Source organism: Silurus meridionalis, chromosome 8 (assembly GCF_014805685.1).
Source record: "Silurus meridionalis isolate SWU-2019-XX chromosome 8, ASM1480568v1, whole genome shotgun sequence".
NCBI classification, from domain to species: domain Eukaryota; kingdom Metazoa; phylum Chordata; class Actinopteri; order Siluriformes; family Siluridae; genus Silurus; species Silurus meridionalis.
The window spans coordinates 23,543,893-23,677,464 of NC_060891.1; the positions used below are offsets into that span (position 1 = coordinate 23,543,893).

The window sequence follows — 133,572 nt, forward strand, 5'->3', positions numbered from 1 at the left end:
AAATGAATTGCAATCGCTAATTTGTCTGAAAGAATAAATGAATGAAAATGACGCGCATTTGTTTGCCCAACTGTTAAAAAAAAAAAAAGGAAAAAAAAAACTACAACCCTTTCATGCAAAAAATTAAAATCTTTATAAAATTGTAGATATAAAATGATCACGGGTCATTTTGAGAAAAAAAGCAAGGTGCAGGACTACGTAAAAAAAAAAGAAAAAAGAAAAAAGAAAAAGAAAAGTGCCATTACGCATGTGCATGGTAAATGTGCTGATTGCTTATTCCTTAAGACGCACAGAAGAGATCTTGCACGCGCACCGTCCTCATGTTGCAACTGTACACAGGCTACTCTATAAAGTCGGATGAAAGACATGCCAGCGCATGTAACTTGTAAAACTATTTGGCATACCTGTCAGTTTCGTATCGTGCGTTTCAAACAGATAGGAAGTGCCAGGCATGTTTTTCTTTCCCTCTCTAAAAAACTGACAAAACTTTTTTTATATATTTATCTGCAGATAAAAAGGAATCCACCCTCCTCAAAAGATCCTGGACGCCTTTTTTTTCCACTTTGTAATTGACGAGGACGACGTGATTTTTTTATGGTTGGAGATGATGTGTGGGAGTGAAAGTGGCTTGGTGTCGGCGCTCCTCGCTCTTCTCCGTTCCGTGGCTCCGGCGCTGCTGCTGCTTGCGGTGTCGCGGTGGCTGTGGGCGCGCAGGTGGAGCGGCGCCCGGGACAAGACGTGCGCGCTCCCGCTGCCAGAGGGATCAATGGGCTGGCCACTGATCGGAGAGACGTTCCACTGGCTATTCCAGGTAAGAGTTGGGCATTCAATAGTAGTAGTAGTAGTAGTAGTAGTAGTAGTAGTAGTAGTAGTAGTAATAATAATAATAATAATAATAATAATAATAATAGGTCGGCGGTAGCCTAGTAGTTACGGCATTGGGGTCTTTGGATTAGAAGGTCATGAGTTCAAATCCAAGCCTCACCAAGCTCCAACTCCTGCCCCCCTTAGAAAGACCCTTTACCCTCCGCTGCTCGGTTGTATGAATGAGACAAATGTAAGTCGCTCTGGATAAAGGCGTCTGGCAAATGCCGTAAATGTATTATTATTGTTAATGTAATTGTTATTGTTATTATTATTATATATTATTATTACTAACAGCAACAACAATAATAATAATATTAATAATAATAATAATAATTATTATTATTATTATTATTAATATTACAAAACGAATGTCTAAATCTAAGTGTCCTCTGGTGTGAAATAAACACATAGAGCTAAACGAACTATTAGGATGTCCTCGGATGAACCTTTGTTTTGCTGTGCACACTACCAATGTAATAGGGTTTTGGACGTATTCCAAGCGTTGGATGCAGTGGGTTATTCTTTATGCACCACTTAAACCTCATGTTTCCGCAAAATTGTCCTTATTCTTAAGATTTGCAAATGAATATCCATGTAAGGCACTAACTCTATAATAGTCCATCAAAGTGCTACATGAACACCTGAAGTGTTCAAATGATTTATTATATAATTCAGGCGCACTGATATCAAGTCAACAGTGGGGATTTTTGCCGTGTACACTGTGTGAGTTTTGGTGTTATTCCAGCACACAATTTAGTGTGGTTTTGGACAGAACCCAAATTATACAAGTGTTCATAACATCTTTTTGTTTCTTTTCCTTTTCACGCTCCCTTTAAAAGTACACACTGTCTTTCACACATGCAAATGTGTAACCATTTACACACCTCTGGTTGTAATTAGGGTTTAGGAAAACGGTAGCATTTGTACTGTTTCTGATGACTTCATCTGGAAAATGAAGAACTAGATTTGAAAGGCATTGCCCACTTGTTTAAATTTCTAAATTTCCCATGATATCAGGTCAGTCTCAGTGCCATGTATGTTACTAATTAGAGGCATAAAGACAAAATATGTGCATACAATACAAAGTTACAAGTGGATAAGTAAAGGTTTGTGCTGAAAAATGATCACAGGGTGGGGTGATGCTGACCCCCCCCTTTGTGATTCCATTGTTACCCCATATTATCAAGACATTTGGATATTTTATGATGACGGTACATCCTGAAGAGTTTATTTCTCAACTGCGGTGTATTCTTTAAGAGCTTTTTATCCATTTATAGTTAGACTGTTAGACAAGTTATTACTTGCATCATAGCTGTTATGGACAGTGATTCCCTCAAAAAAGGCAAAAGCTTAACTTGCCATGGTACAGAGAAACTGTACCTCTTCTGTCTTGAAGATTTTCATATGTAGGAAAAAGTATTCAAATGCTCATATTTGAACAAATAAATAGTGTATTGCATTTATGTGGCACTCATTCTACATTTGAACTGCAGCTAATCACTGTTTTATCTACTTTTATTTCTTTGTTTGTTTGTTTTCTTACGTATCATATAAAGTTCAATGGAACATCTAAGTAAAACAGTTTTGTTATAGATGTAACAAACCAGCAGGCAAAATACATTATTTCAATATGTTTCCGATTGGGGTACATTTAAAAGTTTGTAAGGTGTTCCTCTATATGCATTTCAAAAAAGGTGTTCATGAGCAACATATTTGGACTTCCAATGCACCCTTTGCAAAAGCCCACTTTAGTGTGGGTAAATGTGCAAAGATATATGTACAGAATGTAATATATAAGTGGATAAATGTACAGCAAATAAATATAAAGGCTTTGCGATTGTACAATGTGCATGAGCTGTTGAGTAAGTACATCAAATGAACATAAAGGCTCTGGGCAGTGTAGAAATGTGCTCCTTATTCACTACAAATGCAAAACTAAATTATTATTATTATACTGATGCACCTGAGTCAAAATTAAGCACTGACCCACTGTTGCACTGACCTAATTACAACAGTGCAATATATAGCAAATAGATTATTAGTGTTTATCTTTAGGTTTCTCCAACACCTCCTCATTTTATATGTTGAAAAAGGATGCAACATTCTGCTGACCAAGTCTCGTATTGATGAGCGCAAATGACAGATTGCTTGTTTAAAATACTCCATATGGTATGTTTAATCTGGAACCGTACTTTTGAAAGAAACGCATAGGGTTTTACTGGTTGCTTACTTATTATTATACTTATTTTGTGCTGTTTGAGGCCATTCGATTTTATTGTGACATTTAAAGATCTGGTACATCTCTGGCACAAAAAAAAATATTTTTCAGTCTACTGCTCTGTTAATACATGTAAGAAATTATTTTCTTGCATGTGTAGACCTGAAAGTAAAAATACAGAATTCCCATCAGTTTCAGGCATAGAACCCTGCCAAGGCAAATCCAAAGCTCAGTTTCAAAAGGTTCACGTTTTTGAAGTGAAGTACATAACTAGGTAGTTAGAAACCACAAAGTCCTTTGTGATTTAGCTTCGGTCTGTTTGGTGAGACTTAATAAACACACATACAGAACATCAAACTGACCTAAAATACACTTCTCTCTCCACCTGTCTGTCTGTCTGTCTGTCTGTCTGTCTGTCTGTCTGTCTGTCCTCCTTCTAATGATGATGATTTGATACACTTGTTTTAAATCTTTCTTTCCTGCCATGTTGTCGAATGTTATTGTACTAGAAATTATTATTAATATTATTTTTCTTACCTCATCTCTCTTTCTCTCACCCACCTATCCATCATGTCACAGGGCTCCAGCTTTCACATCTCCAGGCGAGAGAAACATGGAAACGTCTTTAAAACCCACCTTCTGGGGAAGCCCGTGATCCGTGTGACTGGCGCTGAAAACATTCGTAAGATCCTGCTCGGTGAACACACACTGGTGAGCACGCAGTGGCCGCAGAGCACCCGCATCATTATTGGACCAAACACTCGTCAACTCTGTGGGTGAGCTGCACAAGAAAAAAAGAAAAGTAAGCAAAAACTCCATGCTATGAAGCATGTAAGTGAACATGAGATGTTTAACAAGTATTTTAATCTAAGCTTTAGAGTCTTTACTGTTCAACTATAAAAAATGAAACTACATGTAACCCCTCTGCAAAATGTTTTAGTTTTTAACAGAAATCAAGCTATTATTAATACCTTAGGTCTTATTGTTTTTGAGCTATAGAATTAAATCCATTCAACTCAAGTGACCAGAATAACTGGCTAATACTTATATGATATCAATAATAAATAATACTTTCAAAATGTGTGGTTATGATTTCCACTTAAAAGAATGAATCAATAAATAAATAAATGAATGAATGATTAATGGACCAGTGTGGAGGCATTGATCAAAAAATCTGTAATAACTAAGAATAAAATAAGACTGTTCACCAAATCAGTTAATGATAAAAACTAAATGTCTGCCCAAGAGTACAAATTCATTTGGTCTGTTTTCTGTATGATAATCCTCCATAATGCTGTAATCCTCCTTGAACAAACAAATCACTGGATCTCTGGAAATCTTGATAACCCTATTGATGGAAGATGTATATGTATGTGTATGTAATACATCTGAAGCAAACATTGACACACCTGACCATTACACCCATTTGTGATTCTTCTCCCAAACTGTTTCTCGGCATCAAACCCGTTAGGACATTGTGATTGTGTCACGTCAGCTCATGCAATTATAACATAGGTGTGTAGTTTTGAAGAAACAGCTAAACACAGCGATGGTGCATGTTGTCGAACAGACAACCAATATTCTTTGGTGTGCAGGCAGTTCGAACACCACCTGGGGACTTCTTTAAGGCTGAACCCATTTCTACGTTCGTTGTGCACCACACCAGTGCTTAATTGTAACCAATGGCAAGTGGTTATATTATACATGCCATGCTGGGAACAATAATAAACTTTATTTGATATAGCGCCTTTAAAAGAAATTTCTCAAAGCGCTTGACATAAAATATAAAATTATAAGAAACACATAATATTACAGAACTAAAACTAACCAAACAAAATAAAAACCCAATAAATAACAAACAAAGAAGTCACATAAAAGCTAACCTAAAAAAGTACGTTTTAAGATGGGATGTAAAAACACCCAGGGATTCTGCATTCCTAATCTCTGAGGGCAGGGAATTCCACAGTTTGGGAGCCAAAGAAGAAAAAGCCTGATCACCCACCGTTTTTAGCCGTGTTTTTCGTGTAGTTAAAAGACCAGCTTCAGAGGAGCGTAGAGCACGTGAAGGTTATAGGCACGTAGCGTAGGGAGCGTAGGGCACGTGAAGTTATAATTTACTATTTGATTTATAAGCACACTTTAGTTAAAAAGTTCAAAAAGACATTAACATGTGTATAATACAATAGGACTTTTAATTATGAGTGTAAACCATTATTAGAAAGCATGTAATTTATGTGCCATGTGATAAAATAAGTTGACGTTTTTCAAATTAATGAACCATTCATACACAACAGAAAGATTTGCATGTACCTTTTTTAATCCATTATATCTCTATAGATCCTGGCGAGTGTGTTCAACCAGACAGCACTGGAGACCTATCTGTCACGTCTTCAGGATGTGGTAAAGGGCGAAATCAGCAAGTGGTGTGCTGAAGCTGGCCCTGTAGAAGTTTATACTGCTGCAAGGTCACTCACGTTCCGCATCGCTGTGCGTGTCCTGCTGGGCCTGAAGCTTGATGAACAGCACATCACACACCTCTCGAAGACCTTTGAGGAGCTAATGAACAACCTGTTCTCTCTGCCTGTCGATGCACCTCTCAGTGGCCTGCGCAAAGTAAGAACTTAGTAAATCAAATCACCTCATTTCTAGTTTTATGTCCCATGTTTGTGAAAACAAGCTGCAGAAATTACTAAAAGGTTAGTTTATTTAACACTTGTATGTTCTTTTGTAACCGAAAGGGAAAAAACTCAGTAGAGTTCATTGAAAGCTTTAGAGAAATGTTTTGTGTAGTATACTATATACTGTATACTGTATATAAATCCAGATTTGGTTCTATGGGGACAAAGCGAGAGGCAGCAGTGGTAAAATTACACATTTAAGGAAACATAAGTGCAGAAGAGGTGATTATAAACTATTACTTGTCTACAGCTGTACACAAACAGACGTTGTAGAGTAGATTGTTAATAGGAGTCTAGAAATGAACACAAGACAATCTTTAAAATTACAACAGTGGACAAATTTACAGTATTTATGTCAACTTATTTTGCAAGCAAAAGTATGACTTGGGCATAAATACATTTTAGAGAGTAAAGTTTATAATAATATACATGTGGCACTATCCACAGCAGCAGAGGGTGAGTAACTTCCCACTTATACGTTTTTATTTTCAAATACGTCTTGCAGGGGAAAAAAGCACGAGACGTTCTTCATGCAGAGATGGAGCTCATCATCAAAGAGAAACTAAAGAAGCAGAATACAGATGATTACTGCGATGCTTTCGACTACATGCTGAGCGCTGCAAAGGAACACGATTACAATCTGACAATGCAGGAACTCAAGGTACAGTATATTTGTTAAAGAAAATAAAACGTCTGACATGACCTGAAGTCCCAGTGGCACACATGTTAATGCATCTTTACGTAGACAACATTGAGCAAAAAAGTCCTGTTGCAGTAGTATAAATGCTCCTTTAAATAAAATGTATTATTATTATTATTATTATTATTATTATTATTATTATTATTATACATTTTATTTAAAGGCACCTTTCAAAACACTCAAGCATACTGTACACTGCACACTGTGATCATAAAAACAAGACAAACAACAGCTGTTTAACTGTTAAAATTAATCAGCAAATGTTAATCTGAAATGGTGAGTTTTAAGGCATGATTTGAAAGTGGTCACACAATCACTTTCTCATATTGAAACTAAAGATAAAGAGAATCCCAAAGATGAGAAGCAGCCCAGCTAAATGCCCAAGACCCTATAGTGGCTAAAAGAACAGAAGGTACAATCAGGGAAACAGATGAAGATCTGAGAGTACGCTTTGGGATGTAGGTATGAAGCAAGTCAGAGAGATATAAAGTAGAAAGGTTATGAAGAGCTTTGAAAGTGAGAATCAGAATCTTGTACTCGATTCTATATTTGACAGGAAGCCAGTGTGGATGATAGAGAACAGGAGAGATATGCTCCATGGAGGAAGTTCTAGGTATTATATAGACAGATGGGTTTTGGAGCAATTGATGTTTATGAAGTAGTTTATGAGGTAACCCAAACAATATTTACAAAAATCAATGTGTGAAGTAACTAGAGCATGTAGAAGAATAGCTGTGGAATTGGATGTAAAGAATGGATGAAGACGACTGAAGTTCTATAGATGGAAGTATGCCGACTGAGTAATATTGTTCATGTGCTTTTCAAAATACAATGTACTATCAAGAACAACACCCAGACTCTTAACCTGAGAAGATGAAGAGATTATAGGATAATCAATAGAAAGTGAGCAACTATGGAATTTTGACAGATTGGATTTCGTGCTAACCAGAAGAACCTCTGGGTTTTTTTGTCAATATTCAGCTTGAGAAAATTGCACGAGAAATAGTGAAGGCTTTAAGCTAATGATTTAAGGTTGGGTGTTCAATTCCAAGCACTCCTAATCTTTTTATTCTTTTGTTTGCCACTATTACATATTTTAATTCCATGTCACTTTGGTTAAATTGATCAACCAGCTGAGTTCTGCCTGGGAGATACAATATTTATTATGCACAACACAATTTTTCTGTAGGTGAAAAATATATCCAATATAATCAATATATAATAGCATCTGTTCATTTAAGTTTATTTATTACAGAAAGTAAAAAATCATGGCTTGCTCTCTAAATTCTTAGCGTAAAAAATAATTTATTTGCTCATATTTGAGATCATTGGACCCACTGAAGTATTTTTTATCTTATGGTCTAAAGAAACAACGAAAGCTTCTGTAGAGTAGTACAATGCCTGCAGCCATAAAATACATACTACATTATACCTCGTTGGTAAATGTAAATTAAACATCTTGTTTAATGAATCTGTGTAGACTAATCAGTATAGCTCTACAATATTGTTTGCTTACTTTATAATCACATTTACAGTATTTAGTAGACACCCTTATGCAGAGTAATGTACAAAAGTGCTTTGTTCACTGGTGAACTCTGGCTCACTAGGTTGCAACTTAGATACCATAAGCCTAAAACTCTGTTGAGAGGAATTTGAGCAAGTTTTTGAGGGTTTTTTGCCTAAAGACATAAAACAAACAAGGAAATAAGTGCTAGTTCAAGCGTTTCAAGAAGAGATAGGTCTTTACCCATTGTTTAAAGATAAACTTGCATATTAGAAGCAAAACAATATTGGAACTACAGTCCAAAAGGCATTGGGGATCTTCCTAATGGCAGGTGTATACACAGTAGGATAATCAAAGGATGAAGTGAATTTGTTAACCTTCAACATCACTAATAGTGATTTATAAAAATGTGTTGTAAACATTATTTTGGTTTTAATGTTACTGGCTCTTCTGCAATTAATAACTTTGCCTGATTTAGCCTGACTACAATTTTTTGGTGTAACAGGAAACAGCGGTGGAACTGATTTTTGCCGCACACTCCACCACTGCGAGCGCGTCCACGTCGCTCATACTTCAGCTGATGCGCCATTCCGAAGTCACAGATCGAGCAAGGGCCGAACTGGAGGCTGAAGGCTTGATTGTGGATGCTCCCAGTTACTCTTGTTCTTGCTTTAATGAAAACAGTAGCACAAGCTCAAACAGTACGGCTGAAAAGTGTATAAATCATATGACACGGCACCATCTCATATCCAAACCTCTGCTTGAAAAAACAACCTGCCCTGATAGGCAAGAAGGCCATCGATCGTGGATCAGTGTCCCATACTTGAGGCTGGAGAAACTCAATCAGCTGTGCTACTTGGACTGTGTGGTGAAGGAGCTGCTAAGATTTCTCCCACCGGTGTCAGGGGGATATAGGACAGTTCTGAAGACGTTCGAGCTGAATGTGAGTAGACAAAAGCAGTGGAAAGAAGTGATTATTTAAAACAATTGGCTTAGTGGTTCATCAAAGAAGAACATCTCTACCTTCATAATTACAAGGAATAAGTAGTATATATAAATGATTCACTCGGTCCAAATGTATTTCACAATTCAGATCAAAACCGGATAATGTATAAGAAATGATGTTGAATTAATCTGCTTTTAACACAGTGCAAACTTCAGATTTGTTAATGAAAATGATTTCTGACATTGTTAGTTAACTTTTTATAATTGGGGCACTTTAGTTGTTTCAAAGCAACCAAATATCTGTCTAAGCTGATCATATATCTATTTTCATTCATAATATGTGCAGCATCCACAACACATTTTCACTAGGAAAATAAATAACATATGATGTTTATTCCACATTTTTATTTTTTTTATTAGTTCACTTTAATTTTGAAATCTACAATTACTGCAGGTACTGAAATATTCAAATAATTAATGTTGTCTTGAACACTGATTATTTAATAGTCTCAGTCTTCACATAGAACTTAATGATTTCAATAAAGCTAGTCTTGAAATAATAGATGCTGCAATAAATAAGCTAATGCCACATCCCAATGTGCCCTCCTCTTTTCACTGATCTACAGGGTTACCAGATCCCAAAAGGATGGAGCGTCATGTACAGCATCCGGGACACGCACGAGACGTCTCCTGCCTACTCAAGCCCTGAGCTGTTCGACCCTGAGCGCTTCCTTGCTGACCGGGACGAGAGCAAGAACAGTCGGTTCAGTTATGTGCCATTCGGTGGTGGCGTTCGCAGATGCATCGGCCGCGAGCTTGCTTTGTTGATTCTCAAAACACTCGGCGTGGAGTTGCTGGCCACAGCCGAATGGACATTAGCCACGGAGAATTATCCCAAAATGCAAACAGTGCCCATTGTTCACCCAGTCAACGGACTGCATGTCCATTTCAACTACAGAAATCATGCCAGTGGAAGAAACCGCAGGGAATCCACACACATATAAAAAAAAAAAAACACCCTATATATATCAGTTACTTTATTTCTGAACTGCATTAAAGTGCTTTTCACTATTCCATTAATAAAATCAGCCCACAGGAGATGGCTAAAGTACATTTCAAAAAGAACTAATCCTAATCGAATGAATAAACTAGTCAATAAATGTTTTTAGAAAGGAAAAATAGATTTAAATAAGAACAAGGACAAATGCATTTAAATTGTCCTGATCATTGGGTGACAAAAGACTGGAGACTGGTATAATAGAACTGATACTGCAGAGCCCATACACAGCAATTTCTAATAAGAAGAAATCTCTAAATGTTCGATGAGCTAAATAAGCATCCTGGAACATGTGTCTCAAGGCAAATATTGTTGTAGTAGTGAACTGCTTTTTTCAGGCTGCTAACAGTTGGTTCAAAATGCATAGTCCTATGGTCAGACAAGTACTATTTAGATGAGATAAGATTCACAGACAGTTTGTTAATGTTGAAGGAGGACACCTATAAGAATTGTGATTAACAACAATTTGTTTTTGCAATATACTGAATACATTTTCAGCTCAAATCAGTTAAAATGTAAACCTTTATTATTATTATTATTATTATTATTATTAGTATTAATAATATTAATTATCAGTAGATCGATTAAACGTAATTATTATTAAGTGTTAAACAACTTACCAAAATTGGCAGACCATCCAATTTAATTCGAGCAAACTGGAACAGATAGAGAAATTGTTTTTCTCTAATTGTTTGTTTGGTTTACTTCATCTAGGCCATTGTCTTGCTGCATGATAAAGAGCCTCACAACTTAATTAGATGCATTTCCCTGTTAAGTGGCTAAATTCATTCATGAATCCCATTATTAACAAAGATTCAATTTCAGTGAGCCAAGTCTAGAAGCAGAAAAGCAAGGACAAATCTTTAACTGTCCCTCCAAAATGATTGACCAGTGAGCTGGTGTATTTTGGCTCATTAACAAATCCTTTTGGCTCATTAACAAAACCCAAAAGTCTTCAGTGTATAGCAAAAACAAAAGAGTTGGCCTTGCAGTTCCGAAACTTTCTGAAAGAAATGCATGTAAAGCCATCATACCAAACATTCCTTCGCTATTATAACATCATATTTAAATACAAAATTAATTATTGTTAAACTTTATTAAAACCACTTGCTTTAGGGCTTGAGCATTACTTGGTCACATGACCATAACATTCCGAAAGTCCCTAGAAGCATTTTCTCCAACATGTCCCTTTAAAGATAATTTATATTATTGTTCTGATGAGGTTGTCATTGTAGATGCATGTACATACAATTGACTGACATGATGGACTCATGTGAAACTAAAATACGTGAAACACACCAGTAATAACTATATAACCTCATCTCCCCATGTCAACCTAATCCAGATGGGGCTTTAAAGTGTACTTAAACATCTGTATAACCTTTAATTATTAACCAAGCTCTTGTTTAGAAGAAAACACTCTTTTTATCACACTTTGTTTTTACTTTCATGTGTAAGTGATCTATTAACAAAATGTGGTTTTGTTTGGTAAATGAAGTAGGAATTTAAATAAGCTTTATTTATGATTAATTTTTAAGTAGAGAAAATACAAATCTGTAGTTGCTAGGCTTACTACATTAACCTGGAAATGCTATTTTTAGTGCTGGCTTCCAGATGTTTACGGTAGAAATGTAGAAATGTGATATTAGTTCACAATGGGTGAACATGCTATTAATTAACTCTTCATTTATCCCAGATGTCTACAATAGTATGTTCATGTATGGCATTTTTTCTCACTGTGTTAACATGCGTAGAAATGTGCATTAGCTTCACACATAGTTAACAGGCTATTAATTATATTGCAAACTGTGAATAAAGGTCCTTTTGGAAGGATCTGTCTAAAACAGGGAAGGAGAAACCAGCAGCACTTTTACACTTTTATTTGTATATTTGTAATAATAATTTGTATGTGAGGTTTTTTTTTTTTCTAGAGTTGGTGCATGTCTCCATGGACATTTATTCAGTATTCTTTATTATCTCTATTATATTGGTCTTTAAATATGCCTATGGCTGACTGGCATTCAGTGTTTCTCCTGCTAAGTAAGACTGCTTAATAAAAAATGTGTATGGTTTATTTATGCTAAAGTTTTTTTTTTCTATTTAAAATTCCATTATTCAATATGCAGAAAGTTGATGGACTCACCACTTATAACTTATAATTATCAACACTGTTCATTTTACTGTGGCTAATATTTAAATAAAACGCTGGTTAAAATAAGAAGAATATCTGTTTAGCATCTGTAACATTTAGTTTTTTTTATACATAAAAATGGTCAGAGTAAATTTCAGCTTCAGAAACTCCATCCATGAGACACGCAAGTGTACACTTTTCTGTCCCTGAACTTCACACTGTCCACACTCTCTAGATACAGTTGTGTGCTTTTGAACACAAAGAATACATATTATATAGAATGGATTCTGAATATATTGAATGAAACCTGACGTCATCAAGGCTCAGCCACCATCTTGTACTTCAGGGAAAATAAAAAAATACATATACTTCAGGCAGAAGGAGTGAGTCAGCAATTTTGAAAAATGAAGACATGGTTTGAAATAAAGTCAGAATTGCGATAAAAAAAGTCTGAATTCTGATTACTTTTCTCACAATTGCGAATCCATTCAATATATTCAGACTTTTTTTTCAATATATTCAGAATCTACTCAATATATTTGGAAATTATTCAAGTTTTTATTCAATCCTTTCATGGATAATTTTCTAAACGTCATGCCATTATATATATATATATATATATATATATATATATATATATATATATATATATATATATATATATATATATATATATATATTTAAAATAGATTAAAACAACTCACCGAATCATGTTTTCAAGTATGTTTATGTACATAATGTTGAATAAATAAGACGTATACAAGGGAAGTATATATTAGACAAATGTCTGTGGTTGTCCATTATTCTGCTAAAGTAAGCAGTTCTTACATTCCGGCTACATATATTAAAACACAACGTATGATTCTAGTGAAGCTAGGGATATGTTTTGCGAGACTTGCCGAAAGCAAGAAAGTGGGTCACCACACTGATGCACACATGTACAGACATAAAACTGAGAAAAGAATTTGTCTGACACCAACTCACTGACACACTAAGTATACAGCTTGAGGGTATGCAGACGTTTATTAGAACTGTATGAGGGAAGGAGGGTATAGTGAGCTACAGAGAGGTAACCCAAAGATTACAAATATAATAAGCAATCAATGGATAAATGGAAATTAGAATTAACAATGGAGGGCAAAAAATAGAGCAGGAAAAGAAACAAGAAAGTCACTGGATTCACATAAATGTGTGCATGTTTTTTTCTTTTTTTTTTCTTTGTCTTTTTTATATAAACAAAACAATGAAATCATGCTGTTATAGAACATGAATCTGCAACAGGGTGCTATAATGAGTCCCGTCATGAAACGGAGCTAATGCTGCCACTATGAAATTGATTATATCCCAAAACCAGAACCTGTTCCATTGCTCTTATATGACGGCACTTTGCCTTTGAGATTTTAATCTTATATAATTTCTTAAATATTGATTACAATAGAAAGTAATTTTATCTGTTTATAGTTACCTTTTATTGTATGTGCTGCATTATATTTAAACTTATGAATGTTTTTCATGTTTTCATGCAAATGAGAAAATAAGTTTCTTTATGTTTACCGCTTCCCAAAATTATAGCACTAAGGTGATTTTTGACGCAAAACTCTTTGAGGATGACTGTGTTATGCGCCTTTGTAATCATCTCACTTCACATCTAGCATGTAATCTGACTTTAGATCCACCAAGCCCTTAAACAGGATACCTACAAATAAATAAAAAACATGAATGTGGTAATAAATACCCAATATAGAGATTTAAAACTAAAGTCATAACCATGGTAAATCCTTCACAAAGATTCTGATCTCAGAGATCTGATAGTGTTTGTGCATGTCTAGGGTAAGTCTTGACCTCCATTGGCAGCATCAGTAAGTGTGTGTAGGAATGCAGAAACAGCAGCTGGTGTCTGCACTGTAATTACAACCTCACACCAATGCTTCCTGCTCTAAACACACACACACAAAAAGTATGGTGCAAAAATGAGGGCAAAGTTGAGGGCACTCTCAAGCTGGCTCTCTCTCTCTTACACACACACACACACACACACACATAAACACACACACATTTTTTTTCCTTTTGTAGCCGTTTTAAATTTACTTGGTTTTGTTCTCAAGGTCACATGCAAACAGTAAATCTGGTGCACCATCAGTCTGCATAGTCAGTTATCATCATAGTACTTGATACATTTCAGAACGTTTTGTTATTTTATTATTTCTGAATAACGGTTAAATGGATTTGATAGAAATCTACCAATTTTAGAAAATTCAACAAAACACCAGCAAATGGCACAAGAATATGAGAATATTGATTGTAAATTTTGATATACTGTATAATAATATAAATATAATTTTGCCTCGATCTGTAAACATTATTTTGTAAATCACCAACACAAGAGATAGAGGGGAAAAGGAGACAAATCGGTGAACGAGTCAAGAAATACAGATTCAGAGGAAAGGTGTGTCCAAAATTGCTTGGTACAAGATAGAATAGTACATCTAGCCTGAAAGATAACATAATAAATTTGTTAATATCTTCTGTCGCACATAGTAGGCCTATGTAGGTTTATGACATTAAATATATGTGTAGGGTGGTGTTCTGTACAGTGCGCACTGTAGTTCATTAGCTTGAAATAATGCAATAGTATTATTTTAGTAATATTTTATAAAAAATATTATTTTACCAATAATATGCTTACAGATAAGAAATTACAACCAAAGGTAATGATTAAAGATCTAAGACTTGACTTGAACTTTCAACGGAGACAACTAAAATGTGATTCAGACTTGCATAAAGTACCTTGTAAAGATATCTGTTGGCATGGGTTCAAACTATCGTCCGAGCTAGAGGAAATCCACAAAGATACCTGGATGAGGCCTGGATATGTAAGGTGACCAAGAAGCACTTAATCATTGACATAAGGTGGTATCTGGAAATGCAGCAATGTGCATGTGGAAGGATATATATATATATATATATATATATATATATATATATATATATATATATATATATATATATATATATATATATATGCTCATGCTCTAACCCAGCCATTAGGGGGGCACAAGCCAGTGCACTCTTAGTGCCGGTCCCAAGCCTGGGTAAATGGGGAGGGTTGCGTTAGGAAGGGCATCCAGCGTAAAACATATGCCAAATCAAATATGCGGATCACAAATGAGAATTTCATACCGGATCGGTCGAGGCCCGGGTTAACAACGACCGCCACAGGTATCGTTAGCCGACAGGGTACCGGTGGAAATTGGGCTACTGTTGGCCGAAGGAGAAGAAGGAGAGGAGGAAGATGTCTACAGAGACGGCAGGAAAAGGAGCAGTGTAGGAGAGTAGAGGTTCGGGTTGGTACTTTAAATGTTGGTACTATGACGGGTAAAGGGAGAGAGGTAGCTGATATGATGGAGAGGAGAAAGGTAGATATGCTGTGTGTTCAGGAGACCAAGTGGAAAGGGAGTAAGGCCAGGAACATTGGAGGTGGGTTTAAACTGTTTTATCATGGTGTGGATGGGAAGAGAAATGGTGTAGGGGTGATTCTAAAGGAAGAGTACAGTAAGAGTGTAGTAGAGGTGAAGAGAGTTTCTGATAGGGTGATGATCGTGAAGGTGGAAGTTGAAGGATGATGATAAATGTCATCAGTGCCTATGCTCCACAAGTTGGCTGTGAGATGGAGGAAAAGGAAAGATTCTGGAGTGAATTAGATGAAGTGGTAGATGGTGTACCTAGGAAAGAACGATTGGTGATTGGGGCAGACTTTAATGGGCATGTAGGTGAAGGAACAGAGGTGATGAGGAGGTGATGGTAGGTATGGTTTTAAGGAGAGGAATGTGGAAGGGCAGATGGTGGTAGATTTTGCTAAAAGGATGGAAATGGCAGTGGTGAACACGTATTTTAAGAAGAAGGAGGATCATAGGGTGACGATAAGAGTGGAGGAAGGTGCACACAGGTGGACTATGTGCTATGCAGGAGATGCAACCTGAAGGAGATTGAGACTGTAAGGTGTTGGCGGGGACAGTGTAGCTAGACAGCATCGGATGGTGGTCTGTAGGATGGTTTTGGAGGCGAAGAAGAAGAGGAGGAAAGTAAGGATTGAAAGAAGAATAAGATGGTGGAAACTGAAGGAGGAAGAGTGTAGTGTGAGGTTCAGGGAAGAGGTCAGACAGTGTCTTGGTGGTGGTGAAGAGGTGCGGATGATTGGGCAACTACTGCAGGAGTGATGAGGGAGGCAGCTAGAAAAGTACTTGGTGTGACATCTGGAAATAGAAAGCAAGACAAGGAGACGTGGTGGTGGAATGAGGAAGTGCAGGAGAGCATTAGGGGAAAGAGGTTGGCAAAACAGAAGTGGGATCGACAGAGTGATGAGAAAAGTAGGCAGGAGTACAAGGAGATCCGGCAGCAGGTAAAAGGGATGTGGCGAAAGCCAAGGAAAAGGCATATGAGGAGCTGTATAAGAGGTTGGACACTAAGGAAGGAGAAAAGGATTTATACCGATTGGCCAGGCAGAGGGACCGAGCTGGGAAGGATGTACTGCAAGTTAGAGCAATAAAGGATGGAGAGGAAATGTGTTGACTAGTGAGGAGAGTGTGTTGAGAAGGTGGAGGGAGTATTTTGAGCAGCTGATGAATGAGGAAAATCACAGAGAGAGAAGGTTGGAGGATGTGGAGTTGGTGAAGCAGGATGTAGATAGGATTAGTAAGGAGGAAGTGAGAGCAGCGATTAAGAGGATGAAGAATGGAAAGTCGGTTGGACCAGATGACATACCGGTAGAAGCGTGAGATGTTTAGGAGAGATGGCAGTGAGTTTTTAACCAGATTGTTTAACAGGATTCTGGAAGGGAGAGGATGCCTGAGGAATGGAGAAGGAGTGTGCTGGTACCGATCTTTAAGCATAAGGAGATGTGCAGACCTGCAGTAACTACAGGGGAATTAAGTTGATCAGTCACACCATGAAGTTATGGGAAAGAGTAGTGGAAGCCAGGCTGAGAGAAGAGGTGACCATCTGTGAGCAACAGTATGGTTTCATGCCGAGGAAGAGCACCACAGATGCCTTATTTGCTTTGAGGATGTTGATGGAGAAGTATAGAGAAGGACAGAAGGAATTGCATTGTGTATTTGTGGATTTAGAGAAAGCGTCGACAGAGTGCCAAGAGAGGAGTTGTGGTATTGTATGAGGAAGTCAGGTGTGTCAGAGAAGTATGTGAGGGTGGTGCAGGACATGTATGAGGACAGTGTGACGGCAGTGAAGTGTGCAGTAGGTACGACAGACTGGTTCAGGGTGAAGGTTGGACTGCATCAAGGATCGGCCCTGAGCCCTTTCCTGTTTGCAGTGGTGATGGACAGGTTGACGGACGAGGTCAGACAGGAGTCTCCTGGACCATGATGTTTGCAGATGATATTGTGATTTGTGGTGAGAGTAGAGAGCAGGTTGAGAAGAGCCTGGAGAGGTGGAGATATGCGCTGGAGAGAAGGGGAATGAAAGTCAGTAGGAGTAAGACAGAGTACATGTGTGTGAATGAGAGGGAGGGCAGTGGAGTGATGCGGTTGCAGGAGAAGAGGTGGAGAAGGTGGAGGAGTTCAGGTACCTGGGGTCAACAGTGCAAAGTAATGGAGAGTGTGTTAGAGAAGTAAAGAAAAGAGTGCAGGCAGGGTGGAGTGGGTGGAGAAGAGTAACAGGAGTGATTTGTGATAGTAGGGTATCTGCAAGAATGAAAGGGAAAGTTTATAGGACTGTGGTGAGACCTGCGATGTTGTATGGATTAGAGACAGTGGCATTGAGTAAAAGACAGGAGGTGGAGCTGAAGGTAGCAGAGCTGAAGATGTTAAGGTTTTCGTTGGGAGTGACGAGGATGGACAAGATTAGAAATGAGTTTATTAGAGGGACAGCACATGTAGCATGTTTTGGTGACAAGGTGAGGGAGGCGAGATTGAGATGGTTTGGACATGTGCAGAGAAGGGACATGAATTATATTGGTAGAAGAATGCTGAAGATGGAGCCACCAGGTAGGAGGAAAAGAGGAAGGCCAAGGAGGAGGTTCATGGATGTGGTGAGGGAAGACATGCAGGTAGTTGGTGTGAAAGAGGCAGATGTAGAGGACAGGGTGGTATGGAGAAGGATGATCCGCTGTGGCGACCCCTAATGGGAGCAGCCGAAAGAAGAAGAAGAAGATATATGCTCATGCTCTAAATCATGTGTGTAATCCGGCCAATGGCAAGATGCAACGTCATGACCAGAAAGCTACAAAATGTGCATGCAGTGGAGCCGACGCTAGCTTCTGCTAATGAGATGGGAAACGCTGCAGGGATGCAGGGATGCAGGGAGTGTGGCTTGAAGATGCAGCGTCTCGTTACCTCAGGGAACTAAGGTTACATACGTAACCTAGAGATGTTCCCTTTCAGGAACTTGAGCTGCATCACGATGCTAGTGTGTGAGAGCACATCCAGAGCACAGGACAAAGGAGCCAGGTGTGGCTCTAAGGTCAAGTTCTTCGGGGTGGACCAGCATGCAGCGTTGCAAATGTCCTGAAGTGGGTCTTTAGCGGACCAAGCCGTAGAAGCCACCACACTCCAAATGGAATGAGCCTTTATCCCGAAATGAGCGGACAGACCAGAGGACTTATATGAAGATGAAATAACAGCCACAATCCACCTACTGAGAGTCTGCTTGTTGGCAGTAAACCCTTTGCTATAGGGGCCATAGCAGACAAAGAGCAGATGTAGGAGACGTCCTCTGTTAGTTGATGTAAGAGACCACCGATGTGTTGTCCATACGGACCAGCACATGGCAACACCTTAGGTCTGGGAGGAAGTGTTTCATAACCAGAAATACGGACAGCATCTCCAGGCAGTTTATGTGCCACGTGAGATGGAGCCTTTACCACCAACCTTCCGCGGAACGGCCACTCATGACCGGTCCTAACCCTGTGATCTGTTATTAGCATTACACGATGACAATGATCTCCTAGGATGAGGCCTTAAGACAGGAACGCAGGAACCACATATATAAGGCTTGAAGGGCTAGCCACAAGACCTTGATAGTGCAGAGTAGATTGCCCTTTTAGGAGAACCCTCTGTCTCTGAGCCACCACTGAAGGGGTCTCATGTGCAGGAGACCAAGTGGGATCACAATGGATGCTGCTGCCATGAGTCCCAGCAGGTTCTGGAACTGCTTCACAGTGAGTGACTGACCTCCTCTCACTCTCTTGACTGTCGTTAGGATAGCTTCGATCCAAGCAGGAGACAGCTGTGCCTGCATAACGGTCGAGTCCCACACCACGCCTAAGAAGGTTGTCTTCTTTACTGGAGAAAGCACACTCTTCCCAGTGTTTAGTCTCAACCCCAGCTCCTTCATACAGGCGAGAATGACATCTCAATGACGGACTGCCAGAAGCTTCGATCAAGCTTATATCAACCAATCGTCGACATAGTTCAGGATGCAGATGCCCCGATGCCATAGCAGGATCAAAGCCGCATCCATACATTTTGTGAAGGTGTAGGGGGAGAGCACCAGGCCCAGCAGGAGGACCCGATATTGGTAAGCTTCCCTTTCCAAACATCAGGAACCTTCTGTGAGCAGGAAGGATGGATATCTGAAAGTATGCGTCTTTTAGATTTATCATGACAAACCAGTCCTTGGACCGTAGATCTAGAATCAGACGCAACCCCATCCTTCTTCGGAACCACAAAGTACTGGCTGTAGAAGCCTTAGTCCTTAGAAGAGTGCTTACTTCCTGTTCCAGTACCAGAGCCTGCTCGAGCCCCACCAGTGTGGGACATACCCCGTTGAAACTGGAAGGAGAGGACCCAAACTGAATCGAGTAGCCCTTCTCTACCGTGCGCAGGACCCACTGAGACACATCTGTCTTCCCCAGGCTGCAAGGAAGGCTCTGTTAGAAACCAGCCTCTTGAGACTGGTCTCTGGCCCATCCAGAGCAGCTGAAGCATTGCCCTGCAGCCTTTGGGGCCTCCTGAGAGGTGGCGGGTTTCCTCCATCCGCTATAAAACTGGGCGGAGGTGGAGGAAGACACCTGCTGGAGGTGGCTGTGCCTTTAAGCACATAATGTGGCAGGGTTAACAGCCTGACCTCCCGGTGGCGCTAAGAAATGACAGGCACCATGTAATGAGGTGCTTCTGGGCTTCACTGCCAGGCCCCTTGGAAGCGACGAGGGAAATACCCCTGAAACACCGCAAACTGCTTCTTGGCCTCCTGGAACTACCACACCTACAGCGGCGACGAACAAGCCAGATGGGTTATCGGGGCGTTCAGTAGAAAAGCCCTGTCCCTGTCTGGAAAATCAAACAGGGTGCCTTTCTGTGGTTACTAAAGCTGACATGGACAGCCAAACAGCCTTAGCCATTTCTTTGGTAACCCTAGAGACTAGGTTCAGCAGTGCAACATAGCTCCTCAATATCGTCAGCCCCAGAGCTGAATCCCTTGTCCATCTCCCACAGAAGGACAGCCTGGTATGACCGCAACACACCTATCATGTGGAGGCAACACGCAGCCTGACCTGCTGCCGCATAAGCCTTGCCCACTAAAACCAAAGTGGCTCACATCATTTTAGTGGGCAATACCGAGGCCTTAATGGACGATGCTATACCTGGGGAGAGATAGCAGCTAGCATTTCTTCCACCCGTGGCACCATCTCATAGCACACTCCTCCATCCCCACCATGTTCACGTTCATTCGTGACTTGTGGGGTGATAAGGCAAGCCGCATACGGGCTATCCCAGGACTTGGATACCTCAGTGTGCAGATCCGAGAAAAAAGGCAGACCCTGCCATGGAGGTTGTAATGCAGGGTGGTAGAGAAGCTTTTCTTCCCGGCCCACATCACTACCTCCAGGAGCTTCTCATGCAGCACAAGCTGGGAGGAGACTCCGCCGAAGGGCGTGCTTCCCCCAGGAAGTGAACGCTAGACCCAGCAGGTGAGGCAGGAGCCCGTCTCCAGGCCCTCTGACAGGTCCGCTTGCAAACCCCACGACATCCGATGCTGCTTTGCCTTGGCAAAAGCGGGGCCCAAGCAGCGGGGGATAGCACTCTCCTTGAAAAACACTCTCTGCGAGCGGTGAGTACGCATAGCCATGCAACTACAATGCGAGCAGTTGGCTTACCTGAACAAACAGAAGCTAGCGTTGGCTCCACTGCATGCCAATTTTGTAGCTTCCTGCTTATGATGTCACCCCGCCGGTGATGTAGCATCTTGCTGTTGGCCAGATTACACACGAGATTCAGAGCATGAGCCACGTGGAAGCGTTCCCAAAGTACCAATCTAGGCTAAAGGTCTATGGCAAGTTTAATGCATGTACATTAAATAATCCAGGAGGTCTATATTTTGGGTGTCAGAATAATAAAAACTTATAAAAACAGCTTGAACAGCAGAACAGAAGATTGCTTTGTTAAGCCAACCTAATCATTGCTTACAATCATTCCGGAAATATTAACTTGATTAAACAGAACAAAGTCATTCCAAAAAACCTGAATGTCCACCAGCTTCCGAAAAGGAATTCAAAGCATTTGCATTCCACACTTCTTTCTTAGTATGTTTATGACAAGAAAACATGAACATTTAATTCTTACTTGTATCTAATCACTGCACTTAATAACAGTCAGCACAAACTGACCCTCCATTCCAAGTGTGTAGTGCTATATGCAACTGTAGCCAGAAGGTCTTCTGTGGAGTCCAATTCCTTTCAGGGTTTTTATATGCCATCTCAAGATATTTTTTTCTTTGCGACGGACAATTGGCTTTCTCATTAGGTATCTAAAAGTACACCCAGATTATTATTACATTACTCTAATGTTAATATAAAAGTGCAAAACACTGAAGATGTTGGGGTTTGAGAAAAAGAGCTTTCCTGCTATTAGAAATTGTTAAACAACTACGAACATATAACTACAACACACAATCATATACAATATAGCTTTAATAACAGCAATTATCCTTTTGTGCAAATATATATTAAGAAAATATCAGCCAGCATTGGCATATATCATATAGATTTCGAAGTCCCTCATTACTTAATCGTAGGCAGGGCAATCATAAGCTGATTAAGCCTTGTAGGTAAATTCTGTACCTGACCCAATAAACAAAAAAGCCAAAATGAATTTAATGGAATGAGGGTGGAGACATGGTGTAGGTGGGATGCTGGAAGGTTTCTTCCGAGTAGGGTGTGTGAGCTATGCAAACACAGTCTACTTGACCTTTCGTTTTTGGCTCTTTGAAGAGGAAACTTGCAATGTAGAGAAATTTCAAGAAGAAAAAAACAGTAAAACAGCCAAAAAGTACGACTTGTAGCAAGCAAAAGACCTGCGTATATGAAGCAATGATTCAATTTTGCAATTTTTTTTCATGAAAAGAAAAGTTTGATGAATACACACACTGAAGCAGAATTAATGTGTTTTTATTAGAAAAGACTTTCAACTGGACTAAAATTATAACACATTTAGAAATACAGTGAAACCCTCTGTACTTAGTCACTTAAACCTGAACATTGGAAATTACCTCCTACTAGTATTGAATGTGCAAAAGAAAGCAACAACGTGGCATTAGTGTCACCATGTGACAAGCAAAAGTACAGTCTGTTTCCTTTAATCCTGAGAATGTACAGAGATAGACTCTCTACTGAATACTATTCAGGCACCTTGCCTTAAAAAAGGAAAAAAAAAACTTCATAAATGAACAATTAGAGACATCAGAGAGTGTCTCTGTGTCACCTAAGGTCAAACGCATTCTTTAATAAAGTTTTTCCGTTGACTGACACAAATCCAGAAGACGTTAAGAGCGTTTCAGGGTTCAGTGCAAAGCTGACTGGCACTCTTTCATTATATCAGAACACATTTAGCACCATCCTAATTACCACTGCACCTTGATTCAAGTGCACAATCATCTCACAATTATCAAATTATATTCTTCATAACTGACGTTTTCACTAAGCGCTCCATGTGCCAGATCCGGCACTGGGTGGCTTAGAAAATTTCTGTGGAAGTTCAACAGAAGGTCAAGGTGTTCCAAGCCAGCAGTCTTTCTCACCTCAGGGTGACATACCTGCATTCATGACTAACTACTAGCTTTACACAAACACTAATCACATCCTCTCCCACACACCACACGAATACACAGATACAGACCGTGGCATGTGGGCACATTTATCTGAGCTGCTCTCTTAAAAGAAGCAAGAAAACAATTGTGAGAGATCATCTGATAATAATAAAATTCATCTGTGCATAACATTGCCTCAAATCCTTCCACAGTGTGCTTAATGTCCTTTTAAATATTATAGAGAGTTCATCAGGACCTTGGCAACAGTAACCAATGTAAGCTTGGAAAAATAAAGTTTATATAGGTGCAGAAACATCAGCCAAAGCGAGACAGCAAACACAGATAATTAGCTTAGTTCAGTAAAGAAGTATTTAGATCTTAAATACAGTGGAGCAGGAACATTTTGTAAAAAGCAAATGTGGACCAAAAACCCAAGGGACTCCAGTTGTATTGTAGTAATATGCGATAAAAAAGAAAAAAAACGTTTGATTTATCTCAGGGTAGTCTCATGTGCCACCCCTAGTTAAACAGTAGCCACAAGTCTCTTTAGCAATATTCTTTAGCTGTATAGACTGCACTATAATGGTAGAAGGAGGAACAAGAGTAAACCAAAAACAACCAAAATTAAGGTTGTGAATTAATAATGTTGAAGCATTCAATCTTATTTAGAAGTCCCCAGTTATTGGTAATAAAATGACATAGCTGGGTGTGTATGTGCCATAGGATTAAAAACTTGCCTAATTTGAGAGGATGATTTTGACAGGTTTGCATATTGGATGCCATTGTGGTTTTTAAAATGACCCTTGACCTTATTTCAAAGATGGGTCTGTGTGTCACAATAAAATTCCAACAAATAAATGGCGAGGTGGAAAAAAAAAAAAGCATTATTTGTGTGCAATAAAACGTGAAACTTCATCAGACTCTGAGCTTATATAGGATCTCCTTCATCTACCTATCCTGAACATTTTAATGGAACATTCAACAACAGCATAATGTTCCAGGAGAGCACATTTCTAACATGCAGAATCCTGTCCAGTACCATGTGCCATGTGTGAGGAGTTGTGGTATTGTATGAGAAAGTCAGGTGTGTCAGAGAAGTATGTGAGAGTGGTGCAGGACATGTATGAGGACAGTGTGCAGCAGTGAAGTGTGCAGTAGGAACGACAAACTGGTTTAAGGTGGAGGTGGGACTGCATCAAGGATCGGCTCTGATCCCTTTCCTGTTTGCAGTGTAGTGGTGCGGTTGCAATGGGTAAAAGTGGTGAGGGTGGATGAGTTTAAGTACTTGGGGTCAACAGTGCAAATTAATGGAGAGTGTGTTAGAGAAGAGAAGAAAGGTGTGCAGGCAGGGTGGAGTGGGTGGAGAAGAGTGATAGCAGGAGTGATTTATGATAGAAGAGTATCTGCGAGAGTGAAAGGGAAAGTTTATAGGACTGTGGTGAGACCTGCGATGTTGGAGTGTTAAGATTTTCATTGGGAGTGATGAGGATCGACAGGATTAGAAATGAGTATGTTAGAGTGACAGCGCATGTAGGATGATTTGGAGAGGTGAGGGAGGCGTGATTGAGATGGTTTGGACATGTGCAGGGGAGGGACATGGGGTATATCGGTAGGAGAATGCTAAAGATGGAGCCCATACTAAGGAGGAAAAGAGGAAGTCCAAGGAGGAGGTTCATGGATGTGGTGAGGGAAGACATGCAGGTAGTTGGTGTGAAAGAGGAAGATCCTTGGAGTTAAACTCAAAACTTAGGATAGATTTGGATTGTAATTAATGTAACCAGTTTTCTACAGTGGTTTAGGACTATAATTGCCATAAACCTTTTTTTGCATTCAAGTGCCCATCAGTGAATAGTTTATAGAACTATTATGAATGAACATTCAGTGGCACTCAGATGACATCTGTTGGGTTCCATTTAAAGTTTGGTTCCTCTCAAGGTTTCTTCCTCATTCCATATCAGAGAGATTTTCCTTGCCACTTTCTCCACTAGCTTGCTCATTCAGGATAAAATTATAGGGACTTTCATACATTTATAATTTATACATTCAAAATGATTTGTAATCTATTGATTTCTGTAAAGCTGCTTTGATACAATGTCCATTTTTACAAGCACTTTACAAATAAAATTAAATTGAAATTCTCCAGGGTAATGTACATTTTTTTCACAGATATTGTGTTTGATAAAAGCTGACAAGCAAAACCAAGCAATAGGCTTGGAACTCAGAATGTAGTTTAGGTGCATCAGACATGAACTACATTCCCTTTATAAGTACAGTTACATGCTTAGAGCTTAAAACAATAAAAATAAATGTATTGGAAGATACATAATAATAGATTAGTAATTAAAGCTTTTGCCATTTTAGCCATGGAAACCCAAAATTAAAACACGTAATCAAACTTAAGAGTTGAGCAGGTCTTGGAGAAAATAAACAAGTTTGCTTTTAACAGATTTCTGTGCTTTATTTCAGTATTCTTTTTTGTATTCAGTTACACAAACACACACACACACACACACACACACACACATTCATACAAACACACACACACACACACACACACACACACACACACACACACACACACACACACACACACACACACACACACACACAGGGTACTAGTGCAAGCAAAACCAACCAACAAAACTTCTCATGAGTAATTCTGAGCAAACTAGACATTTAATATAAATTGTGAATGAATACATTTATTAATAAATAAATACATTTGATAGTCCATATTACATAACATTTATTATATTAAACAGTAGTACTCTCTTGTTTTGTTTGTAAATATTGGCACCTTAATATGCATGTGCATGTAACCCTGGCTCTACTTCCCCCTCTATCAGTATTTAAATTTGCTCTGTTGACTAAAGCTGTAAAAAAAAAAAAAAAAAGAATAGTAATTAGAGGATTAATTGCTGGGTGGATAAAGTGATATATAGTGATATAGTGATCCTAGTACACCATTCGTCGTGTATTAGCACCATCTTGGGGACAAGTGCGATATCACAGGAGTGTGAAGACAATAAGTCATCATTTATTTATTGTTTTCTTTTCATATTGGTATATACTACTGAAGCCCTAAGAGGCCATGTATTATAGTATTTTTTCTTTCTTGCTTTCTCGTGATCACGTTTTAATCTTCTTGTTATCTTGACATAGGGTGGTTTTCCCATGATCACAATATAATTTTCCAGCCATAACAAAAGTAGTTTTTTTCACGATCACGACATAATTTTTCTCGACATTACAAAAGCTGTTTTCTTGTGGTCTAGGCATAATAAACATTGTTTCCTCATTATTAGTACTTATTTTTTCTATGTATTTGGCATAAGAACTTGTGCTAGAGATGGAATCATGATGGCATTATGGATGATCCCGAGAGATGGCAAAACTACACATCATTCACTTTTCATCCTTAAGTAGAAGCACAGATACTCATGTTTTAAAAGACTCTGGGAAAAGTTGAAGTACTGACTATACTTTTTTACTCAAGTTAAAGTAAAGAAGTTTGGGCTCTGACATGTACTTTAGTAAAAAGTAGCCATTATTACTACCTGTTTTAGTGTCACATTTGTAACTGAACTTCACCTCATATATTAATACAAAAATATTAAAAATGTTGTTACTTAATGAATGTATCCAGGTTGAATAACTACCACATAGAACACAAGCAGAGAAAAGATGATGATGATCAGATGATCAGGAATATCTCTGTTCTCACTCATGTTTACATCGCTGACTCTCTGTCTCATCCATGTTAACCCCATACTTCTTACTGCTTTCTGCCTTGCGCATTGTTAGCTTCATAAACTAGCCTACGTCTGGGGTGCATGAGAGCAAGGAAATGATACACCAGTGGTATATTGAAAAAGCCGACAGTTGATGTGCTAAGAACTGTGCACAATAATATAAATAAAAAAAAAATGTGAAGATTCCACCCAAAAGATTAAAACTAAAGTAGAGAGTCTGGTTTGAAAATGTTAAAAGTAGAAGTACACATATATGTGTGTCAAAAAATGTAATAAGTAAAAGTAAATAGTTGTCTGAAAAATAAATAGTAAAGTACTGATACCAGAAAAATCAGCTTAAGTACAGAAACTAAGTATTGTACTTCAATACTTTCTTCCTCTAATGATCGCATTCGCTTATACTAGAAAACAATATCTGTTAATGCGAGATCATGAGAAAATTATGCCATGATAACGAGAAAACAAGATTGTATAATGCAAATGAGCTGGGAAAAATGTTAGGTATGGAAGTTGTAGGAAGTTTATAACACCAATTAACTCATTTTAAATGCAAGGGAAGTGGTACCTCAGTGTTTAATTTAATATTTGATTTCTGACCAGAAGGTTATTAAACTTAAATTTCAGCACCACTAAGCTGCCACCTGGGCGGTTGAGCAAGATGCTAAAACCTTAACTGCTCTTTTGTATAATTGTTACTCACTTTGGCATCCTTCAAATGTAAATTTAATGTAATTGTAAAATGCTGTAAAGTAGTAAAAATTAAGGTGGGACTGTGAATCAAATGAGTTACAGTCCCAGCACCACCAAGCTGCTGCTGCTGAGACTGTAACAATCCTCAAGGGCTATCTATCTATCCATCTATATCTCTAACTATTTATCTATCAAAGCCATGATCCACCTTCAGGGTTAAGTCATGAGTTCTTAGCACTGCCAAGAAGCCACTGCTGGACCCTTGACTAACAAGACTATTACAGTTTTTCTCAGTCACCTTGGAGCATTACTCAAATCATCCTTAACATTTGCAAATCAGTAAGTGCATTCTCAAAACAATGTGTACAAACAGCCCAATACATTGGATTTCTTGCTCAAAATCCTCAGTACTTCACTCAAAAGTAAGTATTTGAAGTATATGAACATATCATTGCCATCAAAATAACAAGTCCTTTTATCATTGTTTTTGAACAAGATAGTCAAAATGTTTAGTCATATGACTGCTTTATTTAAGTATTTCCTGATGTAAGCTATGTTTTGGATTAAAAGTATTTACAGTTTTTCTCAGTCGCTTTGGAGCGTTTCTCAGATAAGAAATGAAATTCTCAAAACTACTTGTTCAACCTCCACATCATTTAGTCATTTGTGCTCATCATAAGAACATTTCTTGTTGCTTTGATCAAATTGCGAATGCTTTTTTACATCATTTAATGGATTGTGTAAAAGTGTCTGCTTTTTCCTACATTATTAGTTGTTTATGTCATGTTAATCAAAATTTATTATACTGGTTTCACCTAAATGGTTTCAACCCCTAAAACTTTTAGGCATCAGTTCATTTAATAAAATGAATAGAAAATAAAAAGACACAAATTAAAATTCCAAAAGGTAAACATAGGAAACACTTCAGGCAGAACTGCGCATGCCGCACTATACAGTGCAATCAGTCTCCACCCCCTGGCGTCCCAGTCTGTCGGGCCACAGATTTTCATTCACATCACAACAGATATCATCCCTTGCAATACCATTGTGAGGCCATGATTGACAACATGGCCCACAACAGTGGCTCTAATTTCATCTGAAATGTGTCTATGTCTCTTCTTCCTCTATTTTGCCTTTTTAACCTTCCAGCATGCATCCTTGTTTTTGGCTCTCGACCATGTTCGTTTCCTAGTTGTTCATCCATTTTCAACAATTGTAAATCAGTGTTTTGCTCTTTTTATATACACTCGCCAATTACAGTAAAGGTTTACGAGATTCAGCCTTGACTTATTTTAGAGAACTAGTTGATTATTATCTGAAAGTAAACACGCCCCTTCATAAGTGACATTCAAGGTTCATCTGCACAATTCATCAATTCAAAACGCATTTACCAAAAAAAGTTTAAAAGAACTGTTAGGAAGAAGAGCTTGACAAATTTTGACAACTGGTTTAACCATTTTGCATTTACAGTTTTTTCCCAATCGATTTGGTACATTTCTCCAAATTCAGGTAACAGCTCTCAAAACAGTTAACACAGCAAACTAAACACACTCTTATGCTGGTGAAACCGTTAAGTATTCACTGCACAATAAAACACAGCATTTTATTCTAGTAATGCATTTATTAAAATTCAATATATATATATATATATATATATATATATATATATATATATATATATATATATATATATATATAATGCAAATAAGTACATAAATAAAAAATAGGTAAATAAAAAATAAAGTGATAAATGTACTGCATTCATTGAATCAATTATTTTATTGATCATGCCTCTCAATTACATCTGGCCAGAGAATTTCTTCAACATCACAGAAAATATTTTCACGAGTCATGCATCTTGAGAAAAAATGCCTTGAATGCTGTATACATCCTTGACATGCTTGTGCCCCAATATCTCCACAGGCCACTTCCATCTTCTTGAAGAAGACTTACTTGGTTGTAAGGGTTGCAATCATGTACTTTCCATCTCCAAGAGGAGAAGAATTCCTCAATTGGATTCAGAAAAGAAGAATATGGTGGAAGAAACACCATCCTGAATTGTGGGTGATTCTCAAACCACTCTCGCACTAGTGCTGAATGGTGGAATTGGACATTGTCTCAAACAACTACAAAATTCCACACTATTTGCTCCTGATCACCCTGCGGAAAGAGGATTTCATTAAAGAGGTTTAAAAAATGTGGGAGCCTTGCTGTGTTGTATGGTCCCAAGACAGCATTGTGTGCCACAACACCAGTTGTAGAAATTGCTGCACAGAGAGTGATGTTGCCTCCTCAATGTCCAGGGACATTGACTGTGGCACAATGGCCAATCACATTTGTCCCTCCTTTCCTTTTTTTTTTGAAGATTGAAGCCTGCTTCATCAATATACAGGTACTCATAATGAGTTGCACTGCTTTCCAACTCCAAGATTCTCTAGAGTAAAAAGAACACAAGGTAAAATATCGTAAATTTGTGTTTTACAGTAATGGCATTGATTGCAGTCCATACTACTGTGAAATTGTTGCTGAAGTTTGAGTTCACACTTTGAAGCAGCAGTATACATAGATATGCCTAAATCTTTTTACATATAGTAGCATAGAATAGTTTATGGACACATACTTAAAATTCAGGAAAAATATATCTTTGAGTTGACATTAAAATTGCAGTAATTGGGTTGCACATACTTGAACAAACTGAAATCGCAACTCCTTCACTCTAACGGAGTTTCTCTCAAAGGGCACTTTGTATACTTACTTCATTCGGATAGCATTTCTTCTTAGAACACAGTCAATTGTGGAGCGACTGCATTGGTGGATATTGTGGAACAGTTGATTGTCCTGTATTATTCTTTGTTGAATTTCTTTGAGGCGGAGGGTGTTGTTCTGGACCACCATGTCAACAATGGCATGCTCTTGTTCAACTGAAAAAAGTCTTGTTCGTCCACCTGAATGTTCTCTAACTTCAATTCTGAAAAAGCTTTGGACAAGCAGGAACATTTACTGTAGAGATCTAGACCTATGTCAAACAAGACTACATGGACTCTCATTGTAAAAGTAGAATGATATAGTTACTTGTGTGTCCAAACCATCTTAATCTCGCCTCCCTCACCTTGTAACCAAAACATCCTACATGCGCTGTCCCTCTAATAAACTCATTTCTAATCTTGTCCATCCTCGTCACTCCCAACGAAAACCTTAACATCTTTAGCTCTGCTACCTCCAGCTCCACCTCCTGTCTTCTACTCAATGCCACTGTCTCTAATCCATACAACATCGCAGGTCTCACCACAGTCCTATAAACTTTCCCTTTCATTCTTGCAGATACCCTACTATCACAAATCACTCCTGTCACTCTTCTCCACCCACTTCACCCTGCCTGCACTCTTTTCTTTACTTCTCTAACATACTCTACATTACTTTGCACTGTTGACCCCAGGTACCTAAACTCCTCCACCTTCTCCACCTCTTCTCCCTGCAACTGCACCACTCCACTGCCCTCCCTCTCATTCACACACAAGTACTCTGTCTTACTCCTACTGACTTTCATTCCCTTCTCTCCAGCGCATATCTCCACCTCTCCAGGCTCTTCTCAACCTGCTCACTACTCTCACCACAAATCACAATATCATTCGCAAACATCAAAGTCCAGGAGACTCCTGTCTGACCTCGTCAACCTGTCCATCACCACTGAAAACAGAAAAGGGCTCAGGGCCGATCCTTGATGTAGTCCAACCCTCACCCTGAACCAGTCTGTCGTTCCTACTGCACACTTCACTGCTGTCACACTGTCCTCATACATGTCCTGCACCACCCTCATACTTCTCTGACACACCTGACTTCCTCATACAGTACCACAGCTCCTCTCTCGGCACCCCGTCCTACGCTTTCTCTAAATCCACAAAAACACAATGCAGTTCCTTTTGTCCTTCTCTATACTTCTCCATCAACATCCTCAAAGCAAATAACGCATCTGTGGTGCTCTTCCTCTGCATGAAACCATACTGTTGCTCACAGATGGTCACCTCTTCTCTCAGCCTTGCTTCCACTACTCTTTCCCATAACTTCATGGTGTGACTGATCAACTTAATTCCCCTGTAGTTACTGCAGGTCTGCACATTATGCTCCCTTATGCTTAAAGATTGGTACCAGCACACTCCTTCTCCATTCCGCAGGCATCCTCCCACCATCCAGAATCTTGTTAAACAATCTGGTTAAAAGCTTCACTGCCATCTCTCCTAAACATCCCCATGCTTCTACAGGTATGTCATCTGGTCCAACCGACTTTCAGTCTTGAGAGTTTGATATCCTTAAGAGACTGGCAGCCTGGAAGCTCTGCCAGACGTGTCTCAGTTGGTCCTGCACACTGTAAAATTAGGTTATTTGATTAAATTCGAGTCTCATTCGCCCAGTTTTGACGGGTCTTTCCCACTCTGGTTGGAACTGAGCAGGCTCTAGTCATGGAACAGGAAGTAAGCACTCTCCTAAGGCCTTCGAGGTGGTCCCTCCATCAGAACAACAGTCCGGGTTCTACAGTTGGTACTTCATATTTTCCAAAAAGGACGGTGGGTTGCATCCTATTCTATGGATGTCAGCTGAACCGCTCACTCTTGAGACTCAGGTTTAGAATGCTGCAGGTCGTGTTTCAGATCAGATCCAAGGACTGAAGGGTTTGGGGTTTCGGCTGAATGCCAGGAAGAGTGTGCTTTATCCATTACAGAGAACCCCCTATCTCTGTGTCATATGGGATTTGACCACTGTGTGCATGCAGCTTTCCTCTGCCTACATTGTGTCCATCCTTCTGGCTGTCAGAAAGGCCATAGAAGGACAGCCTTTCACTGTCAAGCAGTTCCAGAAACTGCTAGGGCTCATGGCAGCTGCGTCCAGTGTTGTTGCTCTTGGCCTTATGTACACGAGACCCCTTTTATGGAGGCTCAGGACACATGGGTTCTCATTGAGGGCAACCATCTCCATAAAATCAATGTCTAGTGGCGATGCCTACGTGCCTTAGATGTTTGGAGAGATCCTGGGTTCCTATCTCAGAGCCCCGTGTTAGTTGCCCCCAGGTGTTGCGTAATGCTAATGATGGATGCCTCCCTCACAGGGTGGGAAGTGGTCATTAGTGGCTGCTCCACCCAAGGTCTATAAGAACAGTCCTATCTACTGTGGCACACCAATTGCCTAGAGATGCTGGCTTCTAGCACTGAAGCATTCTCTCCTGGACCTTACCGTGAAAGCAGCTTACATGCCAGGCCAGTTGAACAAAGAAGCAGACACCCTGTCGAGACAGGGGTTAATACCTGGGAATAGCGGCCCCAGTTTTGGCCTCAAAAGCAAACCTCAGGAACTACCTGTGAGATGTAAGGATGGATACATAAAAGTATGCAGCCTTAAGATCTACCGTGACAAACCAGTCTTTTGATCTGATTTAAGACATGACCTGCTTGAGGGTCAGCATTCTGAACCTGAGTCTTACAAGTGAGTGGTTCAGCTGATGTAGATCCAGAATAGGACACAACCCACCGTCCTTTTTGGGAACTATGAAATACCAGCTGTAGAACCTAGACGTTCGTTCTGTTGGAGGAACCACCTCAATGGCCTCCTTCCTCAGGAGAGTGTTTACTTCTCCTTTCATGGCAGGTCTGGCAGAGCTTTCCAGTCTGCCAGGAAGTCTCTTAGGGGTATCAGTCTCTCGAGACTGACCTCTTGTGTGCCTAGAGCCAGGGCAGTGCCCTGAAATGACTCTAGGAGCCTCAAAGGAGGCAGTGAGTTCTCCTGGAGCTGGCTGTGCCCTGAAGCATGGTGCAATGAACCCCTTCATGGCCAGATCCCCAGAACATCCTATGTCAGGACTTTTTCATACAACACAGAGCGCAGCGCAGGACCTCTGAGAGGGGGAGTGTGAGACTGAGAGCTTGGTGCCCTGCAATTGTTAACAATCAAACAAACAAATAGTTTAAAAAAACCTTTCAACCACTGGCTCATGCTTAAGTCAAGTCTTTTGTTTGTATCAAATTTTATATCAAATTATATAAACTTATTGAGAACTCGAGGAAAAAATAACAAAGATGAAAATTAGTAATGTTCAGAATAAAAATATACTGTATATAAATATGCAAAGTTGATGAATTTGCCCACTTCCTGTCCTGCTGAGGGCTTACTTTGCCTTCATTTCTTGCTGATGGTATCACTCTGCTTTTTTGCTCTGCTGAATATGTTGTTTTGTCCAGTTGCTTGGCTGAGAAAATCCCGCCTTCTCTCTGTTTTGTTATTGTCATCATTCTTCCCTATCCACCTGTTTCCTATTATCTGTGGCACTTTATGTCGAACTAAGGGTGGAACTACTGTTGCAATGTAAACATTCATTCACAGTCACTACTCAACTAAAAGACATCAGCAGTACTTCTTACGTAGAAGTTAGTCTTTCACTTTTACTTAATTCTGCATGTACTGGATTATTTGTGTACAATATCATAATAAAGAATATGCTAATATATATATATATATATATATATATATATATATATATATATATATATATATATATATATATATATTGTAGCAACTGGGGATAAGAGGGACAAACTTATAATACAGATAAATTGAGTATATTGTTGGAAGCACAGTCTGCCCGCATTCTCCACCATTATATGTAACGAATTTAGCTCGCAAAGAAAAGGGAATATTTATAAGTAATTATAACGTGTTATAGTTACTCCTAAATATTTAAATTAAGTTGAATTGACGGTAATGGAATTAACATTACACTTATTTGTCTGTTCGTCCGGCAAACAGACAGTATGATTTTATATTAATTCTATAAAAGAGGTATCTCCCTGGCCAAGAAAGACGTAACCCCCTTTTACTTTATATCATAAATTAAATTAAAAGAGCATGTAGTTCAGACCGGATGAAGCAGGAACTTTGCATTTTGAACGTACTCAGAGACCATCACTTATGAAAAATACGGCGTTTAATGAATGAGACAAACACAACATAAAACTAACTACACAAACAAACAAACAAAAGAAATAAAGAAAATAAAAATGAAAATAAAATAAATGAAAGTTAAAATTAGGAAAGGAGGAAGAGAAAGGAAAAGAATAAGGAGGAAAAAAGAAAAGAAAGGCAACTTACTTCAAATTAATCACATCCTAACTGAGAAATCGTCACGGAAATTTAAATTCGCCTTAATAATAAGGGGTTCAAACTTAACACGCATCTAAATTAGTTGGTAAACCGGTTACTTGCATTGACTTGTTGCACAAGAGTCCGGATGCGGTAGATAAAAGAATCTTGGACGAGTCGGTTAGGATGGAGTCAGATGTTCTTTCAGATTCTCCTGAAGATCAGAGCAGATGGTGTTTTGAAGATAAAGCTTGCTGGAAGATCTCGAAAGAGATTTGAGATCTCGTCGAAGAATCGCTGCTGAGCTGTTCGAGCGTCCGACTCTCCAGGCCATCGGGCCCCGGCCTCGGGCCCCGGGGTCCGAGCCTTTCGGTCGAGCCGAGTGAGCGAGTTGCTCTCTTGACTGAACTCTGACTGGACCCGACTGCACTCTGACTGGACTATGATTAGTTGGGTTCAAGATGTTTTAAAGGTCCTGAACCACACCCATCCTTGGGGGAATGGCTAATGCTATGGCCTGAAATTTTGGAGGGAAAAACTTCCTTTGTTCATGCATCTGTGGGCATGGTTTCCGGGCTATACTTGCTTTTGGAGGACTTTAAAGTTTTATTTAAAGTGAATTAAGACGGTATGGTACATTTCATGATAAAATGTACCATTATTTGAAAAATAAAGAACAGATAATTTTGCGGTCATTTGGATACTAAACATGAAAGGAATGACAGTATAAGGCAGAGGTACATTAACTTACAGAGATCAGTAATTAACTGATGTTAATACAATGTTGTATTCTGATAAATAAAATGCACTATTGTCAGGAAAGTAAAGAACAGATAATTCTAAGTCAATCAAGCCTTAAGAAGAAAAGACAACATTTAACACAGAGTTATATTACTAAACATTTTAAGGTTTAAATATTATTGATGTAGAGTTAAACACTTGCTTTATTTATAGTAGAAGATACAAACAAGATGTATGTTTGTATCATGTGAAGTGGGACATTCTATTTATTATTTAATTAATAAAAGAATGCTCCCTTTGGTGTGTGTGTGTCTGCATATGTGTGTGTGTCACAAACAGACGTACTGGGGCAGAGTTCAGAGAGTGAATTGTTTTATGGTCTGAGGGTCGATGTGGATTCAACCAGAGAGGCCAGGGTGTTATCTGGCTTTCGGGGTGGTGTGTGTGTGTGTGTGTGGGTGAGGTCAAACAGAGAATCTCCAAAGGGGTTATCTGTCTTGTGGTAAAATCCAAACGTTCTGGAGCCGGTTGTGTGTGTTTGTCACAAGCAGCCATGCTGGATCAAGTTTCGAGTTTGGATTGTTTCAAGAGTTTTATGAGTTTATTGTTTTATGGGTCCCGGTAAAGTAAACAAGAGTTCAGGGTTCAGTCCTGTTTAGAGTCTTCGGAGGGGGAGTGTGACACTTTACTTATACACCACCCCAATAAAAGTTTCACCTTTTGATTGAGATGTAGATGTCATAGGTTAAAAGGAATGCCTGGGACATGAAGTCTAAATGACCTGTGCCAGACGCTACAATATATATATATATATATATATATATATATATATATATATATATATATATATATATAGTTATATATGAACATATACTTTTTAAAACATTTACAGAGTCTGGATATGTGATGTTTTTTAAATAAATGGCATGTCATGTGCTGAGATGGTGAAATGTTTAGTATGGTGATTCAAAAGATTATTAAGAGATCAGACAGTGAGACAATTTTATACAGATTCAAAAAGATTGAAAGTAATATCATTTGAGTGAATGTGTAGGAGCTTCTTTTCCTGCAGTATATAAAAAATTATAATAAAAAAATAAAAAAATTAATAAATAAAATTAATAATAATAATAATAATAATAATGTATTTAATGATAAATAAATTATTCTTATAAATAATAATATATTTATAATGAATAAATGGCATACATTTAAGTGTTTTAAATGTGTTTGTTTGCATAAAATCTCCATATAAATTATAAGAATTAATTAAGAAATCATAGACCTTTTTTTTCTGTAAAGTGAAATAAATAGATCTACAAACATTTCCAAATTCCAAACTTTTATTTAATTTTATTTAATTTTACTGGAAATTAATTTCCAGTAAATTCTAGAACTCTAATTGAAAAATATTATTTATAAAAATAAAAAGCAAATTCAAAGAAAAATGTGGCTTTAATAAGAGCTTAAGGTGGGTTTAATATTCATTTTTAGGGCAACTTAAACAACACTCATTTAGGACAGGCAGTTTAATAAATGTTATAATTTGGCAAGTGAATAATATGGGAGAAACCTTTGATTAAACTTATCCAGGATTAAACGACACATACATTAACACAAGCTCAAATATCTGCTGTGAAAATGTTAAAGATTACTGTTAATACAAATGTTTTCTTTCTGTATATTTTACATTTCTCTGTCCTGGTATGTCATGCTCTAGCACTTAATGAGAATTAGGTTACAAAAAGCTCTTAGCATTTTCTGAGAAATTAAATTACCCTTAGGGTTATGTGTTAATCACTTTCTGTTTCCTGTAAATTCAAGTTCATCTGCTTTCACTTTTGTGGCATAAATACTGATCACCACTAGCTATAGCACAGACATAGCCAAGAGCACTCATGCAAGCTTGAAGTACATTTGGTAAGAAATTATACAAAATCCTTTTTTTTTTTTTTTTACTTATTTTCTTATTTCATTCAGGATTGCATATATAAGTCTTAATTTTGTTTCATTTTGTTGTCAACTACAAATATTTGCTTTATTGCCTATTTGCAAGGATAAAATGTTTTGATATCACACCTTCTTGAACATATCAGTTGGTAGACTGGCTACATTAAAATGTAGATCTTGAGTGTTAATAAATATGTAAATTGATGAGTGAGAGCTTGGTGCCCTGCAATTGTTAACAATCAAACAAAGAAATAGATAAAAAACTTTTAACCACTGGCTCATGCTTAAGTCAAGTCTTTTGTTTGTATCAAATTTCAAAGCAAATTATATAAACGTATTAAGACCTTGAGAAATAAATAAAGAAAAAAAATAGTAATGCTTAGAATATTTGGCGAATAAAAGATCTTATATTAGAATATTCTTTATTATGATATTATTATATATTGTTATATATGAGAATGTACATTTACAGAGTCTGGATATGTGAAATTTTTTTAAATAAATGGCATATCATGTACTAAGATGGTGAAATGTTTAGCATGGTAATTTCATTCTTTTGAAAACATGAAATGCAAAAACGAAGATGTACACCACTAAAAATAATCCAGTACATGCAGAATAAAGTAAAAGTAAAAGTGAAAGACAAACTTCTGGGTAAGAAGTACTGCTGATGTTTTTTAGTTCTGTCCGATTCCACATTTAGCTATGAATGAATGAGTAGTGACTCTGCTGTGAATGATTGTTTACATTGTAACAGTACTTCCACCCGTAGTTCGAACATAAAGTGCCACAGATAATAGGAAACAGGTGGATAGGGAAGAATGATGACAATAGCAAAACAGAGAGAAGGCGGGATTTTCCCAGCCAAGCAACTGGACAAAACAACAAACTCAGCAGAGCAAAAGAGCAAAGTAATACCATCAGCAAGAAATGAAGGCAGAGTGACCCCTCAGCAGGACATGGAGTGGGCAAAGTCATAAGCTGTGCAGGTGGGCAGAGTGACATTGACAATGGAACAGAAAGGCAGAGTGACATGCTCAACAAGGCAGGGAGGGTGGGTAAAGTAGTCAGCGGGGTAGGGAGGCAAAGTGTTGTACTTAGTAGAGCAGGGAGTAATTATTTAGGTACATCTTCAGTTCTAAGAAAGAAGCTGGTTATTTTTTATAGTCTGTTCATGCCATATTTTTTATATTGTATATTTTCAATATACAGATTCTAAGTTGACCTTCCAATCCAGTTTGTTGTCAATCTTGTTTAATTCATTAGGACATTTCAACATTTAGCTCTGTCTATTGAATTGTTTCTGGTGCTTCCTTTTAGTTAAGTCAGGTAAAGTGCTAGTAACATCTAAAAGATTAGGTATAAACCTATAACAGTAGCCATCCAGCTCTTTTAGTCTTTTACAGCACCAACATTAGTCAGTCAACCCTAATTACTCTCTCGCTTCTTTTTAGTCTGGTCTTTAGTATTCTACAATTCCTGTTGACCCAATTGGAAATACACCTGCCAAATGCTGAAGTAGAAGACAAATTAACATATTTTTACCTATCAATTGCCTGCTTATCTTAAAGAATTCAGAACAGCCCTCAGGTGTTCCATATGGTGCTGACAATCAGTACCATAAATAATAATCTAACTAGCATATATTTTTAAAAACACAAAATTGGTTACTGTCTGTAAATGTTTTTTTGACTGTTTTGAGAATCCAAATAAGGTGTTATCAAACTTAAATATTTGCTCAGTTTTTATAAAAAAATGATTATGTAAGGAAAGTAGCCGTGTTTCTGGCAAAGTGTACCGAACAGCTCTTGGCTCCTCAATGTGCTCTGTGATGTCAACAAAGATCTATTTTTGCCTCATGCCTACTGATTCCTGTTTGGGTTCTTGATCTAATGTGGAGCTGTAGTAATACAATAATTACTGTATATGTTATTACAAGACATGTAATAATTCAATCATGTTCTGTTTTTCTTTTTGCAGGTAATTCTGCAAAGCTGTGAAAAATAAAAATCTGATGATGTATAAACCCCTGTTGACACGACATAGATGAAAGTATGACATATACACTTGCATTTTAATGTTTGATTGCTTTTGATTAATAACATTATCCACTAATTAAACAGGTTTCCCTTAGTAAAAGTCTTGGCTCAGAATCAGCACAGATGGAGTTAAGACATCTTAAAGGTGAGTAAATGATAATATGCATGAAAGGGGTAACTATGAAAAATACGGCGTTTAATGAATGAGACAAGCACAACATAAAACTAACTACACAACCAAACAAAAAGAAATAAAGAAAATAAAAATGAAAATAAAAATAAACAAAAAATTAAAAATAGGCAAAGAGGGAATAGAAAGGAAAAGAAGAGAGGGAAGAAAGAAAGGAAAGGAATCACACCCTAACTGAGAAATCACCACAGAATTCAAATTCACCTTAAAATTAAATTGTTTGGTAAAATGGTTACTTGCATTGGCTTGTTGCACAAGAGTGCGGATGTGACAAAGAGATCTTTGAAGAGTCAGTTAGGATGGAGTCAGATGTTCTTTCAGGTTCTCCTAAAGATCAGAGCAGTTGTTGTTCTTGAAAGTAAAGCTTGCCGGAAGATCTTAAAAGGAAGAGAGAGCAGTTTCCAAGCGGTTCCGACCGTCTGGGCCTTTAGGCCCCCAGGGGGCCGAGCCTTTCCCTCGAGTGAGTCAAGTTGACTTGACCTGGCTGACTGTTGATTAGTTGGGTTCAAGATGTTTTAAAGGTCCTGAACCCCACCCATCTTTGGGAGAATGGCCAATGCTATGGCCTGAAATTTTGGAGGAAGAAACTCCCTTTGTTTGTGGGCATGGTTTCCGGGTTATACTCACTTTAGAGAGAAGTTTTATCCAAAGTGTATTAAGACAGTATGGTACATTTCATGATCAAATAAAATGCACCATTGTTTGAAAAATAAGGAACAGATCATTTTGGTGATATTTTGATATTAGACATGGAAAGCAAAGACAGCATTAAAACAGAGGTACATCACATACCAGTTAACATTTAACATACTATAACATACCAGTATTTAAGGTATAACTTTGTTAATAAAATGTTATGTTCAGGTATATAAAATGCAACCTTGTTAGGAAAATAAAGAGAAGATAAGATGTCGACTTTGACATCAAGCCTTAACAGATAAGACAGCATTAAAAGAGATGTACACTGTACTGGGACCAGTATTTTAAGGTATATCTTATGTTAATACAACATTATATTCTGGTGTATACAATGCACCCTTGTTAGGAAAGAAAGAATAAAGAGAAGATAAATTTAAATCAACTTTGATATCAAAAAGAAGAGACACATTAAAACAGAGGTATATTACTAAACTTTTAGAGTGTAACTATTACTGACGTAGAGTTAAACACTTGCTTTATTTATAGTAGAAGATACAAACAAGATGTATGTTTGTGTCATGTGAAGTGGGACATTCTATTTATTATTTAATTATTAAAAGAATGCTCCCTTTTAGTGTGTGTGTCTGTATATGTGTGTGTGTCACAAACAGACGTACTGGGGCCGAGTTTCGAGAGTGAATTGTTTTATGGTTTGAGGGTCCCTGTGGAGTCAACCAGAGAGGCCAGGCGGTTATCTGGCTTTCAGGGTGGTGTATGTATGTATGTGTGTGTGTGTGTGTGTGTGTGTGTGTGTGTATACTGTGTAAGGTATAGAGACTGGCTTGTGTTATCAGTTGAATGCTTTAAAGTCAGCTGGAGAGGTCAGGGTTTGTCTTTTGTGTCTTCCGGGGTGGGGGTATGACACTGTGGTATACAAACTTTCAATAAAAGTGTAAGCCGTGGTGCTCATCCTTTGATTAAAAAGCAGATGTCAAGGGTTAAAAGGAATGCCTGGGACATAAACATCTAAATGACCTGTGCCAGAAGGATTTTTTTTTGCTGAGCCACGTCTCCATGAAAACAAAGATGCAGCAGTCTCTGAACTCTCGCCCGCTTGCCGTCCTCCAACAGCACTTCTGACATCCCCTCTCCCAGCCACTGGCATCAGGTGACACCGAGGGCTGGGGACCTGGTCTTTGTGGCCGAGGTCGCAGCAAGCCGAGGTCGCGAAGGTTATTAATTACTTCATCAAGCATATTATTGGTTGCATGATTCCAGTACTGTAACAGTGTCTGGTGGTCGTACACATGAACACAGCAGACTCTGGTGTCCATGTATTGTAAAAGGTCGGGCTAAATATGGTGAAAGCACCATTTTTGGATCCGGAGAGGCCGCTGCGGGCTACTGCCATTGATTTTGATAGAAATGTGTTTAGAGAACCAGTGTGAAAACCATCTTAACACTAACATATAGAGTCATCAAGCTAAACCATATTATAGCTGCTACATCTCCATTGTTGCGCAATGAGGCGCTTCCCATCAAAGAATGCAATAACGTTAGACCCTAACCCAACTCATCAATTAAAACCGTACAGTCTTATTCTAAAATGGATTAAATGAATTATTTTCCTCAAAATTCTAAAAACAATACCCTATAATGACAACGTAAAAGTAGTAGAAATCATATGTATCGTAAGTATTCACAGCCTTTGCCATGAAATAAAAATAGAGCTCAGGTGCATCCTGTTTACACTGATCATGTGTGTGTGGAATCAGCTGATTGGACATGATTTGGAAAGGCACACACCTGTTTTTATAAGGTCTTACAGTTAACAGTGCATGTCAGAGCACAAACAAAGCCATGAAGTTCAAGGAATTGTCTGTAGACCTCTAAGACAGGATTGTATCAAGGCACAGCTCTGGGAAAGGGTACAGAAACATTTCTGCAGCATTAAAGGTCCCAGTAAACATAGTGGTCTTCAACATCCGTAAATGGAACAATTTGGAACCTCCAGGACACTTTCTAAAGCGGGCTAAACTAAGGGAAGAAAGGCCTTAGTTAGGTAGGTGACCAAGAACTCAATGGTTTCTCTGAAAGAGCTCCAGTGTTCAGCTGTGGAGAGAGGAGAACCTTCCAGAAGAACAACCATCTTTGCAGCTCTCTACCAATCAGGCCTGTATGGTGCAGTGGCCAGGCGGAAGCCACTCCTCAGAAAAAGCACATGACAGCCAGTCTAGAGTTTGCCAAAAGACACCTGAAGGACTCTTAGACCATGAGAAACAAAGATTGAACTCTTTGGCTTGAATGCCAAGCGTCATGTCTGTAGGAAACCAGGCACCACTTATCACCTGGCCAATACCATCCTCACAGTGAAGCATGGTGGTGGCAGCATCAAGCTGTGGGGATGTTTTTCAGCAGCAGGAACTGGAAGACTAGTCAGGATCGATGGACATATAAATGAAGCAATATACAGAGACATCCTTGATGCAAACCTGCACCAGAGTGTTCTGGACCTCAGACTGGGGCAACAGTTCATCTTTCAACAGGACAACAACCCTCAGCACACAGCCAAGATAACAAAGAAGTGGCTATGGGACGACTCTGTAAATGTCATTGAGTGGCCCAGCCACCGCCCAGACTTGAACCCGATTAAACTTAAGAGGTTCCGCAAGAAGAATGTAAAAAACTGCCCAAAAATTGGTGTGCCAAGCTTGAAGCATCATATTAAAAAAGACTTGAGGCAACAAGTTGAGCTATTGAGCAAAGGCTGTGACTGCTAATGTGCATGTGATATATTTTTTTTGTTGTTATTTTATTTTTTATTCATTTACAAAGATTTCAACAAACTTCTTTCACACTGTCATTATAAGCTATTCTTTGTAGAATTTTGAGTAAAATAATGAATTTCATTCATTTAAGGCTGTAACATAAAATGTTGAAAAAGTGAAGGGCTATAAATACTTTTCAGATCCACTGTATGAGAAAAAAAGAAATGTTTTTTCAAATAAGAGCTTCTAAGAAAAATTGTGAATTTATGACAATCGCATTGGAAGGTACCACGCAATGGCCCAATGACAGAATCCACAGTTGTGGGTGAAAGTATGTTGCGTGCTAGTGTTTCTCATGCTGCTGTAAAAGATTACTAAAACGGATTGCAATTAGGTACATTAATGCAATTTTTAACTCTAATCTGACTCAATGCAATTTGTAATAAAGATTTAACTTATTTAAATAATTTTTATATAATATTCTAAGCATTCCTTCTTCTCACCTGCTCACAGACTCAAACTCATCAGTCTGAATTTTAGTCAAAGGGAACTGAACTGTAAGGGATGTGTGACTGGGAGGAAGAACCCAAATGCAGGATGCCACAGAAAACAGGCTTTAATATAAAAGTGGGTCTTAATATAAGGGTCTTAATACAGGCAAACAGGGCAATGCAGGCAGAGACTAAACAAATCTAAAAACAGTCCAAAACTCAGACTGCTGACAAACAGAGCAACAAAGGGCAATGCAAAAACACAAACCAAGAAAACAGTCCAGAATTCAAACCAGGGATCAGGGTAGTCAGGGCAGGAACAAGAATCAGAGACAGGGTTGAAAAACAGGTGCAGAAAAAACGGCAATATGGCCACCAACCCGGAAGCATGCACCGTGAAACCGGAAGTGAGTGCCGCGAGGCCGGAAGATCCTGACAATAACCATAAACTTATATTCTTTAAGTAGGTCGCTCAATGCCTAATGCTTTATGCTCATGCATAAAGAATAGTTGATTTAGTCCCTTTGTTATAACTTGCTAAGTCGGTGATAGTCAGAAATTTGTAAGGCCCAGACATTGTGCTCAATGCTTCATCTGTTCATGAGACTTCATCTGTTCATGATACTATGCTTGTCATAGATTTGGGTTAACGAGGAACATCTATGTCACATTTTCATAACCTGGACATATCCCCAAGAGGAAAAGGGGGCTCAAGGAAGGGTGAAAGAGCAGGTGAACAAATTGCTTTCTCTCCTCAGATAATTCCTTATTGTTTTGTTTCATGGCAGTTTTCGGGGTCTGACCTCATGGAGACATCTGACCATCCTTACAGCATAAATATGTAAATTAGGAAAAGGAGTAGGTAAAGGAAGAGAAATTAATGCAATATGTAAATTAGATAGATAGATAGATAGATAGATAGATAGATAGATAGATAGATAGATAGATAGATAGATAGATAGATAGATAGATAGATAGATAGATAGATAGATAGATAGATAGATGATTCATGGCAAGAATGCTTTTTACTTCTAATTTCTAATTACTTCTATTTGGTAATTCATTTGTTATGTAGCATCTGGGTAGGATCACTTTGTGTATCAGCTAGATTACCTGTCCCAGGCATTCCTTTTAACATAAACATCTGCATATCAATCAGAGAATGGGCCTCACGGTTTACACTTATATTGGGGGGGTCCATACCACAGTGTCATACCTCTACACCAAAAGACACAAACAGGATAGTCCCTGGCCTCTCTAACTGACTTCAAAGGGGCATTCTAGTGATAAGGCAGTCCACTCTCTAAACTCAGCTCCAGTACACACACAAAAACATTTTCGTTATTTAATAAATAATGAAGTGTTTCAAATTCTGTATGACATATGCATATGTTGTATGTATTACCTCTTTTCAAATCAACTAGTGTTTATCTCTGTATTAACAGTAATTACACGTTCAAGGCTTATGTCCTGGTATATTAATGTATCTCTGCCTTAATGCTGTCTCTTTCTTTCATGCCTAACATCAAAGTAATCTGCTCTCTATTTCTCAAATAATGGTGCATGTTTTATGATCATGAAGTGTACCGTATGGTTTTTAATACACTTTGGGTAAAACTTCATAAGTTCTTTAAACCAACCATAAACATGTAAGCAGGACACAACACGAAGATGAAGAAAGTTTCTTCCTCTGAAAGTACATGCCTGGCATTGGCCATTACAACAAAGATTGGGAATGGCGATGGGACCTTTAAATGTCCTGCACTCCTACCAATCGTTGCTCAAGAACCTGTCTTTGAGACGGGACTCAAACCCTTTGAGACAGATCTTCTGGCAAGCTTTATTTCCAAGAAATTCTACTACTCTGATCTTCAGGAGAACCTGTCAGAACATCTAACTCCCTTTTAACAGACTCTTCAAGAATCTCATTTTGTCTACAGCATCTGGACACTTGTTTAGCAACAAAGCCAACGCAAGTAACCATTTTACCAACTATTTAAAAGCGTGATTAAGCTCAAGCCCCTTTATTAAGGTGAATTTAAATTTCTTTATGATTCTCCTTTACGTTGTGGTCAATTTAAAGTTAAACTTGCCATTCCTTTTCTTTTTTCTCTCTCTTTCTTCTTCTTCTTCTTTCCTTTTCTTCCTCCCTCTTCATATTCTTAATTTCTCTTTCTTTTAATGTATTTTTGTGTAGTTTAGTTCTATGTTGCAAGGTCTCATTCATTAAATGCTGTATATTCATAAGTGATTGTCTCTGAGTGCCGGTCTCATTTCAAGGTCAGTGCATACTTGTAATCTTGCTACATGCTAAATTACTTGTACGGTATAAAGAAAAGGGTGAGGGGGGTGTCTTTCTTAGCCAGGGAGATAACCCTTTTGTAAAATTAATAAAAGATTATACTGTCTGTTTGGTGGACGAACAGACCAAATAATTATAACATAAATTCCATTACCGGTAATTTTACCGTATTCATTGTTAATTATAACCAGTTTTAATTACTCACAAATATTTCCCTTTTGTAAGCTAAATTTGCTACAGTTATTTAAAGTTTAAATTCTAACAGTATAAAGTTGGTGAGTAAGTAAACAAGAGGTAAAGGTGAACCCTGTGAATGTGTCTGCTCATAGATGGCCTCTGACTTCCGACAACATGTTTGTAACAGAGTAGCATATTTCAATGAACTTAACATGAATTTTGTGGAAAGCATATTATTTTTATAATAATAGTGATATTCATATCTTTTTGTTCAGGTGATTTTCTTGGATTTCTAAAAACACTGGGCCTTAAAGAGTATTACCCAAACAAGCTGACTCTGAGGTCTTTGCTGGAGATCAACAGTGCCAGTGTATCTGATGAAGAGGTGCAAACACTGCAAGCAATACCATGGACTTTCTTACGCAAATTACTGACAGTTAATTCAAATTCAAGATCTTCAATAAGTGTACAAGGTAAAAAAAATGAAACCGATGATTTGTTTGATGAGCAGGGCAGTGATGATACCCCAAATCTTCTAGATCTCCACACTGCGCTCTTCGCTTGTGCTGACAGTTTCCTTCAGCAAGAAATGGCACTAAAATGTCAATGTGCCAGTTTGCTGTTCCATTGGTGTTACCTCAAGGAGTACATAATAAATGCACTCTTATGTTATGGGCCCTTAGAGGTATCCTGAAAGAATGGCGTCCCTGCTCAATGTCAGATTCTAAAGGGTTTGTTGAAGACAGTGTTGTTCATGCAAAAATTCCATTGATATCATTTGTGAGGCTTAGCAACTGCAGTTTGTCCAAATCACAGGTTTTGAACCAAATGCTCAACAATTCACAGCAGCATCATGATTTTTTTTCTCATCGAGAAATGATTGGAGGATCTGCTCCCAGGGTAATAGCTAAGGGAATAGTTGAAATATGCTGGAATCTGCCATGTGGAAACAATAGCATTGATGTCTTTTCTGAGCCAGTGGCTATTGCTAATTTAAGAGGAGATGTTTGCACTTTTGAAACCCAATTCAGTTTCCTTACTCAGGTGTCAACAGCTGTTTTTGTGTTCTTAGACAGTGTTGATAAATATGAGCAAAGGCTGTTTGCCTCTTTACAAGAAAAGTCAAAAATTTACTTTCTGGTCAACTCTCAGACAAATATGAGCCAGAATAGTAAGTCAACAATTAAAGCAGCATATAAAGCTCTTCAACTGGAAAGAGATCACATCATTGTGAAAAGCCAAAACATGAATTTGGCTGCTTTTGCAAAGATGATCAGTTCTACCATTAAAAATTTGCCAAGTAACATGCTGAAATCATGTGATATTAATTCAATGAAGAGAATTGCACATGAATTAGGTCTTTGCATTGATGAAAGTGAAAACAGAGCCTGTGTGTCAGCAGAACAAAAGCAGAGGAAATCATGAAATGTATTGGAGTTCGTCAAGTAGTAGAGTTTAAAAAGGCACGGTTGCCACTGCAAGGTGAAAACTGGAAAAGATTGGCTCAGATAGAAAAAGAGCAATGCAGATTACAACATTCAGGGGAACTAAACTTAGAGGAGTATAAAGCTCAACTTCAAAAAGAAAAAGATGAAATACGAACAAAACAAACCCAGTATAAGTTGACAGATCCAATGGACATCTTTATAAAAGCTTTAACAACCCCTGATGACACTGAGCGAGCCTTTTTTCTCAGATGGCTGGGACTAAAACTGGACAGGCATTCACGCAAACAGATGTCACACTTACGGCACAAGTATACATGGTGTGAACAAAAGAAAGACAGAGAGGGTATGGCACGATTAGACCAGGAACTTCTTGATTGTTCACTTGGCATTGAGCACTTTATGAGAGAAATGGGACAAATCTATGAGGCTTTTTCATTTGGTTTCAATAAAATGTCTGACAAAATTCACAGTCTCCCTACTCTGGCTGCAGAAATGCTTCTAGCTGGGTTTCCTCTTGAACTACTAGATGGAGATGCTTCAAATATTCCAGAGAAATGGGTGAGTGATGTTCTCATGGAGCTTCACAGGATGGTTGGACAGAAGAGCCGTTTGCTGGTTCTGACTGTGTTAGGGGTTCAGAGTACTGGTAAATCAACATTGCTCAACACCATGTTTGGAGTTCAGTTTGCAGTGAGCAGTGGACGATGCACACGTGGAGCATACATGATTTTCCTTCCTGTGGGTAATGACTTGAAAGAGGAGTTACTGTGTGACTTTGTCCTTCTGATTGATACAGAGGGTTTGAAATCACCAGCACTGGCACAACTGGAAGACAGTTATGAGCATGACAATGAACTGGCCACATTTGTGATTGGTCTCAGTGATGTAACCATCATCAATGTAGCTATGGAGAATTCCACAGAGATGAAAGATGTCTTGCAGATTGCAGTTCATGCTTTTTTACGGATGAAGGAAATTGGTAAAAAAGCAGTCTGCCATTTTGTCCACCAAAATGTTGGTGGTGTATCAGCATATGACAAAAACATGACAGACCGAAAAAAGCTCCTTAAGCAATTGAATGAAATGACAATGATTGCAGCTGAGATGGAAAAGCAGCCTAATGTGAAGAAATTCACAGATGTCTTGGATTATGACATGGAAAAGAATAACTGCTATATACCAGGTCTATGGCATGGCACACCACCAATGGCACCAGTTAATACAGGCTACAGTGTGGCTGTTCTTGATTTTAAGAAAAAACTCATGGAGAGGCTTAAAGTAAGAAAAGATAAAGAACCCTCCCAGATCCCAGAGTTCCTGCAATGGATGAGTAGTTTGTGGAGGGCAGTGAAGTTTGAGAACTTCATCTTTAGTTTCAGAAACACTCTTGTGGCCCACGCCTATGACAATCTTTGCAAAGAGTTTTCAGACTGGGAGTGGTCTTTCAGGAGACATATACTTTTTTTGATTCAAACTGCAGAAATTCAAATATCTAATGCTGAAATCAGTTCTATTCATGAGGTTGTTGAACCATTTAAAGAAAAGTCTGATAAAGAGATCATGCTTCAGACAAAAGCAATGAATGAGAAATTAAAGGACTACTACAAAAGGAAAGACCGTAATGTTCATTTGGTGGAAAAGTACAAAATTGATTTTGTCAAAAGCATTAAATCTTTGGAGAATGGAATTAAGGATGAAGTGAAAAAAGATTAGCTGTTGCTCTTGAGATGAGAAGAAACAAAGAGAAAGTAGAAGAGATACACAGTAAGCAAGCTGAAATGATCGAATGTCAAGTCCTAAAATTGCTTCATAGTTACAATCATCGTAAAGATGTATCTGATGAGGATCTCAAAACAGATTTTGAAAGAATGTGGAGAAAAGAGTTAGCAAACATCACTGGTCTAAAAGAAAGGGACATTTCTGCTGAAATTTTAAGCAGTTGCTAGCAAGTTTGGGAAATCAGAATTTCAATGAGTATTTGCAGAAAGTTAAGGATTTGTCACAATGTGGGCAAAAAGATTTCAAAATCAAACCAAAACATGTAGAAAAGGGCAAAGGCTTTGAAAATTTGCAGCTTTATTCAAACTAAATAGTGCACAGCACGATTTGAAGGTTATTGCAGTTGAGACCATTACCAGTTGCACTGGGATGATTGAACAGTTTACACAATCCAAAAGTGACTACCAAGAAACATTTACAAAAGATGTGCTTGATAAAATTGATGAACACCTCAAAAAAGCAGGTTCCAAATACAATACCAAGTTTGAATTTGACCTGAAAGTACACATTTGTGGCATTGCCTCTCGGAAATTCACAGATATGCACAGGAAGTATCTTGCTGATCAAGATCCAGCAAAACATTTAGAGAAATTTAAGAGTCAGTATCTCTGATTTCATTGATTTGTACAGAGAGAAGGACCAATGCCAAAGAAAAGCACAAGACTTCACTCAGCTCTGTCTTAAACCAGCTGTGACAGAGTACCTTGACCAGTCCCTCGGATCTGACATTGTTGATGCAGTTTTGGAGAATAAAACTACTGAGTATAGTTCACGAGCACTGTTTCAGTACACTGTCCTGAATGAGCTACTGGAAGAGTCAAACTTTAATGACTATCTAGAATACATTTTGCTTTATGAGAATTATGTCAAACGCTGGATATACAAACACATCATTAAATGCTTTTCTAAAGACATATCTCTGCAAAAGCTAAAAGAGAAGAAGCTGAGCATAATAATTTCAAAGCTCACTAAAGCAGTGGAAACATCTAAGCTTAAAGCCAATGGCTGTCCTTTGCCCAATAATGCAGAAGGTACAACAAGTTTGATCCAAAATCTTTGCAAAGCTATGAATGATGTCCTCTCAATATCCATGAACACTGTGGAAAGGGTCTTGTTTCAGAACACAAGCTGTTGTGATTCATTTACCAAAAGTCTCTATGAATGTGTTGATAACATGAAACAGCAAATAGCAAAGGAGATCTCAGAATCAACTGATATCACTGAGACTCTGAATAATGTGTCAGTAAAACCCCAAGATGAGCTGTTTAAAAGGGTGTTTGGGTGTGGAGCACAGTGTCCGTTTTGCAAAACACCATGTGAGGCAGGAGGAAAAGAACATCAGTTACACCATGCAGCTGTGCATAGACCACAAGGACTTGGAGTCTATAGATATGATGAGAGTAATAAACTTTGTGAAGAAATTTGTACATCTAGTGTACATGGCAATGGAACATTTGCATGTCATGAAACAAATTTCCAATTTCATCCCTATAAAGACTACCAGAAATACTACCCTGACTGGCATATTGCACCTGACATGTCTATAGAAGCCTCAGATTACTGGAAGTATGTGCTGGTGACATTCAATAAGCAATTTGCTGAGACATATGAAGCAGAGCCAGCTGTGTATCCAGATGCATGGAATAAAATCAGTAAAGAGCAGGCTTTTATTAGTCTAAAGTGCATGTTTAATATTAAATAATGTATAAAAACATAGAGGAAAAATACCAAGCCTTAATATTGCTATTTGTGAAAACGACTCACAGTCCTCGCAATTTTATCACCAATGTAACTGCTCCGGGGGCATCATAAACCGAAGTGCTAATTATAGCTGAAATTTGAGAAATGTTTTAACTTATAATCAAGTGATTTTTTTTAATAAACATTATATCTCTATGTTTGCAATGATTAAAAATAGGGTTTAGGGTTTTTTGGCAAGGATGTTATCATATTTAGATGATTGGACTCTATTTGTAAATGTGATGTTAAATCAAATGTATTAATTTAGTCTCATGTTATTTTATTTACATCTTGTTACAGTTGTTGTTACAATTATGTACAGTAACTACTTTAAATAAATGCATTTTCAAAAAAATTATATGAATTTAATAATATTATAATGAACTGTTTAAATGACATACTATAGCTATACCAATCTGTCAATCAATCAAATTAGGTTACTGTGTTACTGTGTGACTGCAATGTGACTAAACAAATAAACTAATTTAAGTTTAATAATCTTCTCATATTCTTTCAACTCAACACTGTCATCATACCAGTGGTAGACGAAGTACATAAAGCATGTACTTGAGTAAAAGTAGAGATACAGCAGGTAAAATATGACTCCAGTAAAAGTAAAATTGCTCCCTTTAAACTTTCACTTGAGTGAAGTTTTTAAATGTGCTTAAGTTTCCAAGTACTTTAATTTATGTTTATAATGTCTTATTATAATTTCTATCCCAAGTCTCTTGCTTAATCAACTCAGTTTATGTAAAAAAAAACTTCAATGTTGTTCTTAGCACACCAATCTATTAATAGAATAATATTTATGAGTTAAACACTGATTGATATCTATTAAAATGATCATAACCTTCTTTTCAATAACTTAAAAATAATCACACATATAAGGCCACAGGTGCTGTGGCAAGTTAAAGTTTCTTCAATCATTTATTACTCTCAAAATGTTAAATAAACCTCACCAAACCAAAAGACATCACCTCAACTAAAGGCAATCAAATCACTAAGTGCTGTTTAACTACAATCCAACTAGAATAGTTAGGTTGTCAAGTCAAGTTTATTTTTTATAGTGCTTTTCACAACGGACACTGCTCAAAGCAGCTTTACACAATTTTAACAGTTAAGGTGAATGATGTGTATTTATCCCTGATGAGCAGCCATGGTGACTGTGGCAATGAAAAACTCCCTTCGATGTTTGAGCAAGGAACCAGACTCAAAAGGGGAACCCATCCTCATTTGGGTTATATTAAGATTGTGATTATAGACTTTAAACAATACAGAACACTGGAGAGTGAGAACCACCTTGAGCACTGCATTTAAGATTATGAGTAATGTCCTTCTTACAGTGTTATACATTCATTTGAGATTATGGAACCAGGAGCTACTAGCAACTTATAAAATAGCTAAACATTTGCGATCATCACAGATCCTACACCAGCATAGGTTGTAATTGTTTTGTTTGCAAGCTACACACATTATGATAAATTCAGTTGTTATTCAAGCTAAAAGAAATATTGTTGCTCTATGCATAAAAGCATAGCAGGCAACACAGCGTAACCAAGTAACTAAGTGATATAGTTTATAGCGAATTTCATTAAGTGCATTAGCCTACAGCAGAGCTTCTCAGTTATTTCTGTTACGCCTCCCCTAGGAAGAATTAAACATTTCGCCCCTAACAGCTCCTCTGCTATGTACTGGGGTTTCTTGCACTGAGTAATTTGGTACGCCACCTTATATGATGCTACCAATGCTCGCTGGTTTACTGAAGTAGCATTCACAAATCGGGATGATTGTTGGCAATATTTGGCACGTTTTCGCTGAAAAAACTAAAGCGGCTTATCAGGTGTAATGTCTTTAAGTTATGCCTTAATTTATTTGGCCTCATGCTGTCCGCTGCCAAAATTTTTTAGACATACTGGTCTTTCCTCATCTCCCACGGTAGTCACAGTGAAGCCAAGCGCTACATACGCTTCGTCATATTTCCTCATCTTAGCTTTCGGGAGACTTACATTTGTCTCATTATCTCCGTCTCTTTCCACCTTTCTTTTCATCCCCGTAAAATATTTTTCCATTGTATCCATGGTAAGGGTTTGTTATCTGCACTTCATATCTCCTGCTCTGTGCTGTGTGGTCTTGTTCAGTGCAAAAAAACGCTACTCCCAGTGGCAAAAAAAAGCATTGCACACACGTCCCCCCTGGCATTGCCCTAAAACCCCCTAGGGGAGCATGCCCCACTATTTGAGATGGACTGGCCTACACTATCCTCATAACGAGATGATAGAGATGCATACACACCATTATATTTCACCTGTTTTCTTCTTTTTTTCTGAATTGGGTTTCTGAGAGTTTGGACCTTTTTTGTAATCCATCTGGTGTGATGTCACCCAACCCCCGAGTTTCTGAGTGTATGAGTGAAGGTACTTTTTTGGATGGTGGTTCCGGACCAGGTTCATTGACTGAGACATGGTATAAAAATAAACACAACTGTGCAAATAAGTGGTATATAAATGTTTTTTTTTTTTTTTAAGTAGCATGTACACTCCTTGCTGTACAGTGTATATATAGTATTAAATACCAGTTTATCTTAATTCACTTGTAAGCATATAACAGTGGTAATACAAATAACATAACATGCAAGACAACAAACATTATGTGGATGGATGCTTTAGATGAGATATTGAAAAAAAGTTTACTCACATTTTCACCATATGATTCCACCATTACATTACAAATGCATTTACCCCAAAGATTTGTAAAGAAAACAGAACTGCTGCATGAATAGAACTACTTTGATATAATCAATATTAATTATAAATAAGGATGTATAAATACTATATATAAAACAAGCATAGACAGAAATATCTTGTGAATATAAACCTATTATTTATTTAATTTATTTAGGGACACACAGTCCATAAAACACGAAAATACAAAAAACAAATAGGATTTTTAAGCCCCCTGGTTATTTTTTCTCTATTTTTGCTAAATGTACCAAAAATCATTATCAGTAAGCGTAACAATTATTGTGTATTCAGTAAGAGACAATGAAAAAGTTGATTAAAGTTATTGAAATTATGCATACGGTATACAGTAAAGCATGTATACAGTAGTATGGTCTCTCTAGATTATAAGAGTAAATAATAAGTTCTATTTCTAACTTCGCTCGGCGTTTCACTATGGGAATCGCTTTGGGCGTGACCAACTACGGAAGCTCCTATGACACCACGTCTGTCTGTCATATCCAGTTTCCTGCTGGTTTCTCGCTAAACTGTTTATCGATCAGACCGTCAATGGATTTTGGCACAGAACACGAAACCAGTCATACGGGATCATGCTGAGTGACATTGCGAAATTCGTCCTATTCGGGTAACAAATTACTACGGTAGGGAAGTAGTGGCAACAAGATAACTAAGGGCTTCATGTGTCAAGGTGAACCTTTCGAAGGGCTAACTACACTGCAAAAATTGATAGACTAACGTGTTGCGACGAGTCTTGATTTCTCTGTACTCAGCAATGTCGACGGTCATCCCCCTGCCAAAGAGAATGAGTCAAAGATCAGGGAGGTTGCATCCACCTGTGTCCATCATCACGTGGAGCAACCATCTCAGGCAGGGGCCCTCTTTTTTTTGTTTTGTATAAAGTACAAAGATGTCCTTATAACAGTACTAAGAGTATATTGTTTACATATTTCTAATTGTATTTTGTGTATGCACAGTACATGGCACACAGTAATGGATACTTGCACATTCAAATAATACTTTTTTTTATTTTGTTCTATTCTACAGTCCATGTTTCAGGAATAAAACAAGTAATTCAAAAACAAACTATTGAAAGAAAATATGTATTGAACTTAACTGACAAACATGTCAAGACCCGATATCAGTTATACAATGAGATGAAAGCTTCCTTACTGGTTTGTTTAAAAGTAGTAGCTTGTTACTCAGTGTTAAAGCTAACATATATCTCAATATATAAAACTACTTAAAACTGCCCAAAAGTGTTTCTGCGACGTTCCTTCCCATCTATGAACAGCTGAGCAATCATTTCCCTATTTATATTGTCAAAAATATATTATATTGTGTTAAAAGCCACATCTCTTTTCACCTGTAAAGTTTCTTGTGTAACATACTGAATCTGCCCTGACAAACCTAGGCTGTCTGTTTCTTGCTCATTCTTGACAACACATAAAAACGTAAAATTAGTGCAATAATGAAAGAGCACCCCATAAAATAAAGATTGTTCCTATCAGCATACTGTATGTTTCCCCTGTCATCTACCCTTATTCCCCGGACTCTATTTATACTCATCACCACTGTCTTCACTCATTGTCAGTTATCGACTTTACTACGTTGTATGTATGTGTGATTTACCTGCTCCTAATTATTAAAATCTTTAATGTTACTATTCGTTGTTCTCGTCTCTCCGTGACACACAAAGTTAAACATGCTGTAAAATCTCAGTTCAACATTATCTTTATTCTTATTTGAAGGGTTTTGATAACACACTTGTTAAAACAAAAGACGTTATAAAAGAGTTAAAAAAATTTGCTAATTATTTACCAAGAGCAACAGGCAGAGTTACTAAACATTGTGCAACACAATTCGGATACCATATGCCAACTTACACTGCTTGACTTTTTTGTAAAAAAGGAGTGAAGCTTTTTGCCGCTTTGAGCTCATCGCATCCGAATGTTGGATCGCGGGGGACTAACCCGCATTCCCTGTGTAATCTACGCCCCTGCCTCTTTGTACCCTGGACAGTGTTTTTTGCCTTGCCCCCTTGCTCAGTTTGTTTTTGTTTCTTTCATTAAAGCCTGTTTTCTCCATAACCATGTGACATCCTGCATTTGGGTCCTCACTCACCTAGTCAGCCTCAAGAGTTTGACAGAATGTATCCAGGCTGAACCTCCACCATATAGAATACAAGATGATCAAGTGATCTGGAATAGAGATAGTAACAACCGAGATGTCATTGTGGTATACTAATAAAAAAAACAAGACTTCAGTGGATTGCTGCGTGGTGGTGTCAGGGTGCCAGCTTCACCTCTCCTAAACACCCCGCCAGCACGGAGTGGATCACCTTCCTACTAAGTGCCGGCACCTGGCGCTCATTAACTCCAGGCATATATATACCTCTCATTTCCAACGTGCCTTTCTGTTCTCACAGGTGTTATGTTAACCACGTGACTGCTTGTTGCTCCTAAAACTACAGCATCTTCAGAGATACAGTGTTGGTCGACGTCACAAATAAATGTTTGGTCTGCGTCAGGATCACCAATGTTTAATGTATTGTTTAATGATTTTAATTCATCTAATAAATTATAATTATGTACGTACCTTTAAGTACCATTGTTGAGTAACAGTGATTCACTAAAATATGCATCTGCTTGCTGTGATATTAACTGTAAGAACCCACAACATGATATTGATTTGTGTTACTTGTATGATAATATTTTCATATTACACTTTTCGCCTCAAGCAAGCCTTTTTACAGGACCAAGACGTCCAAAGCTAGGCCAGGTTGGAAGGAATACGTTGAAGGGCTCTATGCTGAGGCTAGAAGGGTTTTTAAAGCTTGGGTTGAGTCAGGGAAACATAAATATAGTCTCTTAATTGAATATAAGAAATGGGCAAACTTTAAATATTCCCTAAGTTTTATTAAGAGAATACAATGAGAGCAGACTCATTTGCAAGGAAACTGCAAAATAGTTATCAAAATTATTTCTTGGAAAAAAAAGATAATTGTAAAACATTTCTGCCGATGAATATCAATGGTGTCAGCAGTTCAAAGGATATTACCCAGCAAAAACATTATTATTATTCTTGCAACTTTGTTAAAAATAATCCCTTTGGTGTATGTAACAGTGAAAATAATGCCACAAGAAGTCTGTGATACAATTATGAAGTTAAAAGAAATTAATGCAAACAAAAAACCTGCTGAACATTAAAAATTATGACTGAAAATAAATAGCATCAATTATTACCGGCATATAACCTTGTCCAGCATTGTATCCAAAGATTTTTAAAAGGATCCTGTCGCTCCTGTCAGATCTTAAACAAGTTGGAACAGTTTGTTCTGATCTCTGACAACCAGTTTGGTTTTATATCTAAACATGGCATGGACATGTGGATTTTTGCATTAAAGGTGACTTTAGATATCTATATTTTTCTATGTGTTTTATGGATGCATCTAAAGCTTTTGCTTGTGTAAATCATGAAAATGTATTTTGCATGTTACGCAACAGAGTGTTTTTTAAATCTTTAGTGAGATTTCTGGATTTTTGGTATGCTCACCAGTCAATGCATGCAAAATGGGGTAAAAAAGTGTCTGCTCTACTCCATGTAATCATATGTTACTGATTAAAAAAATAAAAGAAAGAAAAATAATGCACGGGAAAAAAAATCACATCTCAGAAACTACTGCACATGAGCGTCACTTTTTACAGTGCAGTTCAGAAGTTCTGACTCATTGCACATCAGGTGGATGTAAAACGCAAGAATGGTGCAGAGAAAATCAGAATATCAAATGGGAAAAGAAAAAGAGACCCCAAGACAGGAAAGTCAGCTAATCACCCAGTAGAAAACAAACATGGCCACTGTTTTAGCAGATATAAGTAGGCCCCTTTCTGGAAGCAGAATTCCTGTTGGTTAATGGAAAAAAATAAAGGCTTCAATGTTTTGCCCTGTTCAAGGAGCACCTTTTCTACGACCACTCTTTCTAGCGCATTGACAAGGTGTGAGTTCACTTAGCTGCTAGGTGATTCTCACTAACGCCCGCCTTCTCTTTAACAGTAGACAGCCATGGGGTAGTACATCTCTACATAGATGAGCCCCCAGTATATGCTCGGGCTCATCGGCTAGATCCAGTGAAACTGGGAGTTACATGGAAAAACATGGAAAACGCTATAATGCAGTCCCAGGGCATTACCTCTCCACATTGTACCCAAAGCAGATTGCGGCTGCCACCCCTGCAGGGATTATCTTCGATTTAATAATGTCACTATGCCAGAAAAATACCCAGTACAACACATTAAGGATTTTTCTGCCCGCCTGCTAGGATAAAGATTTTCTCAAAAGTGGACCTGATTCGAAAATACTATCAGGTGGCATTCTCCCACAAGAACATTACAATGTTAGCTGTGATAATGCTGTTTGTCTTTTGTTAATTCCTGCAATAAATATTATGAGGCCTTGATTTTTTTTTTTTAGTATGACATCTTGGTTGCTAGCATCTCCATGAAGGAACACCTAGCTTATCTGCAATCCCTGCTCATTTACCTCAGCCAGCACGGATTAATAATTAACCCTGCCAAGTGCAAATTTGGTTTGAATGCATTCTTGGCCATCAGATTATAAGCAATGGGGCATTTCCCCTGCCATCCAAATTTAAAGCCATTTTTCCACTCCTCACAGTAGCAAAGCACTGCAGCAACTTTTGTATATGCAAAATTTTTACCGCTGTTTCATTCCACAGGCTGCTGCACTCCTGCATCTTTTGTATGAGGCCATTGAAGGGAATAGCAGGAACAAGCAAATCACCTGGAAGGAGAAGATGACAATTATTGAAAGACACTAAACTTGCCTTAGCACAAGCAGCCTTGCTGCCTCATCCGATTCCCAATGCCCCTATTGCTATTTGATGCTTCAGATTGTGCAGTGGATGCTGTACATGATCAGTTCGTGAACTGTGTTTGAAAACTATTGTGTTTGGAGGGACATGTTTTCACAGACTTTATGGATGACAAACCCTTGCTTCTTTCCATGTCTAGAGTGTCTGAGCCCTGGTCAGCATGACAACAACGTCACTTGGTTCACAACAGACATTAGGTATATTGAAGTGTAACATCTGGTGGGTGTCTTAGGCCATTCTTTTTAACCCTTGACATCTGCTTTTCAATCAAAGGATGAGCACCATGGCTTACACCTTTATTGAGAGTTTGTATACCACAGTGTCATACCCTCTGCGGGAGACATGAAGCAGGACCAACCCTGACCTCTCCAAAGCAGCATTCAACTGATAACGCAAACCAGTCTCTATACCTTACACACACGCACACACACAAACACACACCACCCCGAAAACCAGATAACCCCCTGGCCTCTCTGGTTGAATTCACAGGGACCCTCAAACCATAAAACAATACACACTCGGAACTTGGCCCCAGTACTTCTGTTTGTGACACACACACATATACAGACATGCACACACACCAAAAGGGAGCATTCTTTTCTTTTATTAATTAACTAATAAATAGAATGTCCTACTTCACATGACACAAACATACATCTTGTTTGTATCTTCTGCTATAAATAAAGCAAGTGTTTAACTCTACGTCAATAATAGTTACATTCTAAAAGTTTAGTAATATACCTCTGTTTCAATGTTGTCTCTTCTTTTTGATATCAAAGTTGATTTAAAATTATCTTCTCTTTATTCTTTCTTTTCTAACAAGGGTGCATTGTATACACCAGAATATAATGTTGTATTAACATAAGTTATACCTTAAATACTGGTCCCAGTACAGTGTACATCTCTTTTAATGCTGTCTTTTCTGTTAAGGCTTGATGTCAAAGTTGACATAAACTTATCTTCTCTTTATTTTCCTAACAAGGATGCATCTTATATACCTGAATATAACATTTTATTAACAGAATTATACCTTAAATACTGGTATGTTAATAGTATGTGTTAATGCTGTCCTTGCTTTCATGTCTAATATCAAAATGATCACCAAAATTATTTGTCCCTTATTTTGCAAACAATGGAGCATTTTATTTGTTCATGAAATGTACCATACTGTCTTGATACACTTTGGATAAAACTTTAAGTTCTCCAAAGCGAGTTTAACCTGGAAACCATGCCCACAAACGCATGAACAAATGAAGTTTCTCCCTCCAAATTTTCAGGCCATAGCATTGGCAATTCCCCCAAAGATAGGTAGAGTTCAGGACCTTTAAAACATCTTGAACAGCTTAAAACAGCCCAGCAGTGACTCTTCGGGACGAGATCTCAAATCCTTTTTTGAGATCTCCCAGCAAGTTTTATCTTCAAGTCAGTCAGCCAGGTCAAGTCAACTCACTCACTCGAGGGAAGGGCCCGGGGGCCCGGGCGCCCAAAGGCTCAGAGGGTCAGACGTTCGGAACAGCTTGGAAACAACTCTCTCTTCCTTCAAGATCTTCCGGCAAGCTTCACTTTTAAGAACAACAACTGCTCTGATCTTCAGGAGAACTTGGAAGAACATCTGACTCTATCCTAACTGACTCTTCAAAGATCTCTTTGTCGAATCTGGACTCTTGTGCAACAATCCAATGCAAGTAACCGTTTTACCAACCAATTAAAATGCATTTTTAAGTGTGAACCCCCTTTTTTAAAAGCGAACTTCAGAAACTTTCTGTGAGAACGGAGGATAGCTACATGATGCATCTTTTAGATCTACTGTGACAAACCAGTCCTCGGATCTGATCTGAGACACAACCTGTTTGAGGGTCAGCATATTGAACCTGAGACTCATTAGTGAGCGGTTCAGTTGACGTAGATCTAGAATAGGATGCAACCCACTGTCCTTTTTGGTAACTATGAAGTACAGGCTGTAGAACTCAGACTCTCTGTCTGATGAAGGGACCACCTCTATGGCCTCCTTCCTCAGGAGAGTGCTTACTTCCTGTTCCATGACCAGAGCCAAAACGGGATGGGACAAACCCAATTGAAATGGGGTGGACGAGACCTGAACTGAATTGTATAGCCTCGCTCGACAGTGCGCAGGACCCATCTAGACACATCTGGCGGAGCTTCTCAGGCTGCCAGGTAGTCTCTTAGGGGTATCCGTCTCTCGAAATTGACCTCTGGTATGCATAGAGCCGGGGCTATGCCGTTGTGCAGCTCTAGTGTCTCAATTATGCAAGTTTTATATCTCCTAGTACAAACCTGATTCCAATCGGAATTAAGTTGGGACACTACAAATCGTGAATAAAAAAAGAAATGCAATAATTTACAAATCTCATAAACTTATATTTTATTCACAATAGAATATAGATAACATATCAAATGTTGAAAGTAAGACATGAAATGTAATTCCAAATATTGGCTCAAATTTGGATTTCATGAGAGCTACACATTGCAAAAAAGTTGGGACAGGCAGCAATAAGAGGCCGGAAAAGTTAGACGTACATATAAGGAACAGCTGGAGGATCAATATGCAACTTATTAGGTCAATTGGCAACATGATTGGGTATAAAAAGAGCCTCTCAGAGTGGCAGTGTCTCTCAGAAGAAACTTGGCTTACCCACAAGATCTGAGATACACTTCTGAAATACTTCAAAAGTTATTTATGGAACTAGATGCAAACAAGCATTCAAACAAGGTCCAGGTCCTGAAAAATAAACTCTTTTCATAAGGCAGGACATACTGTATGTTTTCTCCATAAAGTTGTGATGTTTGCTGTAGCAGTACATTTGTTTCAGTACTGACCATGTTCATTCCTTTCAATGTTTTTAAATGTCTTGCATTGAATAACTGATGCATTGTTAGCTTTTTTTTCAGTTTCAAGAGGGAAATATTAGAAAATAAGACTTTTGTAGTATTATTTGTTTTGTATTATTATTTTGTAATTTTTTTAAGGAAGCATGCTTGTAGTTTTATTAGAATTTTTTGTAATATGTAAAAATAAATTAGATTTTATTCATATTTTGTACTGTACCAATTCTTGTTGGAAAAAAATGTAAATACCTGCAGATTCATTCATTAAACTAATTAATAAAACTGTATTTTTTTTTTTTGGTTGAAGGCAACAATATAAATTTTAGAAAAATTCAACTTAATTAACTTAATATATTAAAACTTAATTAAGAATGTTAAGTTGATTTTACTAAACATTGCATTAACTATGTGTAATTAACTTATGTTTACTGAAATAAATATTGTTACTTAAATGCATCCTAACTGAGTTATGTGGAACCTGTTGACCAACATATAATTTTTTTTAATGTAGGCCTTTTGAGTAAATAGAAAAAGTCTGAGATATTTGAGTTTATAATTTTGTTCAGTGTATATCACAGGTTATGTGTTGCCCGCTATGCTTTTAGGCATAGAGCAACAATATTTATTTTAGCTTGCATAACATTAGAATTTATCGAATGTAGTGTATCATAATGTGTGTAACTTGCAAACAAAAATAAAATTACAACCTAACTAGTCTAGTTGGAATGTAGTTAAACAGTACTTATTAATTTGGTTACCTTTAGTTAAGATTGTCATAAAGGTTAATTTAACATTTTAAGAATAATACATGATGGAAGAAACTGCTGACTCTAACTTGCCACAGCACCTGTGGCCTTACATGTGGGATTATTTTGAAGTCGTTAAAAAGGAAGGTTTTGAAATAATGATAAATTTTAATAGCTATCAGTCTTTGACTCATTAATTTCATTCTATTAATAGATTGGTGTGCTAAGAACAACACTGAAGTCTTTTTACATAAACTAGTTGATTAAGCAAGAGTCTTGTGATAAAAATCATAATAAGACAGTATAACCATAATAAATTATACTACTTGGATACTTAAGTACATTTGAGGATAAATACTTTTGTACTTTTTCTCGAGGGAAGGTTTAAAGGGACAGTTTTACTTTTACTCAAGTACATGCTTTATGTACTTCATCTACCACTGGTATGATGACAGTGTTGAGTTAAAAGAATATGAGAAATTATCAATTTATTTACCTTAAATTAGTTTATTTGTTTAGTCACATTGCAGTGACACAGTAAACTTGTTTGATTAACAGATTGATATAGTTATGGTATGTCATTTAAACAGTAATCGTTAGTTAATTAATATATTATAAAATTCATAGAATTTATTCTGAAAAAAGCCTTCATTTAAAGTAGTTACTATACATAATTCTAACATTCATAAAGTTTGAACAACTTTAACTAGATGTCAATAAAGTAACATGAGACATAATTAAAACATTTGAATCAACATCACAGATACAAATATAGTACAATCACCTAATTATGATAAAATCCTTGCCAAAAAAACTATGTTTAAATCATTGCAAACATAGAAATATAATGTTTATAAACAAAATCACTTACTAATATTGATTATAAGTAAAAAGATGGCTAAAATGTCAGCCATAATTAGCACTTCAGGTTTCTGATGCCCCTGAGCTATAACATTAGTAATGAAATTGTAAGGACTGGTTTTAGGCTTGGTATTATTCCTCTAGGTTTTTATACATTATTTAATATTAAACATGCACTTTAGACTAATAAAAGCCTGCTCTTTAGTGATTTTATTCCATGCATCTGGATAAACAGCTGGCTCTGCTTCATAAACTTCAGCAAATTGCTTATTGAATGTCACCAGCACATACTTCCAGTAATCTGAGGCTTCTATAGACATGTCAGGTGCAATATGCCAGTCAGGGTAGTATTTCTGGTAGTCTTTATAGGGATGAAATGTTAAATTTGTTTCATGATTTGCAAAATTTCTAAGGCGATGTACACTAGATGTACACATTTCTTTAAAAAGTTTATTACTCTTGTTGTATCTATAGCCTACAAGTCCTTGTGGTCTATGCACAGCTGCATGGTGTAACTGATGTTCTTTTCCTCCTGCCTCACATGGTGTTTTGCAAAAAGGACACTGTGCTCCACACCCAAACACCCTTTTAAAAAGCTCATCTTGGGGTTTTACTGACACATAATTCAAAGTCTCAGTGATATCAGTTGACTCTGAGATCTTTTTTGCTATTTGCTGTTTCATGTTATCAACACATTCATAGAGACTTTTGGTAAATGAATCACAACAGCTTGTGTTCTGAAACAGGACCCCTTCCACGGTGTTCATGGATATTGAGAAGACATCATTCATAGCTTTGCAAAGATTCTGGATAAAAATTGCTGTACCTTCAGCATTATTGGGCAAAGGACAGCCATTGGCTTTAAGTTTAGATGTTTCCACTGCTTTAGTGAGCTTTGATAGTATTATGCTCAGCTTCTTCTCTTTTAGCTTTTGCAGAGATATGTCTTTAGAAAAGCATTTAATGATGTGTTTGTATATCCAGCATTTGACATAATTCTCATAAAGCAAAATGTATTCTAGATAGTCATTAAAGTTTGACTCTTCCAGTAGCTCATTCAGGACAGTGTACTGAAACAGTGCTCGTGAACTATACTCAGTAGTTTTATTCTCCAAAACTGCATCAACAATGTCAGATCCGAGGGACTGGTCAAGGTACTCTGTTACTGCTGGTTTAAGACAGAGCTGAGTGAAGTCTTGCGCTTTTCTCCGGCATTGGTCCTTCTCTCTGTACAAATCAATGAAATCAGAGAGATACTGACTCTTAAATTTCTCTAAATGTTTTGCTGGATCTTGATCAGCAAGATACTTCCTGTGCATATCTGTGAATTTCCGAGAGGCAATGCCACAAATGTGTACTTTCAGGTCAAATTCAAATTTGGTATTGTATTTGGAACCTGCTTTTTTGAGGTGTTCATCAATTTTATCAAGCACATCTTTTGTAAATGTTTCTTGGTAGTCACTTTTGGATTGTGTAAACTGTTCAATCATCCTAGAGCAACTGGTAATTATTCCAACTTTAATAACCTCCAAATCGTGCTGTGCACTTTTTAGTTTAAAAACAGCTGTACATTTGTCAAAGCCTTTGCCCTTTTCTACATGTTTCGTCTTGATTTTAAAATCTTTTTGCCCACATTGTGACAAATTATTGACTTTCTGTAAATACTCATTGAAGTTCTGATTTCCCAAACTTGCTAGGAACTGCTTAAATATTTCAGCAGAAATGTCCCTTTCTTTTAGACCAGTGATGTTTGCTAACTCTTTTCTCCACATTCCTTCAAAATCTGTTTTGAGATGCTCATCAGATACATCTTTACGATGATTGTAACTATGAAGCAATTTTTGGACTTGACATTCGATCATTTCAGCTTGCTTACTCTGTATCTCTTCTACTTTCTCTTTGTTTCTTCTCATCTCAAGAGCAACAGCTAATCTTTTTTTCACTTCATCCTTATTTCTATTCTCCAAAGATTTAATGCTTTTGTCAAAATCAATTTTGTACTTTTCCACCAAATGAACATTACGGTCTTTCCTTTTGTAGTAGTTTTTTAATTTCTCATTCATTGCTTTTGTCTGAAGCATGATCTCTTTATCCAGCTTTTCCTTAAATGGTTCAACAACCTCATGAATAGAACTGGTTTTAGCATTTGATATTTGAACTTCTGCAGTTTGAAGCAAAGAGAGAATATGTCTCCTGAAAGTCCACTCCCAGTCTGAAAACTCTTTGCAAAGATTGTCATAGGCGTGAGCCACAAGAGTGTTTCTGAAACTGAAGATGAAGTTCTCAAACTTCACTGCCCTCCACAAACTACTCATCCATTGCAGGAACTCTGGGATCTGGGAGGGTTCTTCATCTTTTCTTACTTTAAGCCTCTCCATGAGTTTTTTCTTAAAATCAAGAACAGCCACACTGTAGCCTGTATTAACTGGTGCCATTGGTGGTGTGCCATGCCATAGACCTGGTATATAGCAGTTATTCTTTTCCATGTCATAATCCAAGACATCTGTGAATTTCTTCACATTAGGCTGCTTTTCCATCTCAGCTGCGATCATTGTCATCTCATTTAATTGGTCCAGAAGCTTTTTCCGGTCTGTCATGTTTTTGTCATATGCTGATACACCACCAACATTTTGGTGGACAAAATGGCATTCTGCTTTTTTACCAACTTCCTTCATCCGTAAAAATGCATGAACTGCAATCTGCAAGACATCTTTCATCTCTGTGGAATTCTCCATAGCGATATTGATGATGGTTACATCACTGAGACCAATCACAAATGTGGCCAGTTCATTGTCATGCTCATAACTGTCTTCCAGTTGTGCCAGTGCTGGTGATTTCAAACCCTCTGTATCAATCAGAAGGACAAAGTCACACAGTAACTCCTCTTTCAAGTCATTACCCACAGGAAGAAAAATCATGTATGCTCCACGTGTGCATCGTCCACTGCTCACTGCAAACTGAACTCCAAACATGGTGTTGAGCAATGTTGATTTACCAGTACTCTGAACCCCTAACACAGTCAGAACCAGCAAACGGCTCTTCTGTCCAACCATCCTGTGAAGCTCCATGAGAACATCGTGCACCCATTTCTCTGGAATATTTGAAGCATCTCCATCAAGTAGTTCAAGAGGAAACCCAGCTAGAAGCATTTTTGCAGCCAGAGTAGGGAGATTGTGAATTTTGTCAGACATTTTATTTGAGCCAAATGAAAAAGCCTCATAAATTTGTCCCATTTCTCTCGTGTAGTGCTCTATGGCAAGCGAACAATCAAGAAGTTCCTGGACTAATCGTGCCATACCCTCTCTGCCTTTCTTTTGTTCACACCATGCATACTTGTGCCGTAAGTGTGACATCTGTTTGTGTGAATGCCTGTCCAGTTTTAGTCCCAGCCATCTGAGAAAAAAGGCTCGCTCAGTGTCATCAGGGGTTGACAAAGCTTTTATAAATATGTCCATTGAATCTGTCAACTTGTACTGGGTTTGTTTTGTCCGTATTTCATCTTTTTCTTTTTGAATTTGAGCTTTATACTCCTCTAAGTTTAGTTCTCCTGAATGTTGTAATCTGCATTGCTCTTTTTCTATCTGAGCCAATCTTTTCCAGTTTTCACCTTGCAGTGGCAACCGTGCCTTTTTAAACTCTACTACTTGACGAACTCCAATACATTTCATGATTTCCTCTGCTGTTTGTTCTGCTGACACACAGGCTCTGTTTTCACTTTCATCAATGCAAAGACCTAATTCACGTGCAATTCCCTTCATTGAATTAATATCACATGATTTTAGCATGTTACTTGGCAAATGTATAATGGTAGAACGGATCATCTTTGCAAAAGCAGCCAAATTCATGTTTTGGCTTTTTACAATGATGTGATCTCTTTCCAGTTGTAGAGCTTTATACGCTGCTTTAATTGATGACTTTGTTTTCTGGCTCATATTTGTCTGAGAGTTGACCAGAAGGAACATTTTTGACTTTTCTTGTAAAGAGGCAAACAGCCTTTGTTCATTATCATCAACACTGTCTAAGAACACAAAAACAGCTGTTGACACCTGAGTAAGGAAACTGAATTGGGTTTCAAAAGTGCAAACATCTCCTCTTAAATTAGCAATAGCCACTGGCTCAGGAAAGACATCAATGCTATTGTTTCCACATGGCAGACTCCAGCATATGTCAACTATTCCCTTAGCAATTATCCTGGGAGCAGATCCTCCAGTCATTTTTTGATGAGAAAAAAAATCATGATGCTGCTGTGAATTGTTGAGCACTTGGTTCAAAACCTGTGATTTGGACAAACTGCAGTTGCTAAGCCTCACAAATGATATCAATGGAATTTTTGCATGAACAACACTGTCTTCAACAAACCCTTTAGAATCTGACATTGAATGGGGACGCCATTCTTTCAGGATACCTCTAAGGGCCCATAACATTAAAGTGCATTTATTATGTACTCCTTGAGGTAACACCAATGGAACAGCAAACTGGCACATTGACATTTTAAGTGCCATTTCTTGCTGAAGGAAACTGTCAGCACAAGCGAAAAGGGCAGTGTGGAGATCAAGAAGATTTGGTGTATCATCACTGCCCTGCTCATCAAACAAATCATCGGTTTCATTTTTTTTACCTTGTACACTTATTGAAGATCTTGAATTTGAATTAACAGTCAGTAATTTGCGTAAGAAAGTCCATGGTATTGCTTGCAGTGTTTGCACCTCTTCATCGGATACACTGGCACTGTTGATCTCCAGCAAAGACCTCAGAGTCAGCTTGTTTGGGTAATACTCTTTAAGGCCCAGTGATGTCACAAATCCAAGAAAATCACCTGAATGAAAGGTATGAATATCACTATTATTATAAAAATAATATGCTTTCCACAAAATTCATGTTATGTTCATTGAAATATGCTACTCTTTTACAAACATGTTGTCGGAATTCAGAGCAGACACATTCAGCTTCAGAGTTTACTTCTTGTTTAGTTACTCACCAAATTTAAACAGTTCGAATTTAAACTTTAAATAACAAATAAAGAAATCTTCCATCCGTAGATGAGAGGAAGAAGTAAAAAGCTTTCTTGCAGTGAGTCAGAACTTTTTAAAAGAGCTCTTCACTCTTCAAATTCTCAAACCGTAATGGCACAGGTCAACAGTCACAAATCCAAATAACCATTTTTTGTACTCTTAAGAGTTTACATATTTCCCAGAGGCTCCTCCTCTGCTTTCAAAGTCTTGTTTACCTCATGCACATATTGCATCAATTTCTCTTTTATTCCTGGAAGTCTGGCTTACCTACTTCTTTCCCTAATATACATCTTCATGCTGTAAGAATGGTCAGATCTCTTCATGAGGTCAGACCCCGAGAACTGCCATGCAACAAACTAAAACATAAATAAATGTAAAATTCTTGATTAAATTATGTAGTCTGGCATTACCGTAAATCTATGACCAGGATAGTACAAACAGAAGGCTCATAAATGGATGGAGTATAGAGCACAACGTCTGGGACCTTCCAAATTTCTGACTATCACTGAGTTAGCAAGTTATAACTAAGTGACTAAATCAACTATTCTTTATGCATGAGCAATATAAAAGAATATTAGTTTCCGGTTATTGTCAGGATCTTCCAGGCTCGCGGCACTAACTTCCGGTTTCACGTTGCGAGTTTCCGTGTTGATGGCCATCTTTTTCACCGCACTGCTTAGTATTTAAGCACAACTAAGACATTTGCTCCCGGACAGATTCTCACGGGATTGCTTGCCCCTGAGAATACTCTTGCCACCCTGCCTGTTCTGGATCCTGTTTCCTAACCCTGTCTCTGATCCCTGTTCCTGCCCTGGCTACCCTGATCCCTGGTTTGCACTCGGGACTCTGTTTTCTTGTTTTGTGTTTTTGCTTTGCCATTTTGTTGTTTTGTTTGCCGGCCATCTGAATTTTGGACTGTTTTTGGATTTGGTTTTTGCCAACTTAAAAAAATTAAGTTTAAGGTTATATATTTTGACTAAGATTCAGGCTGTGTCTGTGAGCAGGTATAATTGGCCAAGCACAACACTCTAAGTGATTCCATAATGAATGATTAGTTAAAAAGAAGGCATGCTTAGAATAATCTATTAAAATTAAAGAAGAAATACGAGTAAGATGAATATATCTAATTAAAGCTGAGCAAGTTAAATCTTTATTAAATATTGGAGTCAGATTAGAGCTCATGTAACAAATTGCAATCCGTTTTAGTATCTTTTACACCAGATTGAGAAACACTAACACGCAGCATACTTTCACCCACACCCGTGGATTCTGTCGTTGGGCCATTGCATGGTACCTTCCAATGTGATTCTCATGAATTCAAAATTTTTCTTAGAAGCTCTTATTTGAAAAACCATTCCTTTTTTCTCATACAGTGGATCTGGAAAGTATTTATAGCGCTTCACTTTTTATGTTACATCCTTAAATGAATTAAATTCATTATTTTCCTCAAAATTCTACAAACAATAGCCCGTAATGACAACATGAATAAAGTTGAAATGTTTGCAAATGTATTAAAAAATAAATGAAACATAAAACATGTACATTAGTATTCACAGTCTTTTCTCAAAAGTTTGTTTAGCCTCAAGTCTTTTTGAGTATGATGCTACAAACTTAGCACACCTATTTTTCGGTAGTTTCTTCCATTCTTCTTTGCAGAATCTCTCAAGTTTCATCATGTTAGATAGAGAGTGTCGGTGCACAGCCTTTTTTAGATCTCTACAGAGATGTTCAATCAGGTTCAAGTCTGGGCTCTGGCTGGGCCATTCAATGACATACACAGAGTTTTCCCATAACCACTCGTTTGTTATCTTGGCTGTGTGCTGAGGGTTGTTGTCCTGTTGGAAGATTAACTATCACCCCAGTCTGAGGTCCAGAGCACTCTGAAGCAGGTTTGCATCAAGGATGTCTTTGTACATTGCTGCATTTATCTGTCCATCAATCCTGACTAGTCTCCCAGTTTCTGCTGCTGAAAAATATCCCCACAGCATGATGCTGCCACCACCATGACTTACTGTAGGAAAGGTATTGGCCAGGTGACAAGCGGTGCCTGGTTTCCTCCAGACATGACGTTTAGCATTCAAGCCAAAGTGTTCAATTTTTGTTTCTCATGGTCTGAGAGTCCTTCCAGTGCCTTTTGACAAACTCCAGGCAGGCTGTCATGTGCCTTTTACTGAAGATTGGCTTCCATAAAGGCCTGATTGGTGGATTGCTGCAGAGATGGTTGTTCTGGAAGGTTCTCCTCTCTCCACAGAGGAACACTGGAGCTCTATCAGAGTGACCATTGAGTTCTTGGTCACCTACCTAACTATGGCCCTTCTTCTCTGATTGCTCAGTACTCTAGGAAGAGTCCTGGTGGTTCAAAACCTTTTTCAGTTTACGGATGTTGAAGGCCACTGTGCTCACTGTGACCTTCAATACTGCAGACCTTTTTCTGTACCATTCTCCAGATCTGTGCCTTGATACAATCTTGTCTGAGAGGTTTACAGACAATTCCTTGGATGTCATGTGCACTGACATGCACTGTTAACTGTGGGACCTTATATAGACAGGTATGGGCCTTTCCAAATCATGTCCAATCAACTGAATTTACCACAGGTGGACTCCAATCATGTTGTAGAAACATCTCAAGGATGATCAGTGGAAACAGGATGTACCTGAGCTCAATTTTGAGTGTCATGGCAAAGGCTGTGAATACTTATGTACATGTGTTTTTTATTTTAAATACATTTGCAACCAGTGTTGGGAAGTAACGGGTTACTAGTAACGCGTTACTGTAACAAAGTTACTTTTGACAGTAACTAATACTGTAACGCGTTACTTTTAAAAATAAAGTAAGTCCATTACCGTTACCGTATGGTGCGTTACCTGTTACTTTTTTAAATGAACTAATTTCGGCTGAAGTGTAGACTACAGTCTAACCTGTTTACAACAGAGACGCATTGTAGGATTGGTGGATGAACCACTGTAAACACGAAGAAGACGCGCTGTGGGCGTGTCTCCGTTTATTCACGTCTGTGCGGCAGTAATGGCGAGTCGAGGCGAGAGCAAGAAGAGTTTCTAAGTGGAAATATGCTCATTATTTCACTTTAGTTGAGCATAAATACAAAAACCTTTTAGTCAAATGTAAGCTGTGTCTTTTTGGTTTGAAGGTCGTATCTACTGCGATAGCAACACCTCCAGAAACTCCATGCCTTGACAAAGTTAGAAGCTAGAAGCTAACCCGGTGTTCTGTTGTACATTGTTGATAGTTTTCATACTTCAGCTGTGAAAGGAACTCAACACAACAGCTTTTATGATGCAGAAGCCACTTTAGTTTTTTGATTCTGAATATATTATTCAGCTTGTTTTGTTACTTATTTCAGAAATCTTTGTGATATATTCAGTTTGTGCAGGTCTGACTTTAATAATATAGTGTTTAAAATTACTTTGTGTTTAAGTCAGTTTTGTGTTTGTAGACCATAACGCATAAAAGGGCATTAATGGGAACATTAAAGAACGTTCTTTAAAAAAGTAACAAAAAAGTTACTTTTAACAGTAATGCATTACTTTTTGGTGTAAGTAATCAACAAAGTAACTAAGTTACTTTTTGAATGAAGTAACGAGTAACTGTAACGAGTTACTATTTTTTAGTAACTAGCACAACACTGTTTGCAACAATTTCAATCAAACTTTTTCTATGTTGTCATTATGGTGTATTGTTTGTAGAACTTTGAGGAAAATAATGAATTTAATCCATTTTGGAATAAAACTGTAACAAAAAAATGTGGGAAAAGTGAAGCGATCTGAATACTTTACAGACACACTGTATGTTTCAAGATTTTAATGCATGACTTTTAAATAATATTCTTATTGTTTGATAGTAAAGAGAAATAACAGGAACAGGAACAGGCACTGCCATTAAAGTGATATTTTTACAGAAATATAATTTTGTCTTGATTTTACTAGCTAGTCAATGCTAAGTAAGCTGAAACAGATTCAGAACTTTACTTTTTGCCAACAGAAACATTTTAAACCACAATTTTAGTTTTTTATTTACACACATTAACTTCAAATGCAATCTCTTAAGTATATAGCAAAAAAAAGAATTAAAGCAAATACCTAAAATTAATAAAACAAGTAATGTGTGTTTTAAATTATTGTTTTAAATATATTCTGCACTTGTATTGTAGGATTATTTTCTGTACTACTGTGCATTCTTAACATAGTTTTGTTTGGAAATGTCTGTTGTTTAATGCTAATTAGTTTTATCAGGTGGTTAATCAAAAGTAGTTTCAGTTTTCCTTAAGGTGTGAATTTTAGGCAAGGCCATGTCCACATTAATAACAATTGAAAAAAAATATTTTTCTCAAAGTTTTAGCCATTTTCAAATTAATTTGGATTAGTGTAGACATAACCATAACAATATATTGAAAGTGTTTCCTGTCCCAAGATTCATTGTGCTTTAATTTATTCTGTCTAAAGTACTGTGTATATTTCCCACTCTAGGAATACATCCTGCCTTGCTACTTGGCTATCAAAAATGTTATACAGCATTTGAAGAGAATTTCAGAACAACAGAGGGAAAATGGAAGAAATCACATCTTGATGTTGGTTTTACCACTCTCTCCTGTACAAATGCTCATCTTATTTGACTTCTGCTAAGATACCTTTTACCAACAAAAACATGAACTATCTGCAAATGGCACACACAAACCACACAATTTCTTTTCTTCTTTAAAACAATATTTCACAGCACTTATCCCACCCCACAGTCACTAGTTGTATTTAGACAACATATAAAGATCTACCTCTTGTGGTACATAAGTTAGCACTTTTTCTAATGTTATTCTTAGTCTGTGTCCTAATGAACCAGCATCAGAATGTATTTAAAGATGTTTAAGCACATTCCCTTTGGAAAATGGACATGTACCAAATTACATTATGTAAATGTAGCTTATATAGGCATAGTATTATCAACAGTATTATGAGTAAAGACATTTCTTTTTTTCCCCTTATGCATCTATACGCATATTGTTATTTACTCACCTTTAAGCTGCCTTAACTCCATCTGTGTTGATTCTGAGCCAAGACTTTTACTAAGGGAAACATGTTTAATTAGTCAATAATGTTATCAACCAAAAGCAATCGAACATTAAAATGTCATACTTTCATCTGTCATGAGTCAACAAGGGTTTATACACCATCAATTCAGTTCAAATCAGTTTCACAGCTTTGCAGAATTACCTGCAAAAAGAAAAACAGAACATGACTGGTCATGTAATAACATTAATTATTGAATTGAACCCAAACAAGGAACAGTAGGCATGAGACAAAAATAGATCTTAGAAAAGACAACACAGCACACACTGAGGAGCCAAGGGCTGTGCAGTACAAATTGCCAGGAATGTGGCTACTTCCCTTATGCAATAATGTTGTTTATAAAAACCTAAGCAAATATTTTAGTTTGATAAAATCTTCTTTGGATCCTGAAAACAGTCAACAAACCACTTACAGACAGAAAACAATTTTGTGTGTTTAAAAATATATGATAGCCAGATTATCATTTATAGTACTGATTGTTAGCACCATATAGGACATCTGAGGGCTGTCCTAAATTCTTAAAGATAAGCAGGTTATTGATAGGTAAAAATATGGTACTTTGTCTTCTACTTCAGCATTCGGCAGGTCTGTTTCCAAATGGGCAAGTCAATAGAAATTGTAAAATATTAAAGACCAGACTAAAAGAGCTGGATGGCTACTGTTATAGGTTTATATCTAATCTTTTAGATGTTACTAGCACTTTAACTGACTTAACCAAAAGGGAGCACCAGAAACAATTCAATAGACAGAGCTAAATGTTGGAATGTCCTAATGAATTATAGAAGATGCAGCACACTCACAAGCATGTCAATATTGGAGTCCAGTGCTTTCCCCCTTCTGTTTGACACAGCACACTGCAGACTTTCAGTAGCGCTGATATTTCTCAACTTCAGAAATCTTCTAAAGACTCTCTGGTGCCCGAATACATGAGGGATGGATAGGAGGAGGAGTACAGCTATCTAATAAACAACTGTTTGAATGGTGGGGGGGGGGGGGGGAAACATGCTCCTTGGTCCCCAAAGGTGGTTTACTACAGGAGGAAGTGGACCACAATTAGCCCCTTTTCCAACACCTGTGGATACCTTGGTCTTAATCTTGACAACAAACTGGATTGAAAGGTCAACTCAGAATCTGTATACTGAAAAGGGATGAGCAGACAACGAAAAATAACCAGCTTCTTTCTTAGAACTGACGCTGTACCAAAATAATTTAAACTAATAATAATTTAAACTTCCTGCTCCATTAAGTACAATACTTTGCCTCCCTACCCAGCTGGCTACTTTACCCACTGTCTCTGCCATTTCAAGCATGTCACTCTGCCTCCCTGCTCCACTGTCAATGTCACTTTGCCCCTGCACAGCTTATGACTTTGCCCACTTTCTGCCCTGGTTAGGGTTCACTTTGCTGTTATTTCTTGCTGATGGTATCACTCTGCTCTCTTGTTTAGCTGAGTATGTTGTTTTATCCAGTTGCTTGGCTGGGAAAATCACTCCTTTCTTTCATTCTTCCCTATCCACCTGTTTCCTGTGACCCATGGCACTATATGTTTGAAATACGGGTGGAACTTTTGTTGCGATGTAAACAATCATTCACTGCAGTGTCACTACTCATTCATTCATAGCAAGATGTGGAATCAGACAGAACATATAAAAGACATCAGCATACCCATCCCTTTCTTAATAGAGGAATGAGAGGCGACCGCGCATATCATACAGTAGCATTTTTAGGTACTTTTTTCATTTTTAGGTAGAATTAATTGTTTGTGACAGTAATGGGAAAAAATCCCATGTTCCCTTTCTAATTTGGTTCCTCTCAAAGATTTTTTCTTCATGTCAGCTCATAGAGATTTTCTTTGCCACCACAACGTCTGGCTTTCTTATTAGGGTTTAATTTAAATAGATGTCTGGATATGTCTGTTGATCCACTTTGTTAAAAAAAATCTTTTTTTTTTACATTTTATGAATACAGTTTAATTTATTAAAAATGTAATTAAATCGATGGCAGACCATCATACACAAATGCAACTGGATAACTGCTGGGAGCATGCTACACTTTTTTCTAATTATGTTTTAATTAGAAAAGACATAGTATTATTCATTACATTTAGTTTCATTGTCAGACCAGGTATCTGAACAAACAAAAAAATCTTAAAAATATGTGGGCTTAAAGATTTTAATGTGTCCAAAGCAAACCCTTTATTTTTGAATCTCCTCTCTTATCTTGCAAAATAAATGCATTTTAATTTTGTATTTTCATTCAATGATTTAAAGTAAAATTTCTTCCAATTTCAGTAAAACATTTTTAAATGTTTTGAATTTTTAAAACAGAATTAAAACTTATGTAAACAATCTTAAATAATTTAAGAAAAATACATAAAAATTATGAAGTGTTATAGTATAATTTCTTACCAGATGTACTTTAAGCTAGGAAGAGTGCTCGTGGCAATATCTGTGCTATAGCTGGTGGTGAGTATTTATGACACAAAACTGAAAGTAGATGAACTTGAATTTACAGTAAACAGAAAGTGAAAAACATATAACCCTGGGAGTAGTTTCATTTCTAAGAAAATGCTAAGAGCTTTCTGGAACTGAATTTCCTTTAAGTGATAAACCATGACATGCCAAGACAGGAAAATGTACATATACCAAAAGAAAACATTTATTTTAACAGTCATTTTTAACGGTCTTGCAGCAAGTATCTGAGCTTGTGTTAATGTGTGTGACCTTTAATCCTGAAGAAATATAATCCAAGGTTTCTCCAATATTATTCAAATCCTAAATTATAACATTTATTGAACTGCCTGAACTAAAATGAGTGTTTACTTTGTCTAAAAATGAATATTGAACCCACCTTTAGTGCTTATTTGAAACGTGGACGCCTTGACCAAGTTTGACTTTCACTCTCACTTCATTCTGCAGGTACTGGATTATTTTCTTCATTGTTTGCATTTCATAGTTTCAAAAGAATGATGTTAAATGTACCATGAATAGATGGCATTTCATGGCATACATTTTCAGAACCAGTTCTACATGCATTGCAGTTTTGACATTAATCACCATACTAAACATTTCACCATCTCAGCACATGACATGCCATTTATTTTTTAAAAAAATGTCAAATATCCAGACTGTAATGTTTTAAAAAGTAATTTTTTTCTTCCAAATAATTTTTTTTATCAGAATTCTAGGTATTAATATTGTTTCTTCTCAAAAAGTTTATACAATTTGATACGAAATTTGATCCAAACAAAAGACTTGACTTAAACATGAGCCAGTGGTTGAAAGATTTTTTATTCTATTTGTTTGTTTGTTAACAATTGCAGGGCACCAAGCTCTCACTCATCAATTTACATATTTATGAACACTCAAGATCTACATTTAAATGTGCAGTAGCCAGTCTACCAACTGATATGTTCAAGAAAGTGTGAGGCCTGTTATATCAAACAAAGGTAAATGTTTGAATGTGTGGTGTAAGTAATTGTAAGTAATACAATGTTAATGGGTAGTGCTGTTATAGCAACACATTATCCATGGGAAGCCTGGCATTTAAAATTTTCATCTGAGACATGTTTAATGAAGTGTCTATATTAGTCATCACTCTTGGTAAAATTCTAATTCTAAGTACTTTCATTAGGACTGCTTGCAGCTGAAAGCAAGTTTTCTGGGTGGTCTTTCTGTTTTATGATGTGCTGCAGTATAAGAAATTGGTGTGATTATTGACTCCAGTCTACTCTGCTTATATAGATAATATTATAGGACATTGAAATATATAGATTTAAATATCACCAAGATAAGAAATATATTGTGCTTACACGATACATAAACACTATTTCATGCTTTTCTTTACCTGTAGGTTGAATTATTGTAATGCCTGGGTGTCTGGATATTCTATTAAGGGCATATCTTATTTTTATTAACCATTACAGGGTATCAAGCTTTCACACATAAATTATCATAGTCATTAACACTTAGGGTATCCATTTTAATGTATCCAGTATTTGTATTATTTACGAGTTGTGAGGACTGTTTTTCAAATTCAATTTATATTTATGTGTATAGCGCTTTTAACAATTAACATTGTCTCAAAGCAGCTTTACACAGATAATGTGGTGATAAAGAATGAACAAGATGGTTCTTTATGTTTTGACTGCCAATCATATTTTCCTGTGAAATCACAAATAAAATCAATTTCATTTTTTGCCTGTAATGGAAAAAAGTTAATTGTATATTTAAGTAGTAATGTTCTACCTTGTGTTATAGAACAATATAGTATTAATACAGAAAACTAACAAAAATAACAAAATTTCAGGAAGTTGTAAATTTCCTGTGTAAACTTGATGTATGTGAAATAGCAAATGAACCAGCAAATTTGTCTCACATTTTTGTCTCATGTAATGTTGAAAGTATTTTTCAGACTAATAAGAGCCATGTCTTTAGTTATTCTATTCCATGCACCTGGATAATTAGCTGGCTCTGCATCATACCTCTCAGCAAATTGCTTATTGAATGTCACCAGCACATACTTCCAGTAATCTGAGCTCTCTATAGACATGTCGGGTGCAATATGCCAGTAAGGGTAGTATTTCCGGTAGTCTTTATATGGATGAGGCTGGAAATTTGTTTCATGATTTTCAAATGTCCCATTGCCATGTACACTAGATGTACAAATCTCTTCAAATAGGACATTAGTCTCACAATCCCTGTAGGTAGAGAGTCCTTGTGGTCTATGGACAGATGCATGATGTAGTTGATGTTCCTTTCCTCCTGCCTCACATGGAGTTTTGCAAAAGGGGCATTGTGCTCCACACCCAAACACTCTCTTGAAAAGCTCATTTTGGGGTTTTATTGACACATTTTTTAGAGTCTCAGTGATATCAGTTGACTCTGAGATCTCCTTTGCTATTTTCTGTTTTAGGTCAGTAATACATTCATAGAGACTTTTGGTAAACGGATCACAGCAGCTTGTGTTTTGAAACAAGACTCTTTCCACAGTGTTCATGGATATGGAGGACATCACTCATAGCTTTGCAAAGATTCCGGATGAAAATTGTTGTACCTTCTGCATTATTGGGCAAAGGAGAGCCATTGGCTTCAAGCTTAGATGTTTCCACTGCTTTAGTGAGCCTTGTAATTATGCTGTGCATCTTCTTCTCTTTTAACTTTTGCAGAGATATGTCTTTTGGAAAACATTTAATGATGTGATTGTATATCCAGTCTTTGACATAATTCTCATAATGCAAAATGTATTCTAGATAGTCATTAAAGGTTGACTTTTCCAGCAGATCTTTCTGGATGGTGTACTGAAATAGCATTCGGGAATTATACTCAGTAATTTTGTTCTCCAGAACTGCATCAACAATGTCAGATCCAATGGACTGGTCAATGTACTCTGTCACAGCTGGTTTAAGACAGAGCTGAGTGAAGTCTCGTGCTTTTCTTTGGCATTGGTCCTTCTCTCTGTACAAATCAGTGAAATCAGAGAGATACTGACTCTTACATTTCTGTAGATGTTTTGCTGGATCTTGATCAGCAAGATACTTCCTGTGCATATCTGTGAATTTCCGAGAGGCAATGCCACAAATGTGCACTTTAAGGTCAAATTCAAACTTGGTATTGTATTTGGAGCCTTCTTTTTTGAGGTGTTCATCAATTTTATCAAGCACATCTTTTGTAAATGTTTCGTGGTAGTCACTTTTGGATTGTGTAAACTGATCAATCATCATACTACAACTGGTAATGATGTTGGCTGCAATAACATCTAGAGCATGTTTTGCATTATTCAACTTAAAGAAACCTTTTACCATATCAAAGCCTTTTCCCATGTTTACATGTTTGTTTTTGGACTTGAAATCTTTTTGCCCACATTGTGGCAAATCTTTTACGTTCTGCAAATCCTCAATGACTTGTCGATTTCCTAAACTTGCACGCAACTGCTTTAAAACATCAGCAGAAATGTCCCTTTCTTTTAGACCAGTAATGTTTGCTACTTCATTTCTCCACATTTTTTCAAACTCAGTTTTCAGATCCTCATCAGATAACTCTTTAAGATGCTTGCAACTCTGAAGCAATTGCAGAACTTGCCGTTCAATCATTGCAGTTTGTTTACTGTGTATCTCTTCTACCTTCTCTTTGTTTTTTCTCATCTCAAGTGCTTCAGCTAATCTTTTTTTCACTTCATCCTTAATTCCACTCTCCAGAGATTTAATGCTTTTTGCAAAATCACCTTTGTACTTTTCCACCAAATGAACATTACGATCTTTTCTTTTGTAGTAGTCCTTCAATTTCTCATTCATTGCTTTTGTCTGAAGCATGATCTCTTTATCAGACTTTTCCTTAAATGGTTCAACAACCTCATGAATAGAACTGGTTTTAGCATTTGATATTTGAACTTCTGCAGTTTGAAGCAAAGAGAGTATATGTCTCCTGAAAGCCCACTCCCAGTCTGAAAACTCTTTGCAAAGATTGTCATAGGCGTGGGCCACAAGAGTGTTTCTGAAACTAAAGATGAAGTTCTCAAACTTCACTGCCCTCCACAAACTACTCATCCATTTCAAAAACTCTGGGATTTGGAAAGGTTCTTCATCCATTCTTTCTTTAAGCCTCTCTATGAGTTTTTTCTTAAAATCAAGAACAGCCACACTGTAGCCTGTATTAACTGGTGCCATTGGTGGTGTGCCATGCCATAGACCTGGTATATACCAATTATTCTTTTCCATGTCATAATCCAAGACATCTGTGAATTTCTTCACATTAGGCTGCTTTTCCATCTCAGCTGCGATCAATGTCATCTCATTTAATTGCTCAAGGAGCTTTTTTCGGTCTGTCATGTTTTTGTCATATGCTGATACACCACCAACATTTTGGTGGACAAAATGGCAGACTGCTTTTTTACCAATTTCCTTCATCCGTAAAAATGCATGAACTGCAATCTGCAAGACATCTTTCATCTCTGTGGAATTCTCCATAGCTATATTGATGATGGTTACATCACTGAGACCAATCACAAATGTGGCCAGTTCATTGTCATGCTCATAACTGTCTTCCAGTTGTGCCAGTGCTGGTGATTTCAAACCCTCTGTATCAATCAGAAGGACAAAGTCACACAGCAACTCCTCTTTCAAGTCATTACCCACAGGAAGGAAAATCATAAATGCTCCACGTGTGCATCGTCCACTGCTCACTGCGAACTGAACTCCAAACATGGTGTTGAGCAATGTTGATTTACCAGTACTCTGAACCCCTAACACAGTCAGAACCAGCAAACGGCTCTTCTGTCCAACCATCTTGTGAAGCTCCATAAGAACATCGCTCACCCATTTCTCTGGAATATTTGAAGCATCTCCATCAAGTAATTCAAGAGGAAACCCAGCTAGAAGCATTTTGGCCACCAAAGTAGGGAGACTGTAAATGTTAGGCATTTCATATGAATGAAATGAAGCAGCCTCATAAATTTGTCCCATTTCTCGAATAAAGTGCTCCATGCCAAGAGAACACTCAAGAAGTTCCTGGTCTATTCGAGCTATACCATCTCTGTCTTTCTGTTGCTCACACCATGTATACTTGTTCCGTAGGTCTGACATCTGTTTGCGTGACCGCATGTCCAGTTTTAGTCCCAGCCATTTGAGAAAAAAGGCACGCTCAGTGTCATTAGGGGTCCACAACGCTTTTATTAAGATGTCCATTGGTTTTGTCATTTTATACTGGGCTTGTTTGTTTCGAATTTCATCTTTTTCCTTTTGAAGTTGAGCTTTATACTCCTCTAAATTTCGTTCTGCTGAATTTTGTAATCTGCATTGCTCTTTTTCTATCTGAGCCAATCTTTTCCAGTTTTCACCTTGCAGTGGCAGCCGTGTCTTTTTAAAATCCACTGCTTGACGAACTCCAATACATTTTATAATTTCCTCTGCTGTTTGTTCTGCTGATGCACAGGCTCTGTTTTCACTTTCATCAATGCCAAGACCTAATTCTTGAGCAATTCCCTTCATAGCCTCAATTTCATATGATATGTGATTGCCGCTTAGCACTTTTTTAATGGAAGGACTGATGGAAGTAGCTGAGAAAGTAGCCACATTCATGTTTTGGCTTTTCCGAATGATGTGGTTTCTTTCCAGTTGCAGAGATTCAACTGCTGCTTTAATTAATGACTTTGTATTTTGGCTCATATTTGTTTGAGAGTTGATGACAAGAAAGATTTTGGACTTAATTTCTTGTAAAGAGGCAAACAGTCTTTGTTCATTATCATCAACACTGTCTAGGAACACAAAAACAGCTGTTGACACCTGAGTAAGAAAACTGAATTGGGTTTCAAAAGTGCAAACATCTCCTCTTAAATTAGCAATAGCCACTGGCTCAGGAAAGACATCAATGCTATTGTTTCCACATGGCAGACTCCAGCATATTTCAACCATTCCATTAGCAATTATCCTGGGAGCAGATCCTCCGATCATTTCTCGATGAGAAAAAAAATCATGATGCTGCTGTGAATTGTTGAGCATTTGGTTTAAAACCTGTGACTTGGACAAACTGCAGTTGCTAAGCCTCACAAATGATATCAATGGAATTTTTGCATAAACAACACTGTCTTCAACAAACCCTTTAGAATCTGACATTGAGTGTGGACGCCATTCTTTCAGGATATCTCTAAGGGCCCATAACATAAGAGTGCATTTATCATGTACTCCTTGAGGTAACACCAATGGAACAGCAAACTGGCACATTGACATTTTAAGTGCCATTTCTTGCTGAAGGAAACTGTCAGCACAAGCGAAGAGGGCAGTGTGGAGATCTAGAAGATTTGGAGTAGCATCACAGACCTGCTCTTCAAACAAATCATCTGGTTCAATACTTTCCCCAGGTAAACATTTTAAACATCTTGAATTTGAATTAACAGTCAGTAATTTGTGAAGGAAAGTCCATGGTATTGCTTGCAGTGTTTGCACCTCTTCATCAGATACACTGGCACTGTTGATCTCCAGCAAAGACCTCAGAGTCAGCTTGTTTGGGTAATACTCTTTAAGTCCCAGTGTTTTCAGAAATCTGAGGAAATCATCTGAAAGTAAAGACATTCATATTGTTATTAATTTACAACATAGAAAAACATTTAATAAACATGCTAGAGGAACATACAGTTTACTATTGATAGAAATATGGTATAAATATGTTTCTAATTCAAATTTAAATGTAGTAATATGGGTATTTAACATCTTTTTAAAATTAATAACTGACCATTAACAAATAATTAACTGATAATTAACAAATGACCAGTTTCCAGGTAATGCTATGGTGTAATTGTTTTTGAACGCACACATGTGCACAAACGCACACACACACTAATCTTAAATGCAGAGTTTTCAGTGTATAGTGTACACAAATTAAATATTCAAGTTCAAGCATAGCAAACAACTAACTGTTTTCAGCTATTTATATTTATATTTCTTTAGGTGCCTCTTAGTCCATTCGTTTACTTCTCTACAAGAATAGGCCTTTGCACATTTATTTTCAATATGGGTAATGTATATGAGTATTTAGTCACCTTTAAGATGCCTTGACTCCATCTCTGCTTATACTGAGTCACAGTTTATACTAAGGGAAACATGTTTGATTAGTTACAGATAGTTGGCTTGCAGTTGCATATTATTAATTGAAGCAAAATATTTAATTACAATAAATAATCCAAAAGAAATATTCATAAATATTAAATTGCTAGTGTGTATGCCATACTTTGATCTGTGTCATCTGTGTCAAAATATGTTTTACACCATAGGTTCAATGGAAATACCTGTAAAGAAAAAATAAAATATGATTTATATATGATTTACATCATTTATAGACTGATAAAAATGTTTATACAATGTACTATATATGCTACAGCCTATTTATGAGCATTTATAGCAGTGATTGTCAGTGCATATAAAAGAGCTAAGTGCTGTCCTAAATTCTTAGAGATAAGCAGGACTTGTAAATGTTGTTCTCTCAGACTTGTCTGCTATTAACACTGTCAAATACTGTCTGGTATTCTGTAATACACTTTGCAAAATGACGGTCTACTATAATGTAAACTGTTTAAATGGTATTCTATAGGTTAATCTATCTGCCATTTGGCTTCAGTAGACATGTTCAAAGAATTCCATTAACAATTAAAATTCAGGTTTTTTATTATTTACAACCTAATGGCCAAAAGATTCTTAAATATAGAAATTAGTGAGCCCCACAAGCCCCCAATTTTATTATCAGACCAGCAAGCAGTGTGAACTAAGGAAAATATATTTTGGCAAATTACCAATGTCTCCAGCATCCTGTTAATTTTTTCTTGCTAACAAAATAGATTTAAATCGATTAAAACAAATTGTGAGCAACCATAAACGCTTACCAAATGTAATCCAAGCTAGGATGAGTGTTCATGGCAATGTCTGTGCTATTTCTGCTGCAGCTGGTTTTAATCATCAATGCAAAACTGAAACCAGATTAACTTGCTATTGCAGGAAATAGCAGGTGAAAAACACTTTTCTCTGGGTGTGTCATTTCTTAGAAATTGTTCAGAGTTTTCTGGAGATGGTTAATGAATAATCTAAACTTTTAGACTTTGGATTATACCCATCAGAACAAAACCAAATACTGTATGCACCTTCAGGCATTATTTTCCCTGTAGTTTTAATTTGACGTTTTATATCATGCATTGTAACCACATATCCCTAGTTTGTTAAAATACGTGTGCGTATCATGCAATACCTCAACCCCTGTAATCCTGTAATAAGCATACTCTCCCTTTTCTACTCTTTTATAAGAAAAGGAGTTCCAAGGCCATATTATGCTCTAGCTAGAGACAGATGAGGTTGCTGGTCTGTTGCAAATGTGGTCTGTGAAGCCAATTTCCAGCTAAAGGTGGACAAAGAGGCCTCTTCACAAGACCTGCCCATACCAGGGAGCAACCCTGGGTGACAATGTGGTCTCCACCCACATCCTGCACAGGCCTGGTGGCAAGTGGTTTGCTGTAATTTAATATAAGATTTATATGTAAATTAAAATCGGTTATAAAACCTGGTATCTAAAAAAAAATCTCTAAATCTTGTTTTTTTTATTAAAATAAATCTTACTGGTCAACATAGATACAAAATATAACACTTGAGCCAGTGGACTAAACAAATCTAATCTAATAAATCTATCTTAAAATTTATACATTTGTACATTGTGTCATTATTACAGTGGTGGGCCGTCAGGGCCAGCAAAACCCTCTCTGCTGACCTAAACACTATTAGGAGCACTGACCTACATTTACAACTGAAATTCTATTTGTTCCATGTGTTCTTTGCTTTATTGCTTCCAACACATGTATGCAAGACTTTTTTGTCCAATCAGATTTCAGCTTCTATGTGCTGTGTGGCAATCTAATCTGCCCAGGGCCTTCAAAGTCTGTACTGCTGGCCTTTTTACTATAGTCTCTATTAGCAATGAGTCTGTTTCTTTAACCAATCAGATTTCAAATTCGCCTCACAGGGCTAGCTGGCCCAGAATAGCGTCTGGCAGACGCCCTTATCCAGAGCGACTTACAACTGAGCAGGGGAGGGTTTTGCCCAGCAGCTTGGTGGTGGTGGGATTTGAACCTGTGATCTTCTGATCCAAAGCCCAAGGCCAAGGCCTTAGGCCCAAGGCCTTAACCACTGAGCTACCACTGAGCTACCACCTCCCATCACTTTCGCATAAAAAAAAAACGACATCTTGCTGGTAACAAAAAACAAATATGGCTGGTAGAGGCCAGTGTTACAAAACAAATGAGACCACACACTAAATAAAATAAATTAAATTAAATAAAGAAAGAAAGAAAGAAAGAAAGAAAGAAAGAAAGAAAGAAAGAAAGAAAGAAAGAAAGAAAAACAGTAAAAGGGGCAGAATGTCTGGTTTGAGTCTACAATCCATAGGCAGGTGACGTTTATTATGCACCACCTATCATTTTAAACCTTTTATTTCCAGCCAGTAGCATTATGGAAACAAAAAGATTGATAGAAAATGTAGCCAATGAGTGCAGGATTCTAACGATATATGGGGGGGATTTTATTCCCCATGTGGGTGAGTCTTAGTTTTATTACTCTTTACAAACTCTTACTGGTCAAACAGCACACATGCACATTGACACTGGGAAGTGAATGCAGCTCTCATTTCTGCTTAAACAGCTGTTTTAGCTTGTGCTAACTGGACTTTGTTTAAAAAAAAAAAAAAAAAAAGAATAAAAATGGACAGTCAAAAAAGTTGTTTTATCAGAGATTTGCACAAAGTAGTGATGAGGAAAATATTCTTGGGGTGGAACAACAACAAACACTTGGAGATCTGCATTGAGATGGAAAATCTGAGGCTATTTTACATCTGTGAATTACAGTATATCTCCCTTTACAGTTTTATAAGATTTTATTGGTTGTATTGCCCATTTGTTTTTACAAGAGAAATGCTTGAAAAGTAAGTGTGTGTGTGTGTGTGTGTGTGTGTGTGTGTGTGTGTGTGTGTGTTGTTGGGATTGGAATGGCTGCACATCAATATGAATGGCCATGACTGTAAAAAATAGTTTGCCTGGCCATCAATTTAAATTCCAACTCAATATCAATAGCCAAACATGTATAACAAAAGCCTTCAATGGCCAGCCATTCATTTCTATGCAGACTGCATGAATAGAGTATGAATGGCCACCTCAGTATAGCAGGTGGCTCTCAAACAGGGGGCAGAAGAAAATTATCAGACATAGTCTCAGATAAATGTTTGTAGGAATCTCAGTTGTCATAAAAATATTTATAAAATGTGAAATATAAAAACTCATGAGACATGTGGCTTTCAACCCAGTACTTTTCTGGATTGCTCCAGGACTGATTTCATGTATTTATATATTAAATGAAAATAATGTTCAATGCAGAAAATGTATATCCATGGCACTTCACCATCTATAACTTAATATCTTTTGAGCAATATCAACTTTGATGATTGACAGTAAAGCCCAAAGTGTCTTCTTTTTAATGATTATGTAGCAAATTATGTAGCACATATTTGTCAGAAGCTGTTAACATTTAACTTTAGGTAGGGCATTTCAGCTGTAAGTCCTAAAATTTGGGCTGGATGGGGCGAACCAGACATGGTCTCAGATAATTGTATTTAGGAATCTCATTTTTCATGATTTCTTTATTTAAAATATAAACTTCTTCTTCTTCTTCTTCTTCTTTCGGCTGCTCCCATTAGGGGTCGCCACAGCGGATCATCCGTCTCCATACCACCCTGTCCTCCACATCTGCCTCTTTTACACCAACTACCTGCATGTCTTCCCTCACCACATCCATGAACCTCCTTCTTGGCCTTCCTCTTTTCCTCCTACCTGGTGGCTCCATCCTCAGCATTCTTCTACCAATATAATTCATGTCCCTCCTCTGCACATGTCCAAACCATCTCAATCTCGCCTCCCTCACCTTGTCACCAAAACATCCTACATGCGCTGTCCCTCTAATAAACTCATTTCTAATCTTATCCATCCTCGTCACTCCCAACGAAAACCTCAACATCTTCAGCTCTGCTACCTCCAGCTCCACCTCCTGTCTTTTACTCAATGCCACTGTCTCTAATCCATACAACATCGCAGGTCTCACCACAGTCCTATAAACTTTCCCTTTCATTTTGCAGATACCCTACTATCACAAATCACTCCTGTCACTCTTCTCCACCCACTCCACCCTGCCTGCACTCTTTTCTTCACTTCTCTAACACACTCTCCATTACTTTGCACTGTTGACCCCAGGTACCTGAATTCCTCCACCTTCTCCAGCTCTTCTCCTGCAACTGCACCACTCCACTGCCCTCCCTCTCATTCACACACATGTATTCTGTCTTACTCCTACTGAGTTTCATTCCCCTTCTCTCCAGCGCATATCTCCACCTCTCCAGGCTCTTCTCAACCTGCTCCCTACTCTCACAACAAATCACAATATCATCCGCAAACATCATAGTCCAGGAGACTCCTGTCTGACCTCGTCCGTCAACCTGTCCATCACCACTGCAAACAGGAAAGGGCTCAGGGCCGATCCTTGATGCAGTCCAACCTTCACCCTAAACCAGTCTGTCGTACCTACTGCACACTTCACTGCTGTCACACTGTTCTCATACATGTCCTGCACCACCCTCACATACTTCTCTGACACACCTGACTTCCTCATACAATACCACAACTCCTCACTTGGCACCCTGTCGTAGGCCTTCTCTAAATCCACAAATACACACTGCAATTCCTTCTGTCCTTCTCTATACTTCTCCATCAACATTCTCAAAGCAAATAAGGCATCTGTGGTGCTCTTCCTCGGCATGAAACCATACTGTTGCTCACAGATGGTCACCTCTTCTCTCAGCCTGGCTTCCACTACTCTTTCCCATAACTTCATGGTGTGACTGATCAACTTAATTCCCCTGTAGTTACTGCAGGTCTGCACATCTCCTTTATGCTTAAAGATCGGTACCAGCACACTTCTTCTCCATTCCTCAGGCATCTTCTCACCTTCCAAAATCCTGTTAAACAATCTGGTCAAAACTCCACTGCCATCTCTCCTAAACATCTCACGCTTCTACGGTATGTCATCTGGTCCAACCGACTTTCCACTCTTCATCCTCTTAATCGCTGCTCTCACTTCCTCCTTACTAATCCTATCTACATCCTGCTTCACCAACTCCACATCATCCAACCTTCTCTCTCTCTGATTTTCCTCATTCATCAGCTGCTCAAAATACTCCCTCCACCTTCTCCAGCTCTTCTCCCTGCAACTGCACCACTCCACTGCCCTCCCTCTCATTCACACACATGTATTCTGTCTTACTCCTACTGAGTTTCATTCCCCTTCTCTCCAGCGCATATCTCCACCTCTCCAGGCTCTTCTCAACCTGCTCCCTACTCTCACAACAAATCACAATATCATCCGCAAACATCATAGTCCAGGGAGACTCCTGTCTGACCTCGTCCGTCAACCTGTCCATCACCACTGCAAACAGGAAAGGGCTCAGGGCCGATCCTTGATGCAGTCCAACCTTCACCCTAAACCAGTCTGTCGTACCTACTGCACACTTCACTGCTGTCACACTGTCCTCATACATGTCCTGCACCACCCTCACATACTTCTCTGACACACCTGACTTCCTCATACAATACCACAACTCCTCTCTTGGCACCCTGTCGTAGGCCTTCTCTAAATCCACAAATACACAATGCAATTCCTTCTGTCCTTCTCTATACTTCTCCATCAACATTCTCAAAGCAAATAAGGCATCTGTGGTGCTCTTCCTCGGCATGAAACCATACTGTTGCTCACAGATGGTCACCTCTTCTCTCAGCCTGGCTTCCACTACTCTTTCCCATAACTTCATGGTGTGACTGATCAACTTAATTCCCCTGTAGTTACTGCAGGTCTGCACATCTCCTTTATGCTTAAAGATCGGTACCAGCACACTTCTTCTCCATTCCTCAGGCATCTTCTCACCTTCCAAAATCCTGTTAAACAATCTGGTCAAAACTCCACTGCCATCTCTCCTAAACATCTCACGCTTCTACGGTATGTCATCTGGTCCAACCGACTTTCCACTCTTCATCCTCTTAATCGCTGCTCTCACTTCCTCCTTACTAATCCTATCTACATCCTGCTTCACCAACTCCACATCATCCAACCTTCTCTCTCTCTGATTTTCCTCATTCATCAGCTGCTCAAAATACTCCCTCCACCTTCTCAACACACTCTCCTCACTAGTCAACACATTTCCCTCTCCATCCTTTACTGCTCTAACTTGCAGTACATCCTTTCCAGCTCGGTCCCTCTGCCTGGCCAATCTGTATAAATCCTTTTCTCCTTCCTTAGTGTCCAACCTCTCATACAGCTCCTCATATGCCTTTTCCTTGGCTTTAGCCACATCCCTCTTAACCTGCTGCCGCATCTCCTTGTACTCCTGCCTACTTTTCTCATCACTCTGTCTATCCCACTTCTGTTTTGCCAACCTCTTTCTCCTTATGCTCTCCTGCACTTCCTCATTCCACCACCACGTCTCCTTGTCTTCCTTTCTATTTCCAGATGTCACACCAAGTACTTTTCTAGCTGCCTCCCTCATCACTCCTGCAGTAGTTGCCCAATCATCCAACACCTCCTTAACACCACTGAGCCTCTCTCTGACCTCTTCCCTGAACCTCACACTACACTCTTCCTCCTTCAGTTTCCACCATCTTATTCTTCTTTCAGTCCTCACTCTCCTCCTCTTCTTCTTAAAATAAGTGTTCACCACTGCCATTTCCATCCTTTTAGCAAAATCTACCACCATCTGCCCTTCCACATTCCTCTCCTTAAAACCATACCTACCCATCACCTCCTCATCACCTCTGTTCCCTTCACCTACATGCCCATTAAAGTCCGCCCCAATCACCAACCGTTCTTTCCTAGGTACACCATCTACCACTTCATCTAATTCACTCCAGAATCTTTCCTTCTCCTCCATCTGCGACGTGATACTGGTGGTATTAAGAGGTGAATTAAGTCAGGTAAGTCCCCACTGAAGGTCCAGGTACCAAATGCCAGCCCGCCACTGAATTATTAAGATGTTCCTATTCTTCAGACTGTATATTAGACTTTATATTCTTTCTTTGAGATCCACTAATATAATATTGACCACAAGGGGGCTCCAAATCTTTTTGAATATATATTTTTTAAGAGCACAGGTTATTGCCATTTGTTGGAAAGGTTCATCATAAGGGCATCAAAGTGTAGAACATTCTTTACATTTGAATAGTTTTTAATAAATATCTTAATTAAATCTTTGATACAATTTACTTGTATATATCTATTTATCTTCTTGCTTATGCCTGGCAAATTTTCTATTCTGTGGCACTCTCTGTACAAATCAATGAAATCTGAGAAATATTTACTCTTGAATTGTATTCAAATGTTCAAATAAAATCTTGCTCATTGTGAAATTTCTTGTGTATCCCACAGAATGAAGAAATTTATTTTCATTGTAAAGTGCAAGTAAAGAGCAGATAAATGCAGTTTAGCATCTAAAGAACTGCAAACAGTACCAGTTGTGCAAATTGTGCAGATAAATATATAATGCAATTCCTTCTGTCCTTCTCTATACTTCTCCATCAACATTCTCAAAGCAAATAAGGCATCTGTGGTGCTCTTCCTCGGCATGAAACCATACTGTTGCTCACAGATGGTCACCTCTTCTCTCAGCCTGGCTTCCACTACTCTTTCCCATAACTTCATGGTGTGACTGATCAACTTAATTCCCCTGTAGTTACTGCAGGTCTGCACATCTCCTTTATGCTTAAAGATCGGTACCAGCACACTTCTTCTCCATTCCTCAGGCATCTTCTCACCTTCCAAAATCCTGTTAAACAATCTGGTCAAAACTCCACTGCCATCTCTCCTAAACATCTCACGCTTCTACGGTATGTCATCTGGTCCAACCGACTTTCCACTCTTCATCCTCTTAATCGCTGCTCTCACTTCCTCCTTACTAATCCTATCTACATCCTGCTTCACCATCTCCACATCATCCAACCTTCTCTCTCTCTGATTTTCCTCATTCATCAGCTGCTCAAAATACTCCCTCCACCTTCTCAACACACTCTCCTCACTAGTCAACACATTTCCCTCTCCATCCTTTACTGCTCTAACTTGCAGTACATCCTTTCCAGCTCGGTCCCTCTGCCTGGCCAATCTGTATAAATCCTTTTCTCCTTCCTTAGTGTCCAACCTCTCATACAGCTCCTCATATGCCTTTTCCTTGGCTTTAGCCACATCCCTCTTAACCTGCTGCCGCATCTCCTTGTACTCCTGCCTACTTTTCTCATCACTCTGTCTATCCCACTTCTGTTTTGCCAACCTCTTTCTCCTTATGCTCTCCTGCACTTCCTCATTCCACCACCACGTCTCCTTGTCTTCCTTTCTATTTCCAGATGTCACACCAAGTACTTTTCTAGCTGCCTCCCTCATCACTCCTGCAGTAGTTGCCCAATCATCCAACACCTCCTTAACACCACTGAGCCTCTCTCTGACCTCTTCCCTGAACCTCACACTACACTCTTCCTCCTTCAGTTTCCACCATCTTATTCTTCTTTCAGTCCTCACTCTCCTCCTCTTCTTCTTCGCCTCCAAAACCATCCTACAGACCACCATCCGATGCTGTCTAGCTACACTGTCCCCTGCCAACACCTTACAGTCTCCAATCTCCTTCAGGTTGCATCTCCTGCATAGCACATAGTCCACCTGTGTGCACCTTCCTCCACTCTTATCGTCACCCTATGATCCTCCTTCTTCTTAAAATAAGTGTTCACCACTGCCATTTCCATCCTTTTAGCAAAATCTACCACCATCTGCCCTTCCACATTCCTCTCCTTAAAACCATACCTACCCATCACCTCCTCATCACCTCTGTTCCCTTCACCTACATGCCCATTAAAGTCCGCCCCAATCACCAACCGTTCTTTCCTAGGTACACCATCTACCACTTCATCTAATTCACTCCAGAATCTTTCCTTCTCCTCCATCTCACAGCCAACTTGTGGAGCATAGGCACTGATGAACTTTATCATCATCACCCTATCAGAAACTCTCTTCACCTCCACTACACTCTTACTGTACTCTTCCTTCAGAATCACCCCTACACCATTTCTCTTTCCATCCACACCATGATAAAACAGTTTAAATCCACCTCCAATGTTCCTGGCCTTACTCCCTTTCCACTTGGTCTCCTGAACACACAGCATATCTACCTTTCTCCTCTCCATCATATCAGCTACCTCTCTCCCTTTCCCCGTCATAGTACCGACATTTAAAGTACCAACCCTAACCTCCACTCTCCTGCACTGCTCCTTTCCCTGCCGTCTCTGTAGACGCCATTTAAAATATAAACTAATGACCCATTACTTTTTGGATTGCTTCAAGACTGATTTAATGTATTTATATATGAAGAAACAAAAAATTTCAATTCAGGAAATTTATTTTCACAGTACTTCATTATCTATAACTTTCTATAACTTATTTTCGAGCAATATCAACTTTGAATAATGGACAGTAAACCTCAAAGTGTCTTATTTTTAAAGATATTTAAAATGTGTATGTAGCCCACTTTTATCAGGAACTGTTAACAATTAAAGTTAGGTAGGGCGTTTTCAGCTGTAAGTCCCAAAATCTGTGGCGAAGGCTAACAGGTAACAACAAATATTGATTCTGAACTGCTCCAGATGATGTGGGTGGCACAGTTGCGGTTGTAGTGTAAAGGTTTGGAGTCTTAACTGGGTTTCTTGCTTTAGTAAAATGGTATTCACCCTCCATATGCAAATGCCTCTCTCTCTTTGTAATGCCACGCATTGTTATATTGCGTTTTTGTGTAGTATTGATGGTTCTATAATTGCGACGTGATACTGGTGGTATTAAGAGGTGAATTAAGTCAGGTAAGTCCCCACTGAAGGTCCAGGTACCAAATGCCAGCCCGCCACTGAATTATTAAGATGTTCCTATTCTTCAGACTGTATATTAGACTTTATATTCTTTCTTTGAGATCCACTAATATAATATTGACCACAAGGGGGCTCCAAATCTTTTTGAATATATATTTTTTTTAAGAGCACAGGTTATTGCCATTTGTTGGAAAGGTTCATCATAAGGGCATCAAAGTGTAGAACATTCTTTACATTTGAATAGTTTTTAATAAATATCTTAATTAAATCTTTGATACAATTTACTTGTATATATCTATTTATCTTCTTGCTTATGCCTGGCAAATTTTCTATTCTGTGGCACTCTCTGTACAAATCAATGAAATCTGAGAAATATTTACTCTTGAATTGTATTCAAATGTTCAAATAAAATCTTGCTCATTGTGAAATTTCTTGTGTATCCCACAGAATGAAGAAATTTATTTTCATTGTAAAGTGCAAGTAAAGAGCAGATAAATGCAGTTTAGCATCTAAAAGAACTGCAAACAGTACCAGTTGTGCAAATTGTGCAGATAAATATATAAGTATATGTACAGCATGTAATATAGGTAAATATATGTACAGCAAGTAAATGTAAAGGCTTTAGAAGTGAGAAATGTGCAATTATATATATATATATATATATATATATATATATATATATATATATATATATATATATATATATATATATATATTCCTTCCTTCCTTCCTTGATCACAAATCAGTGAAAAACTTAACAATTCAATTAAATTAAATTGGATTGGAGGGTAAACATCCCCACCTAGCGGCAAACACAGTTCAATTTGAACAATTACTTAATACATTAATACATTAAACACATTAATACAACACATTTTACAGCATACCTGCACAATGGAGAACAGGAAATAAGGGAACCCACATGGAGAATTAAAAGAAAACTTCTACATAAAACAAAGACAATGCACAATTGATTATGATTAGGCCTCGTAACACAAACTAAAATAACTCAATATAAAACACCACATTCGACGCCAAACACATATCAACAGTTCCACAAATAGTTAATTGCAGAATAAATCAGCAATAAAGCAGTTAGTTATGTGTTTTTAATCAATATAACATTTAGTTCTCCAGATGCTGAAAACGTGCGACTTACCCACAGCATAGTCTCATTATCTCTGCTGTGGGCGGTCCCTATTTCACATGCTAAATGCCATCACGCAACAGACAGATGGCGCTGTCCCCATTTATGCATTAATTTAACTATTTTACACACGTTACACCTGCCTGCCTGGTTCCTTCCGGTGGACTCCAGGGTGACCACGAATATTGCATTCTCTGATTCTATGGACTGTCGTGAGTGTAAATCTGTGTATCACTCCTGCATTAAACATAGCGACTTATACTCCGGCTTTCGACCCCGTTCATCGCTGCATGACATGTTTACAAATGTTAATAATAAACTGTGTTAATAAAAAATGACAAGCAAATTTGTTTGCTATTTCTGTCCCTGAACTGTACTGAAATGACTGTGACTTTTGTGTATCGTTACACCCCTTAAATCTATACACCAATGTGTATAGATATACATATACAGTAATATAACATTGTAGGGTGATGGTGGATGGAAAAAAAAAAGCTGTCCCTGAACCTGCTGGTTCTAATGCGTATGCTGCTGTATTATCTTCTTGATGGAAGGAGGTTCAACAGTTTGTGAGTGGGATGTGAGGAGTCCTTGATGATGATGTAAGCTCTGCACAGACATCTGCTGTGGTGAAGGTGTTCAATGGCAGGTAGTTCAGTGCCAGTGATGCGTTGAGTGATTGTCCTGCTAAATTTCGGGCATATTAAAAGTGTGAGATTTTATTTCCTGTCAACATACCTGCATCACACTGCCTTCAGCATGTCAAACTCGATTCACCTTGTATCACTGATATCTGTTTAGCCACATGCATTGTAGTGAATAATGTTTGCTATTATTTATATTCATATGCACCGATTCTAAGATGACCAAGTTTAATAAATACATTATTTATTTGATGCAGATTGCATCATGAAATGCAATATATTGACGACTAAGCTAAATTACCTCATATACCTGCTGAATCATATTTGATACACATATTTTTAACAATTTTACTTTAACGTTCTTTAAAAAATATAAATATTTATTATTTGCTTTAAAAAAATACATGCATATTTAAAATCAGTAACATCATAAACTTTATTTTTACCAAAACTTTTTCAAAATCTGCAAAGATCTCCCTGCAAAAATATAGCATGTCAATTTATGAAGGCAGACATATACCGTATTGGAAAAACCTGCCTAAAGCCTGCTATTAACTGGAGAGCATAGATAACTCCAATTGGGGGCAGAAGACAACAGGTCTAGTCAACAGGTTTTTGAGGAAAGTATTGTTGCTGCAGGTGGTGCAGAGGTCTCAGAAACCAATGTATCAAATATAATACATTTGGCGTTAAAGGGTAAAGCCTCAGTTCTATGAATGAGATCATTGTAAGTTGCTCTGGATTAAGGCAAATACTAAAAATTTAAACAAAATGGTTTGTTTTTATGTTTTAATTTTAAAATGCAACATAAAAGGTAACTGTAATGGTAGTGCAGAGACTTTGCTCAACACTTGACTTGAGAAAAGTCATGAGTTCTCATCACTCAGCAGTCACTGCTGGAAGATTAGGCATTTCCATTAACCCTCTTAACTGCTTCTTAGCATAAATAAGAGACATGCCTTGCTCTGTATGAGGCTGTCTGAAAAATAACGACAAATTTAAAACTGATATATATTCCACCCACATAATGCCCTTTGTCTTGTCATGTTATTTGCACTACATCTGTGATATGCTTACAAGTAAAGCTCAATAAACATTTTTAATACTACATACACTTGTATAAGATGACAATTCAAAAGAATGAGGAATTCAGTTTGTTAAAAGTAGTTTATTTGTAAATCACTTTGCATTCACACAGTAACCTTAACTGATAGATATGGTGTCATTTATGCAGTTACATTATGAACATATTCATACAGTGTGTTTTGAATAATACGTCTATTTAAAGTACTTAACATAGTTGTAACATTCATAAAGTTGGAATAATTGTAACTAAGAATAAAACTACTAACATGACATAACTGAGGATCTTGGGTTGAACTGGGGTTGGCCGAGTGAGGCTGGATTTCTGGCAGTTTGCCACAGAGGGTGTATGAATCCAAGTGCAGAGACATATTCAAAGGGGTTGAGAGTTTCAAAAAAGATTTTAAGTCCAAATATAAACACAGAAATAGATAATAAAAAAAAAAGAAAAAGAAATAAATACTTCCCAAAACAAGGACTATATAATATATATTCCAATATAATCTGGTCTAGAAAAAGACAGAGCAAAAGTAAATCCACAACTCAAAAGAAGAAGAAAAAAACATTTTCAAGAGCTCAAACAAAGCATTTTTCTTAAATTAAATAGACTGGGGTCGATTTAAACACAGGTGCAAACAATTGTTAACGACAGGGACACAATGGCGACATCTGGTGGGTAAAACAAAAAGGGCAGAAATCCTGACAATAATTAACACATTTGAATTAACATCACAGATACAAACATAATTCAAATATCGAAAAAAAAGTCTAGCTAAAACCCTAAACCCTATTTTTAATCACTGCAAGCATAAAGATTTAATGTTTATTTTAAAAAGATGTTTCAAATTTCAGACATAACTAGTATTGCAATTTCTGATTTTCATAAGCGAAACCATTAGTGATGAAACTGTAAGTGATAAAGTTCTCTTCACAAATGACAATATTTATGCTTGATATTTTTCCATTCATTCATTATTTAATATTAAACATGTGCTTCAAACTAATTAAAGCCTGCTTTTTGGTGATTTTATTCCATGCATCTGGATACACAGCTGGCAATGCTTCATACATTTCAGCAAACTGCTTATTGAATGTAACCAGCACATACTTCCAGTAATCTGAGGCCTCTATTGACATGTCAGGTGCAATATGCCAGTCAGGGTAGTATTTCTTGTAATCTTTGAAAGGATGTGGTTGGAAATCTGTTTCATGACTTTGAAACACCCCATTGCCACCAACACTAGATGTACAAATCTCTTCAGAAAGTATGTTACTCTCCAAAGCTCTGCAGAAGACAAGTCCTCTTGGCCTATGCACAGCTGCATGGTGATGTTGATGTTTCTTTCCTCCTGCTTCACAGGGTGTCTTGCAAAATGGACAAAGCATTCCACAACCAAACACCCTCTTGAAAAGCTCATTTGTGGGATTCACAGAGGTATTGCTCAGAGTCTCTTTGACATCAGTTAATCTGAATATCTCATCTATTAACTGTTGTTTCATGTCATTTATACTTTCATAGAGACTTTTGGTAAAGGTACAACAACAGCTTTTATTTTGAAAAAAGACCCCCTCCACTGTATTCATGGATATTGAAATGAAACCGCTCATGGATTTGCAAAAGTTCTGGATCAACCTTTTTGTACCACCTGCATTATCAGGCAAAGGAGAGCCATTGTCATCAAGCTTAGAGATTTCCATTGCTTTCATGATCTCTTTCATTATGATGTCCAACTTCTTCATTTTTAAATTTGGCAGAGATATGTCGTTGGAAAGGCATTTAACAATTTGATTGTATATCCAATCTTTGACATAAGCATTGTATTGTAAGATGTACTTTTAAAATCATCAAAGTTTGGTTTTTCCATTAGCTCCTTTTGAATTTTGTATTGAAACAGAACTCGAGAACTGTACTCAGATGGGTTGTTCAGCAAAACTGCATCAACAATGTCAGGTCCGAGGGACTTGTCAATGTATTCAGCCACTGCTGGCTTAAGACAGAGCTGAGTGAAGTCTTGTGCTTTCCTATGGCACTGGTCCTTCTCTCTGTACAAATCAATGAAATCAGAGAGATATTTACTCTTGAATTTCTGCAAATGTTTGATGGGATTCTGCTCAATGAGGAATTTCTTTTGCATCTCACGGAATTTTCGAGAAGCAATGCCACAAATGTGCAAATTAAGGTCGAGTTCAAATGCCATATTGATTTTTGAACGCTCTTTTTGTAGCTGCTCATCAATTTCCACCAGCACATCTTTTGTAAACGTACTTTGGTAATCACATTTTTCTTGTGCATGCTGCTTAATGGTTTGACTGCAAAACTTAATTATCCCATTTGCAATGTTCTCTAGCTCTTGTTTTGCACTACGCTGTGTGAAGAAACTATGGAATTTATTTTTCAAAGTTATATGTTGCTCTTTGACCTGGAATTCTCCTTGCCCATACTTTGTCAAATCTTGAATTTTCTGCAAGTCTTCCATGACTTTGCGATTTCCAAAACTTTCACGTAGTTGCTTCAAAATATCTGCAGGAACATCCACTTCTTTCAGACCAGTGATGTTTGCCATCTCCCTTTTCCACATTTTCTCAAACTCTGCAGTGAGCTCTTCGTCAGACACCTCATCTCTGCGATGTTTGAAATTTTGCAGTAGTTGAAGGACTTGGCACTCAATTATTGCCGTTTGCTTTCTGTGGATGTCTGCTAATTTCTTCTTGTTACCTCTCATCTCAAGAGCAGCAGCTAATCTTTTTTGCACTTCAGCTTTCATTTCATTCTCCAGACCTTTGATGCTATTAGCAAAATCAGTTTTGTATTTTTCCACCAAGTATACATGACGGTCTTTCTTTTTGTAGTACTCTTTTAGTTTTGCATTAATTGCATTTGTTTGCAAGGAAACCTCTTTATATGCTTTCTTTTCAAGAAGCTCGACAGCCTCAGCATTACCACTTGTGTCACTGTTAGATATTTGAACTATTTCAGTTGTGAGCAGGGACTGAATACATCTTCTGAAAGACCACTCCCAGTCTGAAAACTCTTTGCAAAGGTTGTCATAGGCTTGGGCTACAAGTGTGTTCCTGAAACTAAAAATGAAGTTCTCAAACTTCACTGCCTTCCACAAACTACTAATCCATTGCAGGAACTCTGGGATCTGAGAGAGTTCTTCATCCTTTCTAGCTTTAAGGACCCCCAAGAGGGTTTTCTTAAAATCAAGAACTGCCACACTGTAGCCTGTATTTACTGGTGCCATTGGTGGTGTGCCATGCCATAGGCCTGGTATATACCAGTTGTTCTTTTCCACATCATAATCCAGGACATCTTTGAATTTTTTTATGTTGGGCTTTTTTTCCATCTCCGCTGCAATCATTGTCATCTCATTTAGTTGGTCCATGAGCTGTTTCCGTTCAGTCAGGTTTTTGTTGTATGCTGAAACACCACCAACATTTTGGTGGACAAAATGGCAGACTGTTTTTTTACCAACTTCCTTCATCCTTAAAAAAGCATGAACTGCAATCTGCAAGACATCTTTCATCTCTGTGGAATTCTCCATAGCTATATTGATGATGGTTACATCACTGAGACCAATCACAAATGTAGCCAGTTCATTGTCATGCTCATAACTGTCTTGCAGTTGTGCCAGTGCTGGTGATTTCAAACCCTCTGTATCAATCAGAAGGACAAAGTCACAAAGTAACTCCTCTTTCAAGTCATTATCCACTGGAAGGAAAATCATGTATGCTCCACGTGTGCATCGACCACTGCCCACTGCAAACTGAACTCCAAACATAGTGTTGAGCAATGTTGATTTACCAGTACTCTGAACCCCTAACACAGTCAGAACCAGCAAACGGCTCTTTTGTCCAACCATCCTGTGAAGCTCCATGAGAACATCGCTCACCCATTTCTCTGGGATATTTGAGGCATCTCCATCTAGTAGTTCAAGAGGGGACCCAGCTAGAAGCATTTTGGCAGCCAGTTTTGGGAGATTGAGGATTTTGTCTGATATTTTATTTGAACCAAATGATGCAGACTCATAAAGTTGTCCCATTTCTCTCATGTAGTGCTCTATGCCAAGTGAACAATTAAGAAGTTCCTGGTCTAATTTGGCAATGCTTGCTTTGTCTTTCTTTTGGTCATAATCTTTGTATTTGCGTCGAAGGTTAGATATGTGTTTGCGTGATTGCATGTCCAATTTTAGTCCCATCCACTTCAGAAAGAAGGCTCGCTCAGTATCATCAGACATCAACAAAGTATCTATAAAGATCTCCATTGTTGATGTCATTTTGTACTGACTTTGTTTGTTCCAAATTTCATCTTTTTCTTGTTGAAGTTGAACTTTATATTTCTCCAAGCTCATTTCTCCTGAATTCTTTAATCTGCACATCTCCTTTTCTATTTTAGCCAGCCTTTTCCAATTTTCACCTTGTAATGGCAACTGTGTCTTTTTATAGTCTGTTACTGGATGAACTCCAATAGTTTTCATGACTTTCTCTGCACTTGCTTCTGCTGATACACAAGCTTTACTTTGAATCTCATCAATGGCAAGACCTAACTCCTGAGCAGTCTTCTTCATGGAATCAATGCTTAATGATTCTTGACTTCCACTTAGAACAGTCTTAATGGAAGAATTTATCATTTTTGCAAATGCAGCCAAATTCACTTTTTGGCTTTTTAGAATGATGTGATCTCTTTCCACTTGCAGAGCATCAATTACTGTCTCAATGGATGACTTCACAGTCTGGTTCATATTTCTCTGTGAGTTGACCACAAGAAATATTTCGGGTTTTATTCCTCGTAAAGAGGCCAACAACCGTTGCTCATTTTCATCAGCACTGTCCAGGAACACAAAGAGAGCTGCTGATACCTTTGTGAGGAATCTGAATTGTGTTTCAAAAGTACTAGCATCTCCTCTTAAATTAGCAATAGCCACTGCCTCGGGAAAAACATCAATGCTTTGGTTTCCAGATGGAAGATTCCAGCATATTTCAACCATGCCATTAGAAATTAGCCTCGAAGCAGATCCTCCAATCATTTCTCGATGACAAAAGAAGTCATGCTGCTGCTCTGAATTGTTAAGCACTTGGTTCAAAATGTGTGACTTGGACAAGCTGCAGTTATTTAACCTCACAAAAGATATCAAGGGAATTTTTGCATGAACAACACTGTTCTCAACAAACTCCTTAGACTCTGACATTGAATGGGGGCGCCATTCTTTCATGATACATCTATGAGCCCATAACATAAAAGTGCACTGATTATGTGCTCCTTGAGGCAACAACAGTGGTGTCGCAAACTGGCACATTGACATTTTCAGTGCCATTTCTTGCTGAAGAAAACTATCTGCACAAAAGAAGAGGGCAGTGTGAAGATCTAAAAGGTTTAGACTACCATCATTGTCCTCTTCACTAAACAAGGCATTTGTTGTATAATTTTCACAAAGTGCAGATAGTACAGCTCTTGATTTTGAATTAACCATTAGTAACTTTCTTAGGAAGGCCCATGGTATTGCTTGCTGTGAGTCAATCTCTTCATTGGACACAGTAGCACTGTTAATTTCCAGTAAAATCCTCAGAGTCAGCTTGTTTGGGTAGTACTTTTCAAGTCCCAGTGTTTTCAAAATGAAAGAAGTCCATCTGAAAATAAAGATATATTTTGTTTGAAATACTATGAATGTAAATGGTGTGTCCATTTATGTGGATGGAAATATCTGTGATCAAATGTTTTCTGAAATGATCTAATATTTCCACCTTATTCTTTTGTATTCTTTATTTTATTTTTTTTCCTATTAGATATTAGTGAAGAGTTAGGTTTTAAGTATTTGTCTAAAGGCAGTAAAAAGTAGTGAGCTGGAGTCACTGTAGTAAGATAGAAGCTGGTGCACTTTTGGTGCACTTCTGTGTTTTAAATCTAATAAAAGCAGCTGCATCAATGGATGATAAAGGAGATCTTAGGAAGGTTGGATAAAATCAGGCAATTTTAATAGATTTAGTGGTCTGAGGACAAGTATGTAATGTCTTCTTTAACTCCTAAACTCCCTAGGTTGTTGGAGGGCATACAATAGAATTCGATACATTTCCCCATGGTGCTACAGTGTATATACTCATTCTGCTGTAACAAGGGCCTTGAAAGGCTTGTAAAGATCTGGAGAATCAAGAAACCTGTACTGTGTGCTCAGAAATAGAGGAAGATCTGTATGGTCCTAGTGGTCATAAAAAATCTTAAGAGTACCAGTCATTATTCAAAGTGGCATACATCTCTCTAGAACATTAGGCCTAGGTAAATTCAATCTACATGCAGACTCTCTCTAGGTTACGTATTTAACCCTAGTTCCCTGAGGGAACGTAACTGCATTGTCCAAACTCTGAAATAATGTGTGATAATGACACCGGAACTGTGGCAAGGGGACGCAGCGTCTCGTTCCCTCAGGGAACTAGAGTTACATACCTAACCTAGAGACATTTCCTTTAAGGAACTCAAGCTGCATCTCAATGCCAATTAGTTGCAATCGCAAGAACCCAATGACGGCAGACTGACCAGTCCCTGACAAGTGTTTAATGGCACAGCTATGTCAAAGGACAGAGGGGACTGAAATGGATTATGATAGAATGCCCGGAGCCTAATAGGTCGTGGGACAACCAGGGGCACTTTGCTTTGTAACCCGCTCTATAGTGCAGGAAGGCACTGGCCATGTCTGGAGTACACTCCAGGAAGAGGGGGCCCACAGAAAGGGCCTGTAAAACACCTACTCTCCTCAGAGAGCATATAGCAGGGCAGTCTTGATTGTGAAGTGCATCCATAAAGCCTTGGCCAGGGGCTCAATGGGGCTTTAGATAGAGCCTCCAACACAGCGGCCAGGTCCCACCCAGGCATTCTAGGTCGTACCGGAGCCACAGAAAACGCATCAGCAGTGGGTCTCTGCCAAATAATTGCCCTGTCAGGGGGGCACAATACGCCGAAACAGAAGACACGTAGACTTTTAGGGTGGACGGGGTCAAATTGGTTGTGAGCGCACCACACAGTGAACAGATGCCATCTTGCGGCATACAACGTTTTCATGGAGGGAGCTCTGGAAAAGAGAATGGTTTCTACCACCTCAGTGGAGAGGCCTGACCCTTGAAGCTGCACCCCCTTAGGGGCCAGAGCCACAACCTTCATAACTCTGGTTGGGGGTGATAAATTGTGCCCCCTGCTTGAGAGAGGAGATCCCTCCTCAGAGGTATCTCCCGTGAAGGCTGCTCAAGGAGGGCTACCAGGTCCGCGAACCATGGTCTGACCGGCCACCATGGGGCCACCAGGAGGAGACAATCTTCGTCCCGGCAAACTCTCTCTAGAACTCTTAAAAGCAGCGCAATGGGGGAAAGGTATACAAGTAGAGCCTCGAGCCATGCCTGTGCCATGGTCTCCAGCCCTAGAGGGTCTGGGGATGCAAGGAAAACCTTATGGGACAGTGCCAGCCTGTATAGGGGCGTGAGCGCAACCCCCCTGGTGGTTTAATGTACAAGACCACTGAGGCATTTTCCAAACAGATCAACATGTGGTGGCCTCTGGGGTCTGGGAGGAAATACTTCAGAGCCAGAAGCACGGCCAGCATCTATAGACAATCGATGTGCCATAGTAGATGGGGCCCTTCCCATAGACCTTGGGCAGAGTGGCCACTTATGACTGCTCCCCACCCTGTGAGGGATGCATCGATCATAAGCATTACACGATGACCAGGGACTCCCAGAACAGGGCTTTGATATATGAAACTGGGAACTCTGCAAACATCTAAGCACATAAGGCTCAGTGTATGACCTTGATCATACGGAGGCGATTTCCCTTCTGTGAGAACCCTGGGCCCCGAGGTACCACTGAAAGGGGTCTCATGAATAAAATGCCAAGTGGAATCACATTGGATGCTGCTGCCATTAACCCAAGCAGTCTATGAAACTGCTTTAGAGTGAGTGACTGCCCTTCTCTGACCTTCCTGACAACTGTAAGGATGGATGCAATACAGGCAGGGGAAAGTTGAGCATGTATAGTCATCAAATCCCAAATGACACCTAGATAAGTGGTTCTCTGTAATGGAGAGAGCACACTCTTCCTGGCATTCAGCCAAAACCCTAGCTCCTTCATGTGAGCGAGAACGACATCTCGATGCCGGACCGCTAACTGCTCTGATTGAGCTAATATCAACCAATCATGGATATAATTGAGGATGCAGATGCCCTGAAGTCTCATGGGAGCCAGAGCCACATCCACACACTTTGTGAAGTTGCGGGGTGACAAGGCAAGGCCAAAGGGAAGAACCCGATATTGGTGAGTCCTCCTAGTCTGCAACGATGCCGGGCAAAAACCAAGGAAGGGAGCTCGCTGGAGCAGGCCGTGCCCTGAAGCACATTTCATGGAAGGGTTAACAAACCAGCTCCCTGAGGGGCGGAGTGGGACGGGCACTGGGTCACCTCCCAGAATGTCCTGTCAGGACCTTTAGGTCAAATCCCTCTTATTGAAGATGACAGTCCTCAGATCTGTGACCTCACGGGGCTTCGAACCCGAGTGCCACGCCGAATCCCTTACAGGGGGAGAGCGCGACGCTACGTGTCTGCACTACCCTGCCGAGCAGCAGCACAGCCTTGTCCCTGTCATATATTTCTGACCAGGTGAACCACAAATGCCTCTCAGTGGAGGTTAGGGCAGCCATGGACTGCTTAGGACTCCTTAGTGGCTTGGAGAGCCATGTCCACCTTACGGCGGAGCTCTTGCACCTGGCTGCCTATTATGTCTCCCACATCTAACCATCACAGAAGGTTGGCTTAGTACGTATGCAAAACCGCTATGGTGGGCTGGCATCCATGGAGGAGGCAACGCCTTGAGAGAGATAGCCCGCTAGAATCTCTTCAACCCATGGCATGGCTCCATAACCATGATCCCTGACCCCCAAGACATTGGAGTACAATGCCATCTTGGGGCTAAAGGGGCAGGCCGAGAAAGGCTTTGCCCAGGACCTGGACACCGCGGTGTGTCGGACATGGAAAAAACTATAGACCCCAACGCGGAGGTTGTGATGCCGGGAGCAGAAATTGCTCCATCAAGCTTACTGGATGGTGGGCCTTTTTGCCCATTGGCTGCCCATGCTAGATCTAGCTTCTCTATGGCCCGTGTTACAACCTCCATGAGCTCCTCGTTTCTGAGCTCACGAAAAAACTTTGTTAGTGGCTGTTGTAAGATTGGTTCGGTGCTTTGGTTTCGCATGACCTTGGCAGTGCTTTGCCATGGTCGTCTCTTACTCCTTGTGCATCCTGTGGCCATTTCTTTGAAGCAGCAGCAAAGAAGAATATTTTAAAATGTTTTTCAACTAGACCACTGTGATCAGTGCTGGCATTAATGAAACAATGTACAGAGTAAACATTCAAGCAAAAGGATCTAATTAAATGTTTGCTCTCAATCATCACAGGAACATTGTTATTGCTCAGCAAACTATCCTGGGGATTGGAAACTGGGCTAGGCAACTGGATATTGATTGAACTTTTTTATATAATTTATGATATAATATGGTTATGTGTTTCATGTCACAAATCAATCAAATAAATCTGGTAGTTACCCCATACTAACACCAAATATAAAATCTGTATTATATTGAACTCCAACTCAATGTCCAAAGTTTTAAATTGAAATTAATTATGTTCTGTTATGTCATACCTCTAATCTGGTTTGATCCCCTCTTTGCTGGTGTAGGTTGTGGTCCACATTCTTTTGTTATACATAAAATAAAGTAACACACAGTAGATTTGAAGATAACATTTATTAGTATGATCAAACATATATGAATGAATATATATAGTTGCCAAAAAAGTTAATACATACTTTTAGTTTTATCTTTGTTAGAAGACATCTTTCTTCAGCATTTGTTGTTGCTTTTTTAAAACTGCACATGCAGACTTTCAGAGCTACCTAAGAGGGAAAATTCAAAACAACATGATTCATTCTGTCTGTCCAACTCCATCTGTTCTTTTCAGCACAATATTTCAGCAGAATCTATAAGGAGTTTAGTAATAATTAGGAACTAAAGACCCATTGTCTGGCTACCTGCAGATTTGACCCTAAATCCACCTTTGCATCTGTCCATCTTTCTGTGTCAGAGATTATCCCTCTGTTGTGAAGTGTTGCATTGCTGGAGCTCACAGAGCACATTTTGGCTTGCTGCACTAGCACAATCTATATTCTTTGTGATTTTTTACCCATGTGTTTTTTTCTCTATCTTTTCTCCATGTTATTTCTCCATCCTTGCCATTTTATTTATTAATTCACTGATGTATTTCTTTGCACCTGTTTCCATTGTCTAGTTGTCAAGAACTATGTTCATCTTATTGTGTATACCGAGCTTTTGGTTCATGTTTGATATCTCAGTTTATTTCAGTTCAGTTCACTTTTTTGTTTTGCTCAAATTTTAATAATTTTTTTTTTATTGTCCAAACTGTGCCTGTTTTATGTTGTAAGTCTGTTAATTTTGACTTGTCAGCCATTACTAATATTAATTATGTTACTAATAAAATGTTATTATTTACACTATTCACTTGTCTGTATCCTTAGAAGACTTTATATATATATATATATATATATATATATATATATATATATATATATATATATATATATATATATATATAATTACACTGTATATACTAGCAGTCTTAGATGGTATACAGGGACATAAAATCCCAGGGAAAATATACAGGGAAAAAAATCCAGAAATCAAAATGTATGATTTTTTAACAATTTATTTGTATGATACAGCTGCAAATAAGTATTTGAACACCTGTCTATCAGCTAGAATTCTGACCCTCAAAGACCTGTTAGTCTGCCTTTAAAATGTCCACCTCCACTACATTTATTATCCTAAATTAGATGCACCTGTTCGAGGTTGTTAGCTGCATAAAGACACCTGTCCATCCCATACAATCAGTAAAAATCCAACTACTAACATGGCCAAGACCAAAGAGCTGTCCAAAGACACTAGAGACAAAATTGTATATATATATATATATATATATATATATATATATATATATATATATATATATATATATATATATATAATATATTGTCCCCGTATACCAGCAAAGACTGCTAGTGGGCTGTTAGGTTGCCCAGACAACCTCCCCAGCAGAGCTTTCTCCTGAGACTGACAACAGAGCCTCTTATGACCATTTAATGGCTGAGGCAAATGAGGCAGCCTCTCAAGACCTGCTAATGCCAGATGCCAAGAATTTGGCTTCTCAAGGCCTGTGACAGGAAGGTGTCATGAACTGGCATGAAGACATGTTCATGCCAGAGTTTAACAGCACAGCCTCCTATGCCAAGCTCCAGCCCAAGGCTGATAAAATATATATAGTTATATATGAAGTATATATAGTAACTTATCATGTGACTTGATATCACATGATCTGGGCCTGCCTGAAGCACACAATGCAGCCTTGCATGACTGCAGATGTTTGAAACTAAAAACTCAGTTCTGTGTCAGGAGCTCAAGGTGCATCAACAATGTTCTACGTGGCCTCCTGCACATCAGACCATTTCAGTGGTGGCTAGGAGTACAGGCTCTCTCAAGGCAAGGGCTGAGGTCTTGGGAATGGCGATTCCACCCCAAAGTGGTGGAGCAGATCTGGAAGAAATTTTACAGAGCTCAAGTGGCCTGATCGCAACTCAAGAGATGTTGCACTGTCCCCTCTGGTTCTCCCTTACTCCGCCAGCCCCTCTAGGGCTGGATGCCATTGCACAGGTGTGGCTGACGCAGCGCTTGTATGCCTTCCCTCCTGTCGCGCTGCTCCCAGGATTTCTGGAGAGAGTTTCCCGAGACGGAGTCTTGTCTTCTCCTCGTGGCCCCATGGTGGCTGGGCAGACCATGGTTCGCGGACCTGGTAGCCCTTCTCGATCACCCTCCCTGGGAGATTCCTCTCAGGTGGGATCTTCTCTCTCAGGCAGGGGGTGCAATAGTCCACCCCCACCTACAGCTGCGGAGACTGTGGCTGTGGCCAATGAGTGGGTACGGCTCTCTATGGAGACGTCTCCCTGTGAACAAGCAGACCCTCGGCAGATTGATTGTGGAGGCTATTTTTTCCTACCGTGAGTCCTTTGGTCGCCCCGCTCCTTTCAGGGTCAGAGTGCACTCAGCCTCCTGCACATCAGACCATTTCAGTGGTGGCTAGGAGTACAGGCTCTCTCAAGGCAAGGGCTGAGGTCTTGGGAATGGCGATTCCACCCCAAAGTGGTGGAGCAGATCTGGAAGAAATTTTACAGAGCTCAAGTGGCCTGATCGCAACTCAAGAGATGTTGCACTGTCCCCTCTGGTTCTCCCTTACTCCGCCAGCCCCTCTAGGGCTGGATGCCATTGCACAGGTGTGGCTGACGCAGCGCTTGTATGCCTTCCTCCTGTCGCGCTGCTCCCAGGATTTCTGGAGAGAGTTTCCCGAGACGGAGTCTTGTCTTCTCCTCGTGGCCCCATGGTGGCTGGGCAGACCATGGTTCGCGGACCTGGTAGCCCTTCTCGATCACCCTCCCTGGGAGATTCCTCTCAGGTGGGATCTTCTCTCTCAGGCAGGGGGTGCAATAGTCCACCCCCACCTACAGCTGCGGAGACTGTGGCTGTGGCCAATGAGTGGGTACGGCTCTCTATGGAGACGTCTCCCTGTGAACAAGCAGACCCTCGGCAGATTGATTGTGGAGGCTATTTTTTCCTACCGTGAGTCCTTTGGTCGCCCCGCTCCTTTCAGGGTCAGAGTGCACTCAACCCGGAGTGTGGCAGCCGGAGATGGACACGCTCCTCAGTACTTTCCCCTCTGACGGCACCCCGCTGACAGTTCTTGGTGACTTCAACCTCCCATCCGACAAACTTCAGTCATCTTGCCTCTTGCCTTTTCTGAATACCTTCTCCTTGACATTTAACAGCTGCCCTCCAACACACAAGGGAGGAAATGTCCTGGACCTGGTTTTCACCCGTCCTACTCCAGCTACAGACATGACTGCCACTCCACTTCCAATCTCTGATCATCACCTGGTTTCCTTTTAATCACTCTTCCTATTCAACCTAAAAATAATTTACATGTCTCTCTTATCCGTCCTAACCTTCACTCTATCTCCCCTCCTCTGTAACTTCATGTACTCTTTCATCTCTTCCTGACCCGTCTCCTTTTCCTCTCTACCCTTAGACGTTGCTACGGACTCCTTCCTCTCATCTCTTTCCTCAACCATGGACCTCCTTTGTCCCTTGACTACAAGACCCAAGAAGACTTCTTGTCCCACACCGTGGCTGTCAGAAGTTTTGCGCAGTAATCGACGAGAACTCCGATCTGCAGAGAGGAAGTGGAAAAAATCACAGCTTGATGTAGACCTCTCATCTTACCGTGCACTCCTGACCAAATTTTCTTTGAGGTGACTTCTGCCAAAACTGCCTTCTACAAGGAAAAGCTTGAGGCCTCTGCACAAGATCCTCGTAAGCTTCACAACATCTTCTCTTCTCTACTAAACCCCTGCTGCACCTGCTCCATCCTCCTGACTGCTAATGACTTTGCCTCCTTCTATGATGAGAAGATTAGGAAAATCTGCCAGACCTTCACTTCCTCTCCAACAATGATTACACAACACAGCCAACAATCCACTACGTCTCTGTCAAGCTTCTCAACCTTAACAGAAGATGAGATACTGCAAGTCATCCGATCCTGCAATCCCACCACCTGTCCTCTGGATCCAATCCCTTCAACTACGCTCCAGACCATCACGCAAGATCTCCTGCCCTTCATCTCCACAATCATCAATGGGTCATTAACATCTGGCTATGTACCAACTACCTTCAAGCAAGCAAGGGTCATTCCTATCTTGAAGAAACCGGCTCTGGATCCATCAGACATCAACAACTACAGACCGGTATCACTCCTTTCCTTTCTTTCTAAATCTCTGAACGCACTGTTTTTAACCAACTGTCTGTCTATCTCTCACAGAACAACCTCCACGATCCGAACCAGTCTGGGTTCAAAGCGGCACATTCCACAGAGACGGCCCTATTGGCTGTTTCTGAGAAACTACATGCTGCTCGGTCAGCCAAGCTGTCATCTGTACTTATCTTTCTGGACCTTTCAGCAGCATTTGACACAGTCAACCACAAGACACTTTTGTCAACCCTCAAGAGCCTTGGTATCTGGAACAGCATGGGAATGGTTTGCTTCCTACCTGGAAGGTCGCTCATACCAGGTAACATGGAGGGGATCCACATCTGCCCCATGCAGACTCACCACTGGTGTCCCACAAGGCTCGGTACTTGGTCCCCTCCTTTTCTCCCTCTATACCCACTCCATTGGTGAAGTCATATCCTCACATGGGTTTTCTTATCACTGCTATGCAGATGACACTCAACTCATCTTTTCTTTCCTCCATCAGATACCACAGCTTCCGCCGGATCTCAGCATGCTTGTCAGACATATCTTTATGGATGAGGGCTCACCAACTTAAACTCAACCCCAGCAAAACAGAACTGCTGGTCATCCCAGGTGATTCATCTCCAGGTCAAGATCTACAAATAACACTTCATGACTCTCTGCTCTCCCCTTCAGCCACTGCTCGTAACCTTGGGGTAACTATGGACAATGAACTGTCTTTTTTCCCACATATCGCTAATGTTGCTCGTTCTTGTCGATTTCTTCTCTATAACATCCGAAGGATTCGACCATTTCTGTCCATACAGGCTGCCCAGTTGCTTGTTCAGTCTCTTGTCATTTCAAGACTGGACTACTGCAACTCTCTGCTGGCAGGTCTTCCCCTGAACGCTATTCGTCCACTGCAAATGATCCAAAACGCAGCTGCACGACTTGTGTTCAATCAGCCCAAGTTTTCCCACACCACCCCACTGCTGCGCTCCTTCACTGGCTTCCAGTAGCTGCACGTATCAGATTCAAAACACTGATGCTTGCCTACAAGGCCAAAATGGACCAGCACCATCTTACCTCAGTGACCTCATCACATCTCGCACTGCACCACGCTGTCTGAGATCCTCCAGCACTGCTCGACTGGTACCACCTTCTCTCAGAATGAGAGGTAAGTACAATTCAAGGCTCTTCTCTGTTCTGGCACCAAAGTGGTGGAATGAACTTCCCCTAGATGTCCGTACAGCAGAGTCCCTGATTATCTTTAAGCGACGACTGAAGACCTACCTCTTCCTGAAATACCTAAATTAGCACTTTCCAAGTTTGTAGAATTCGAGTTATATTTATATTGAGTTTGTATTCTTGCATACCAGTGTAGATTTATTCACTACTAGAGATTTAAAGCACTTTTGTACGTCGCTCTGGATAAGGGCGTCTGCTAAATGCCGCAAATGTAATGTAATGTAATGGCAGCCTCTAAGGCTCGGTCCTCTGGAGTTTCTCTCCAAGACATCTGCAGTGCTGCAGGCTGGTCCACCCCGCTGACCACTGTCAGGTTTTATAACCTTGACCTCAGTGCCACTCCTGGCCCCTCTGTCTTTCTACCTAGCTGTGCTCTAGGCATGGACTGGTCAGTTTGGCGGTATTGCACACTCATTCACAAAGTGCTGTTGATGCAGCTCGAGTTCCTGAAAGGGAAGGCCTCCAGGTTACATATGTAACCATGGTTCCCTGAGGAAACGAGATGCTGCGTCTCCAGGCCACACTGCCGGCATCCCTGTAGTGCTTTCTTTCCTTTCAAAAGGTGGCATCGGTTCCAGTCCATGTGCTTTTTATAGCTTCCTTGACGTAACATTGCCCCGCCAGTGATGCCGTGCTTTCCATTGGACTGATTACACATGTGATTCAGAGCGTGGACAACGCTTGAATACGGAAGTGATACGGAAGCGTTCCCAGAGTGTTGTTAAAGCAGCGTCTCGTTCCCTCAGGGAACTTGGAGACATTTCCCATGACATTGTTGTAAGAAAAAAAACTCTAAAGTTGCAGTTTGATTTATCTCAAGCAGATCAGTGTAGATTTATTCATTGATGGAGACTCAAAGCACTTTTGTACATCACTCTGGACAAGGGCGTGTTTTTTTTTTTTGTTTATTTCAATTAATGTGTACATCTTGTTATGTCATTTCGCTCAAGTTTGTGTTTTAATACTCCCTGACTTTTTATTGTCTAGTTTTGAAGTATTACACTCAGTTCCCTGCTTATACCAAGCTGATTAACATCTTAATTTTTGTTCTTGTTCTTGTTTTGCCCTAGTTTATGTTTGATTATTTTTTGTTTACACCTGCTATTTTGGACCTGTCTGACTTTGTTACTGAAAAAAAGCTTTTTTTATTATTAGATTCTAAAGGTATTTTGAGAAGTAGTATTAGATTTTTGTTAAACTTATATGGAATTATCATTCTAACCAGCAGATGTTTAAAACAATGTCAAAGTCACAGCAATGACAACTGTCAAAAATACTTTTAAAATACATAAAATGTTCTTCCTGTTTGAAGAATATTGTAAGGGAAGAAAGGAACTCCACAGTTTATATTAACTAATTAATATGATTAGGATTAATTTTGACTGCACAATAGAAATAGCCGCTTGTTTACATCAACCTCTCTTGACCCCCAGGACAGAAACAACCGTGCCATCTGCAAGAGAAACTGCTCCCAATTATTTATTTATTTATTTGTTAATTTATTTGATTTTTTAGTGTTGCAGTTCTAAATGTCTTAATGATGAACTGTCATAGCACATGCTTTTTTTTTGTTTCTTGTTTGTGTGTGTGTGTGTGTGTGTGTGTGTGTGTGTGTGTGTGTGTGTGTGTGTGTGTGTGTTTCTTGACTATTTTAACGATTCGCAGTGACTGCACCACAAAGAAGATAGTAGTAGTAGATAGATAGATAGTAATAGATAGTAGTAATGCAAAAAGGTAAGCACAGTATGTTTGTCTAATAAATCTTTTTCATTTATAACATTTATAAGAACCTAAATTCATAAAACACTTATTTTGATACATTCAAATAACTTTTTTTTAACTGTTCACAAACACACACAAACACTTACATTCCAACTTATGCAAGCTATAAAATGAAATAACAATATAAAAAACCCACCTTTACTTTCACAATTGTAGAGAGATGAATCTTTATTTAATTTGAGACACCTTGCAGCTCTGAGAAAGCAGAAAATAAGACTATTGTAAATCTTTCTTTAATTACATTTTTCAATTAGAGAAACATATTTATAAAGCTTCCATTTGGTAAAAGCATACTAATTCAATGAAAGATGTTTTGTTTACATTTTAATACAGTGTTCATCAACACAGCCCAATCTTAGTGGTTAAATAAAAACTAGGACAATATATATATTATCCCTGGAATGATCACAGTTTGAAAACATTTCAGTCAGATAATGATGTAAAATATCTTAAGAAGCATTTGGCTAATGTTTTAGCATGTAAAGTCTTGTAATATAAAAATCTCTTTATAAAGCATCCTTTGTATTTAGTAAATGTGAAAGAAATTAGCTTCTGCAAAAGAAATTGTGAAGTACAGAAAAGTGAAGTGCAGAAAATGATTTTATAATCCTTACCACATCTAATGAAATAAAGGATGAGTTCTCATGCTGATGCTGGTATTAGTTCTGTGTTACTTCTTATTGTGGTCAGTACTGTATTTATACTGACTGGACTGTTTTACGCCCTGAGATGGCATCCAAAAACTGCAGAGCAGGACTTGCAAGTGAAAACAAAAGGTTGAGGGAAGATCTGGTCATGGTGCATGCCTAAATGACATGAGAACAAAAACTAAATGCTGAACTTTTTTACGAATAAGTTCTCCACCATTAAGTAAGCATTTATGTAAGACATAGGGATGAAAAAAATATGACATGTTGTTGGTAAATGACAAACAGTTTGGCAATTACCAGAATGTTATAAAATGTTCTTTTTTAAAACACTGATCATTGCAAAGCAGTTTTATAGGCATTGCTGACTTACTGATCACTGGGATAAATTAAGTAGTATGCAGTTTTTTAGAACTGGAATATACATTAGACTACTAACATTTTGAATCGTTCACGGAAGGGCTACAGTTTTTTATGTTTTGCACAAATGGTGGAAATTATGGTATAAAAGAATAGTACTTATTTTGAGAAATGTACACATGCATGTGTATATGTGATTTGTATGCAGTATTAAAGTTTTCTTTTTTTATATTTGTTTAACCGTAATTGCAATAAAGATTACAACATTTATAGATAATGAATACCAGTGCAAAGCTTAGTGGCTTAGTGTAATGGAAATGGGTGTCAGTGGAGCTCGTTATTACAAAGTCTTGAATTGTTTTATACAGCATAACATTTTTATTTAACTTAACTTTTATTCTGCCTCACCCTCATGTTTTCACAAACACATACACACCCATATCTTTTACAGGTTGTTTTTTTATGTAAAACAAATCGTTAGAAAAAAATTTTTTGTTTTCACAATGAAACTACTCAGGAAATACAGGAATAGCAAACGAAATTGGAAGTTTGTAAACGCCTAAAAGGTGGCACCTGTCACGATTTACTTTCAGCTATGATCAGGAAAACATCTTACTGTTTAATGCTTTGTTTACTTACCTGTAGGTGTTTCTAGACATGAAACAAATAGCATGAAATGAAAACCACTTGAACTCTATATGTTAATATTTATTTGACTTTTTATGCATGTGTACTTACTATGTTTTTATTTTCTTAATAAATTGGTTTTAATTTTTTTATCATTGATATCTTTTGTTTATTGCAGTCGTCACCTTGATTTTAATTTCATGGAGCAATGTAAGGCTTCAAGTTGATCTTTTTGTATTTGACACACAAACACTTTGCAATTGTATAGACATTTCCTCCTCTCCCTCTATGTATGCCTGAATCTTCTTCTTTCAGCTGCTCCAATTATGGGTCTGCACAGTGGATCATCCGTCTTCATACCCACCTGTCCTCTACATCTGCCTCTTTTACACCAACTACCTGCATGTCTTCCCTCACCAAACCCATGAACCTCCTCCTTGATCTTTTTCTTCTCCTCCTTCCTAGTGGCTCCATCCTCAGCATTCTCCTACCGATATACCCCATGTCCCACCTCTGCACATGTCCAAACCATCTCAATTAGGCCCCTCTTACTTTGTCCCCAGTATGTCCTACATGCGCTCTCTCTAATAAACTAATTTCTAATCCTGTCCATCCTCATCACTCCCAATGAAAATCTCAGCAACTTCACCTCTGTTAAACATTATTTCATACATAATGCTTTCATGTTATACATTTGTAAAATTACATTTATTAATAACCACCATTATCTGGTACCATCCAGAAAAAAGTAGCTTCTTGTTTGAATCGTGTTTATCTCAAGTTTTCTTTCTCTTAGATCTTATTGTTTGTTTGCATGTCAGTCATCTCTGGCTTGCTCATCAGAGCTAAATTCACATCTGGGTTTCTGTTAAGATGCTTTGTGAGGGGATACTTATTTAGTCCATTATTAACTCCAGTGCTTCCATCTGTTTTATTATCACCTTGGTGTGTATTTAAGTTGCTCCTCGATGTTGGTTCTTAGCGTGATAATTGTTTTGCCTAGCCTGCCCTGTGTATGTCGAGTGATCCCAAGTTTCTCCTGATATCCTTGCCTTGTTCTTCTGTTTTCGCTTTTTTAAATATTTATTGCTTTTTTTCTGTAGTAGTTTGCCCTTTTGCCACATTTCTACTGGTGTAGTTTGGTTCTTTTTGACTTTCCTAGTGTTTTGTTCTTGGAGTTTTTTGTTCTTTTTCAGGGGACTGTTTGTAATTTGCCTCCCTGACTCCCAGTGTTCCTGTGTTATGTTAAAGACAAAGATAATAAGTAACAAAATGAAACAATGGAGAAGAAGAAGTGTCTAAACCTTTGAGTGGGACTATATATATATATATATATATATATATATATATATATATATATATATATATATATATATATATATACAGTACAGACCAAAAGTTTGGACACACTGTATGTACAGTACAGACCAAAAGTTTATATATATTATATATACAGTACAGACCAAAAGTTTGGACACACCTGCTCATTCAAAGAGTTTTCTTTATTTTCATGACTATTAAAATTGTAGAGTCACACTGAAGGCATCAAAACTATGAATTAACACGTGGAATTATATACATAACAAAAAGTGAACTGAAAATATGTCATATTGTAGGTTCTTCAATGTAGGCATCAAGAGAATGCCAAGAGTGTGCAAAGCAGTAATCTAAGCAAAAGGTGGCTACTTTGAAGAACCTACAATACGACATATTTTCAGTTGTTTCACATATTTTTGTTATGTATATAATTCCACGTGTTAATTCATAGTTTTGATGCCTTCAGTGTGACTACAATTTTCATAGTCATGAAAATAAAGAAAACTCTTTGAATGAGAAGGTGTGTCCAAACTTTTGGTCTGTACTATATATATATATATATATATATATATATATATATATATATATAATCATTGGTCTCCATGCCTTCTCCATGCTCCTCTGGCACAAAAGCAATAGCGCCCTCTAGGGCCCCAAAATACGTTGGTCACAGAATCTGGTGTAACACCGGCAATTACCTTCTGGGGTCGACAATCGCGCCGGTGCGTTTTTTTGGCGTTTTTTCCTCATAACGCTGAAACTAACTTAAATTTCTCTGTCTTTTTTTATCATACAGATAAGAGCAATACAGCATTCGAAACTGTAAAGGGTCTACTTCTATTTGTAAACACTCATAAAACCACAACAAAAACATTGTGCTTTTGTAAAATAAAGAAAACAGACAGAGGGCGCTCTCTGCCATCTCTGTCATCTCTCTTTACAGACACATACATAAAGCAACCTGAATCTCAGTAAATATTTGCCTCACAGAGATAATACATATATGAATAGAAAGCTCAAAATGTGTAAATGGGCATCAAAATATTCTCTGATTCTGAAATCCGTATGAAAGAAAAAGAGGTACAGTTTTTTTGGTATCACCTCATTAACTGTCCGTGTGAAAACATAGCAAAGGTTCCGTTTGGTGTCCTGATGATTTACCTAATTTAAAACACTATAATTACTTTAAAACATCTACAAGAATATTTTGTCTTTGTGCTCTATGCTGAGTTTGGTTTCACTAATAATAAACATACATTTGCATAAAGCATTAATATTTGTCCATGTCCATGTTGTTTAGAGTATTACAAACTTCAAGGTATGTATTTAAGGTACATTTAGAACATAAAAAATGTGCGATTGAGTTGCGATTAGTCGTGATTTAACTCGTGACAATTATGTGATTATTCGCGATTAAATGTTTGCCTAATATTATTATAAGGTAAGGTCCAGTTACCAGCGTGACATTAAAATAGCTAGTAGTAAAGGCTACTTTTTACTTAAATACATGTCAGAGCCCAAACTTCTTTACTTTAATTTGAATAAAAAAGTAAAGTCAGTATTTCAACTTTTACCAGAGTATTTTAAAACATGAGTATCTGTAAATGAGGGCATTCTAAAACTTTTGTTCGGTGCTGGAAGTTCTTCTGTAAGAGTCAAAAACTATTTACTGAACTCTCCTAGTTATTCCCTATACAATTCCTGTGTTTGTCTTTTATCTAACTACATATAAACAAAAGGAACACACGTTTTTAAACTTTTCCATAGTTAAAGTGTTATATTTTACATTTATACGAGAAAGTGACTGAGTGACTAAATAAAATGTATTATTAATTCTTACTGCAAAGGATTCAACGTTCACACCAATGCTTATGTAAATGCTTTACACTTTTTTTCATACGTATCCACATCTAATGGCAACAATGAATTTGTAATACATTCTCAAAATTATTTAAAGGTTAAAAAAAACTGATCACACTGAAATGTATTCAGACTTAATAATCAAATTATGACACTGGCATTGAGTGTACATTTTAATTAAAAAGTTACATATTCAAAATGCACTTTAATATATTTACTAAATACATACAAATAAATCATTTTTAAAACATCAAATAATTCAATCTGTTTGCTATGACTGTTTTTTGGTACAGGTAATCAATGTGAATCTGTCCAATACTGGACACTAAAATTAAAAACACCATTTATTTACAAGTATTTATTTATAATAATTTTTGTGATTGGTGAAATAAATGTGAGTAAAATGTCATATACCAAAATTCTCTGGAGTACCATTGCAGCATGTGATATACAATACATTGCATTGCTAATTTCACAGAAATTTGCTCTTGCTTTAAAAATATAAAACAAATAATAAGACGATTCTATCATATAAGCGCATTGTATTGTATTGTATGAGTGTTGCTGATAAAAGAAAATAAATCTTTTGCAATTTTCAAAACATTATGATTTTATCAGCACATCACCTCTCGTGATTATATAACCTTATCAGCACAGAATGGCCTTTTTTTATTAAATGGATTAGTGTCTATTAATTTTTGTTATGCAAGTACATGTAAGAATATTTTTTACAAAAGTTCATAGAAACTCAATACTGAATGTGTCAGAACCGGGCCAAGGTTGAGTGCAGTTTAGTGAGAGTGGGTGGGTGGACTTAAGTACAGAGATAGAATGGGCAGATAAACAGGTTGGAGTGACAAGAAAGCATTCACAAGGAGCTTTCTAAACAAACTAAAATGCTGAGCAAAGAACTGCGACAGGAGAGGAACTTTAATACAATGTGGGAAAATTATCACAGGTGGCGACAATATGTAATCAAGGAAGGACAAAGGAACACACTGCTGACATCTGGTGGGCAGACAAAAGAATGACAAAAACAAAAATGCATATTCCAGACAAAGTGTGGCCAGTATCTATTAAAAGTGGTCCAACAAAGGTGAACCGTCAGCATAGTAATTTGAATATAGAACGAGAAGGCTGGCGTGTGTGGTCCAATCCAACAGACAAGCTACTGTAACTCAAACTGCTGAAGAAGATAATGTTGGTAATGCTTGACGGGTCAGGACTGTTTTGGCAGCAAAAGGGGAACCAACACAACATAAGGCAGGTGGTCATAATAGTATACCTGATCGGTGGCCATAAAGTTATTGTCTGGTTAGTGTAAATTGCATCACTGGGAGATGGCCAAAGATGGCTAAATTAGTAATATGAGTATGAATATAAAACATTTTTTAGACAAAAAAAATACACATAAATATGGGAGAGTATTAATTCTTTCCATTGTTATTTTATTTTTTCAACTACACTGCAATCAAATTTCCAACCCATTTTGATTTACAAATTCTTGCCTATACTCATACATTTATACAGTATGCTCTTAATAATACATTCATGTGAATTTCAAAAATTAATTAATATAATTGTAGCATTTAAAACAAATAGGTAAAATTGCAAAAAAGTGATGAAAAATATTAGTTAGATTAGAATGTACATAACATTTTACTCTTTGTGTATTAATATTGTAAACATATAGATATAATGTTTATTGGAAACTGTTCAACACTAAAATATTCACAATAAAAAGTTATAAGAATAACATTATAAAAATCTTATATAGAAAGTAAAAGCACTCATTTTTCAATACAATAAAAAAACACCTGTTCAATAGCATGAATTCTATAATTGTGAATGTTTTCGTTGTTATATTGTTTAGTTGCTGCAATATTTTGGTGCAATATTTTAGCAGTTTTGTCTCATTTAATATTAAAGTTATTCTTCAGGCTGATAAGAGCCTGCTCTTTAGTGATTCTCTTCCATTCATCTGGATAATCAGCGGGTTCTGCATCATAATCTTTAGCAAAGTCGTCATTAAATTTCACCATCACATATTTCCAGTAACTGGAGGCCTGAATAGATGTGTCAGGGGAAATATTCCAGTCTGGGTAGTACTTCCTGTAGTCTTTGGAGGGATGAGGTTGGAAATTTGTTTCATAACTTCGAAATATTCCTTTCCCATGTACACTAGATGTACAGATCTCTTCACAGAGAGTATTAGTCTCTACATATACAAAACCACCAAGTCCTTTTGGTCTATGAAGGCCTGCATGGTGGATTTGGTGTTTTCTTCCTCCGGCTTCGCATGGTGTTTTGCAAAAAGGGCACTTCCTTCCACATCCAAAAACCCTCCTGTAGAGCTCACTTTGGGGCTTCACAGACACATTGCTTAGTGTCTCTTTGATATCAGTTAACCTGAAGATTTCATCTGTTAACTGTCGTTTCATTTCATTTATACTTTCATAAAGACTTTTGACAAAGGGAGTGCAAAAGCTTGTATTTTGAAAAAGAACCCCTTCTACTGTATTCGTGGATATAAAGATAACACAGCGCATGGATTTGCAAAAGTTTTGGATAAACCTTGTTGTACCGCTTGCAGTATTGGGCAAAGGAGAGCCATTTTCATCAAGCTTAGAGGCTTCCAATGCTTTCATGATCTCTTTCATTATGATGTCCAACTTCTTCATTTTTAAATTTGGCAGAGATATGTCTTTGGAAAGGCATTTAACGATATGATTGTATATCCAATCTTTGACATAAGCATTGTATTGTAGGATGTACTTTCTGAAATCATCAAAGTTAGATTTTTCCAGTAGCTCCTTTTGCATGGTGTATTGAAACAGCACTCGAGAACTGTACTCAGACGGGTTGTTCAGCAAAACTGCATCAACAATGTCAGGTCCGAGGGACTTGTCAATGTATTCAGCCACTGCTGGCTTTAGACAGAGCTGAGTGAAGTCTTGTGCTTTCCTATGGCACTGGTCCTTCTCTCTGTACAAATCAATGAAATCAGAGAGATATTTTCTCTTAAATCTCTGCAAATATTTCAAGGGATCCTGCTGACTGAGGAACTTTTTGTGCATCTCATAGAATGTCCGAGAAGCAATGCCACAAATGTGCAATTTAAGGTCAAGTTCAAATTTAGTATTCACGTATGAATGCTCATTTTTGAGCTGTTCATCAATTTCCATCAGCACATCTTTTGTAAACGTACTTTGGTAATCACATTTTTCTTGTGCATGCTGCTTAATGGTTTGACTGCAAAACTTAATTATCCCATTTGCAATGTTCTCTAGCTCTTGTTTTGCACTACGCTGTGTAAAGAAACTTTGTATTTTCTTTTCCAGTTTTACATGTTTGTCTTTGACCTGGAATTCTCCTTGCCCATACTGTGTCAAATCTTGAATTTTCTGCAAGTCCTCCATGACTTTGCGATTTCCAAAACTTTCACGTAGTTGCTTCAAAATAATTGCAGGAACATCCACTTCTTTCAGACCAGTGATGCTTGCCATCTTCCTAGTCCACATTTTCTCAAACTCTGCAGTGAGCTCTTCGTCAGACACCTCATCTCTGCGATGTTTGAAATTTTGCAGTAGTTGAAGGACTTGGCACTCAATCATTGCCGTTTGCTTTCTGTGGATGTCTGCTAATTTCTTCTTGTTACCTCTCATCTCAAGAGCAGCAGCTAATCTTTTTTGCACTTCAGCTTTCATTTCACTCTCCAGACCTTTGACGCCATTAGTAAAATCAACTTTGTACTTTTCCATCATGCTTACCTGACGGTCTTTCTTTTTGTAGTACTCTTTAGTTTTGTATTCATTGTATTTGCTTGCATGGAAACCTCTTTATATGCTTTCTTTTCAAGAAGCTCGACAGCCTCAGCATTACCACTTGTGTCACTGTTAGATATTTGAACTAATTCAGTTGTTAGCAGGGACTGAATACATCTTCTGAAAGACCACTCCCAGTCTGAAAACTCTTTGCAAAGGTTGTCATAGGCTTGGGCTACAAGTGTGTTCCTGAAACTAAAAATGAAGTTTTCAAACTTTACAGCCTTCCACAAACTACTCATCCATTGCAGGAACTCTGGGATCTGTGAGGGTTCTTTATCCTTTCTAGCTTTAAGGACCCCCAAGAGGGTTTTCTTAAATTCAAGAACTGCCACACTGTAGCCTGTATTTACTGGTGCCATTGGTGGTGTGCCATGCCATAGACCTGGTATATACCAGTTGTTCTTTTCCACATCATAATCCAAGACATCTGTAAATTTTTTTATGTTAGGCTTTTTTTCCATCTCAGCTGCGATCATTGTCATCTCATTTAGTTGGTCCATGAGCTGTTTCCGTTCAGTCAGGGTTTTGTTGTATGCTGAAACACCACCAACATTTTGGTGAACAAAATGGCAGACAGTTTTTTTTCCAACTTCCTTCATCCGTAAAAAGGCATGAACTGCAATCTGCAAGACATCTTTCATCTCTGTGGAATTCTCCATAGCTATATTGATGATGGTTACATCACTGAGACCAATCACAAATGTAGCCAGTTCATTGTCATGCTCATAACTGTCTTCCAGTTGCGCCAGTGCTGGTGATTTCAAACCCTCTGTATCAATCAGAAGGACAAAGTCACAAAGTAACTCCTCTTTCAAGTCATTACCCACTGGAAGGAAAATCATGTATGCTCCACGTGTGCATCGTCCACTGCTCACTGCAAACTGAACTCCAAACATGGTGTTGAGCAATGTTGATTTACCAGTACTCTGAACCCCTAAAACAGTCAGAACCAGCAAACGACTCTTTTGTCCAACCATCCTGTGAAGCTCTATGAGAACATTGCTCACCCATTTCTCTGGGATATTTGAGGCATCCCCATCTAGTAGTTCAAGTGGAAACCCAGCTAGAAGCATTTTGGCAGCCAGTTTAGGAAGATTAAGGATTTTGTCTGGTATTTTATATGAACCAAATGATGCAGACTCATAGATTTGTCCCATTTCTCTCATGTAGTGCTCTATGCCAAGTGAACAATCAAGAAGTTCCTGGTCTAATTTGGCAATGCTTGCTTTGTCTTTCTTTTGTTCATAATCTTTGTATTTGCGTCGAAGGTTTGATATGTGTTTGTGTGATTGCATGTCCAATTTTAGTCCCATCCACTTCAGAAAGAAGGCTCGCTCAGTATCATCACACATCAACAAAGTATCTATAAAGATCTCCATTGTTGATGTCATTTTGTACTGACTTTGGTTGTTCCAAATGGCATCTTTTTCTTGTTGAAGTTGAACTTTATATTTCTCCAAGCTCATTTCTCCTGAATTCTTTAATCTGCACATCTCCTTTTCTATTTTAGCCAGCCTTTTCCAATTTTCACCTTGTAATGGCAACTGTGTCTTTTTATAGTCTGTTACTGGATGAACTCCAATAGTTTTCATGACTTTCTCTGCACTTGCTTCTGATGATACACAAGCTTTACTTTGAATCTCATCAATGGCAAGACCCAACTCCTGAGCAGTCTTCTTCATGGAATCAATGCTTAATGATCCTTGACATCCAGTTAGAACAGTCTTAATGGTAGAATTTATCATTTTTGCGAATGCAGCCAAATTCACTTTTTGATTTTTCAGAATGATGTGATCTCTTTCCACTTGCAGAGCATTAATTACTTTCTCAATGGATGACTTCACAGTCTGGTTCATATTTCTCTGTGAGTTGACCACAAGAAATATTTCGGGTTTTATTCCTCGTAAAGAGGCCAACAACCGTTGCTCATTTTCATCAGCACTGTCCAGGAACACAAAGAGAGCTGCTGATACCTTTGCGAGGAATCTGAATTGTGTTTCAAAAGTACTAGCATCTCCTCTTAAATTAGCAATAGCCACTGCCTCAGGAAAAACATCAATGTTTTCGTTTCCAGATGGAAGATTCCAGCATATTTCAACCATGCCATTAGAAATTTGCCTCGAAGCAGATCCTCCAATCATTTCTCGATGACAAAAGAAGTCATGCTGCTGCTCTGAATTGTTAAGCACTTGGTTCAAAATGTGTGACTTGGACAAGCTGCAGTTACTTAACCTCACAAATGATATCAAGGGAATTTTTGCATAAACAACACTGTTCTTAACAAACTCCTTAGACTCTGACATTGAATGGGGCGCCATTCTTTCATGATACATCTATGAGCCCATAACACAGTCAGAACCAGCAAACGACTCTTTTGTCCAACCATCCTGTGAAGCTCCATGAGAACATTGCTCACCCATTTCTCTGGGATATTTGAGGCATCCCCATCTAGTAGTTCAAGTGGAAACCCAGCTAGAAGCATTTTGGCAGCCAGTTTAGGAAGATTAAGGATTTTGTCTGGTATTTTATATGAACCAAATGATGCAGACTCATAGATTTGTCCCATTTCTCTCATGTAGTGCTCTATGCCAAGTGAACAATCAAGAAGTTCCTGGTCTAATTTGGCAATGCTTGCTTTGTCTTTCTTTTGTTCATAATCTTTGTATTTGCGTCGAAGGTTTGATATGTGTTTGTGTGATTGCATGTCCAATTTTAGTCCCATCCACTTCAGAAAGAAGGCTCGCTCAGTATCATCACACATCAACAAAGTATCTATAAAGATCTCCATTGTTGATGTCATTTTGTACTGACTTTGGTTGTTCCAAATGGCATCTTTTTCTTGTTGAAGTTGAACTTTATATTTCTCCAAGCTCATTTCTCCTGAATTCTTTAATCTGCACATCTCCTTTTCTATTTTAGCCAGCCTTTTCCAATTTTCACCTTGTAATGGCAACTGTGTCTTTTTATAGTCTGTTACTGGATGAACTCCAATAGTTTTCATGACTTTCTCTGCACTTGCTTCTGATGATACACAAGCTTTACTTTGAATCTCATCAATGGCAAGACCCAACTCCTGAGCAGTCTTCTTCATGGAATCAATGCTTAATGATCCTTGACATCCAGTTAGAACAGTCTTAATGGTAGAATTTATCATTTTTGCGAATGCAGCCAAATTCACTTTTTGATTTTTCAGAATGATGTGATCTCTTTCCACTTGCAGAGCATTAATTACTTTCTCAATGGATGACTTCACAGTCTGGTTCATATTTCTCTGTGAGTTGACCACAAGAAATATTTCGGGTTTTATTCCTCGTAAAGAGGCCAACAACCGTTGCTCATTTTCATCAGCACTGTCCAGGAACACAAAGAGAGCTGCTGATACCTTTGCGAGGAATCTGAATTGTGTTTCAAAAGTACTAGCATCTCCTCTTAAATTAGCAATAGCCACTGCCTCAGGAAAAACATCAATGTTTTCGTTTCCAGATGGAAGATTCCAGCATATTTCAACCATGCCATTAGAAATTTGCCTCGAAGCAGATCCTCCAATCATTTCTCGATGACAAAAGAAGTCATGCTGCTGCTCTGAATTGTTAAGCACTTGGTTCAAAATGTGTGACTTGGACAAGCTGCAGTTACTTAACCTCACAAATGATATCAAGGGAATTTTTGCATAAACAACACTGTTCTTAACAAACTCCTTAGACTCTGACATTGAATGGGGGCGCCATTCTTTCATGATACATCTATGAGCCCATAACATAAAAGTGCACTGATTATGTGCTCCTTGAGGCAACAACAGTGGTGTCGCAAACTGGCACATTGACATTTTCAGTGCCATTTCTTGCTGAAGAAAACTATCTGCACAAAAGAAGAGAGCAGTGTAAAGATCTAAAAGGTTTAGATCATTGTCCTCTTCACTAAACAAGTCATTTGTTGCATAATTTTCACAAAGTGCAGATAGTACATATCTTGATTTTGAATTAACCATAAGTAACTTTCTTAGGAAGGCCCATGGTATTGCTTGCAGTGAGTCAATATCTTCATTGGACACAGTAGTACTGTTAATTTCCAGTAAAGTTCTTAGAGTCAGTTTCTTTGGGTAGTAGTTTTCAAGTCCCAGTGTTTTCAAAAATGAAATCAGTTCACCTGAAAATGAAGACATTTTATTTTAATCTCGTTTATATAAATGGTATGTGCATTTACTTGCATTAAAATATCCTTGATCAAATATTTTATAAGAATACAATATTTCAAGTCAAGTCAATAAGCTTTTATTGTCATTTCAACCATATACGTATACAACCCTGGTGCTAAATTTTGACTCCTAATTTAGTTTCTAGTTATGCTGTTCGTGAAGAACTAAGTCTTTATTATTTGTTTGCAGTCTCTGCAATTAGCTGAAGGATGGTGCACTTTTGGCTTTATGTGTAACATTAGTGTTTTAAATCTGATGGAAGTGCTTGCGAAAATTGAATACAAAGGCTGAGATTCAGGGGTCTAAAGAAAACAATGAGAAGTCTTTAACTCTCAAGATGTATTGGGTGATGTAGGACACAATATTTTGTGTTTATAAAATTTTGCCAATTTTTTCTCAACGTTGCTCTAGTCTAAATACTTATGTGTTGCTCTAGTCTATATACTTGTTAGACTGAACAAAGGGCCATTAAAGACTGCTTGGATGTGGAGAAACAAGTAAAATATCACTGTATGCTCATCAATAGAGGTAGAGCAAGTGGTGGTTTGTGTGGCCCCCGGGACCATCCACCATCTGAAGAGTTTTAGTCGGTATTCAAAATTTTGCTGGTATATATTAGGTATTCTTCTTCTTTCGCCTTAGGGGTCACCACAGTGGATCATCTGACTCCATACCCCCCCTGTCCCCGACATCTGCCTTTTTCACACCAACTACCTGCATGTTTTCTCTCACCACATCCATGAACCTCCTCCTTGGCATTCCTTTTTTCCTCCTTCCTTCAGCATTCTCCTACCGATATAACCCTTATCACTCCTCTGCACATGTCTAAACCATTTCATTCTTGCCTTCCTCACCTTGTCTCCAAAACGTCTTACATGCATTGTCCCTCTAATAAACTCATTTCTAATCCTGGCCATCCTCGTCACTCCTAACGAAAACCTTTACATCTTCAGCTCTGCAACCTCCAGCTCCACCTTCTGTCTTTTACTCAATGCCACTGTCTCTAAACCATACAACATCGCAGGTCTTACCACAGTCCTATAAACTTTCCCTTTTTCTCTTGCAGATACCCTTTTATCGCAAATCACTCCTGCCACTCTTCTTTTGTTGGCTAACCCAGGCCTCGACCGATCCGGTATGAACTTCTTATTCGTGATCCGCATATTCGATTTGGCACGTTTTACGCTGGATGCCCTTCCTAATGCAACCCTTCCCATTTATCCGGGCTTGGGACCGGCACTATTGGCTTGTGCAATGGCTGGGTTGTATGTTTTAGGTATATAAAGTGGATTAAATCTAAATTTATACCTACATGTAAATTATTACATTTTATAAGATTTAAAAAATGCATATGAAAAGTGCTTAGAGGTGAGGGTGAATAATGACAGAAACAATGTAGGACTGGCCTAGTCCTATGATTTTACATGGCAGTGCAGGCACCTCAAGGTATGCCAAAAAAAAAATATGTCCAAAAAGGCACAGAAAGAACATTTTTATGCCTTAAGCCTCAAATCGAAAACAACTTTTTATTTCCTTCTTTTATGCCATACCTCTAAGCTGGTTGGAGTCCCTCTGCGCTGATCCTGGTTGTGGTCCCCAGTCTTTTGTTATACATAAAATAATACAATGTTTAATTAAAGACACATAGCACAGAAATATATATAGCAGTTAGTAGTATAATCAGCTGCAAATGCAATGACATATCCGCATATGTAAAAAAAATGTGCAAAGCAAAATTATTTCAGATATATATTATTGTCAAAAAATGCTAATACATACTTTTGTTGACATCTCTGTTATAATCCATGTTTCTTTAACAATAGGTTGTTTTACAAAGCTTCGAACACAGATTTTTAGAAGTACCTGAGGGCAAAATTATAAAGAATATGATTTAGTTTTAGTTTGTCTGTCCAAAGGTTTGCTTTTAACCCTAAAAAAGTATCACCAAATTTCTTGTTGTCATTTTGGAGGAGCTCTAGTACTGCCACAGGGAGCTGTGTGAAAAATACAGACACACACTTCATGGTGTGTCTGCAAACAATCCATAGTTTATTTTAAATGTTTAAACACATGAATGGAAAACAGCTAAAAATATAATCAGAAAAACTCAGGTCCCAAAAAACACAAACCCGGAGCAAAATCAGTTCACAATACAAGGAAGGACTACTATAACTATAACTGAGAAAATACACAAAGGCTAAACAGAAACGGCAAGGCAAAAAAACATCAAAAACAAGAATGTATTAAGAAAACTCAGGAAAAAGAAGACAACAAAAATAACTAGGGAAATGAACCACACAGCATAGCAACAAAACGCCACAAAAAGGAAACTAAAGTACACTCAGACTTGTTCATGGCAGAGTTGGCCTCTCGTGTGCTCTTCATCACAGAGGCCAATGAGGTGGTCTCCCAGGCCAAGCTCCAGCCAGAGGCCAATAAGGTGGTCTCCCAAATCATGCCCACACCCAAGGCAGACTCTTATGACTTCTGAATGGCTGAGGTGGACAAAGTGTCAAATGCTCACATTTGAGCCTGATGAGGCATGGACAATGTCTATGTCAGGACCCAAGATCTATTGTGAGCAATTGTTTACTGCCAAGGAGAACATTAGAGGTTTTGAGATTGGAAGAAATAATTATATATTTTTAAGTGCACCCAAATAGTTTTTACAATTCTTTTGTAATTTTAGTTCAATAAAGAGTAGCATTTGTTTGTTTCCTCACTTTTTCTTAGTGAAACGAAGGATTAGCTGTGACCACACCATAATTTCTGTAACCAGGTACACACATTATTATTTTTGTCTAATGAATCTGTTACACAACATTTAAGCATTTAAACATTTGATCTCACCAAGGATGTGAAACAATTGAAATTGTATATATATATATTTTTGCAACTTCTTACAAATACTTTTCCACAAGAAAAATTCAAACACAAATCCACTTAATCTTTCGTGCGCATTTTGTATACAAAAATAAAAAATAAATATAATTTGATATAATATAATATAATATAATATAATATAATATAATATAATATAATATATTATATTATAACATTGTGGAAGCTCTGCTGCATTCCTATCCATGTGTGTTTACACTTTATGCATTCTTTGTAGTGTGTGGTGTTTTGTTCTATTGTATACAGACTATAAATAAGACAATAAAACTCATTCACCTAGACTTTACAGTGTCAGAAAGACTGTAATCCAGTATGTGATCTGTTACACTAAGCAGTTTTGAGCAGCCAAAAAAAAAATAATTAAAATTACCCAACATTTAGTAGCTAATTGTTTTGTAGAACATATATTTATACAGGAGTATAGTGTGTCATTCAAACATGATAACATTTTAAAGATATACAATTTCTTTGTTTTAATCATGCAAAGGAAAAAAATATTACAGGGTTTTAATAAGCTTAAACAAGTGGAAAATAATTTTATATATATATATATAATATAATATAAAACAATATTTGAAGTACTTTTTTTAGCATTGCTTACCACATTTAATGAATTAAAGGATGAGTTCCCATGCTGATGCTTGTATCAGCTTTGTTATTGCTGCTACAGTATTTATATTCACTGGACTGTTCTGATAGCATCCATTCTGAAAATGTGCAAAGCAGGTTTTTCAAGTTTACACAATAGTAAGATAGGATCTGGTCATGGTACATGCCTAAATGACATGATTGCAATGACTGATTACTGAACCTTTCACCCACAGGTTATCAACCCTTGATTACACATTTTTGCATAATTAAAATGAGGTAAAATGATTGCTATATTATAGTAATCATATTAGGTTTTTAAGTAGTAAAATGCAAGCTTTTAGAAAAAGACATGAGCATATACATTAGACTAATAACATATAAAGCATTTGTGACAATGTTTAAAATGTTGCTATGTACAGTTCAATGGTGGTGTTAATGAAGCTCTTTATTCCAAAGTATACCTTTTGGTATATGTGGTATACTTACAAATGTGGCTGGAGTTTCTTTTCTCTTTTCTCTGCCTCACCCTCATTTTTTCAAAAACAAATTCACACCCATATCTTGTACTGTTTGCAAAGTGAAACTACTCAGGAAATATATCTTATTTTGGCCTCAACCAGTAAGTCTTCGAAACCATGAATTGTGCAGACCAAGCCATAAGTAGCAGAGACATATAAACTTAACATGATAACACATATTATTTCCCATAGTACTCATGCAAGCAAGATGTCCCCAAGCTCCCCACTGTTCATATTTTGTTCACTGTTTCAGGTACCATGAGTCTTAAAACCAGCATAAATTTTGACTATAGTTTTTTAGTTCCCAAATTAAAAAGAGGCAATTTAGTTATAACGATATTTATAACTTATATGAGCTTATATGATTTCTGTTGCAACTGGAGTTAGTGAGCTCTCCCTTCACCCAGACACGCGTTACAACGGCTTGTATCTAAACAGTAGCCAACCATGTAAGTCATTGTTCACTGTCTTCCTTCTTCCTTTCACAACTATTTCTCTCAGGAGTTTATCTTTTGGCATCGTCGTGCGTAAAAAAAAAAAAAAGTTCTCCCGATGCCGTGCAGCTCAGAACACAGGTGAGGTGCATTTTTTCGTTTCCGTTCGGAAATTTAATTGGTCTAATGATATGGGGTTCAGTTTTTTGGCTTGAAGTTTGTTGAAACTGGGAAAAACCCAGGAAAAATTCATAAATTAGCCGCTTCGTTGTTTAAGCCGTGGGGTTCAAAACGTGGGAAAATAGTAGCGGCTAGTCCGAAAAATACGGTATATATAATTTCCCCCTCAGGAACCCGAGCTGCGTCGCAATGCTTTGGGAACGTGACGTCACAACCAGGAAGCTATAAAACGCACATGGTGTAAAGCTGGCGCCAGCTCCTGTTTGTTCCTGAAGCACTCTGTGTGTATTTATGTCAATTGTCTGTTTATTGTTTGTCGATATGAAGCCATCGAAAAAGGTTCAGCAAACTTTCCAGTTGTGTGTTTCTCCCTGCCCCCGCTATATCTTGGGGGGGGAATACGCACAGCCTTTGTGTGGCTTGCCTGGGAACAGAGCACGCTAAGTCGGATCTTGAGGGAGCTGACTGTAAGCACTGCGCTCGCATGTCTATGCGATTGCTTCGCTCCCGATGGGCACTTTTCGAGGAGGGTGCCCTCAATCCTCACGGTTCTGGTACTGCTCTCACTGAGGCAGAGCGGCATTCCAGTTTCTGGGGTTCGCCAATAGACCTTGCAGAGGGTTTTGAGACGGGCTTTTCCCTTTCTCAAACCTCACCTGCCCAGTCCAGCTCCCCTTCGCAGGCTTCGGAAGCATGCCTTTTTGCGAGTTTGTCCCCCTACAACGAGAGCATGCGGCTCCTATCATAAATCTACGTCAGCTGAACCGCTCTCTAATGAGACTCTGGTTCAAAATGCTGACCCTCAAGCAGGTCGTGTCTCAGATCAGATCCAAAGACTAGTTTGTCACAGTAGATCTAAAGGATGAATTTGTTCGCTTTCAGTGTCGAAGCTTACCATTTTCAGGTTCTTCCATTTGGCCTTGCTTTGTCACCCTGCACCTTCATAAAGTGTGTGGATCTGGCTCCCCTGAAATTTCAGAGCATCCGTATCCTTAATTATATTGAAGATTGGTTGATATTAGCTTGATCAGAGCATTTAGCGGTCCGGCATCGAGATGTCATTCTTGCTCAGATGAAGGAGCTGGGGTTTCGGCTGAACACCAAGAAGAGTGTGCATTCCCCATCACAGAAAAGCACTTACAGTAAGGAAAATAAGTATTTGAACACCCTGCTATTTTGCAAGTTCTCCCATTTAGAAATCATGGAGTGGTCTGAATTTGTCATCGTAGGTGCATGTCCACTGTGAGAGACATCATCTAAAAAAAGAAATCCAGAAATCACAATATATGAATTTTAAACTATTTATTTGTATGATACAGCTGCAAATAAGTATTTGAACACCTGTCTATCAGCTAGAATTCTGACCCTCAAAGACCTGTTAGTCTGCCTTTATCTCCACTACATTTATAATCCTAAATTAGATGCACCTGTTTGAGGTCGTTAGCTGCATAAAGACACCTGTCAAACCCATACAATCAGTAAGAATCCAACTACTAACATGGTCAAGACCAAAGAGCTGTCCAAAGACACTAGAGACAAAATTGTACACCTCCACAAGTCTTGAAAGGGCTACGGGGAAATTGCCAGGCAGCTTGGTTAAAAAAGGTCCACTGTTGGAGCAATCATTAGAAAAGGGAAGAAGCTAAACATGACTGTCAATCTCCCTCGGACTGGGGCTCCATGCAAGATCTCACCTCGTGGGGTCTCAATGATCCTAAGGAAGGTGAGAAATCAGCCCAGAACTACACGGGAGGAGCTGGTCAATGACCTGAAAAGAGCTGGGACCACCGTTTCCAAGGTTACTGTTGGTAATACACTAAGACGTCATGGTTTGAAATCATGCATGGCATGGAAGGTTCCCCTGCTTAAACCAGCACATGTCCAGGCACGATTTGGACGATCCAGAGGAGTCATGGGAGAAAGTCATGTGGTCAGAGGACACCAAAATAGAACTTTTGGGTCATAATTCCACTAAACGTGTTTGGAGGAAGAAGAATGATGAGTACCATCCCAAGAACACCATCCCTACTGTGAGGCATGGGCGTGGTAGCATCATGCTTTGGGGGTGTTTTTCTGCACATGGGACAGGGCAACTGCACTGTATTGAGGAGAGGATGACCGGGGCCATGTATTGCGAGATTTTGGGGAACAACCTCCTTCCCTCAGTTAGAGCATTGAAGATGGGTCGAGGCTGGGTCTTCCAACATGACAATGACCCGAAAAACAGCCAGGATAACCAAGGAGAGGCTCTGTAAGAAGCATATCAAGGTGCTGGCATGGCCTAGCCAGTCTCCAGACCTAAACGTTTGACCTCTGTAATTGCAAACAAAGGCTACTGTACCAAATATTAACATTGACTTTCTTAGGTGTTCAAATACTTATTTGCAGCTGTATCATACAAATAAATAGTTAAAAAATCATACATTGTGTTTTCTGGATTTTTTTTTTTTGATTATGTCTCTCACAGTGGGCATGCACCTACGATGACAATTTCAGACCCCCCCATGATTTCTAAGTGGGAGAACTTGCAAAATAGCAGGGTGTTCAAATACTTATTTTCCTCACTGTATCTAGGTGTCATTTGTGATTTGACAACTATGTGCGCACAGCTTTCCCCTGCCCACATTGCGTCCATCCTTGAGGCTGTCAGGAAGGTCAGAGAAGTGCAGTTCCAGAGACTCCTCGGCCTTATGGTAGCAGCGTCCAATGTGATTCCACTTGGCCTCCTGTTCATGAGACCCTTTCAGTGGTGGCTCAGGCCCCAAGGGTTCTCACATAGGGGGAATCCCCTCTGTATAATTACGGTCATGCGGAGAGCCCCACGTGTCAGATGTTTGGAGAGATCCTGGGTTCCTATTTCAAGGCCCTGTGTTGGGAGCCCCTGGTCGTTGTTTAATGCTTACAACGGATGCGTCCCTCACGGGGTCCACACCACATGTCCCTGGAGGAAGTCAGAACAACTGTTCCTCTGCTACGGCCCTCCGAGGGGAGGCCTTCCTGCTAACAAGCAGACTCTCAGCAGATGGATTATCGATGCTATCGCATCTTTCGACGAGTCCTCTGGTCTCCACCGCTCCTTTTCACCCAGAGCATAGCAGCCTCTAAGGTTTGGTCCTCTGGAGTGTCCCTCCAAGACCTCTGCGATGCTGCGGGCTGGTCCACCCTGCTGACCTATATATTAAAACTGCTGTTGTACTTTTCCAGATTGCCTTGTACACATATCTGGACTTTTCAATCAATATGCAAATGATTATCTGGTAATTCTACCTTGTTCTGGTTCATCTCTGGCTGGAAATCTAAATTTACAGCCACATTTCTTTAAATCTGCTTGGTGACTATTTACTATTTGATTTTTAAAAGTTATGAAACTAAATATGTTAGAGATGATGTATGAAATATATACAACAATGTTTTCTGTAAATTCTTTTTTTTTTTTTTTTTTTTTTACATCAAAACATATTTATGCTTTTTTACCTTTATGCCAAATTATAATGAAGGATTAATGAAGGACTCTTACATGGCAAAAAAAATAGCAGGCTTTAATTATATGGAGATATTTTCTATTTATGTCTCTGTGAGTCACATAATAAGTGATTTATTTTGATGTGTTCATGTGTCATAAAACATTAAAATATTGTATAAGGTGATATGTAAAATGTAGAGCAGGTTTTGCAAGTGTGAACAAGCTACTTTAATATCCACTGAGATTACTTGTGTACTTGCACGTTTTTCAATATTC

The 133,572-nt window shown here is 38.2% G+C and overlaps 7 protein-coding genes across 13 annotated transcripts in view; 3 read left to right on the forward strand and 4 right to left on the reverse strand.

Moving 5' to 3' along the window:
• Positions 1 to 12,041, forward strand: part of LOC124389988 (cytochrome P450 26B1) — a 12,661-nt gene extending 620 nt beyond the window's left edge. The window contains 7 exon segments of the mRNA XM_046855645.1: positions 511 to 811; positions 3,665 to 3,846; positions 3,848 to 3,887; positions 5,423 to 5,698; positions 6,269 to 6,424; positions 8,473 to 8,910; positions 9,539 to 12,041. Of these exon segments, the coding sequence (XP_046711601.1) occupies positions 605 to 811; positions 3,665 to 3,846; positions 3,848 to 3,887; positions 5,423 to 5,698; positions 6,269 to 6,424; positions 8,473 to 8,910; positions 9,539 to 9,916 (1,677 nt within the window). The 5' untranslated portion in view covers positions 511 to 604 and the 3' untranslated portion in view covers positions 9,917 to 12,041.
• Positions 12,042 to 47,390: 35,349 nt separating this feature from the next.
• On the forward strand, positions 47,391 to 49,522 carry LOC124389985 (interferon-induced very large GTPase 1-like). Its single transcript, XM_046855638.1, is given in 2 exon segments — positions 47,391 to 49,148; positions 49,151 to 49,522. Coding segments are annotated over 2 exon segments (1,971 nt in total). The 5' UTR covers positions 47,391 to 47,422; the 3' UTR covers positions 49,396 to 49,522.
• LOC124389996 (interferon-induced very large GTPase 1-like) lies at positions 49,447 to 51,446 on the forward strand. The gene is given in 2 exon segments (XM_046855666.1): positions 49,447 to 49,833; positions 49,835 to 51,446. Coding segments are annotated over 2 exon segments (1,332 nt in total). The 5' UTR covers positions 49,447 to 49,597; the 3' UTR covers positions 50,931 to 51,446.
• A 10,301-nt stretch (positions 51,447 to 61,747) lies between these two features.
• On the reverse strand, positions 61,748 to 76,304 carry LOC124389980 (up-regulator of cell proliferation-like). Of its 7 annotated transcripts, none has more exons than XM_046855628.1 (4): positions 75,548 to 76,304; positions 73,241 to 73,283; positions 73,086 to 73,135; positions 61,748 to 67,864 (listed from the first exon to the last, which is right to left on the reverse strand). In XM_046855628.1, exons 3-4 carry the CDS (start codon positions 73,105 to 73,107, stop codon positions 63,204 to 63,206), a joined length of 4,683 nt encoding a protein of 1,560 aa, XP_046711584.1. In that variant the 5' UTR covers positions 73,108 to 73,135; positions 73,241 to 73,283; positions 75,548 to 76,304; the 3' UTR covers positions 61,748 to 63,203. The 7 variants fall into 7 exon arrangements, with proteins under 7 accessions (XP_046711584.1, XP_046711582.1, XP_046711585.1 ...); XM_046855626.1 differs by having other exon boundaries at positions 73,206 to 73,283; XM_046855629.1 differs by lacking the exon at positions 75,548 to 76,304 and adding an exon at positions 73,940 to 75,471.
• A 106-nt stretch (positions 76,305 to 76,410) lies between these two features.
• LOC124389979 (up-regulator of cell proliferation-like) lies at positions 76,411 to 93,922 on the reverse strand. Its single transcript, XM_046855623.1, is given in 5 exon segments — positions 76,411 to 78,144; positions 78,146 to 82,187; positions 82,671 to 82,720; positions 82,859 to 82,916; positions 93,479 to 93,922. Coding segments are annotated over 3 exon segments (4,683 nt in total). The 5' UTR covers positions 82,693 to 82,720; positions 82,859 to 82,916; positions 93,479 to 93,922; the 3' UTR covers positions 76,411 to 77,525.
• Positions 93,923 to 97,069: 3,147 nt separating this feature from the next.
• LOC124389981 (up-regulator of cell proliferation-like) lies at positions 97,070 to 113,052 on the reverse strand. Its single transcript, XM_046855632.1, has 5 exons — positions 112,991 to 113,052; positions 112,513 to 112,571; positions 105,304 to 105,390; positions 105,139 to 105,189; positions 97,070 to 101,093 (listed from the first exon to the last, which is right to left on the reverse strand). Exon 5 carries the CDS (start codon positions 100,934 to 100,936, stop codon positions 97,208 to 97,210), a length of 3,729 nt encoding a protein of 1,242 aa, XP_046711588.1. The 5' UTR covers positions 100,937 to 101,093; positions 105,139 to 105,189; positions 105,304 to 105,390; positions 112,513 to 112,571; positions 112,991 to 113,052; the 3' UTR covers positions 97,070 to 97,207.
• A 5,552-nt stretch (positions 113,053 to 118,604) lies between these two features.
• LOC124390005 (up-regulator of cell proliferation-like) lies at positions 118,605 to 128,762 on the reverse strand. Its single transcript, XM_046855681.1, is given in 6 exon segments — positions 118,605 to 120,986; positions 120,989 to 122,002; positions 123,382 to 125,160; positions 126,760 to 126,810; positions 126,989 to 127,072; positions 128,712 to 128,762. Coding segments are annotated over 5 exon segments (4,758 nt in total). The 5' UTR covers positions 127,017 to 127,072; positions 128,712 to 128,762; the 3' UTR covers positions 118,605 to 119,100.
• Between the last annotated feature and the right edge of the window lie 4,810 nt (positions 128,763 to 133,572).

What these genes read in the sequence shown, in the direction of transcription:
- LOC124389981 (XM_046855632.1), bottom strand. Translation starts at nt 100,936, where the DNA reads ATGGTTAATTCAAAATCAAGAGCTGTACTATCTGCACTTTGTGAAAAT.
- LOC124389980 (XM_046855631.1), bottom strand. Translation starts at nt 73,107, where the DNA reads ATGGAGTTAAGGCAGCTTAAAG. An exon ending in GGAGTTAAGGCAGCTTAAAG is followed by an intron (nt 67,865 to 73,085) that starts GTGAGTAAATAA and finishes CCTTTCATTCAG; the next exon opens with GTGATTTTCTTGGATTTGTG.